Raw genomic sequence first — 144,179 nt, forward strand, 5'->3', positions numbered from 1 at the left:
AATCAAACCAACTCATTTCATTGTTTCACTGTATTGTTTTCTATTTCATTTTAATTTCCATCCTGATCTTCATTATTTATTTTTAAATTGATTTTTCATTTAGTTATTTGCAAGAAGAGCAAGAGAGAGAATGGGCTTGCCCGGGTCTCTAGTCATTGCAAACAGACTCCAGAAGCATGTGCCTCTTTGTTCATCTGGCTTTATGTGAATACTACAGAATCAAACTTGGGTCATTAGGTTTAGCAGGCAAGTGCCTTAACTGCTCTAGTCCCTTTAATATTTCTTTCTGTCTGATTTTTGGTTTGCCTTGTTGTTCCCTTTCCAACAATTTAAGGTGTAGCTGAAAGTTTTTTACTTGTGATCTCTCCAATATCTTTTTTTGGCTCTGAATTTTATTATTATTATTAGTTATGTACACAGTGTGTATACAGCCATGTTGGTACCATCATTAGCCTTCTCTCTGTCCTACCCGCTCCACAAGGACCCTCCTTGTTGGAGAATGTGGGTTATGCATTGTAGGGTTAGCCATCAGTTATGCATAAGAGGAAATTTCTCTATGCATAATGCCCCAACATGTGGCTCTAACAATCTTTCCATCCCCCTCTTCCACAAATTTCCCTGAGCCATGTTGGGTTCACTTTAGGTCTACTTCAGTGATGAGGTCTTGGGAACCTCTTTGTCTCTGGATATCTGGTTTGGTAAAAGTTGAGTGTTCTCTGTGTCCTTCTTCTTCACCCTTGTGCTGGTACCAGGTTCAACAAGAAAGCAGCACTCTTGCTCATTTCCCCATTACTCTGTGGTTTCAGCTGGGGCCCTGGTGAGGTGTGATGGGCTGATTCTCTCCCCAGGATCTGTGTCCATCTGAAAAAGAGAAGCAAATTCTCCAATGGAGAGTGAAGTCAGCAGCAGATAAATGGGATAACCATTATTATTTTAGAGAGAATTTAATAGGTGTAGGCCCTCTTGTTGCCCATGATTGGTGGGGGCTTGATAATGGACAGTGGGCTCATTTTTTGGATATGACTTGTTTCCCAGAACCAGCTATGTGTTCCATTGCACTGAGCAGAAACAAAACAAAAACCAGATCACTGTTTATTGGCGAATAGGATTCACTATCTCCACCAAATTACACTTAGTGTGGATGGCAAAAAGGTGTGAACTTTACAGTTTCATATTTAAGACAATGTTCAGAACACCTAAATATTTGGCTAACCAGTCCATAACCACATGAGTAACTACAATGGAAAGGTACTGACAGTGCTGAAATTGAGACATAGTTCTAGACATTTTTCTAGAGAATATGGTGATTATATTATCAAATGAACTAAATTCTATGAATAAAAGTGTCAATTATCTAATGAGTGTATGATTTATTTTGCCAACAGAAAAGAAAGAAAAATGTTTACAACTAGATATATAAAATGTATTTGGTTTGCTGGAGAAAGTAAGTATAAAAGTTTTTCTATTAAAAAAAAAACACCAACAGGGCTAGAGAGAGATGACTTAACAGTTAAGGCACTTACCTGCAAAGCAAAAGGACTTAGGTTTGAATCCCCAGGACTCTTGTAAGCACAAGGTGGCACATGCATCTGGAGCTCATTTGCAGAGGCTGAAGACCCTGCATGCTCACTCTCCCTCACTCTCTTTCTCTCTTTCAAATGAATAAATAAAATTATTTGGAAAACTTCTGGGATAAATCTTATTACATTTGAATGTGATGTTTTAGGCAATTAAAATTAGATTAGAAAAAATTCTAGGACATGCTTTCAAAAGTAAAGCAAAAATAAAACCTTATTAGAAAAGACAAATTACAAACTTAAAAAAAGATTTTTGCACCTTTCATATGAAAATAAAACATTCAAATGTCTAAGTGCTTACATTTTTTGTTTAATCACCAAGGTCAGGTCAGTACCTTCAGCGAATACTAATAAGTTGTTAAGTTATTCTAGCACTTCCTCCAACACCATAAATTCAACATTGGTACAGTGTTAAAATAAAGGAATAAATTTACTTATCTGCTGGAAGCTCCACTTCTGAATCCACATTAGAGGGATAGATAGAAAATATTTCCTGCTAACCAACCTAGCATATTTGGAGTTGGGATCTGGATCCCAAAATCCTCAAAAAGAATTTAAGTAATGCTGATTATTTTTCCTGATTTCTAGATTATAAAAATATAATAATCAACACTATGTGTGGTAGTTTGAATAATGGATGTCCTCCATTGACACAGGTGTTTTATTAAGCATGTAACTTTGGTCTCCAGTTGCCTGGCTGGAATCACTGGGGTGGATCCTGGGACCTAGCCCAAAGGTGTGTTTGGGGAAGATCTGATTCCAGCCCAAAAGTTGTAAGACAGCAAGCAGTCTGTGTTCTGGTGTGTGTGTGTGTGTGTGTATGCGTGTGTGTGTGTGTGTGTGTGTGTGTGTGTGTGTGTGTGTGTGTGGTGTATGCACATGTAGTAAAAATGGTTTCTCTTTGCTTGGGTTTAATGGGAGCCAGCTTCTTCTTCTTCCATTTGATGGAACTTCCTCTGGATATGTAACCTTGGGAGAATAAATCCCTTCCTCCCCTAAACTGCCTAGTTTGGACATGTGTCCTAGCAATGTGGAAGCTGTCTCTACACCATGTAAAAGACAAGAAATCTTCACCAGCTATACAGCTGATAGAGGTTGAATATCTAGAATTTACAAAGAACTCAAAAAACTAAGCAAGAAAAAAAAAATCAAGCAACTCAGTGAAAATATGGAGAAGGGACATAAACAGTTCTTTTTGAAAATTTTATTTTATTTTACATATTTTAATAGGTCATATTCTTTTATTCTCTTACTCCTGCTCTCATTTCCCTGGGTCCCTCTTCCGTGGTGCTATGGCATTCACTGTGGGGTCATGAAGACCTCAGTCAGTCCTCATGAGATAGCAGAGAACTGTGCCTCAGGGTATTCCTACTGCCTCTGTGGCTCTCAAAATCTTTCTGATTCTTCTTCTGCAATGTTCCCTGAGCCACAACAGGCCTGTTGGCAGTCTGATTTAGTGTTGAGCTCTCTTCAGCCTCTGGATTTCTGCTTTGATGGGCTTTGATTGATCACTGATCACTGTGTATGTCATCTTTGCCCTGGAGCTGGTTGTCAGGCTAGCAGTAAGAGCAGTGTTCATGTGGCCACTTCCTCTACAATTTCTCCTGGGCCCTGGCAGATGTGGTAGAGGTGGCACATCTCCTGGTAAGCAGTCATCTATCTTTATCTCGTCAATGAATCTTGATTCTCTTCCATTGTTTCTGCCTTCTGTAAAATAAAATAGATTCTCCAACTAAGAGTGAAAGCGGCTCGGGTTAGAGGATATGCAAAGTTATCTGAGGGGGGTTTTGGTGTGTATGCCCACTATTCTTCTCCAGAGAAGAGTGGTGGCTTTTCTCTGAAGTATATGAGTTTCCTGATCATGTGATTCTGACTTGGTTCCTTGAACCAGGTGTGAGTGCTCTTCCACTGAGGAGACCTCATGTCCAGTCAGAGAACAGATGATTACCCACAGAGGCTGTGCGCCGCTATTGCACAAGTGTATACTCCTTGTCTGGCTGGTTGATTTTTGTGGCCTGCAATGTTCCATGCTTATTCATGCTGTTGCTGACTTTTGTCTTCCAGCAGCAACCATAGGGCTTTCCAGCATTATGAGGGCTAGATGGGAGGGAGCTAGTATGTGGGATTTAAAAAAAATATATTTTTCTTATTTATTTGAGATAGAAAGAAGCAGATATACAGAGAGAATATAGATATGCCAGAGCCTCCTGCCACTGCAAATGAACTCCAGAAGTATGGGCCTCTTTTGTGCATCTGGCTTTACATGGGTCCTGGGAAGCTGAACCTGAGCCATCAGACATTGCAAACAAGTGCCTTTAGCCACTGAGCCATCTCTCCAGCTAATAGTGGTGACTCTTGATTTTTAAATGTATCATCTTGGGCTGGAGAGGTGGTTTAGAGGTTAAGGTATTTGTTTACAAAGCCAAAGGACCTTGGCTTGATTCTCCAGTACCCACGTAAGCCAGATGCACAAGGTAGCACATGCATCTGGAGTTCATCTGTAGTGTCTGGAAGCCCTGGTGCACCCATTCTCTCCCTCCCTCTCTCTCTCTCTCTTCCTCTTTCCCTCTCTCAAACAAATATATAAAAATAATTTTTTAAGTGTATCATCTTTCCTAACTGAGTTGCTCTGATAAAAGTATTTATTTAAAGAATGAAACATGGGGCTGGAGAGATGGCTTAGCCTTTAAGGTGCTTGTCTGCAAAGCCTAAGGAACCAGGTTCAATTTCCCAGTACCCACATAAGCAAGGTGGCACATGTGTCTGAAGTTCATTTGCAGTGGCTGGAGGCGCTGGTGTGTCCATTCTCTCTTTAAAATAAATAAACAAACTAACAAACAAATAAAATTGCAAAAAAGATAAGGAAAAATGGACATAAATGTAGACATCACAAAACTCAGTCCTTCAGTGCTTCCCAAAGACTCAAGTGTTAAAGCTGGCCCCAACCTTTAGTGCTCTTGAGAGGCCTGAGAACCTTTAGGAGGGAAGACCTAGCAGAAGGAAATTAGCTCACAGATGGAATGCCCTTGAAGGAAATCTTGGGACCCTTCCTTCCCCCAACTTTTGCTCCGCTTCACCATGAAGTGAATGTGCCTTCATAATCATGGGCTCCTGCCACAGGCCCAAAGCAACAAGGCTGAATGACAATGAGCTGAAATAGCCTTTCCTTCACTTTGATCTGAGGCACTTTGCAACACTGACAGAACACTGACTAAACCACAGCAACCACATAAATACACTATTGGAGCTTATCCCATAGCACTGGAAAGGGACCATCCAGACCACATGCCTTGATGTTTAACAACCATGATGAAATTCCCTTGTGCTAGGTATTAATTTACTCATACACATCTTGATTTTCTTCAAAAAGATATTTGTTTTCTCTTCAAGCTTGATGCAATTAAACTGAGACTAAAATTCCATCACTGAATGTGATGGGCTTCCCCTAAGATGGTCTAGGCTAAAATTAAAGTCACTCATATTCAGTATGGTGTGGGAAACTTAGGAGCAGAAAGCATAGTTATTTGAAGTAGAGTGTTTCAATTTTGAGGCAGATAAAGTTTTGAAATCACTAAATTGGAGAAAGCATATTTTTGGTCAAAGTGGGAAACTATATGTTGTTTATGACCTCTTAAAGCTCTCTAAGGTGTTACATGACAGGGAAATAAATTTTTTTCTTTAAAATTTTTTAAAATTTATTTGAGAGAGACAGAGAGAATGGGTGCACCACGGTCTCCAGTGGCTGCAAACAAACTCCAGGTGCATGTGTCCCTTGTGCATCTGGCTTAAATATGTCCTGGGGAATTGAAACTTTGGCTTTGCAGGCCAGTACCTAAACTGCTAAGCCCAAAGAAATAAATTTTCATCAGTGCAACTGGACTTGTTTACTAGTGCCTTCCACACTGGCCTGACCTGAGAGAGGGTGGTATGAGGATTTTCTGGGGAGCGCTGAGGTATCCTCTTTCATGTCAGTATCCTCCAGTGAAAGGAAACCCCTAGTTGTGGGTCTGCTGCTGGGAAGGAGGAGTAAGAAAGGAGAACACTGATGTGTTTGTTATATGCTATTGTGAAGCATGCTACCCTAAAACTCAGTGGCTTAAAACAATTCACTATTTCTCATGATTCTGTAGGATGGGTTTGGATGGTATCCAGAACCCAAGAGAATGATGACTCACAAGAGCCTTTATTGTGGGACAGTTGTCACTGCGCCACACTGAATTGGCCCATGCTAGTCCAGCCTGGATTCAAAGAGAGGGTATAGACTCCCTCATGAAGATGCTGCAATCACCTTCATTGATATTGCAATGAGATGAGATGAGAGAGAGAGAGAGAGAGAGAGTGCTTTCCTAAAAGGGAAAAAAGTGTGATGGGGTAGATCCCAAGGTTTTTTCCTTTTGGAACCAAGAGCTCTATGTCACTACCTATCAGTCAGACTCTAGCCTCTCTTCCTGCCTATTCAATCATTTGCCCCTGTAGGAGCCTCAAAGTGCTGTAAAATGGATGCTGTCTGCTTTCCTAGACTGGACCAGGGTGGAGCAAACTGTGCTAGCCATGTGCTAGGACCCAGCCTTCAGCAGCACCTCCAAACTGAAACTCTCTCCCCTACTCATTTTTTCTCTCTCATCAGGTTGTCAACTCACTGACATGAAATTAGAAACAGATACTAATGCAGAATGCATCTTTTCTAGCTGGCACATACTTGGAAAAGCAGATTATGTCTAGGGGTTGCTTCGACCTAGTATCAGAACTGAAGTCAGATTATCTTAATGAGATGTCCTCTCCTATAGGACTGGAAGGAAATGCTTGCCAAGTAGACAATCAGGTATGTAAATCTGCCCACTACATCAACTCTGTTGTGTACACACTTGCAAGCTGAAAAGGACTACACATTTTTAAGGGTTAAGAAAATAAATAAGAATGAAAGAGGTGATACATGACTTGCAAACCTTAAAATATTAAAATTACAGAAAAGGCATGCCTGGTTCTACATTACTAGTGATACCCTCAAATTTTCCTAGAACAGTGCTTACAAATTGCATGTCATATCCAAGAATGGGTTGTGACATTAACTTACCAGGTGGAAATCTGAAGGATATTAGTGGCATTGTATGTGTCAAAATTTGTACATTGAAATCCTAAGTCCCCTATCTTAGAGTGTGACTGTCTGTATTCGGACAATCTTTTGTGCCTTCTTGTCCCTAATGCTGCCAGAAATAAAGTTCTGCTCTTCACTGCTTTGCGGGGCTTTGTGTTAAGTTAAGTGAGGTCATTTAAACTAGTGTGACTGGGGATGGAGAGATCGTTTAGCAGTTAAGCACTTGCCTGTGAAACCTAAGGACCCTGGTTTGAGACACGATTCCCCAGGAACCACGTTAGCCAGATGCACAAGGAGGCGCATGCGTCTGGAGTTCGTTTGCAGTGGCTGGAGGCCCTGGCGCAGCCATTCTCTCTCTCTCTCTCTCTGCCTCTTTCTCTGTCTGTCACTCTCAAATTAATAAATAAAAATAAACAAAAAATTTAAATAAACTAGTACGACTGGAGTTCTTATAAATAGCGGAACTTTGGACACAGATACACATGGGGAAACTGTGAAAACCGAGGGACTAAGAGCCATCTACAAGCCAATGAAGAAAATGACCCTGCAACACCTTCATCTTCAGTGTACAGTTTTCAGAACTGCTAGGGTTTTCATTTATTTATTTATTTATTGGAAAAGCAATAGAGGAGGACACCTGCTACCTTACCCTAGCTTCCCTGTGTGTAAGCACAGGGCACACAGACCTGCGTACACACTTGCTTACACTATATATATACACACTCCACACATGCCCAGATACTGCAGTGAGCCACAGAAAGAGTGTTGGTAAAGAACCCAGAGATCCAACCAGGTTGGATGTGTTGACTTAGATCTCAGCAATATTCTGTTATCATTGCTTGAATTGAACACAAGGGTCCTTGCCTCACATCACAGTGATCCTTGGGATGGTGCTGGCCCATGACCTGGTAATGGACTTCAGGTGGCCCCTGAGGAACACTAGTAGGGAAAGTGGGTGTGCTTAGGGGAGAGGCTAGAAGTGGAAGTATGAGGACAATTCCACTATGTGGGAAGGAAGAGTGTAAACTGGTACTGAGTAAACACATAGTGTTAACGGAATGCAAACATGTGTAGAGGTTTCCCTGTAGAGGCAGTTAACTGAGATAAATTAATTAGCAGGCAATTATTTATTATGGTTTACAGAAGGAAATTATTTTATATAATGACTGAGTATAAATACTCTTACAAGTATTTCAATTAGTTCCTCATTCTATTCATTACTTAAGAACAAGAGACAAAAATTACGGGACTACAAGGGCGTCTTCAGCTCTAGTTTCCTTGAGTTATTCTAGCACAGTGGAGGGTGACACATGGCTCAGCTAGGTGAGGGCTTGCTACTCACCTGAACAGAGGTCTCCCAGGGCTTGCTTCCTGGGCAAGACACGTGTGTTATTGTTTTGTTTTTCAAGATACTAAAAAAACAAAACAAAAAAAACAACCCTGTGATTTAAAAAAGAATCAAAGTGCTGTGGCCCAGAAAACATAATAAATTAAAAGTACTTAATCAAGAATTTGATGAATCCCAGCCAGTTCCTAATGCACTAAGGGATTGTCCCTAGGAGGAGAGTGCAAAGGACCAGGCCTGTTAAAGAGTGCTTCCAGTCCCCTGGGCAGTGTGGCCAGCTAACTGTGAAGCTCTTTGGTACCCAAGCCAATAGGAAGGTTACCCTACACACCACTAGCCATGAGACAGCACAGAACTGAAAACGTTGTCAGTCACTGCCGTTTAAAGTGGAGAGCGCCCTGCTCTCCACAGCTGTTCCAACTTGCTTGTTTTCTTTCTGTAAAAACCTTGCATAGGTCTGCTAGGACCTCTGCCCTCTGTACTGTCTTTGCTCAGTGTGTTTCCCTAAGGTTTCTCTGTTTCTCTGGGGCATCCTTCTTGCCAAGTGGCTTGCTTGCCTTCAGGAGAGTCCTTCCCAGCACACCAGCTACTAGAATTCCATCTGCCCCAAATTCCTTTTTTTTTTTTTTTCTTTAGGAATCTTTTGTAGGCACTGGTGGCCCTATTTCTTTGCTTTTCATTATTTCACCCAAACGTTCTAGAAAGTCAAACCAAAGGAGGTGTTCTGAGGTTTGCTTGTCCAGCTTTCACTGTGGCGTTCTCACCCTCGGCTTTTCATGAGACTTCCTGCTGATTTCTCACTTCATGGGTGGCCCGTCCTTTTCTGCTCTCCAGGACTTCCTAGTCCATCCCAGTGCAGCATCTGCATTGCACAGTGGTGAACTTCCCATCTACCTTGGTTCTCTCATGTGCAACTAAGCAACTCAAACTCGGGAGGTCCAAAAACAGCCTCGCATGTCCCGTATTTTGGTCAATTGCATCCATCAACCAAGTTGGGATGCCATAATTTGCTCTTCCTTCCAAACAGTCACTGTGGCATCCCTGTGGCCATGACCATAGTTCAAGCCCTTGCCCCTGAGTTAACTATCTAATTGGTCTATCAGCCTCTGTTCTTCCTCAAATCACTGCAAAGAAAGCATGTTCTTATTGCTACCAAGTTTCCTGAAAATGTAATGGCTTAATATTAATACTTAAAATCCTTCAGTGTTGCCCAAAATCTGTAGGAGTAATTCTTAACCACTAATGCAATCCTAAGTCACCTAAGGAACTTGTTAGAATGGAATTTAGACTGGAGAGGGTCGACTTGACAGTGCTGGCTCTTGGACCACATTTTCAGTAGCAAGTATTTAAGGAGTAACATTCAAATCCTACAGTATGAAATACCAGAACCCTGGCAATCCAGTTCACTGTCCAGAATATACCTGTTGCATTGTCACTGACCTTTATTCCATCCCAGACTTTCACACACACTGTTGCTTCTGACTGATGCTCTTCTCTCAGGAAACTTTCTATTATTTATTTATCTATTCATTTATGATTTTCGTTTCAAAATTACCTACATGGGCTGGGACGATAGCTCAGTACCTTGCCCTGTAACTCTAATACGTGAGTTTGGATCCCCAGGTCCCATGTAAAAGCTGTGGTAGTTTCTATAATTCTAGGGAGCCTAAGGAGAGAAGGGAGTGAGGAGACAGGAGAATTTCCCAGAAGCTCATATATACAGCAATGAGCAACAAGAAGAGACCCTGCCTCAAACATGGTGGAAAGTGAGGGCCAACTCCAAAGTTTTCATCTGCCCTCCACATGCATGCATGACACATGTCTACACATACAGCCACACAGACCTAAATAAATTTAAAGAAAAAAAGTTTTTAAATGACCTACATTTTGTCATCCCAAGAGTCAAAGCCAGGGCCTTGCCCACACTGGTGGATACTTTCCAGATAGGTCATCTCACTTCTGCATAACTGAAGTGTTTGTAGTTTTTCAGGTTATCGTCCCTCATGTAGCTGGTCTGAGGTTCCCTCAGGGGCATCTTGCCTTCTTGCTGGCCTCATGCAATCCCTGGCACAAAAAGCTTGCAGATGCCTGCTAACCTTCCTCCTTCCCTTATCAAATTCTCCCCCACCAGCTTTGCAGGCAAAGGATCTTAGTAGATTCAATTCTAGGAACCTCCCTCTGGGTTTGGGCCACACTTCTCATACCTTTTGTCAGCCAGTAAAATAGGCATCAGTTACGAATTAGTCCATATTCAAAATATAAAAATCAAATAAAATCTCCATAATAGTAGGGAAATAGATGTTTAGAAGCCCTTTAGTGTGATATGGTTCAATATCACATTTGTTTCACATTCCTTAACAATTCACCTTTGGGTCTTTACCATAGAGATTTTTTTTCCTTAATGAAAATCTCACTAAAATCTTCATAAAACTAGTGGTGAGAGAACAGAGCTATACAAACAGCCTTATGAAAATACATTAGGCATCTTCCTCTAGGAATTTTCTTAGCGCTTTCATTAGTTCTATCAATTGTTTTATCTTTACTCCAGGTATACAGCTCCTTTTTATTATATCACTACAAGTGGCTAATAAAAAAAGTAGATTAAAGCACATATTTGGTTGTTGGACCAGGAATGCATATAATTTCCTACACCATTGGGAAACACAATGTTCTTGTGAGATTAACTCCACCCCCACCAGTTTTTAAAGACCAGAATATATATATATAAAATTTATAGTTGTAGGGAAAACAATCTCTCTTAACACAGTAAACCATGAGGTACATCTTCATCCCCCGCCACTTCCAGCAATGCAAACATCCTATTGTAGAAACTCACCGTGAGTTTTGGATGTTACTATCTGCTCTGCTTAAAACTCCCTTTATGTTACCTGTGTGGCTAACTTTTCCAAACTGGTCAGATGCTGAACTGATTGGCTCAGCTGAATCAGCCTGTGAGCTACCATACCTGCAATTTTTCACTGCCAGATGATCTTATTTGCATGGTTCCCACCTTCACTCCATGAGTCAGGATTTTACATATTCTTTTCCTGGTGACCATGTTGGCAGAATAATGTCTCACCCACCAACACCCCCGGGCTAGAGACGGCCTGTGAGTGAATACCTTGCCTTGCATTGGCAAAAACAACCTTGCGGATGAAAGATTTTGGAGATAAAGAATACTGTGTGTGTGATCACAAGGGTCCTTTAAAGATGGGGGTGGAGTGTTTGGGCCCTAAGAAGAGATGGGACATGGGCAGAGCAGCACAAATGAGGCCTTGAGCTAGGGATGCAGAAGTTTCTGGGAGCTGGAAAAGGCAAGGCTTCTCACCTGGAGCCATCAGAAAGGAAAGCATCCCTTTCAACACCTTGAATTTAGCTTGTGAGTTCCATTACATTTAAGTCATTTTTGTGGTGTTCTTTTGCCGAGTGCACAATTAGAAGGGCAGTGGGCTCATCCTCTCTCATTTCAGTCTCTTCCTGAGCAAGGAAAGCCACAGCTGAGAGCTCCGGAGCCCGAGGCACCTTTCCTACCCACAGGGTTTCTGTTCTCAGCAGTTCCCTGGATTGGCAAGCACAGCACTGTAATCCTGTATAGTCACATTACCCAATGGGATGAAATACTTTCTACTTCCAACTGGTACAAGATTCTGTGGTGGCACCTGCCCCCTTCCCAGCTGTCCACCAAGGGCAGAAAATGCCCACCTCCTTCTAGAACCAGGTTCCCTGACCCATTTAGGTAAACTGGAATACTGCAGTTTCTTCTTCCTCTGGTATTGTTTCAATTTAACACAAACATCACATACTGTAAAAGACTTTTTAAAAAGTAGATTTCATTTTCGCAGCCATCTTCACAGGTCTTTTTATTTGCCATGGTGTTGGTTAAAATTTAACCCCAAACTCACCCTGTAATTTGTGCTGACATCAGGCCTCTAGGTGTCGCTGCTACCCAGGTATTGTTATTAAAAGGAGTCCAACTCAGTGCATCACAAGCCAAGCATTATCATTTACTCTTTTAAAATTATACATTTAATATGGGCATATATTTATTACAGAAAATTATCACTTTCCACTCTTCTATCTCTGTTCTGTATAAAATTCAAATCAAGAGAGTAAATATTGTACCTGATTACTTATAAATTTTATTCATTAGATCTATTTTTCAAATCGCTAGAACATCCAGGAGTTTTGTTGTTGGGTCAGGGTCTTAGGTTATTCAGGCTGGTCTTGAACTTGTGATCTTCCTGCCCCAACCTCCAAAACAGCTAGGATTACAGTTCATTGTTGCAGATGTGTGCCACCATATTGGTCTGGAGATGGATTTTTAATTTTTTTAGTTTAAAAAAAAATTTATTTATTTATTTGACAGAGAGAAACAGGGAAAGAGGGAGACAGAGAGAGAAAATGGGAGTGCCAGGTCCTCCAGCCACTACGAACGAACACGATGCATGTGCCACCTTGTGCATCTGGCTAACATGGGTCCTGGGGAATCAATCAAACTGGGTCCTTTGGCTTTGCAGGCAAATGCCTTAATGACTAAGCCATCCCTCCAGCCCAAGATAGATAAAATTATACATATATATGTGTGTATATATACATATGTATAATTGTATGTATATCTGTGTATATATAAGAATTATATACATATATGTGTGTGTGTATATATATAACTTTTGTACTATCTCTTCATTAAAAATGTTGCCAGTTCCACAAATTGTTTACCTTGTAGAACTCATCTCAGCATTTTCCCTTCCTCTACATTTGTTTGCAGTTTAGGAAGCAATTGTCAGTCACTTTGGTATTCAAGGAAAGGAGTATCAAAGCACACTTGAGAGCTCTGGAAATACCTTGACTCATTAGTCACTAACACCTGGTGTTTTTCCCATCCTAAAATATTGAACCTTCTTGACAACTTGAAACATAAATTTTGAAGTGGCAATGCTACATGGAAAAACTTAAGAAAGATGGCTATCTGCCTTCCAGTATCAGCCTTTCCTTTATGAACCCTAGGCTAAATCCAGACTTGTTTTACTTTTACTGGTGCACGCGCGTGCGCATGTGTGTGTGTGTGTGTGTGTGTGTGTGTGCGCGTGCATGTGCACATGCACACCAGATCTTCTAGCTAGTGAAAATGATTGCCAGACCCTTGTGCCAAATTGAACCCACACAGGCAGGCTTTGCCAGCAAGTGCAATTTTCCTGGCCCCCCTTTTTTTTATCTTACTTTTAAAACATGTGACAACCTATTGTAAAAACTGTCAGTTAAGCTTTTCCTTTGTATGTAAATTGCTTCTTTTGTTCTTGTGGTTTTATCTACTTATTTTTGCATGTGTATAGAGTATGGGTGGTGTGTGGTATTCACATGTGCAGATGTGTGCACAGTGACCAGAGGAGAACCTAGGGTGCCCTTCTCTATTCCTCACCTGTGTATTTTCTAGAGGCAGGGTCTCTCTCTCAACCCAGAGATGCCAATTACAATGAGCAAGAAGCCCCTGTGATTCTCTCTCTCCATCCCTGCAGGCTGGGTTTACACATGTGTGTGACTACACCCAGGTTTTTATGTGTGTTCTGGGGGAATCAAATTCCAGTGGTCTCATGCCATCCCAGTCCTTCATGCCTAACTGACAAGTGCTCTTAACTTCCCACTCATCTACCCAGTCCTGTCCCTGTTGTTTTTGTTTTTTCAGGGGTCTCACTGTGGACCAGGCTGGCTTCAAACTCATAGCAATTCTCCTACCTCAGCATCCCAAGTGCTGGGATCAAAGGCATGAGCCATCACCTGTTTTTATATGCCACAGCAGCACTGTTAACCACATGTACAACTCTACTTGTTCTTTGTATCCAATTATTTTTATTACTTTGTAATTCCTGCATTTTACATCTCATGGTTGCTAAAGGTCACATTTCATGACCTAGGACAAGACTTAAATATTGAACAACTTCTGTTTAAAGATACTCCTTGTCCACCTCCCTGCAATTCAGTAGAAATAAAAACGTGAACAAATGTCCACTAAGATACATTACATACATATCAAAATATGAGAACTTTCTCACTCATGCTCTTAATATATATGCCGTCATAGTCAAACAGCTTTCAATATAACCAAAGTTACTTCTAGGCAAAGAACTTCACCTTGACTATAATCAAGGTCATTTTAAGATGAGAGAACATGCTGATTTTACCATCCACCTACTTTCTCTATCCAAGAAAAATACTGAACAGCAGTTGGCTCATATTAAGGGTTATATCTAGTAACTGCTTAACTGTCAGGCTTCCATAGGCAATTCATATTGATTTCTGACTTTAGAGTTAAAAGTAGTAAGGGACCAAGGAAGGCTGGGTTTTTGTGCATAGCAACAACTGCAAGGTTAGAGGCTGAACTGGCTAAAGTTAAAAACATATGCATGATAATAAAAAGAATTTCAATCATATAAAAGTGACTATCAGGCTTTGGTGTATTTTCATTGTAAACCAGCAGTAACCCTTCCATTGAGCTACTGGAGAAACCAGTTGGTTAAATAATATTTTCATCAAGTAAGCCTCAAATCTCCTTATCTGTCCCTGGCACAGGTGTTAATGTTGGACAATTTCTGGGTTTATGGAATGAAAGAAGTTGGCTCCAAGATCTAACAGCCATGCTTAGAGACTTCTAACATCTACGAAATCCACGGCACAGATGCAAGGGCACAGAGGACTCCAACACGGCCTCTTCCCCAATGAGCCTTTCCCTCTGGCAGGCTAGACATCCCACGATGTGAATTGTGCAATAAGCTCCTAATATGACAGCCATACTGGAAGTGATGCTATGTGCCAGTGAAGTCCAGAACGTACCCACACTCTGAATATGGCCCTGATGCCTGACTTGGTAAACATGCCTTAACTGCATACAAATGCAAAGGTATTCAGAGGAAATCAAAACAGTAAGCATGTTACAGGTCTCTGGGTGTTTCCAAGTTCTTGGCATCTTACTCAAAGAAACACACACACACACACACACACACACACACACACACACACACACAGTGAAGCAACAAGAAACTTTATTAAGAACAAAGTGATAGAAAAGGTTTGAGCAAACTGCCAGAGGGGTAGCATGTCACTCAAGTACTCCATGGCACCAGGAAGTGGTCTGGGGCTTCTCTATATAGGATCTTCAGGGTAGAATGTGACGGTCGCTAGGGGCCTAGATTGGGTAGTCATCTGGTGTGATGGGTAGGTTTGGGTTTTAAGTAACGTTTTGCATTGCACATTATTTATGGTTTTAATCGGATGTACACATGTGCATAATATGGCAAGTATGGGATTCTCCCTAAAAGTTCACTGAGAGGACAGTTTGCCCTACTGAGCATGCACCCCAAACCAGTCCATGCTGGATGGTCCCCTGCTGCTCTCTGTAGGGATCTACCTAAGAACATTTGAATAGTACTGGCCACAAAGAATGGTTGCTAAGAGGAGGAGAAAACTAGTTCATTGTTAAAAACAGGGTGTAGTAGGGCTGGAGAGATGGCTTAGCGGTTAAGCGCTTGCCTGTGAAGCCTAAGGACCCCGGTTCGAGGCTCGGTTCCCCAGGTCCCACGTTAGCCAGATGCACAAGGGGGCGCACGCGTCTGGAGTTCGTTTGCAGTGGCTGGAAGCCCTGGCGCGCCCATTCTCTCTCTTTCCCTCAATGTGTCTTTCTCTCTGTGTCTGTCGCTCTCAAATAAATAAATAAAAAATGAACCAAAAAACTTAAAAAAAAAAAAAGAAACAGGGTGTAGTGCTGCTCCACACAGATGGGGTCTCAGGTTCCCAAATGGCTGCTAGAGGCACTGTTTATAAGGGTGTGTTTACTGTACAAGCCCAGCAGTCCCAGTCCCCTCACCCCCCCCCCCCCCGGCCCACCCTGCCACCTCCACCTCCCCAGTGGCAAAACTACTTCCCCTTGCTAGCTGGCCTCGAACCTGACCAGAGCAGTCGCCTGTCCTGGACCAGCATCACTCGAGCCAGTTACTTTCTCAATAAAACAAGTTTTTCTTTGACATTAAACTTCCTTCAAGTTAATAAAGGAAGACTACATGGCAGGATCACCTACAGTCTGGGGGTGCACACCATCATTAGGTCTGGCACTCGCTATTTCCTATAACCCCCAGCTTGGTCTTCCACAACAGATAGGATCTTTTAGGCTGAATAAATAGGTCAGAAGTGACAAAGTCGCTTTCAATTTTTTTATTTGCTAAAGGAGTAAATCAAAAAACAAAACAAAGGTGAAGGGAGGAAGGGAGAGAAGAAGGTGGGGAGAGAAAGAGGGGGGGGGAGAGAGAACGCACCCCAATGCAATGTTTTTTATAGAACTATTGGCTTCTTTATGAATTGGCTGAAATTCACAGGAAATCATAGGAATAAGCTGAGACCAATGTCCTTAGCACAGATTACTGTATCATTCAACACTATATGCCCTTGAACTAATTATTTTTCTCCCTCCCACTCTCCCTTTCTTTTGTTGACAGAGTTTCAAGGAGCCCAGCCTGGCCTCCAACTGTAGCTGAGGATGACCTTGAGCTTCTCATTGTTCTGCCTCAACCTGCCCAGTGCTGGGATTACAAGCTTGTGCCACCATACACAGCTTGAAATTAAATGTCAACAGCTTTATGAAACTGGGTAAGGAATCACGAAGTAAGGGTCACCAGATTGGAAGTCCACACTTTGCATCCTCTTGAAGTCATTCATCAGCTTAGTTACCGAATCACTTGCTTCCTATAATAAGGTCTGCCAGCAGTGTTTCCAATAATGACAGTTTAACCTACATTGTCCAGGCTTTATATAACACTCCTAATTACCCTTTTGCTCTTAATGAGCATGACTGATTGTAAAAAAGAAGTCACTAAAAGATTCCTTTTATGTACTACTCATCAATTCATTGTATCTTAGCTATCTGAATTCACTCTCCAGTAGCTGTTCTGGGTGACAGAGTTCTTTTGGGCATTGTTGTTTTACAGGGGCAAAGTTTTCTCAGTAGAGAGGGTGTTGGAGGGATACTGGATGAGGAAGGATGCCCCCTTGCCAGGTTTAAGTGATGCGTGGTGGGTTAACAGTGTGGTGAGCTCTGCCTTAGCTCAGGGTCACAGAACATCAACGACCCTTAGCGGCTTGCAGCTTTGGCCTGACCTGTGATAACTTCCAGCAGCCCTTCTCCACATTGACATCATGGGTTCCTGCGAACACACACACTGCCTCTGGGCTGAGGCCCATCTGGGCTGTCTGACCTCAGAGATTTGTTTCCTGTGCACTAAGAACCTCCTGCCTTCTTGGAACTGCAACTATACCTCTTTCAAGGACGTCTCAGGGTCATGTTCCTGCTTCCTGGGTATTCGTCTCACCACTAGGGTAAAACGTGGTTTTACATCTGACAGTCACTCTTTAATGAAAGTTTAGAAACTCCTTTTAGCCTCGTGAATCACTGTGTGATACTTATCTCCTGACGGGTTGTAGACTTACTCAACTTATTTCAAACTTAACTAGTGCTGTCAGCAGGAAAAAAAAAGACTCAAGGAATCAAAGTCCTCGTGATGCAATAAGAAAAAAATGGACTTTTCTGCATGTGGCCATATACTGAATTATTTAATAGACTATTGAACACATACTAATAATTCGCACATTTCTTCTGACTCTAGAGTCAGCATTTGTGACAAATATATTGTCCATGAGTAAAAAGAGGTCATACAAGAAATGGCTCTCTTAGTAGAAAGCTGGTTCAAGCCATACACAATTAAGTATACCAGAGAAATGGCACTTCAGATACAAACCAGTCAGCATTTATACTCACAGGTAAGTTACCAAGAGAACTACACTTTCTTCAATATCATGTAAACACTCACAAAATTCTGTATCTATCAACTCCATGCAGTGGTCTTACTGGGACTGGGTCTGGTTTTCAACCATGTATTTGGTCATGAAATGGTATTATACTCTTGCTAACGCAGGAAAAGGCTTCCCTCCCCTCTGCTATGCTCCCCAGCTATGACATAAGCTGAGGTACATGACTTACAGGCCGAGGATATGGCACAGGGATGGAGTGCTTGCCTAGCATGCTTGAGGCCCTGGGCTCAACTCCAGTCCTAACGCAGGAATATGTACATGAGTTTTTCTAGACTGGCAGGCTTCGGCTTTGGTGACTCTTTCCTCTGCCATAGCCATGAAAAATACTGTATGACACTAACTAAAAAAGTTAGAACATAACTTTTAACAATATATCAAAAATAGTACTCAATAAAGGGCCATTGGCATAATTAACAAGAGTAATTAACAAGCAGTTGTTGGAAGTGGAGACCTCAGAACTCCACCAACAGCGGTGGAATGATTCCTGAGGCAGTGGTCTGTAGCGACTTGGCATCTTGCGTCTGTCAGGAATCTGGCAGGACCTCTGTCTGTATTCATTGCACCTGTAACATGTGCACATGGGAGGGGAGGCTGGTTAAGTTGTCCTTCTACAGCTAGGTCACTCTCACCTCTCTCTCTCCCCCCTGTGGAGGCAGCTTGACATCCTTAGTGAGTTGTTTCCTGTTGTTCAGAGGTCACCTAGGTCTGTGTGCTATGGTTGTTTTGGCTGCTAAATATATAACTACAAAAATCGTTTGCCCACCTCATGACCAGGCTAGAAAGCTTGTCCATATCCAGTTCCTCACTCATGGGCAGGATACAGCGTACTGCACACTAACTTGTTAGGAACGGCTAGAAGACGGGGAAGCTGCAGTGGGAGTCATTCTCTGGTTCTGTCTAGAGTGAAAACATCTCAGCTCACATCACATTTGTCAACCTTGCAGGTCGGTTCCAACATTTCTTGCAGCATATTGTTTAAGGGTAGGTTTTCTACAAACGTGGGAGGAGAAAGGTGAGAGGATGAGCCTGGGCTGGGATAGCAGAGCCAGTGCCAAACTGCTGGTCTTCAGCCTTGACTGGGATGTTGTATCAGAGATGAAGACAAGCCTGTATTCTCCCACGCCCCCATTCTTTATGTCTACCTAGTGATTTTGTTAGTATGTAACAGGAAACAGAATGGCAGGGAGAAAGACCAGAGAACTTAAGACTAAATGGTATAATTAACATGAAGATTGTTTGTCATTTATCTTGGACAAGTTGCTCTGCCCATTCAAGAGAGTGGAATCCTACACAGGTGTGCAATTCATTAGGATGACACTAACAGGACCCACAATAAAAGGATTAGCAATGAAAACCCCACTGCAGTGAACATGACAAGGCAGAAGACTGCATGGAACACAGATGATTGGCATCTCGTGGGCTTGCAAGCATCATATAGTTCAGTCCCTTTCATTCTAGGAAGACTCACACACCCCCAATTCCTCCCTGTAATGAATATTGTTATTGTCAATTATCTTCATGAGAAGTGTTACAGATTTCTCCCCCTCACACAAACACACACAATTATAATTCTAAGAGAATAACAAAAAAAAAAAATGATTAAAAGCCCTGGGCAAGGAAAGGAAGATTTCTTTAATACTTAGTGTGAAATAATCTTTGACCATAAATAAATGTTAAGACAGATTATCCATATATTCCTATGACTCAGATGAATTTTACAGATACAGAGAAATCTAGAGCTAAGTCCCATTAATATTCATTGCAGTTTTGCAGACTTACAGATGGCGCCTGTGTGGCTCATTAAATCGCGTTTTGAACCAAGAAAAATGAAAAAAAAAAAAAAAACAAACCACCACTTAGTTCACAGATACATGCCAACTTAACGGAAGACATCAGCTTTGTAAGATGATGGGGAAACAGGAGGCTGGACAGAGATGCCACACTTTCGACAGCCCATGACACAACCCTGTTATTCCAGGGTAAAAAAGAATCTTTCGTTCACTACAAAAATGCTACAAGCTACATGAGCAAAAAAACAACATGAAAAAAAGCACTCATTTTGGCAGCAGTATCAGAAAATTATGTCCCCAAAGATGTTCACATTTTCTTTCAGTATTACAAATGGAAGGAGGCATTTTTCCAAAACCTAAGAACACATTTTAAAGGTGTTTATTTCTCTATTGTAAATCTGAGTGAAGAGTTTGTCTAGAGTTCTGTCCTGCAGAAAAATAACACACAAGCTGAATATGTAATTTAAAATTTATGTAATTTAAAATTTTCTACTGTCCACCTTTAAGGAAAAAGGTAAAATAAATTTTAAAATTCAAAATATTATCATATTAATATGTAATGAATATAAAATCAGTGAGATTTTATTAAGTTTTTTCACGCCAAATGTAAAAATAATCTTCTGAAATATATTTACACCCACAATAGGCCACAAACTCAAGGGCACACCCCAAGGACTGGGTGCTGCATGCGACTTGGTCCTGCAGTGGACTGCAGCAGCAGCACTTTGAACAACGAGTCTACAGTTAAGACTGATGCTAAGGGCTGGAGAGATGGCTTAGCGGTTAAGCGCTTGCCTATGAAGCCTAAGGACCCCGGTTCGAGGCTCAGTTCCCCAGGTCCCACGTTAGCCAGATGCACAAGGGGGCGCACGCGTCTGGAGTTCGTTTGCAGAGGCTGGAAGCCCTGCGCGCCCATTCTCTCTCTCCCCCTCTATCTGTCTTTCTCTCTGTGTCTGTCTCTCTCAAATAAAAAAAAAAAATTATTAAAAAAAAAGACTGATGCTAAGTACTAGAGACGGTATGGTGGAATGCCTGGTGATAGTGGTTATCATATGAAACATTTTCCCTGGGAGAAACAAAATACACTTCTCATTCACCCCAGAGAGGGACAGATGACAGGCCAAATCGTAATCATGCCTCAAGCAGGTGTGGTGAGCCAACCAGTGAGCTTCCTGAGGTTATGCTCACACCAGGGCGGGGGCAGCGCCCAGGAGCGTGACTAGGAGAGGGCACCTGCGTCACAACTCACGCCCCGTGCTCCACAACAGGGACGGCGCACGCACAGAAGCGCATAGTGGAGCTTACTGCACGAGCTGCTAGCTGGTCTCCCACCAGCCTCGTTTGCCCTCTATGAAACCGTAGGGAGGGGTCTTGTAACCTTTTAATTTGCTGCTTTCCTAGACTTCTTAACCTCCTGAGTCCGCTAAGTCCCACTCCTCCCCACCATGAGGGAATGTTTCAACTCAGAGAGAACTCTCCCCAACACTTGTTATGGCTCCCAGAGCTTTAGTCAGCTATCCCAGAGTTGGTGACCTCCTTGTTATTTTATTAGGCTAAACATGATATTTAACAGTGTAGAGTGCTAAATCTTTGATCTATGCATTACAGACAAGCTTTTGTTAATACATTCTTAAACATCAATGTCTTGAGTATATTAGAAATGTCCCCAGGTTAGAAAAAGCCCCAGAAGAGAAGCCTGTACTCTAGTTTCTTAGTGTTCTACAATTAGCTCACACACATGCAAACTGCCACCGCAGCACAGGTCCACTTCACTCAGTTTGGGGATTATTGGAGGTTCAATAAAATTGCCTGCGACTTACAGAAGTCATTTTGTGGGGAGGGGTGGGTGCGTGTGTGTGGTGGGGGGTTGCATGTGTGTAGATGCTAGAGGTCAACAGTGGTGTCTTCTTCAATCGCTCCACTTTCTTTATATGTGACAAGGTCTCTCACTGTACCTAGAGCTCATCAATTTGGTTAGATTAGCTAGCCAGCAAACCAGAGACTCTCTCTTTTCCACCTCCCCAGCACACACCACAATGATGGGCTCTAGGGACCAGAATACTTGTGTGGCTAGCACTCTGACCTTTGTGCCATTTCTCCAGCTCAGGAAATATTGTTTTTGTTCTTTTAAAGAAATAATTTTTAATGTTCTTTTAGTTTCGAATGTTCACTTTTGCATACTGCTATGTAACTCTCATGATGTTGATATAGTAAGAAAAATACATATATACGAACATGAAATCCATATAGATTTCCTTCTGATGAAATTTATAGCAGAAAACTAAATTATACCATTAATGACATCAATTTCCTGTCAAGCTGGAACTGATGAGCTTTAAAACAGTGGTAATAGCATCACAGAAGAAACCCACCTGGAGGAGACAGAAGTTCCCAAGGCTTCTCTTAGGGCTGATAAGCTGACAGGCTGAAAATCAACACACATGAAAACATGTAACAGATGACTTAACTTTATCTTCTCAAAAGAGAATAAATATCCACATGCTTTTCTTATTTCTGGAACTAGTTTCAGATTTTTCTATTCTCAATCTGGCTTCTCTTCACTTTAACAGTGAAGTCCTGGGCTAGGGATGGAATTCGGTGGTAAAGTGCTTGCTTAACGTGTGCAAACCTTGCTTTCATCTCCAGAGCCAAATAACAGTAAAATCAGAATTGGCCAATAAAGAACATTTTTTAAAATTATAACTAAAACACAGGACTGGAGAGCCAACTCAGTGACAGTGCAGTTGCCCAACATGTGCAACACACACATGTACACACAAAAAATGAAACCACGACAAAAAGTCACACACACAAAGAAGGGCCTGGTAATTCACACAGCGGCCATGCTCACTCACTGACAGACCCCAGCTCGCTGGGGAGAGACATGGTGGTACCACCACTCGGAATGTCACCTGACTTTAGAGCTGGTGGTGTTCACTTACTGCACAGCCCAGCAATTCTGTTCTAGGTCCGTGTCCCTCACGTGTGTACTGAAGTCACATGACACAGCTTCAAACAATGATGATATTGAACAATCAGCTAATGTTGAAGGAAGAGTTGTAATAAATGCCTGCAAAGGTATACTATTTAGTAGAGAAGAGTTTTATTGCAATGAACATCAAAAGGAACGGAGAGACGACCATATCTGGTTTAATTCCTTGTTTTTTATTCTCTAAGGAAACATACAAGAAGGCAAGGTGGGTAGAAAGGCTCTAGGCAACACAGATGTAGGGAGTGGCTCCCTTTAGTCAGGGGCAGGGAAACGGGGTCAGGGAAAAGCACAGGGTGCCTGGGAGGAAAGGCGAGTGCCAGGCAGGCAGGGTTATTACTTCTCATACTGGAGTATGTGGGTGTGTGTGTGTGCACACACACGTGTGCATATAATCCACTGCACTATGAAATCTAAAATACCACGACGGTTTAACAAAACCAACAACTGCAGTAACATTTCAGATGATGAGCTGTCCCCTCGGGTGACAAGAAACTTACCTCAAGTCAGTCACTGATCACTGATAAGGGCTGCTTTTCTTCACTCCCCCCCTCTTGTCATATTGCAAGGGCTCAGCACATGCTGACAAGATGGCCAGGCTAAATGAACCCGCTATGCTTGTCAAGGCCTGGGAATCTGGGTCACCACCAGGCAGACAGGGCTATCTGCTTATCTGGAGTCACAATTTAACACATTTCCCCCCTTAAAGGTGGTTCCTTTTGCTCTCTTCCTCCACCCCACCCTGGTATGTCTGCAGTCAGAGCTCAGCCTCAGACAGACACTGCCTCTAGAAATGTTTACTTCTGCTTTTTGAGGTGAGTCAAAGGAAACCTAGCCAGAGAAGTGATGGCCATCCTACCTTTTTTTTTTTTTTGCAACAGTAGGGGGCAGTCCACCAGCATGTCTTCGATGCACTCAGACCACCAGGTCCACCTGAACCAGGCTACTGGCTGAGTGATGACCCTGTCCCCCTCAGCTTTGGCCCCTACTGGAGAGGACCTGTGCTCTCCTGGGCAGGACCACACACAGAGACTGCATGAAATCTCCATGTGCTTATAACTGAGTCTAAAGCTTTCACAGATGGGGTTTGTGGATGGGAGCAGTAACATATCTTCCTGGCCAAACACAGAACTGTTAGAAAAGGTGTAAGAAATGGGTGGAAACAACAACCTCATTTTCAAAATGCATGTTTTCTGGAATGTATTCTTTTAATGCTGAGTATAAAATCAGAGATCTCATCAAGTCCTTTAGAGACAAACACATACAGGCTGAAATCAAAAACACTCATACAGATATAAGTAGATCCTGACACTTAAGAAAAGCTGATATAGAAAAAACATTTCTGGAAAAGCAAAACCTTGCAAAAAAATAAAATCAAATAAACAAAGCAGATAGAGCCTTTGGTACCTTTCAGTAATAAAACACAAAAATATTTGGTCATTATTAAATCCATATAGTACAAAACGTCTACATGTGAATGATAGTTAAATTTATAAAACAGGAAACATACTAGCATCTAAGGGCAAAATATTTTCCTTTTCTCCTCCTTAATTTTAAGAAAACCCTAGGATTTGGCAAAATGTTTCCTGAACAAAACTTTCTTCTGCTCTGCATACACGTAGCAGGATGGGGCACTATGTCTTATCTAATTTTAAAGTGGCATAATTTCATTTGTATTTGTACATTTCCTTTGTATCAACATGCCTACTACAGGAAATTAAAATTTCCTTGATATTACAAATATGCTTACAAATTTACTTCTTTCCTAGGTTTTAAAGATTGTGATTATCATCAAAAGACAACTAGTGCAAGGAAATGAGAAAGAAAAAAAAAAAACACCTCTATTTAGTTGGACAAGCTGTAACCCACCACTTGGGAGACAAAGGCAGAAGGATAACTGTGAGTTTGGGGACAGTCTACATAGTGAATTTTAAGCCAGTCAGGACTGCAGAGCAAGACCTTGCTTCCAAAAAGAAAGAAAAAAAGAGAAGGAAAAGGAAATCACAATTTTGTGCTTAGAGTTTGGCTGACCAGAGAACAAGTATGGACCCACCAGCTCTGAGCACAGCACAGCCTGGGAACTGGCAGATGCCACCCATGGGCTTCCAGGCACAAGTACACCACCACCTCAGGCTGGTCTTCCTTGCTAAACCACCTCCCACCCCACTGCACATCACAGTAAGAAAATGTTTGATATAATTAGAAGGGTTAGTATGGCTTGTGAGGTGGTAAGACAAACCTTGATAGCTTTCTGTCTAGCAAGTATGAGTATACAACCCGGAACTTGCAAGGCCTCAATCTTACTGAGTAGATTCTTGGTACTCACTGGCAAAGGCAGACTAAATGTAAACTGAGTAACTATAGCATGACAATTGTTAAAATAGACTCAAATACTCAAACACAATATCTAGTTATAAAAATACAAACATTCCCACATAGCTCTCGAGATTTATCAGCTAGAATTTGACCTGGATCTTGTATACTAGCAAGCACCCAGTCATATCCATGACTATGTAACAAGCTTTCCTTGAGACAAAATCGTGGGCCAAGTATCTGTTCAGTCATGGAGAAGCCCACCATGCTGCTATGGCTGTAGTAGGACTGCACATCTCACATAAGGTCTCAGCTTCAGCATTCAGAAAGCTCTGTAGACTAGTCCACATTAGCAAAGCGCCAGGGACAGGGATGGTGGGAAACTTAATTCATTTTGCTTTCAATTTCTTAAACATATACATGTCCTTTGCATAACATTATGAAAGGTCAGCATCATGCTCCTAGGAATAGGTGAGTATTTCAGTCAGCTCTCTGAGCTTTGCTATTCAAGGCTAACCCCATGTTTGGCAATGAAAAACTTTAAGCTTTTAAGGATACAGAAAAGTAGTTTCTGCCCTAAGTGGCCAAGTTCAGCTTTCATTGTGTCCATTCCAATGAAAGCAGAGATTTTGCTTGACAAGTACAGCTCGGGGTTACTGGCTAGACGGTCCCCCTTCTCTTACATGCTGCTCTGAAATATCACTTGTGCTCATACATGAAACAAGCATGTGTGCCAACACTGCTCTGAAACGTCTGAGACCATGCATTTGTCAGAAATAGGAAGAAAGAAAAGGACAATAAAAAGTAACATAGATAAAAAGTGATACAGCAGTTCTGGTAACCCCCCCCCCCCTTTAACCATACTGGGGTTTAAACTCAGAGCCTTGTGCACGCTATGTGAGTGCTTTGCCGCTGAGCTCCGGCTCAGCAGTATTGTTGCCTTTTAAAATATGCTTTATCAAGGGTTCACAAAATATACATAGCTGAGATTTTCTTCCTCAAAAAAAATAGAATCCCTTCATAAAATAGAATAAGCAGCTTTTACTTAGGGGAGCTGCATGTAAAAATATATGTGCACTTACGTGTAAATTAATTGCAGGAGCTGAAAATGCCTTCAGATACTAATTAGACAATTTTTCTACGAATTTACTATCTAATTACTATACCTCTTAAAATATATCTTTCAAGCAGTCTTATGCATCCCGGTGAAACTTTCCTTGTGAAAGAGGAAAAGTGGCACACATTTTTCCAAACAGCAATTATTGTCAGACCTGTAACTTTGTTGTGATCATGCAATATTGCAACTGTGGTTTTTGGAAAATTCTCCAGGAGCTTAGAGGATGTATAGGGGTGAGGGCTTCCATTGCAAAAAAGAGTCTAGAACATCTAATTTTTTCAGCAGGTGCTTTTACAAAGCATAGGAGCAAAGACGTCTGTGACTGCAGCAAAATTCCTCAGTGCCCTTTGTTAACCAGCACTGCTCTTTTCTTTCTGATTATAAGATGGCACCAACCTGGTCGGCACATTTAAAGAGTGCAATTCAGGCAGCTTCAAGTGGAGTGGGATTATGCAGTACCAATAACTGAAACCTAGGGCAAAGCCAGCACTTTCCCTCTGATGAAGCCACCCACTCATCTATCAGTCATTAAAAAAGCACACTTGTAATAAGTGACACAACTGCAGGCAATTCAGAAAATAAGAGTCCACCACAGTCCCGATTTGGTTTAAAGCAATCATGCAATCCCCATTATACCCACATCCTCCAAAAAGACTTTTTCCATGGCAAGCAAAATTACTATGCATGTGGCTTGTGTTACAGTGATGCATTAGATAAGCAGGTGTGTGCTGAGTACCAGAGGGTGCTCCAAAATGCATCTCTGTGATCTTCACTTCTCTTCTCTAAGGCTCAGTCTGTATGCAAGAAAAAAGAAAAGACACCAGTTACTGTTTTGCATTGACTAGAAATCTTGCCCTTGGCAGCAGTTGTTTTAAATGTGGGAAACAGAGATGCTGGGATCATAAGTGACCATATGTGGTTGACGAAGGCCAACCCTGGCTCATAGGGTCAGAGCTCACATGGAGATCACACCTGTCCAAGCAGCTAAACATGGAAGTGGGAGGCCACAGGCTATCACCATGCTGCTGTGCTGTGAGCACACGGAGGGTGGTGACCACTGGTGGGCTGCAGAGGTGCTGGTGAATGGTAACCTTAGTGAAAGACAGAACTGGAAGGGCCACACCTTGTCCCAAGCCACCACTGCCCAAATTGCCCAAGTGTCACACTGTCCCTTTCCTGTGACCCAAGTTAAACAGCTGTCACCATGTGCAGAAGGTGGCCACAACCGACTCCATGCCTGTTCCACCAGTGTAAGTACTGCCTGCTGCTGTGGATTTTAGATTTCCCCTGAATGGAAGGATCTGGAAGCATAGACCTCTGCACCAGGGACTGCTTGAGTCTGACAGAACAGGCTGTGTGGGTCTATACACAAGGCTATTGCTGAGAAGGCCTCTTGTGGTTTGTAAAATGACCCCCCAACTGGCTCACATGTGAATACTTGGTCCCCAGCTAGTGGTGTCATTTGTGCAGGTTGTGGAGCCTTTAGGAAGAGGAAGTGGGCTGCTCGGGACAGGCCTTGAGGTCTTTTAGCCCAGCTCCACTTGCTGTCCTTCTCTTGCCAATGTGAGATGTGACCAGCTCCCTCTCTCCTGCTACAACGCTTTCCCTGCTATCAAACACCCCCCTGGAGCTATAAGTCAATGACCCTGTCCTTCAATAAGCTGCTTCTAGTCAGGGCTATGTTCACAGCGACAAGAAAGTGACCGAGAGTCTGTTTTTCTCAGTTAGGCAAGTATGGCAGTGGCTAGCCATTGCTGGATCCAGACACAAAGGGATCCCCAGCCTAGAATGTCCACCCTTCTAACTTGGAGGGAAGAGGCAAATCTGGATTTCAAATAACCTCACTTTTGAAACTTCTATACGGAACAAACAACATATCCAGAGCCAGTGAAGTGTGTAGGCCAGCATTTGGTGACCTCTGACCTTTCCCCACTCTGTCCATTTAGAGGAGCATCCCAGTTAAGAGTTTAAAATCCATGCCCACTAGGTAAAGCAGTGCTTTAAAACAGAAGCTAATGGTGACCTTGTGTGCTACCAGGGGAGACGGGAGGAGGGGGAGAAGAGGGAAGGCTCACCTTCTGGTAAACTATATCTGTGACATTCTGTCCAAGTGCAAGTTATAGAATGTTTACTGAACCAGAACCAAGGCAAACAATGAGTGACTAGAAAGGGGAAAATGATTCTACCCAGTCCTACAGTTTTAATTGTTATGTAAAGAAGTAGGGAAGGTCCTGGATGGTTCATGTGAGCAAGCAGCACAAACCCTGTGCCAGGGACGTGAGTATGGTCCCAAAGGCTCCTGGCCAGAACAGCTGCTGCCAGGCCCCTGGGGCTCTTTGAGACCATTTTCTCGGGGACTACTTTCTCAGGACCAACTTTAACATGGTGACTACCACCATGCAAGAAAACAGGCTGCATAGATCAAACTTTTTTTGAAGTAACCCCCACAAGACTAGCCTTTTTTTTTTTTTTAATGCAAGAGAGTGAGAGCAAGCACGCACGAAAGAACTGGCACGCCGGGCCTCCAGCCGTTGCAAGCGAGCTCCAGACACATGTGCTCCCTTGTGTGCATGTGCACTCTTGCATCACTTTGTGCGTCTGGCTTATGTGGAACCTGGAAAGTCACACATGAGTCCTTGGCTTTCCAGGCAAGCCCCTTGACCACTGCTCCACCCCCATATATTTTTTGAGAAACACTAGAAAGACAACACTGGGGTTTTGTTAGTTGTTTTGACACAGGTCTCATGTATCCCAGGCTGGCCTCAAACCGGCTACATTCATGACTTTAAGTTTCTGACCCTCCTTCCTCCACCTCTCAAGTGCTACACACAGGCATGTGCACCCTCATGCCTGTTTTCTACAGTGCTGAGGATCGAACCCAGAGCCTTGTGCAGGCTAGATGAGCACTGCACCTACTGAGCTCCAGCTCCAGCCCCACTCTTTAAAGAATAAAAATGATAGCCCAGAGTCTCTGTGGAGTATATAGCTGTGCGGAAAAAGAACAAGAGATGGCAAGCACAGAGTACTTTCTACAAAGTTTTTACACACAATGATGCCCACTGGGTTTATGCAACCAATAGGTTTAACCTTATCCCAGTTTTCTTTAGTTCTCTGAAGACAAATATGGATTATTTAATAACTTTGGATGAAACATGTTATACAAACACCCTGGTTTTCCTAACAAGTATTAAAATGTCTCACTCCTATAAAAAGTTTTGAGAACCTGTAAAGACTGCATGTGTGGGTTTGCCTCTGCTTCAAACATGTGCACAGAACCACCCACTGCCATCTGTGATGGGAAACAAAGCAAGTTCTCATGCTGGCTACACACTATGGGTGCTGCTGTATAATTTCTGTTATTGATGGCCTCTCCCTTCCTCCCACAGGTGCTCCAGGGCTGGTGCAGATCTGGGAGCCTCACACGACCTATGACTAAGACAAAACAGTTCCCAGTAACACACAGCCATTTATTTGTCAAAGTTCTTAGAACTAGGTGGTGATTTTTATGTTTTCTTTACATGGCTTTTTCCTAATTTTTCTAAGGAACCCTAAGTAAATTCCAAAATCACAAATACACATTTTTAAATGAAGTATAGTATTGCCCTAATAAAGAAATGTATTTGTTTAATTCTGAAAGTAAATCATATGTGCTTGATAAAGTTATGAAAATATATATAATTTTTGGCTTTGAGACAAACTTAGGTACATTCTTTAATGCTTTACAAAATACATATGAGTTAACACAAGAGATTTTAATTTTTTTTGATTGGTCCAGCAATTGCACCATAATTTTCAAGTTTGATACTGTAATGTGGAGCCCAAGGCATTTCTTCTTTGTCCAGTGTAGCCCAGAGAAGTCAAAAGTTTGGAGACCCCTGCTTAGAACCCTTTCAAGTTAACCACGTGAATGAAAGGCCTTACAAACATGACTTTGGTTCAATTCAGTGACAGTGGGGACTGGTTCAGGCCTCTAGTCTTCTGCATCTGTACAACCTCCAGGCCTCAGATAAATCAGCAAAGCGCTGCATGTCACCTGTGGGCATCATGCAGGTGCTTCTAAGCACCTCTAGATGGCTTACAGCAATCCCTGGTGTAAATCTATATAAATGGGTACTGCACTTCATTATTAAGAAATGACCAGGGCTGGAGAGATGGCTTAGCGGTTAAGCGCTTGCCTGTGAAGCCTAAGGACCCCAGTTCGAGGCTCGATTCCCTAGGACCCACGTTAGCCAGAAGCACAAGGGGGCGCACGCGTCTGGAGTTCATTTGCAGTGGCTAGAGGCCCTGGCGCGTCCATTCTCTCTCTTCTCTCCCTATCTGCCTCTTTCTCTCTCTGTCACTATCAAAATAAATAAATAAAAAGAAACAAAAAAATTAAAAAAAAAAAAAAAGAAATGACCAGAACATCTGTCCATGCTCAGAACAGATACAGTACTCTTTGTGGACTTTCAATCCGCAACTAGATTAATCCACAAATGGTGAAGAAACAAACACACGAGAATGAGTTGTAATGTAAATTTGCAATTTAAAACAGAAACCAGCTACTGCATTTGCTATGTTAAGTTCTTTTTGGAAGAAGAGGGATAAAATTATAAATAAACTACTATTTTACTTGCAGCAATAATTAAAAATTGGACAGAAAAAAGAACCAGTTGTTTCTGTGTGTTTTTAAATGAGAAACTAAACACTGACAGTTTATCAGGATCCCTTTACCAAACCCTCCAATCTCAGTCCCAAGAACTATTCAAGTAAGATGAATGCTACAGCAAGAATGAGAAAATATTAACCTACCTTAGATGCCAACCGTGGTTTCAGACCCAAGAATGAAAAGACTGTGTTGCTTTCCTTTGATTCAAAAAAACTGTCATAATCCTAGAAAAGAAGAGGGAAGAATATAGCCCACACATTGCAGCAAACATTTTTATAGTTGGTGCTTTCAAAAACTTCTCTATGGAAGAAAAACCACCACCACAGCATTGCTCTACCCCAGCCAAGAAGGAGTTACACACAGTATGAAGTTTACCTGGGGTGATGGTTTGATTCAGGTGTCCCCCATAAACTTAGGTGTTCTGAATGCTAGGTTCCCAGCTGATGGCGATTTGGGAAGTTAGACCTCCTGGAGGCAGTCTATTGATGGGGAAGACTTATAGGTATCATAGCCAGTGTTTGGTACACTCTCCTGTTGCTATTGTCCACTTTATGTTGGCCAGGATGTGGTGCCCACCCTCTGATAATGCCCATGATTTTCCCTGCCATCATGGAGCTTCTCCTTGAGTCTGTAAGCCAAAATACACCTTTATGTTCCCTACAGGCTGCTCTTAGTTTGGTGTTTTCTGCTATCAATGTGAACCTCACTGTAATACCCAGCTTAAACATTTTCCAAGTATGGTAGTGAATGTAACATATTTTGAATTCAAATCCTACAAAAGGATTAAAATTTGACAATGAACTAAATAACAACACACTTCTTTTTCTTCATGTGCCAAACTAACATTATGTGCATGGAGCTGCTTTGGCCTAAGCTTTTACTAGAGACAACCTGTGGTCCTGAAAGTGCCTCCCAGGGCCACTCCTGATATTTCACTATATAAGACTTAAGAAAAAAAAAATCACTATGTAAACAGAAGGTTACAAAAGGTGTCCGTGTGTCAACCCAAGAGCTTCTATGCTGCTTTTGAAGTGTCCTACATTCTGTGAGAGAGACGATGTCCTCTGGGAGAATAAAAAGATCAAATCTAAATGAAACTATATTCTCTGTAACATTTACCATTGCCTCAGACACAGAATCATTTTTTCTTCCTACTCTCACAAGTGAGCCAGAAAGCAATTCTCATCAATGTGCTCAATTCTTTCCTTTCAAATGTTTACCTGGTTTCTAAGTTGATATAAAGCACTTGAAATGTGGTGATTTGATGACCTTATCTGAGGATAGAGGCACATCAGTCTGTTTTGTGTTTGTGCCTTAAAACACTGTATCATTTAATCATCGTCGCCACAGTCCCAGGCTGAAAAGAAACATGGCTCTGCAATGTGACCCCTACTAAATGGGGTAACAGAGATTCAGTCACATCACCCTGGCTTTGAACTTCATGCTTTTTGTATACTCTGTGCTACATCTGATCCCAGATAAAGCTAGGCGTTGACATCTGAGTGCTAGAATCACCGAGCTCTTGGGAGCCCAGGGCTTGGTTGAGGAAAAGTGGATGGCGACCTGAGTGCTAGAGCCGAGCCCGCGGGGACCTGCTGGGCTCCCACTGCTTGGCTGAGCCAGTTGTATCGCAGGACCTTCACTCGACTAAAATCTAAATGAACCCACAACTTAGAGCAGAGGTTTGGTTCTTACAAAGCCACATTTGACTAAAACTCCTTGAATTATTTGGCTCTACATATACACCCTCTTCTCCAGAATCTTCAGCAAATTGAGATTTTTAATCCCAGTTATTCTGGCTTCAGGTTTTGCAGCAGCTGCTCTTTCTGTCACTTATGATAACCTCTAACAAGAGTCTTCCTTGACCAAACCAAGTACTCTTTCCCAGGGAATCTCATCTAACAAAATTCAGATCTAGTTCTCACCTTTCCTGCATTTTAGTTCCATGTAAGCAAGAAGCTATTCAGATTCTTAAACCACGCACATCCTAGGCACATTTCAAGCTCCTCACTCCCCATGAACACTCCCAACAAGCAGCACCACCCTAATGAGCTCTGCACATCACAAACGAGGCTTCCAGGACACCAGCTTCACACACCCCTAAGCCTCCCTGATTTTCTACATGTCTCCACTACCCCAACCCAAGCCACTCTGCCACAGCTTCCCTAACCTATCAGCCCTTGCCTAATTTCACCTATTTGTATCTAATATCACTCTGCCACGTGTCTACAGTGACCTCTGAGACTGCAAACCTGACCCTGCCATCCTGTGCTCCAAGTCTGCCTGTAGTTCATGTTGCTCACACCAGGCAGCCTAAGATGTCCAGTATGACTCTACATGTTCTGACCTGGCCTGACTTGTCCTGCGGGAGAGGCGAAGGATCCTGTACTCCTACCCCCACCACTCAGCATCTAGATTCATCTGAGGAAAGTGAGGGGTATAAGCTTGGCCATCATCAACTGGGTACAATGCAGCCTGCTGTGTTCACAACCTTGGTCAACCCTCTAGCCTCCTCAGACACTCTTCCTGTGCCACACATTGCTGAAGCCCCCCAGAACTAGGCTTTGAAGAAATATGGAGCAATGAGTGGCACTGCTGCCACTGGAGGTGCTTATTTGGAAACACATCTGTCTGACCTGAACAGACAAGGGAAAAGATAAGGATGGAGCACAGTAACCAGTCGTTAGAGTGTGCTTGGTCCCTGATCCTGAGGTTTACAGCTGACTTCCTTTTAATTGATTAAAAATCTATGTGAAATGCAGGAGTGAAAAGATAATAATGTAAGAAACTTAAAACGTGAGAAATCATCATCATCATCACCTTTATGAATACAGTATGTTTTCTACAAAAGATTGCATAGTAGGCTGGAGAGATGGCTTAATGGTTAAGGTTTGCCTTCAAAGTCAAAGGACTGAGGTTCAATTCCCCAGTACCCACGTAAAGCCAGATGCACCAAGTGCACACATAGCTGAAGTTCATTTGCAGTGTCTAGAAGCCCTGGTGCACCCATTCTCTACCTGCCTTTCTCTCTCTGCATCTCAAATAAATAAATAATATATTTTTAAAAAAGATTGCACAGAAACATGAAAGTATTGTGCACATAGAACATTAAGAAGGTAATTTACAATTTAATGTTTATATTTCAGGTTTTAGTTTTTATATTTAAATATTAAAATAATTATAATCCTCCAAGTCACAAAATTAAAAATGACACAAACTCCCATAGGCAATATATGTATATAAATAAATAATAACCTGTAAAATATATGCAGGTAGAGTAAACATGTGATATTTTCAATAAACCATTTGTCCACATTAATGAAAACATTTTATAAGTTTTAGACACTAACAGAGGCATTTATAAATGTCAGATATTTAGAAACTTCAGAATGACATTTCTAATTTATAAAAAGAACATCTTACTAAAATATATTTCTGGGACTTCCGGTCAAGATGGCGACTGCCTAGCTGCACTACAGACAACAAGGAAAAAAAGATGCAGATCCTAAGGAGAGAGCTGCCCCAACATACCTCAAAAGGGGCCCAACTGAAACTAAAGACAACTGACGAAATAAGCAAGGGTGATGTTTTCCTGTGAACCAGACACCAGCACAAAGGGGAAGGAGACCAACACAGAGAAAAATCAACTCCTCCCAAATCAGAGAGCCAGAGCCTCAGAGGCCCCCAACACCTCAGCACTGAAGCAGACCAAAAATGAACCCAACATGGCTCAGGGAAATTTTGTGGAAGAGGGGGCGGAAAGAATGTCAGAGTCACATGTTGGGTCATGATTTGCAGAGACATTTATCATACCAATAACTGGGGGCTAACTCCACAATGCACAACCCATTTTCATTAATAAGGAGGGTCTAATGGGAGGGGGTAGATCACAGATGAGCCTAAATAATGGTACCAAACTGCCTGTATTTACTGAAAAGAAAACTAATAAATTAAATTAAAAAATATATATATTTCTGTCCCCAAATTTATAGGTATTATTTTTACATTATAAATTTTTATTTAGCAAAATACCATATCACTATGGCCTGAGGGATTATAATTAACTCATAAATTAAAGTGATAAATATAAAACTTAGCAATTAACTGCAAAAGCAGAATCACTTCCAGAAAGTAATTTTTAAAAGCCAATATTAGACTATCTGGTATATATCAGGTCAGCAATAAAACCCATGTCAAGTGGGTTATTGAGGGTATTTGAGAGTGTATGCTGGTCAGTGACTGGCATGACATGGTTCAGGTAACATGTTATTAAGGTGTTTTCTTGGTCAGTGACTGGCGTGATGTGGTTTAGGTAATGTATTATTAGTGTATTTGCTGGTTAAGATTGCCATGACATGTTATAGGTAACATGTTATTAGTGTGTTTGCTAGTCAAAGGTAGCATGTTATTAGTGAATGACTGGCATGATGTGTCTTGGGTAATGTGCTGTTATCATCTTACCAGTTTCAGAAACAGTGTAGGGCTAGAGAGATGGCTTAGTGGTTAAGTCACTTTCCTGCAAAACCAAAGGACTCAGGTTCAATTCCCCAGGACCCACGTAAGCGAGATGCACAAGGTGGCACATGCATCTGGAGTTTGTTTGCAGAGGCTAAAGGCCCTGGTGTGCCTATTCTCTCAATATCTGCTTCTCTCTCTCTCTCTCAAATAAATAAACACACAAAATATTTTTTTAAAAAACAGCATAAAATTTTTTCTGGCATTCAAAAGCTTTCAAGAGTACTCATGAATCCTAAAGTATGTAAGAAGTAGCACATTTTCATGATCATATTTGGACAGAGAAAGTAATCAAGAGCTTAATATATAGTACCTCTTAATTGCTACCTCATTTCAGAGTTAAACTGCATTATATGGAATCATTTATAAGCAACATAATCCTAAGAATTTAAAAATCATATTCTCTTAAAACATAGCTTCCTATATTATGGCCTTAAACCATAATATCCCTCAATAAGAGAAGAAAATTGCTTTCTTATCAAAATTGTTTCATTTACCAAATGTACATATATCTTAAAGTTCTTACTATAGAGGTTAAAAGCATAATACTTTAAAATCTGACATGGGCTTCTAAATAGACTTGCTGAACTCCCTGTAGCTAGACACTCCCCTGAAGTGTCTAAACTGAACTCCCTCTAGTTGGACGCCCTCTGTTAGGTCTGTAAATAAGACCCTCCGATTGCACCTGCAAGAGAACCAACCTCCTATTAAGTACAGGACAGGAAATCAGTGAATACTGACTTTGCAAAGGACACAGCACACAAATCATACTCCAGACCAAATGCCCAGCTTCCAAAGCCAGTCCATTTTCAGTACCCTTAAGACAAAGGGTTTATGTTTATAATGACAACTGCTTAGAAGAATTTCTGGACTGTTTAGGTTAAATGTACCTTAGCACTGATATACTAGCAAACGTTTTTCTAAGTGCTGTAATTTTAAGAAGAAAGCTGAAGAGCAGTGTGGGGACTATTTATGAAAGGAAATGGAAAAGAAAACAAATGGCTCCCATTGCCTTTGCTTCTCTTTGGGTTCAAGGGAAACCCAATGTAAGAAACATTTATAAGCCTGTGATAAGATCTAAAGCAGGTAGACTTAACAATGGTCTCATAAAGCCCAGCTAAGGGCATTATCCATATGCTCTGATTAGACTATTAGGGACTCAGCAAGCATTGGAGACAATGATCTGAAAGTTCTTAGCCTTTCAGCATTCTTCAAGAGCACGGTGACAAAAGCCCAAAACAGCCACTGAAAAGCTGTGCTGCCTCCCATGGCTTTGTCACTGACAATCAAGTGACACACCCACATTATTTCTATGTGCCACGGGTACAACCAAACAGAGGCTGTAAGGAACAAAAATAGCACATGGTCCACAAGGAAATGGTGACAGCAGTCAGTCTAAATGAGTCAAAGTAGACTTAGTTTAGCAAAAGAGAGAATAAAAACCAACCTTTTAAGACTTCTAGAGCTGTTGCTTAAAAATGGATAGACACTTCTGCTTAAATTTCCTTTCAAGCCTGAGGGGAGCCTCTGAGCAGATTTTCTGACTTGGTGCATGAGGACTGGTAATGCCATGTTCTTGACACAGAAAGAGAAGAGAGGTGACAGTTCCAAACCTGCTAGGACAGGCAAGATGCAGTCATCTGAAACAGCTCCACTAGGCAACTTCACACCCAGCACTGAGAGCTTCAAATTCCTACTTCATGATTAGTGGTTCTGACAGAACTGGCTCAAGGTGCAGTGCCAGCACACATCACCTCTATTCTTATCAAGGTACAAACTGAAATGAGGGAAAGGCAACCCTCGATACAACTTAAATAAATACAGCAAATGTATAATATAACTAGCCTGGGAGAGGAAACAAAGTCCTAAACAACAGAAGAACAAAACTTCCCAAAGAGTTGACACAGATGTTGTGAGCCTGGGTCGGGGAAGGCAGTGACCAGCAAACACTAAGGCAGGCAGGATACATATTTGCAAAGGCTGGAGTCCTCTACATAGCCCAGGTTGTTAGAAGGATGGAACCTCCCTTCCTGCTGCAAACTTCAAGATGTAGAGTGTCCAAGAGACTGGCAGAGCAGTGTGGGCACACACATGCCCTAGCACATGTGTGGAGGTCAGAGAAAAGTTAAGTATTGGTTCTTGCCTCCCACCAACAGGTTCTTCAAACATGAAGAATGGTTTCTTCTTGTTTACTGTTGCACAGGCCAGGCTGGCTAGCCTAGTGAGTTTTAAGGTCTTCTCCCGTCTCTGTCTCCCAAGCCGCCAATAGAGGCCTGGGACAACAGACGCTTGAGCTTGTGTCTGGCTTGTTTGTGCATTCTAGGGATTCACACTCAGGTACTCACACTTGTGTGACAAGCACTTTCCTACCAAGCCATTTCCCCTGCAAGGACACCCCATTCTGTGCTCCTTTGCCACACTCCTTTTGTTAGCAGTTGAGGAGTTCCAGCCTGCTTCCTTATAGCATCACTTAGTCCTCTAACCCAGAAGAACCAGGTCTGTGCAAGTCTGGGGAGAAGTCAAACCAGAAAGGACAAAAAGCAACACTTAGAACTACTATGGAGAACTCTGAGATAATTTATAGAATATAAGAAACTGTTACAAGTGTTTTTAATTAATATCTTTGGAGATGGAAGATAATACATCAATAAAACAAGAGCAAGCCATTATTTTTAAGGTAAACCAGAGATTAAATTTGATAGTTTTTTTTTTTAATGTTATATAGCTGGGTGTGATGGCTCAAACTTGTAATTCCAGCCCTCAGGAGACTGAGGTTAGGAGGATAACATGAGTTCAAGGCCAGCCTAAGCTACAGAGTGAGTTGCAGGTCACAGCCTGGGATAGAGTGAGAACCCCCCACCTCAAAAACATGTAATAAGTAATAACAGAGTGCTGCAGAGACAAACAAAGCCAACCTGGGGATACGAAGGACAAAATTCAAGAATGCCTCTCGGTTCTCTAAAATAGACCATATATTAGGAAACAAAGCAAATCTTAACAAATTCAGGAAAATTGAAATAATTCCTTGCATTCTATCTTACCACAATGGAATGAAACTACAAATCAGTAGCAAGAAAGGCTATAGAGCATACACAAAATCTTGAAAACTAAACAATACACTACTAAATGATGAATGGGTCAATGAAGAAATCAAGAAGGAAATAAAAAAAATTTATAGAGTCAAACGATAATGAGAACACAACATACCAAAATCTCTGGGACACAATGAAGGCAGTTCTAAGAGGTAAATTTATAGCCTTAAGTGCCTATATTAAGAAATTAGAAAGGTCACAAGTAAATGACCTAATGATTCACCTTAAAGCCTTGGAAAAAGAAGAACAAGGCAAACCAAAAATCAGTAGACGGGAAGAAATAATAAAGATTAGGGCAGAAATTAATGAAATAGAAACAAACAAACAAAATAAATCCAAAGAATTAATGAAACAAAGAGTTGGTTCTTTGAAAAGATAAACAACATTGATAAACCCTTAGCAAATCTGACCAAAAGAAAGAGAGAAGAGACACAAATTAATAAAATTAGAGATGAAAAAGGTAACATCACAACAGATTCTAGAGAAATTCAAAAAATCAAAGGGACATACTATAAAAGCATATACTCCACAAAGTATAAAAATCTAAAAGGAATGGATGATTTCCTTGATTTATATGACCTACCTAAATTAAATCAAAATGAGATTAATCACTTAAATAGACCTATTACAAACATGGAGATCTGAACAGTTATCAATAATCTCCCAAATAAAAAAAGCCTAGGCCCAGATGAAGCCTTCTTGATTTCACTGCTGAATTTTACCAGACCTTTAAGGAAGAGCTAATACCATTGCTTCTTAAGGTTTTCCAGGAAATAGGAAAAGAAGGAATTCTACCAAACTCCTTCTATGAGGCCAACAGCACCCTGATACCAAAACCAGGCAAAGATAGAACAAAAAAAGAAAATTACAGAGCAATCTCCCTCATGAACATAGATGCAAAAATTCTCAACAAAATATTGGCAAACAGAATAGAAGAGTATATCAAAAAGATCATTCACCCTGACCAAGTAGGCTTTATCCCAGAGATGCAGGGATGGTTCAATATACACAAATCTATAAATGTAATACATTATATAAATGGGTTGAAGGAGAAAAATCACATGATCATCTCATTGGACACAGAGAAAGCATTTGACAAAATCCAACATCCCTTCATGATAAAAGTCCTACAGAGACTGGGAATAGAAGGAACATATCTCAGTATAATAAAAGCTATTTATGACAAGCCTACAGCCAACATATTACTAAATGGGGAAAAACTGGAAGCTTTTCCACTAAAATCAGGAACAAGTCAAGGGTGTCCACTGTCCCCACTTTTATTTAATATAGTTTTGGAAGTCATAGCCATAGCAATAAGGCAAGAGACACACATAAAAGGAATACAAATTGGAAAGGAAGAGATCAAGTTATCATTATTTGCAGATGATATGATTCTATATATAAAGGACCCTAAAGACTCTACTAGCAAACTGTTAGAGCTGATAAAAACCTACAGCCATGTAGCAGGATACAAAATAAATAAACAGAAATCAGTAGCCTTCATATGTGCTAACAACAAACACACAGAGGATGAAATCAGAGAATCACTCCCATTCACAATTGCATCAAAAAAAATAAATAAATAAAGTACCTTGGAATAAACCTAACCAAGGAATTAAATAATCTCTACAATGACAACTTTAAAACACTCAAGCGAGAAATTGCAGAAGCCACTAGAAAGTGGAGAAACAACCCTTGTTCCTGGATTGGAAGAATCAATATTGTGAAAATGGAAAATCTTACCAAAAGCAATCTACACATTAAAGCAATCCCTGTCAAAATTCCAAAGGCATTCTTCATGGAACTAGAAAAAACAATCCAAAAATTCATTTGGAATCACAAAAAACCTCGAATATCTAAAATAATACTGAGCAACAAAAATAAGGCTGATTTTAACCTATACTACAGAGCCACAGTAACAAAAACAGCATGGTAATGGCACAAAAATAGACATGTAGATCAGTGGAACAGAATAGAGGACCCAGATGTCAGTCCAGGTAGCTATAGCCACCTGATATTCGATAAAAATGCCCAAAATACTCATTGGAGAAAAGACAGTCTCTTCAGCAAATGGTGTTGGGAAAACTGAATATATATCTGCAGAAGGATGAAAATAGATTCTTCTCTCTCGCCATGCACATGAATTAAGTCCAAATGGATTAAAGACCTTAACATCAGACCTGAAGCTCTGAAACTGCTAGAGGAAAAAGTAAGGGAAACCCTTCAACATATTGGTCTTGGCAAAGACTTTCTGAATACAACCCTAATTGCTCAGGCAATAAAACCACAGATTAATCACTGGGACCTCATGAAATTACAAAGATTTTGCACTGCAAAGGACGCAATGAAAACAAGCAAAGAGGGGCTGGAGAGATGGCTTAGCGGTTAAGCGCTTGCCTGTGAAGCCTAAGGACCCCGGTTCGAGGCTCGGTTCCCCAGGTCCCACGTTAGCCAGATGCACAAGGGGGCGCACACGTCTGGAGTTCGTTTGCAGAGGCTGGAAGCCCTGGCGCGCCCATTCTGTCTCTCTCCCTCTATCTGTCTTTCTCTCTGTGTCTGTCGCTCTCAAATAAATAAATAACAAATTTAAAAAAAAAAAAAAAAAAAAAAAACAAGCAAAGAGGCAACCTACAGAATGGGAAAAAATCTTCACCAGCTATATATCTGATAGAGGATTAATATCTAGGATATACAAAGAACTCAAAAAGTTAAATAATAAGGAATCAAACAAGCCAATCAAAAAATGGGCTATGGAGCTAAATAGAGAGTTCTCAAAGGAAGAAATACGAATGGCATATAAGCATCTAAAAAAATGTTCTACGTCACTAGTCATCAGGGAAATGCAGATTAAAACTACATTGAGATTCCATCTCACTCCTGTCAGATTGGCCACCATCATGAAAACAAATGATCATAAATGTTGGCGGGGATGTGGAAAAAAGGAACCCTTCTACACTGCTGGTGGGAATGCAATCTGGTCCAGCCATTGTGGAAATCAGTGTGGAGGTTCCTAAAACAGCTAAAGATTGATCTACCATATGACCCAGCTATAGCACTCCTAGACATATATCCGGAGGAATCATCTTATTTCCTTAGAAGTACGTGCTCAACCATGTTTATTGCTGCTCAATTTATAATATCTGGGAAATGGAACCAGCCTAGATGTCCCTCAACTGATGAATGGATAATGAAGATGTGGCACATTTATACAATGGAGTTCTACTCAGCAGTAAAGAAAAATGAAGTTATGAAATTTGCAGAAAACTGGATGGACCTGGAAAGGATTATACTAAGTGAGGTAACCCAGGCCCGGAAAGCCAAGTGCCACATGTTCTCCCTCATATGTGGATCCTAGCTACAGAAGATTGGGCTTCAGTGTGAGACATAAAGTACTTAGTAGCAGAGGCCAGTAAGTTAAAAGGAAATATAAAGGGAAAAGAAAGGAAGGGAGGAGGGTACTTAATAGGTTGATATTGTACATAATTAAGTACAATGATTGAGTTGGGGAGGTAATATGATGGAAAATGGAATTTCAAAGGGGAAAGTGGGGGGGGGGAGGGAATAATCATGGGATTTTTTTATAATCATGGAAAATGTTAATAAAAATTCAAAACAAAAATGAATGCCTCTCGGAATATCCAGCACAGCACAGCATCAAGACTCAGAGATGGAGATCATTGGATAAGCAATGAATATTAACAGCTAAAGCCAGGGAAATAGCATGGGAACCTGAGTTCAATGCCCAGAACTGATGTAAAATAGCTGGTCATGATAGAATATAACTGTAATATCAGTGGTAGAGAGGCTGAAACAGGCAGATCCCTGGGACTCACTTGATTGCCAGTCTAGCAACTACTTAGTGAATTCTAAGCCAATAAAACACCATCTCAAGGAAAAAAAGGCAGATGGCAAAGGGGAACAATACTGGAGGTTGTCCACATGTGCACACACAGTGGGAAAAGAAAGAGTATTAATACTTAGAATGAAAGGGTAAAACTGTGCTAAGCCAAACAAAACACAGTCTTCCAGGTAACAAAGAGACAGAAGGAAGAAAAATGTCAAAGAAACACTACAGCTTCTCCAATACAGAAAAAAATAATTTTCAGAGTATAAAGTTCTACCACTTGCTGAGCAGAACGAATTTTAATAAGCATATTCCAAAGCTCAGAAAGAAGGAAACCTGAAACCTTTCAGAGTGAGAATTAACCCAGCCTGAAGAATCTACTATGGCACACATGAATACAGAAGTGAAGTCATGATTACCAACAAAATTTTACACCCAATGAAATCACCATCATGAAGAGATTTAACAACAAATGTTGGTGAGGATATGGGGAAAGAGGAACCCTCATCCACTGTTGGTGGTAATGTAAACGTGTACAACCACTTTAGAAATCAGTATGGAGAATCCTGAAAAGGATGAACACAGACCTACCAACAGACCCAGTTATTCCCTTACTGGGCATTTACCCTAAATGTTACATGCTTCCCTATAGAGATTTTGCTCAACCATGTTTACCACTGCTCAATTCATTATAGCTAAGAACTGGAATGAATCCAGATACCCATCATTGGATGAATGGATAATGAAGTTGTGGTACATTTACACAATGGAATTCTACTCAGCAATAAGAAAAAATGATCTAATTAAATCTGTAGAAAAATGGACAGAGTTGGAACAGATCATATTCAGCGAATGCACACAATCACAGAAAGACAAATGCTGCATGGTCTCTCTTATCTGCAGTTCCTGACCTGGAGCAGCTCCAGTTGCTAACATACCTCATAGGCAACTCAAGACCCTGACAATAGGCAAAGAAGGGCTTGGGGGGAGGGGAAGAGGCGGGTGGGAAAAAATAAACACAACAATAAATCCAAAATGAACTAGGACCATAGAAACCTTTATCCTTGGAAATAGACTAACAGATATAACCCTCAACAGGAATAAGAGAGGAGTGCCAGAAAAGAAGGGCCCTGGAAAGGGTGGGATGAAGCCTAAGCTTAATTTTTATTTATTTATTTATTTGGTCTCTGGTCTGTAACTTCCAGTACCAGAAATTGGTTGCTACCCACAATGAGCTGTTGATTGGAGAGACCTACAAGGTCCCCAAAACAAGACAGGTTTCTATCAAAGCACTTGCCCACCTGAGGCAAAAGGCAAGACCCTATTGCTGAAGACACCATATGCTGCCAACACAGAGCATGAGAGACCTCACTGGAATCGGAAGACAGCCAGTCCCCAGTTAGCTTGTCTAGTGATGGAAAGTACTACATAAGCTACTGGGGGAAAGTGGCCAATGAGCAGCCAAAGGTCCAAGCTACTCAGAAGAAACCAGCCTGATGAGGAGTACACACCAGTGCAATGGTGGCACACTGCCTTGGTGGTAACCAATGGCTTTCTGATTGGCTAAGAGATCCACCCAGTGGAAAGGAACCCACCACTGGAACTGGGAAACAGGTCTGAATTCTATGGAGGCAAAAATTATATTCTCCAGTGTCAAGCTCTCACTAGTCTTTGGCTAAAAGAGGGGTTACATACCTCAAATTCTCCCTAAGTTGATAATGCTTATCCCATTTAAACTATGCTGACTTCACTCTCTGTTGGCAAATCTGTTCTTCCTCTTCAGAAGGTAGCAAGATCAGAGGAGATAAACTACCTTTCCCACTTCAGCCAAGCCACAGCTGAATCCACAGAGGAGTGAGGAGACAGCAAGAGTGCTGCTTCCATGCTGTTCCTGATAATCAGAGCCAGGGTAAAGGAGACAGGTACTGAGGATATTCAACACCTACCAAAGCAGAGATCCGGAGGTGCCTAAGAGTTCAACTCTAAGTAGACTTAAAACTCACCCACTAGGGCTCAGGGCATTTTGTGGAAGAGGGGCAGAAACATTGTAAGAGCCACAGGTTGAGACATTATGCCCAGAGGCATTCCCTACCCCCCAAAATAACTGCTGTTCCCACAACCCATAACCCACAACCCATAGGTAATCCCTAAAACCCTAATGAGGAGGGTCCCAGCAGAATGGGACAGGGACTAGGGAAAAAAGGGTACCAGGACATGATGTATCCACACAAGATATGTTAATACTACTACTACTAATTTATTTATTGCATTACATTATTATTTATTTATTTAATTACTTTTTTAATCATGAAAAAAAAAACAACACCTGACAGTCTAATAATTATACTGCAGAGTTTCTGGGCAGGTGGCTGATTGGCAATGGGGACACATGAGGCACGTGCTCCTTCTGCTCCCCATTCCTCTCCTAAAATGTGGGGTGACCACACAAGAACATTTACACATAAACATGTGATGGAGGTCCCTCATGATTAGATAATGATCTTTTACATATTTGGCATTAGAATACAATGGACCTTCAAATTCAGATCAAATGTTTCCCAAGAAGATATTATGTATGGCATAGGTGGTTTCTTCAACTGATTTCATGGTAAACATTCAGAAACAGGTTTTTGCTATTGATAAATTAGGTTCTGACCTGGAATTATGAAGCAGGGGTGCAGCCCAGTCTTATACCTGCTGTACTTGAGAACAATGTAGCTCAGATCTGGTTGTACTCCACAGGTGACCAGGAAAGGCAAACACATCTCCTTGCCCCCTTTGACAGAAAAAGTAGTGAGGGACAATACCCACAACCACAGCCAGACAAACACCTGTCTGTTCCTTTTTAAAATGGGCCTCCTCATCTCAGTCAGCCTCTGGAAGTAATACCCTGACCTCAGTTAGACAAGGTAGGCATAGTCAGCCCCACACATCACCTCAGCAATTCCAGTTAATGGCTTTTACTGTCCCTATTTGGTTAGGAATGCACCAAGTGCTCAGGCACACATTTAACATTTCATAAGTAACATGCAAAAGTGTATAAAGTCAGTCAGCAGTTTTTAGAAATTAATAAACTTATAAGTTGCCTAATGGAAAAAGATCAGGTTATGTTTCTTTAAAAATAGTCTGCCAGGGGCTGGAGAGATACCTCAGAAGTTAAGACACTTGACTGCAAAGTCTAATGACCAGAGTTTGATTCTCCAGTACCCAACACAAAGCCAGATGCACAAGGTGGCACATATGTCTGGAATTCATTTGCAGCAGCCAGAGGCCCTGGCATGCTCGTTCGTTCTCAGTTATGTTCTCTCTCTTTATCTCTGACCCAGGCATGGTGGTCCATGCCTTTAATTCTAGTACTCAGGAGTCAGAGGTTAGAAGATGTCTATGAGTTTGAGGCCAGACTGAGACTACATAATGAATTCCAGGTCAGCCTGGGCTAGAGCAAGACCCTACCTCAACAAAAGATAATAAAAGGTCTGCCATTTGTATCTCAGGTAAGCTATCTTTTCTTCACAGTAAGGCAGGGCTCCTTACATCCCACACCTTCCTTCCCTCCCTCCCTCCACTAGCATCCTCAGCTAAACCTGCAGGAACCTGTCTTGACTATCTGAGCAGCAGGTGTACTCTGTTCCCTTGAAAGCCAATCCACAACTGCGTTTCTATTTCTAAGGACCAGTTGAGAGAGAACTAAGGAATGAATTGAAAAAAGCTATATAGCACAAAATCAACACAAAGTCAATTGAACTTCTACTAGCAATGAACAAATGGAAAAAGAAATGAAGGAAATAGCCTTATTCCTAAGTTTTTAAATGAACAAAATGCTTAGAAATAAACTTAGAAGACGAAGGCTTATAAAGTAAAAACTATGAAACATGAATGAAATTGAAGAAGGCATAGTTAAGTGTAAATCCTATGTCCATAGGTTGAAAAACTAATTTGTTAAGGTGTGTGGCTAGCCCCTATGGCAACTTACACTGACTGAGTGCAAACCCTATTAAAATTCCACAAGCACTTACACTTCCAGACATGAAAAAAAGGAACATCCTAAAATTCATATGGAATATCAAGGGACCCCAAATAACCAATACATTTTGAGGAAGAATAAAACTAGAAGACTTATACCTCTTGATAATAAACTATATTACAAAGATACAGTAATCAAAAGTGTCATGGAAAGGCAAATCTTAAAATAAGGGCACAGAACAGAGAAGCCAAAATAAACCTTTATATATCCCCAAATGATAGGCAAACATGCCAAAGCACTCACCTGGGAAAGGACAGTCTCTTAAATAAACATTCCTTGGAAGACTAGATGTCTACATACAGAGGAACACACAGTCTCTCACCTCGCAGTTTATACAAAAAACAATTCTAAGCATATGCCTAACCCTATGACCAACACTTTATAGCTATTAAGACATGGGGCATAGTGGAGGAAGCTAATGACAATGGACTGGCCATGACTACCTGCATGTCACCAAAAGTCCAGGGGACATAAGCAGAAGTAGACAAAGGGAATATGTCAAAGTTAAAGACTTTTCCTCATCAAAGGTTGATTTATGAATCAACCTATGAAATAGAAGAACATATTCACAAGTGATACCAATAAAGATTACTATCCAAAACCTACAAAGAATCCTACAACTGAACAGCAAAGCAAATGACCACAAAAGGGAAAATGATTTAAACTGATATTTTTCAAAGAAAATATGCAAATGGATAACCTACTAGAAAGATGCTGAACATCTCTCTTCATCAAATATGTAAATCAAAACCACTCTCATCCATTAGGGTGTCTACTATTTTAAAAAATCAGAAATGGCCTGGTGTGGTGGCACACGCCTTTAATCCCAGCACTTGGGAGGCAGAGGTAGGGGGAGTGCCGTGTGTTTGAGGCCACCCTGAGACTACATAGTTAATTCCAGGTCAGCCTGGACCAGAGTGAGACCCTACCTCAACCCCCACCCCCTAAAACAGCAGAAATTGGCTGGAGAGATGGCTTAGTGGTTAAGGCATTTGCCTGCAAAGCCAAAGGACCTTGGTTCAATTCCCCAAGACCCAAGTAAGCCAGATACACAAGGTGGCACATGTGTTTCAAGTTCATTTGCAATGGCTGGAGGCGCAGACACCCCCATTCTCTCTCGCTCTCTTTCTCTCTTTCTCTCCCTCCCTCCCTCCCCCCTCTCTCTGCCTCTTTCTCCCTCTCTCAAATAAATAAAGATTATTTTTAGAAAAAGCTGAAACAATCAATGTGGAGAAGTCAGAACTTCTGGGCACTGTTGGTGTAACAGCTATGGAAGCTATGGAAGGGGTTCTTTGACTTTTCTTCAAAAAGTTAAAACTAGAACTACCATAGAATGTAGCAACACCACTGTGCAAGATGACACAAAGCAAAGAAAGCAAGATCTCAGGGATACACAAATGCCTGTGCTCACCGCGGCACTATTTTCAATAGTGCAGGGGTGAAAGCAACCCGGAATTCGACTGAGATGGATGGCTAAACAAAATATGGGATGTACACATACTGAAATGCTCCGCAGACTTTAAGGAACACTACCACGTGGGTAAACCTCGAGGATAGCCAACTAAATGAAAGAAGGACAAATACTGTGAATGCCACTCATAGGACTGTTCTAAAGTAGTAAAATTCACAGACATAGAAATAGCTACTGTATGGTTACCAGGTGCTGAGGGGAGAGGGCAAAGGGGAATGGTTTAATGGCTCCAGTGTTTACACTCTCCAAGATTAAAGGCTCCAGGAGCCTATTTCACTACAATAAGAACTGAACATTAAAAATGGCTAAGATAGTAAATTCTATGTTTTTACCACACTAAAAAGTTTCCAATAGTAAAAAAAAAACAAGAAACACAGGGCTCCAAATCATGTTTGCTGAATATGGAGAAAGAAAATGAAAATTTTCTTTTCCTATAGATGGATACATTCTCATCTCTAGTATACTGGAGACATGTCAGCTCACAGAGAGAACAAAGGCTTAAAACCTTGAAGATGAAGACAGTTTTCTAAATCAGACACTAAAACTCATCAAAAGCCAGAGGATGAGAGTGTTGATGTTTGATCCCATCAGCCAGACTCCTAGCTCACAAGAGGACACTCTGGGGAACCCATGAGGATAAGAGGCATATCAATTCCTTTCTTGTGGCTGGCACAAAATACCTGACAAAAATCAGTTTAAGGGAGGGTTTAGTTCAGCTTATAGTTCCAAGTTGTAGCCTGTCATGGCAAGGGAGGCATGGTGGCCGGAGCTTGAGGCACTGTTCTCATTCCATGCACAGTGAGAAAATAGTGATGAATGCATCCTGCTGCTCACCCAGCTCCTCCATCCATCCATCAGTCCATCCATCCACCAGTCCATCCATCATCTTATCTGTACCTTAGGAACCCAGCTAATGGAATGTTGTGCCCCACAGTTAAAGTAAACCTTCCTACTCCAATTACCTTGATCTACATAATCCCTCACAGGTCAAATGGCAATCAATATAAACCATCACAACAGGGACAGATAGATCAATTTGGGTTCTTGGTTGTGTATAACTGACAAGGGCTCTGGCACTCAGCAGTAAATTTCTAGAGGTTTAAGAGGCAGCTAATAAAATTCATAGACCTGGGGAACCAGTTTAGAACACAGGAGAAATTTCATTGCCTCAGTAGCCAAGCACATACTCAGGTTACATCCCAGGATCAGTTGGAAAGGACTTCAGACTCAGGCTAGCTCCCTTCCCTCCTGACAGGCACTAGAGCCAACAGCCTCCATCCAGTGGAACCTATGCTTCTCCTTCATCCCCTCGATGTTCAAAATCTGGTATGGAAGGGTATCAGTCAGTTTTACATTGCTGAGATGAATTTCCAAACCAGGGACATTTTATGGAAGAAATGGCACTTATTCGAAGCTTACAGACCCAGGGGAAGTTCCATAATGGTGGAAGAATCTGGCCCCCATTCACAAGCCCACACAGAAAGAAATCAAATACCTCCACTAACACCATAATCAAATATCTCCACTAGCACCATAATTGAGTGCTCCAGGAACCCCAGGCAGAGCTCCAGCACTCTGCATTCCTCTGGCTGGAAACAGATCTGCCCCCAAACACAACTTAGGGCTGGACCCATGGTGACACCTCCTCCAGCAAGGTTGCTGGAAATCTAACTAAAAGCTTGAATCTATTGGGGACAATATACCACCGAGGAGCTGATGGACATGCCTGAGAGCTCCCATCCAGAAAGGAACTCGTCTCAGAAGACAGGATATCTACAGGCTCAACAGAAAGAAAGGGTGTCTGTCCACAGTGGCCACCAAGGAACTTAGTAGCTCACATGCCTCACCAATACAGCTTAAATAAAGTAAGACGCTTCTTGGTAATTCTGGGTGCAGAAGCATGTACAAGCTGTAAGGATCCTGTCACCTGATGTGACCCATGTGTACAGGTTAACCACCCAGATGAGACCCTCATAAGCAATTGATGCCTGGTGCTCAGAATCAGGCATAGGAACAGGGTAGACAGACAGCTGCTTTGTGAGGTCATATTTACTCAATCCTGATAAGAGCAGACATTGTTTTCAAAGCTCCTGCCTGAAGACACCATGATGACATCCGCCAGCAGCTACTGTCCCTACCACTCTGGACTATCACTGTCCCAATTAAATCTACCTGAAAAAATGTTCAATGTCTCCGTAAAGAGATTGATTTAGCAGACATAAAGAGATAAATATAAGAATAAAGTCCACATTGTTTCATTAGTCTTTCATTCACACAATACATTCCCTGTTCAGAAGACTCCAGAGACTGCTTTTATGATGACAGAGCAACTATGTTTCTACCTCCTTTCTCCAAAGGTCAGCAAAACAAGGGGTTTGAAAAACAGAAACTGAAACTCCTTTTCTTGACACAGCTGGAGAGATCAATAGCCTTGAACAACACAGGAGGCAGCAAGTAAAGAAACAGGACAGCTGTTGGACAGCAGAGCACGGACAGCCTGGTGTTTGCAGAGGCAGTGGCAGCAGAAGCAGCCAAGAGGACTAAGGTCAGGAAGTGGACACACTGGTTATTGTGAAGGGGTGGAGAGCTGAGCTTGAAAAGCTAGGTAAGCAGCAGATTCATAGGGCACTGCACTCTCCTCAAAGGAGTTAGAGGACACCTTATGAACAGTCAAGCCTTCAAGGAAGCAATGGCACATAAGCAGGGACACTGAAGAGAGTGGATGGCAAAAGGGTTATGAAGCATACTGTGCATGAAAGAGAGGGAGACTTTCCAGCTCCCTTTCCCTACAGGTCCTCAATTCCAGTCACCAGGATGCTATTCCTAAAGCAAGAGACTAAGGGGCCATTCCTTGGAAGCACTGAAGCATGGAGAAAAGACACACAGACACCCCACCAGCAGCTGCCCAGAGCAGGCTAAAAAGCTGCTCAGTCATTCCACAGCACTGACCAGCCCAAAGCAAGCATGCATCCACACACTGGTACACCTAAAGCTTCCCAGTGCCTCAATTCTTAGAAAAGAAGAACTCTCATAGGAACCAGGTACACTGAAGAAAAAAACAAAAAGACTCAAATACGCTGAGGAAGTTCTGTACAACTTGGCATGTGCAAAGTAGCAGACTCAAACTCCAGCACCAAGAAAGAGGGTAGGGGACAGAAGGGAGGGGAGGGAAAGGATGAAAACAGAAAAGAGGAAAAATAAGTGCAAAAGAAAACCTCAAAGAAATTATACTTATGACCTTGCATTCGTATCATAAAAACGTATTATTAAAAAGGTAAAAAACAGCAAAAAGGGGAAGAAAAGAAGGTTTAAAATTACAATGAAAGAATGAAGAGGCAAATTAAAGAAATCTCCCAAAAGAAGTAAAAGAGGCAGACAAGAGAGAGAAAAGATAAAATTATCAGCGCATCAATGTTAGAAATACAATACCCCTATTAATAGCTCTCAAAAAAAGGAAGTAAGGGAAAAAGCAGGGACAAAATATAATCGCTCTCCCATACAGTTTCTTAGGTTATACTAATACATGGAGGACTCTACAATGAATTAGAAAACATCCTACATAGTGGTAATTCACCCAACAATTTTAGAGAATATACATATGTTGCAGTCTGGGTCATATTGCTGGTAGAAATCACCCAACAAGAGTAGCTTCTGGGAAAAAGAGATTTATTTTGGCTTACAGGCTCAAGGGGAAGCTTCACGATGGCAGGGGAAAACGATGGCATGAGCAGAGGGTGGACATCACCCCCTGGCCAACAGAAGGTGGACTACAGCAACAGGAGGGTGTGCCAAACAATGGCATGGGGAAACTGGCTATAAAGCCCATAAGCCCGCCCCCAACAATACACTCCCTCCAGCAGGCATTAATTCCCAAATATCCATCAGCTGGGAACCTAGCATTCAGAACACCTAAGTTTATGGGGGGACACCTGAATCAAACCACCACAACATATGAATATGAGATCTTAAAATTTGGCATAGCAGAAACACAGAAAATATCATAGAATTGGCACTAAAAATCCAACTGCACCTCTGGAACAAATGATGATGACACTGTCACCAAAGTCCTTCCCAACATAGAAATCTATGCCCAGACACACACACACAAAACACACAGCCTTTTCCTACCAGCAATGTCCAAAGGAAAGAGAATGGCTGAATATCTGATTATGGTTTCAGCACTATTTGCTAAGTAGCTTTATTTGGAACTGTGCAATGTAAAACATCACAAGATTCTCTCATTTTGGCCAGCAGGCAACACAGTACATTTTCAGTCTTGGACTGCACAACAGTTCCTTCAATAAAGTATGAGATCATGATATTAAAAAGCCACAGAATCACAACCTTTATTTTCATATAACTCACTTAAGAAGTGTGTTGAGGAACTGGAGAGATGGCTTAGTGGTTAAGGCACCTGCCTGCAAAACCTAAGGACTGAGGTTCAATTCCCCAGTACCCACACAGAACACATACACAAGGTGGCACATGTGTCTGGAGTCCATTTGCAGTGGCTAAAGGTCCTTGCATGTCTATTCTTTCTCTATCTGTCTCTCTCTCATAAATAAATAAATAAGTTATAAATAGAAAATGGAAGTCAGGAACATGGCTCAGTGGATAAAGTGCTTGCAATGCAAGCATGAATATCTGGCAAAAAAGCATGGATATCTGAGTGGAATATCTGAGTTTAGATCACCTAGCACTTACATCAAGCCAAACACAGTAACGCTACAAGCATCTGTAGTGCCAGTGCATATCTACCTTCAGATGGAAGGCAAGAGACAGGAGAATTCCCTGGAAACTAATGGGCCAAGTAGCTGGATAAAAGCAGTGCTGAACAAGAGACCCTACCCCAAATAAGGTGGAAGGCAATGATCAATAACAGAAATTGTACTCTGACCTCTACACATGTGCATGCTCACATCACATATGTGAACACACACATATGCAAACATATACATACCTCCACATAAAAGTGCACTGGAAAAAGCTACAAATATTCCCTGTTAAAGAGAAAACTAGGGATGGGTCATCATGCACGAAGCCATGAGTTCAATTCTCAGCTCTGTAAAACAAAGCATGTTTATAATCCTAGGACTTCTGAGCTGGACAAAAGGGTTAAGAATTCAAGGCCAACCTCAACTACGAAGCCATCCTGGGATAAATGAGACCTTGTGGGGAAAAAAAAAATTTTAAAGCAAGAGAAAATTGAGGCTTAAAATGATAAGTAACTTTGCAACAGTGCCATGGAGAACAGACGACAGAACAGAAATTGGGGTTATGGCTAGTGTCACTAGGATGCGCTCACCATGCTACAGAGGCTGTGCACAACTGGTTCATGGCATTATGCTCCAACTTCCCACTTTTCTTTGCTTCAGAGTACTGTTAACCCCTTTCTCTACCCCACCAACAGTCAATTATGTCATGTCAAGTACCTTGGAACTATGTAGCTTCTCGTGTGTGTGTCTTTGTGTAGTATGTGCATGGTATATGTCATGTATGCATCAAAGCACACTCTAGAGGAGAATGTTGGGTATCTGCCTCTATTGTATCCATGTTTCTTTGAGATGGAGTCTTTTTAAAAAAAAATTATTTATTTATTTATTTGAGAGTGACAGAGAGAAAGAGAGATTGAGAATGGGCGCACCAGGGCTTCCAGCCACCGCAAACGAACTCCAGATGCATGCGCCCCCTTGTGCATCTGGCTAACGTGGGTCCTGGGTAACCGAGCCTCAAACCAGGGTCCTTAGGCTTCACAGGCAAGTGCTTAACCGCTAAGCCATCTCTCCAGCCCTGAGATGGAGTCTTTCACTGCCCCTATAGCTGCTATATTTTAAGTCACGCTGGCTGATCAGCAAGCCCCAGTGATTGTCCTCTGGTCTCTACGACAGACAGAACTGGGATTGCAGGCATGCATGGCCAAGCACAGCTGTTTATGTAAATCTCCCCAGCCCCTGTAGCGCCTTCTTAAAAAACTATAGAAATAGAGCCAGACATGGTGGCACACACTTTAATCCCAGCCCTTGGGAGGCAGAGGTAGGAGAATTGTCATGAGTTCGAAGCCAGCCTGAGACTACATAGTGAATTCCAGGTCAGTCTGGGCTAGAGCACGACCCTGCTTTAAAAAAAAAGCAAAAAAGCAAAAAAGCAAAACAGCAAAAAATAAATAAATAAATAAAAATAAAAAATAAAGAAAGAAAGAAAGACAGACAGACCAACCAACCAATAATGTCCAAATAAACTGACACATGAAGTTTGGAGGTATGGCAAGAGCCAAATCCTAGGAAGGAGTACCACATTTTTTCTTAGGGAGTAAGACAACCTTGGTTTCACCTTCCTGTATATTACATAGCAGGAAGGCAACAAAATAGATTTACAAATTTATAGTGCTCTTTCTGTTCATAATCAGAAAAAAGCAATTATGGATTACAGTAGCTATCACTACTAATTTCTATCATAGAGCAACAGAGTGATAAAGACTCAAGAATAAAGACCTCTTCCACCCTGTCTTCCAAATACATATTCAGAAGATATACAATGTAAAACAAAATAAAAACATGCTCTCCACTTCCGTCCTACACAGTCCTCCAAAGCCAAGAAGTAGCAGGAGTCTGACCAACACGCTCACACTACCCTCAGAGTACAGCCGGGCGTGGTGGTGCATGCCTTTAATCCCAGCACTCGGAAGGCAAAGGTAGGAGGATTTCCATGAGTTCGAGGCCACCCAGGAACTCCATAGTGAATTCCACGTCAGCCTGGGCTAGAGTGAGACCCTACCTTGAAAAAGCAAAAAAAAAAAAAAAAAAAAAAAAGAGTACACCACACAAACTCTCACTAGCTTCACAGGAAGTCTAACAGACCCTCACACTACCCTCAGAACATACCACACAGCCTCTCACAAGCACCACAGGAAGCTTGACCAACATGCTCACACTACCCTCAGAACACACCACACAGCCTCACACTAGCTTCACAGGAAGCTTGACCAACACGCTCACACTACCCTCAGAGCACAACAAACACCCTCTCACAAGCACCACAGGAATTCTGACCGACACCCTCACACTACCCTCACAACATACCACACAGCCTCTGAAAAGCACCACAGAAAGCCTGACTGACACCCAAACACTATCCTGAGAGCACACCATAGAGCCTCTGAAACATTCACTGGAAGGCTGACAGACACCTTCACAATACCCAAACAGCACACCACACAGCCTCTCACTAGCATAACAATATGTCTGACTGACACGCTCACACTCACCACCAGAATACAACACAGCTTCTCACAAGCATCACAAAAAGTCTGACTGACACCCTCACACTACCCTCAGAGCACAACACACAGCCTCTCAGAAGCATCACAGGAAGTCTGGTGACATCCTCACACTACCCACAGAGCACAACACACACCCTCTCACTAGCTGCTCAGGAACTCTGACCAACACCCTTACACTACCCTCAGAACACACCACACAGCCTCTCACTAGTTTCACAGGAAATCTTACTGACACCCGCACACTACCCTCACAGCAAGCCACACAGCCTCTCACTAGCATAAAAGAATGTTTGACTGACACGTCAAACTACCCTCACAGCATGTGACACAGTCTCTCACTAACTTCACAGGCAGTCTGACCAACACCCTCACACTACTCTCAGAACACACTGTACAGCTTCTCTGGAAGCTTGACCAACACCCTCAAACAACACTCAGAACACACCACACAGCCTCACACTAGCTTCACAGGAAGCCTGACTGACATGCTCACACTATGCTCAGGCACATCAAACACCCTCTCACAAGCACCACAGGAATTCTAACCAAACCCTCACACTACCCTCACAACACACCACACAGCCTCTGAAAAGTACCATAGAAAGCCTGACACCCAAACACTATCCTGAGAGCACACCATACAGCCTCTCAAACCTTCACAGGAAGGCTGACCAACACCCTCACACTACTCAAACAGCACACCACACAGCCTCTCACTAGCATCACAGGATGTCTGACCGACATGCTCACACACCCTCAGAACACAACACAGCCACTCACAAGCATCACGAAAAGTCTGATCGACACCCTCACACTACCATCAGAGCACAATACACAGCCTCACACAAGCATCACAGGAAGTGTGGTGACACCCTCACACTACCCTCAGAGCACAACACACACCCTCTCACTAGCTTCTCAGGAACTCTGACCAACATCCTTACACTACCCTCAGAACACACACAGCTTCTCACTAGCTTCACAAGAAATCTGACAGACACCCTCACACTACCCTTGTAGCACGCAACACAGCCTCTCACTAGCATCAAAGGATGTTTGACCAACACGTCACACGGTCCTCAGAGCACGCCACACAGCCTCTCACTAGCTTCACAGGAAGTCTGACCGACACACTCACACTACCCTCAGAACACACTGCACAGCTTCTCACTAGCTGCTCAGGAAGCCTGACCAAAACCCTCAAACTACACTCAGAACACATCAAACAGCCTCTCACAAGCATCACAGGATATTTGACAGACACATCACACTCTCCTCAGAGCATGCCACACAGCCTCTCACAAGCATCATAGGATGTTTGACAGACATATCACACTACCCTCAGAGCACACCACACAGCCTCTTACTACCTTCCCAAGAAGCCTGACCGACACCTTCAAACTACCCTCAGAACACACCAAACAGCCTCTCATAAGCATCACAGGATGTTTGACAGACACGTCACACTATCGTCAGAGCACGCCACACAGCCTCTCACTAGCTTCACGGGCAGTCTGACGGACACCTTCAAACTACCCTTAGAACACACTGCACAGCTTCTCACTAGCTTCTCAGGAAGCCTGACCAACACCTCAAACTACACTCAGAACACACCACACAGCCTCATACTAGCTTCCCAGGAAGTCTGACCGACACACTCACACTTCCCCCAGAACACACCACACAGGCTCTCACCAGCGTCACAGGAAGTATGACCAACACGTCACAGTGTCCTCAGAGCACTCTACACAGCCTCTCACAAACATCACAGGATGTTTGACCGACATGTCACACTATCCTCAGAGCACGCCACACAGCCTCTCACTAGCTTCACAGGCAGTCTGACCGACACCCTCAAACTACACTCAGAACACACCACACAGCCTCACACTAGCTTCACAGGAAGTCTGACTGACATGCTCACACTTCCCTCAGAACACAACAAACACCCTCTCATAAGCACCACAGAAATTCTGACTGACACCCTCACACTACCCTCACAACACACCACACAGCCTCTGAAAAGCACCACAGAAAGCCTGACTGACACCCAAACACTATCCTGACAGCATACCACACAGCCTCTCACTAGCATGACAGCATGTCTGACCAACCCCCTCACTCTCTCCCTCAGAACACACCACACAGCCTCTCACTAGCTTCACAGGAAATCTGACCAACACCACACTACCCCCAAAGCAACCACAGAGCCTCTCACTAGCTTCACAGGAAGCCTGACCAACACCCTCACACTACCCTCAGAGCACAACAAAAAGCCTTTCACTAGCTTCACAGGAAGTCTGACTGACACGCTAACAATCACCCTAAGAACACACCACAGAGCCTCTCACTAGCTTAACAGGAAGTCTGACTGACACGCTCACACTTCTCTCAGAACACACCACACAGGCTCTCACCAGCTTCACTGAAAGTCTGACTGATATGCTCACACTACCCTCAGAGCACAACACACAGTCTCTCATAAGCACTACAGAAAGCCTGACTGACACCAAAACACTATCCTCAGACAACACCACACAGCCTCACAGAAGCACCACAGGAAGCCTGACCGACACGCTCACACTACCCTCAGAACACACAACACAACCACTCACTAGCTTTACTGGAAGTCTGACCGACACCCTAATACTACCCTCAGTACACACCACTCAGCCTCTCATGACCTTCACAGGAAGTATGACCAACCCACTCACACTACACTCAGAACACACCACACAGCCTCTCACTAGCTTCACAGGAAGTCTGACCGACACGCTCACACTATACTCAGAACACACTGTACAGCTCTCACTAGCTTCTCAGGAACTCTCACCGACACCCTCACACTACCCTCAGAACATACATCCTATCACTAGCTTCACAGGAAGTCTGACTGACACCCTCACACTACCCTCAGAACATAACATACATCCTATCACTAGCTTCACAGGAAGTCTGACCGACAACCTCACACTACCCTCAGCACACACTGCACAGCTTCTCACTAGCTTCTCAGGAAGCCTGTGGGACAACCTCACACAATCCTCAGAGCACACCACACAGCCTCTCACTAGTTCCACAGGAAGCCTGACCGACACCCTCACACTACCCTCAGAGCACACCACACAGCCTCTCACTAGCTTATCAGGAAGTCTGAGCGACACCCTCACACTACAGCCAGAGCACATGACACAGACTCTCACTAGCTTCACAGGAAGCCTAACCAACACGCACACACTCACCTTAAGAACACACCACATAGACTCTCACTACCTTAACAGGAAGTGTGACTGACACGCTCACACTTCCCTCAGAACACAAAACACAGCCTCTCACTTGCTTCACAGAAAATCTGACCAGCACCCTCACACTACCCTAAAACCACACCATATAGCCTTTCACTAGCTTCACAGGAAGTTTGACCAACACCCTCACACTACCCTCAAAGCACATCACACAGCCTCTCAGAAGCATCACAGGAAGTCTGACCGACACCCTCACTCTACCCTCAGAATACACCACACAGCTTCTCACTAGCTTCTTAGGAACTCTGACTGACACTCTCACACTACGTTCAGAACACCACACAGCCTCTGACTAGCTTCACATGAAGTCTGACCAACACCCTCACACTACCCTCAGAGCCAACAACACAGCATCTCACAAGCACCACAGGAAGCCTGACCAACACCCTCATACTACCATCTGAACACACCACACAGATTCTCAGTAACTTCTCAGGAAGCCTGACCGACACCCTCACACTACCCTCAGAAGATACCACACAGCCCCTCACTAGCTGCACAGGAAGCCTGACAGACACGATCACACTCCACTCAATGCACACCAAACAGACTCTCACTAGGATCACAGGATGTCTCACCAACACCACACACAACCCTCAGAACACACCACAAAACCTCTCACAAGCACCACAGAAAGTCTGACCAACACCCTCACACTACCCTGAGAGCACACCACACAGCCTCTCACAAGCATCACAACATACCACACAACCACTCACTAGCTTTACCGGAAGTCTGACCGACACCCTCACACTCACCCTCAGAACACACTGCACAGCCACTCACTAGCTTCACAGGAAGTCTGACCAACAGCCTCACACTACCCTCAGAACAAACCAAACAGCCTCTCATTAGCATCAAACGAAGTCTGACTGACACCCTCACATTACCCTCATAGCACACAAAACAGCCTCTAGCTTCACAGGAAGACAGATTGACACCCTCACACACACCCTCAGAACACACAAACCAGCCTCTCAGTAGCTTCACAGGAACTCTGACCAACAGCCTCACACTACCCTTAGGACACACCACACAGCCTCTCACCAGCATTACAGGAAGCCTGACTGACACCCTCACACTACCCTCAGAACACAACACACAGCCTCTCACAAGCACCACAGGAAGCCTGACTGACTCCCTCACACTACCCTCAGAACACAACACACAGCCTCACACTAGCATGACAAGAATTATTATCAACACCCTCATACTACCTCAGAACCTACCACACAGCCTCTCACTAGCATCACAGGAAGTCTGACTGACATCCTCACCATCATCACACCACCCTCAGAACACACCACACAGCCTTCACTAGCACCACAGGAAGCCTGACCAACACTCTCACACTACCCTCAGAACACACAACACAGACTCTCACGACCTTCACAGGAAGTCTGACCGACACCCTCACACTACCCACAGAACACACCACACAGCACTCACTAGCAGCAAAGGAAGTCTGACCAATACCCTCACACTACCCTCAGAACACACCACACAGCCTATCACTACCTTCACAGAAAGCCCAACCAACACGCTCAAACCATCAGAACACACTACACACTCACTACTCACTAGCATGACAGGAAGTCTGACTGACACCCTCCCACTATCCTCAGAACACACCACACAGCCTCTCACCAGCATTACAGGAAGCCTGACCGACACCCTCACACTACCCTCAGAGCACACCACACAGCCTCTCACTAGCGTCACAGGATGTTTGACCGACACGCTCATACTACTCTCAGAGCACACCAAAAAAACCTCTCACTATCATCATAGTAAGCCTGACGGGCACGCTCACACCACCCTCAAAACACAACACACAGCCTCTCAGTAGCTTCAAAGGAAGTCTGACGGACACCCTCACACTACCCCCAGAACACACCACACAGCCTATCACTAGCTTCACAGGAAGCCCGACCAACACACTCACACCACCATCAGAACACACCACACAGCCTCTCACCAGCATTACAGTAAGCCTGACCGACACCTTCACACCACCCTCAGAGTTCACCATACAGCCTCTCACAAGCACCACAGGCTGCCTGACCAACACCCTCACACTACCCTCAGAGCACACCACACAGCCTCTCACAAGCTCCACAGGAAACCTGACTGGCACGCTCACACTAACCTCAGAACATACCACACAGTCTCTTACGAGCACCATAGGAAGCCTGACCAACACATTCACACTGCCCTCAGAGGACACCACACAGCCTCTCACAAGTACCACAGGAAGCCTGACCAACACGCTCACAACACCCTCAAAACACAACACACAGCCTCTCACTAGCATCACAGGAAGTCTTACCGACACATTCATACTACCTCAGAACATACCACACAGCCTCTCACTAGCATCACAAGCATTCAGACCGACACCCTCACACCCACCCTCAGAATATACCAAACAGCCACTTACTAGCTTGACAGGACGTCTCAGAGACATGCTCACACTACCCTCAGAGCACACCACACAGCCTCTCACCAGCATTACAGGAAGCCTGAGCGACATGCTCACACTACCCTCAGAACACACCACACAGTTTCTCAGGAAATCTGGCCAACATCCTCACACTTCGCTCAGAAACACCACACAGCCTCTCATTCGATTCATAGTAACTCTGTACAAAACCCTTACACACACCCTCAGAACAAACCACACAGCCTCACACTAGCATCACAGGAAGTCTGACCAACACTGTCACACTACCCTTAGAACAAACCACACAGCCCCTCACTATCATCACAGGAAGTCTCAGAGACACACTCACACTACCCTCAAAGCACACCACACAGCCTCTCACAAGCACCACAGGAAGCCTAACCGACACCCTCACACTACCCTCAGAACACACCACACAGCCTCTCACTACCTTCACAACAAGTCTGACCGACACCCTAACTCTACCCTCAGACCACAGCACACAGCCTCTCAGTAGCATCAAAGGAAGTCAGACCAACACCCTCACTCTACCCTTAGAACATACCACATAGCATCTCACTAGCATCACAGCATGTTGGACCGACACGCTCACACTACTCTCAGAGCACACCAAAAAACCTCTATTATCACAGGAAGCCTGACCAACACCCTCACACTACCCTCACAGACTCACACAACCCTCAAAACACAACACACAGCCTCTCAGGAGCACCACAGGAAGCCTGACAGACACACTCACACAACCCTCAAAACACAACACACAGCCTCTCAGTAGCATCACAGGAAGTCTTACCAACACATTCATACTACCTCAGAACATACCACACAGCCTCTCACTAGCATCTCAGGAAGTCTGACCAACACTCTCACACCCACCCTCACAACACACCAAACAGCCACTCACTAGCTTCACAGGAAGTCTGTACGACACCTTCACACACACCCTCATAACACACCACACAGCCTCTGACTAGCATCACAGCAAGACTGACCGACATCCTCACACTACACTCAGAACACACCACACAGCCGCTCACAAGCACCACAGGAAACCTGACCGACACCCTCACACTACCCTCAGAACACACCACACAGCCAATCACTAGCTTCACAGGAAGCCCGACCAACACGTTCACATAACCATCAGAACACACTACACAGCCTCTCACTAGCACGACAGGAAGTCTGACCGACAGCCTCACTCTACCTTCAGAACACACCACACAGCTTCTCACCAGCATCACAGGATGTTTGACCGACACGCTCACACTACCCTAAGAGCACACCACACAGCCTTTCACTAGCATCACAGGATGTCTCACTGACACCACACACAGCCCTCAGAACACACCACACAACCTCTCACAAGCACCACAGGAATTCTGACTGACACTTTCACACGACCCTGAGAGCACACCACACAGCCTCTCACAAGCATCACAGGAAGTCTGACCGACGCCCTCACTCTACCCTCACAACATACCACACAACCACTCACTAGCTTCACTGGAAATCTTCACTGGAAGTCAGAACACACAACCCAGCCTCTCAGTAGCTTCACAGGAAGTCTGACCAACAACCTCACACTACCCATAGAGCACACCACACAGCCTCTTACCAGCATAACAGGAGGCCTGACCGACACCCTCACACTACCCTCAGAGCACACCATACAGCCTCTCACAAGCACCACAGGAAGACTGACTGACACGCTCACACTACCCTCAGAACACAAAACACAGCCTCTCAGGAGCATCACAAGAATTATTACTGACACCCTCATACTACCTCAGAACACACCACACAGCCTATCACTAGCTTCACATGAAGCCTGACCAACATGCTTACACCACCATCAGAACACAGCACACAGCCTCTCCCTAGCATGACAGGAAGCCTGACCGACATCCTCACACCCATCCTCAGAACACACCAAACAGCTACTCACTAGCTTCACAGGAAGTCTAACCAACACGCTCACACTACCCTCAGAGCACACCACACAGCTTCTCACTGGCTTCTCAGGAACTCTGTATGACACCCTCACACACACCCTCAGAACACACCACACAGCCTCTCACTAGATTCACAGGAAGTCTCAGAGACACGCTCACACTATCCTCAGAGAATACCACACAGCCTCTCACCAGCATTACAAGAAGCCTGACTGGCACACTCACACTACCCTCAGAGCACAGCAAAAAGCCTCTCACAAGAACCACAGGAAGTCTGATCGACACCCTCACTATACCCTCCGAGCACACCACACAGCCTCTCACAAGCACCACAGGAAGCCTGACCGACATGCTCACACTACCTTAAGAGCACACCACATAGCCTCCCACCAGCATGACAGGAAGCCTCACCAAAACCCTCACACTACCCTCAGAACATACCACACAGCCTCTCACTACCTTCACAGGAAGTCTGACACCCTCACAAGACCCTCAGAGCACACCACACAGCCTCTCACAAGCACCACAGGAAGCCTGACTGACTCCCTCACACTACCCTCAGAACACAACACACAGCCTCTCACAAGCACAACAAGAAGCCTGACTGATACCCTCACACCACCCTCAGAGGACACTGCACAGCTTCTCACTATCTTCACAGGAAGTCTGACCGACATGCTCACACTATCCTCAGAACACACAGCACAGCCTCTCACTAGTCTCACAGGAAGCCTGACTGACACCCTCACACTCATCCTCAGAACACACAGCAGAGCTTCTCACTAGCATCACGGAAGCTTGACCGATACCCTCACACTACCCTCAGAACACACAGCACAGCCTCTCACTAGCATCACAGGAACCTGACCGACACCCTCACACTCACCCTCAGAACACACCACACAGCCTCTCACAAGCATCACACAGTCCATGTCACTGACAGACCTATGGCCCCAAACAAGCACTGCATGACAAAGTCCTAGTCTTCCCTATCAAAACTCCTTCTGCACTCCGGGTCATGTTGCGGGTAACAAAAGGAAGCATGATGTGGTAACAGGCAAGCCACTTACTCCACAGTATCGATCATCATTAAATATCTGAGGAGGAAGAGGGTTGCCTTGTGCAGGTTTCTTCTCTGGGGGGATGTTTCTGTACATCCATTGCCTCTGTTCTTCTGACATTGTGATGTCCACCTCCTGGAACTCTATCTTGTTGGCTTCCAGAAATCTAACCACGTCCTGCTGTTTCTTCTTGATCTGGAGAGAAGATAAAGAAATAAGGGGAAATGTTCACCTGAAATCAAGTATGTATTTCCATGCTATACTAGGATAGACTCTCATTATCACCTGTCAGGCACACAGGCATACTCAGGAGCACATGATCTCTGTCCTTAATGTCCAAAATGCTGAGGCTCAACCCTAACTGCCCATGAGGACAATGAGGTGAAAGATCCATTAGCCTTCCATAAGCCACCGCCAGCCCCAGCCCTGCACGAAGTTGACATTCTCGGTCAGGAGCACTCTCCCTGCCCAGATCTACAAAAGCCATGACGCTGACATTTCAGTGACTGGTAAGGGCGGCAGCATTTTCATTTCCCTCAGTAGCCTCTATCAGATATTCCACAGCTATAACCATCATGAAAGACTCCTTTTATCAGCCCACAAGAGGAAAAATGTTCACTTCTGAGGTGAGTAAACCAGGAGCTCCCTCTTACTGAACTGTCTTAGTCCTTCTCATTGGGCCCATCCTCCACGTTTCCCTCTTCAGTCACTAGGCGTCAGGTGTACTCCTCGAGAGCCACAGAAGCATCCACAGTTCTTTCAGATGTTACCTTCCTTCTTAACTTAATGGGATCCATTAACTATTTACCATTTACTATTATCCATTTACATGGGGTAGCAATGTGCAGTGTCTTAAACACAGCATGTGACATATAAGAAATCAAGTTTGCCTTTTCTATGTGATTATGGAGAATCTACATCAAAAAAACCCTTAATGTAATTCAGTTTTATAATGCTCACAGAGAAATCATTTTAAGAGATGAAGCATCTACAAAGACCTTTAAGCATAGAAGATAAAATGCTTGAAGAAAAAAAACCTTTTACTTACTAATGATTTCCCCTACCCTAACCCCAACCTCTCCCTAAGAGATCACCAATGATGCATGTGAAAGTCCAGTGACATGCTATGAGCAAGAGCTTCGGACCACAGGGTTGAAATCCATGACTGACAAGATAGCGTGATGTATCACAAAGAGGGAGGTAGCGACATAGAACATCTTTACAGCCAATGATATTGTTAAGATGTGAGAATTACTGTGTTTAAAGCCCAAGAGATAATGTCATCTTAATTTCATGAATGAAGTAATTTCTCATTTCTGTAAAAGGCAAGGCTTTTCCTTCATTGATCAATGTAGCTGTGTTATTTTGAAACTTCAATCTGAAAAACATCATCTCCCCTTGAAACCTTGGAAGGTACTTTAGTCTTTTCTGTCTTAAAGATAGGAAAAGGAGGCAAAAGTGGCTACCTGTTTCGATCAAGGTCCAACTGCCAGCCAATGTGCACTGTTGTGCAAGTTTTCCATCCATGCCTTTGAGCCTTCCTTATGGCCTCTCACAGCCTTGGAGAAAACAATACGTCTAAATATGCCACAGGCTCCTTCATGATCCAATTTCTTCATTATAACAGCAGGTTATTTGCATTTGTAAGTATAAAAATCACAAAATAGTGACCCATTGCCCCAGCAACAGATGCCCAAATTTAGAGGAATGGATCTAGACCCCAACTTCTTGGATTGTGGATCTGAAACTTGTAGGAGGCTGCATAATTGAATGTGGGGGTCACAAAAGGTCTGGTAACTATAAAAGGTTTCTGAACTTGCAATGACAAAATGAACTTAAAATCCAGCATCATGAATCTGAGGTGTTGACAGCAGTTGCCCTGGGCGTGGCACAGCTTCACTGCAGCCTGCACTGAACGCCCGGCACAGGCACTTTGCTCTGTGTGTGCCATCACCGCTCAATGCCAACAAACTGCCTGGAACACCTCGGATCCAAGAATAGGGTATAATGTATGAACTGCTGTGTTTTCACCAAACACTCAAATGTTTTGGCTTTTTTTTAGAAACATAGTAATTTAATTAAAGAAAAAGAAAGACTTTTAGAACTTTCCTACTATCATTCTCTGTATGTAAGTGTTAAGCTAGTACATCTTTGGATTGCACTGTGTTAGAAATGTTTACTTTGGGAAACTGAATTGTTCATTTAAGCGTTATTAAAAATATGATTATATGGACTTTGGGTTGTGGTTAGGATAGAATATCCAATTTCTGAAATGGCCTGAAACAGACTTCTGCCAGTTTGTATTATGTATTTATGGGAAATGTCATTATCAGCATTGATGATTATAAAATTAAAATCCCGATTAGCTTTGAGAAACATCAAAGATGCTTAGTCATACATAATCAAATATGTAGCCACGAGTAAACTTTTTATGTAAACAATAAACAAGTTAACCCATCTACTATACAAATTTGCTTTTGTCTTTAATAAATGGTACAATTATACATCTACCAAAATTGTTTTAAAATAAATTCCCCATATGATGGAGAATGGAATTTCAAAGGGGAAAGTGTGGGGAGGGGAAGGAATTTCCATAGGATTTTTTTTTTTATGATCATGGAAAATGCTAATAAAAATTTTAAAAAAACCTCAATTATAGAGATTGCTTAGTGGTTAAGGTGCTTGACTGAGAAGCCAAAGGACACAGGTTCAATTCCCCAGGACCCACATAAGCCAGATGCACAAGGTGATGTATGCATCTGGAGTTTGTTTGTAGTGGCTAGAGACCCTGACACACCCATTCTCTCTCTCTCTCTCCCTATCTCTCTCTTTCTCTCTTTCAGATAAATAAATAATATTTTTTTCAAAACTCCATTTCTCTTAAATGAGCCTTATAAACTATGCAGTGTTTCCATATGTGAGCATGTTTCCTACTTCCCACATGTTTGACTCTGCTCTAGCTTTCTTCCTAGATCCCAGTTTCCTTTAAACCCTACAATTTTTGATTTCTCCATAAATAAACTTAAAAATTTATAAATAAATAAATAAATTTCCCTATGATTTATTATCAATAAACATTTGATTTGTACGCTTTTTAAATATACCTACATAACTGGGTCACATACAATTATCCTGAGTGAAAGAGGTTGTGAGTGAAAAAACTTACAAACCCTGCTCTCGATGTATTGTCTGTATGTAAGGCTCTACATAGCCAATATATTTCTAATGTTCCTGAGTGATATAAAAGAAGACTGGTATATAATCAAATATTGGTTTCCAAATAACATATATACAAATGACCCTAAAACAAAACTACTAAAAACTCACACATTCTCCACACAGTTAACTCAAAGATACACAGCTTCCTTATTGTCCTACTTTCTTGCCTTGTTCAGACACAAGGATGGACGAGGGAGACACACACACACACACACACACACACACACACACACACAAATTCCTCACTACAGTCCCTGACAGCCCAACAGTTCTTTCTTTTCACAGGATCATATGTAGTAGAAACTACAACTTTTACCCATTTCATTTAATATTGATCATGACTGCTGTCTCTAGTCAGTAGGCATTTTTCAAAATCAAGAACTTTAATAGCTGCCTAATAACTCTATCATGTAGATAATACACTTTCCTATACTTGCTTATTGGCTATTTAGTATATTTGTAGCTTTAACCACTGGAAACAGCACCATGTAGTGAACATATCTGTCTTAGTTTGTCCTGGCTGCCGTGATGAAATACCACAGACTGATTGATATATGAAAACAGAAGCTTATTTCTCATAGTTCTGGAAGCTGGGAAGCCCAAGATCAAGGCATTAATAGAACCCATGCCTGGTCAGCACCCATTTCCTGGTTCAAAGATGGAACCTGTAGTCAGGTGTGTGGCACACGCCTTTAGTCCCAGCACTTGGGAGACAGATGTAGGAGGATTTCCATGAGTTCGAGGCCACCCTGAGACTACATGGTGAATTCCAGGTCAGCCTGAGCTACAGCGAGACCCTACCTCAGAAAAAAAAAAAGGAAGAAGATGACGGAACCTGTTTCCACACATGGTAGAAAAGATTAGACAGCTCTTTAGGGCCTCTTTTGTAAGGACACCAAGTCCATTCTTTACCTCCCAAGAGCCCATCTCTTAATTTCATCACATTAGGGAGATTTCAATATGTACATCTGAGGAGACACAGGTGTTTAGACCATGATAACATCTTTATAAATCTGCCCTGTATCTCCCCACACTATTTTAGGTCAAAACCCTATGAATAAACTCGTATGTCAAACAGCAACAAGGCCACACTAACTTAAACTGCCATGAGCAGTTCTGAGAGTGGCCATGACTCACCACCCCTTCCTCCTCATGGATAAGATCTTAAAACTGCTTGCGATAATTAATCACAATACTAAAATCCACTACATCAACACTAAAGATGCTTAGAACTCAGTGGATGGCTCCTTAACCGTGGTGATGACTGACATAGTGCTGTAAAGAATAAAATGTGGGCTAGAGAGATGGCTTGGCAGTTAAGGCACTTGCTTGCAACCTCAAAGGACCCAAGTTTGATTCCCCAGGACCCACATAAGCCAGATGCACAAGGCAGCACATGTATCTAGAGTTTGTTTACAGAAGCTGGAGGCTGTGGTCTGTCCATATTTATTCATTCATTCATTCTCTCTCTCTCTCTCTCTCAAATAAATAAATAAAACTAAGAATTTTTTAAAAATTAAAAGAGTAAAATATAAGCAATAATCTATTTTTTAAAAGAGGCACAGGCAAGTTTGTACTTGAAAGAGATCACTCTAATACTGTGCAGCTCCAAAACTACGTAGTCACACTACTAAAGAGATCTCTAAGATCTATCAAAAGGTTAAAAATAAGAAGAAAAAAAAAGGTGTTGACTAGGCTCATTTTTAAAGAAAAAAGTGATTAGAAAAAACTGGCAACACAATTATATTTGTTTATATTTTGAAAAATTCTTGAAGATCACATAAGTAAATAACAAAAGGGGCTGGGAGAATAAGAATCATGTTAGGGGACAAAGTAGAAGCAAGTGTTTTTCTTAAATTTTTGAACCTTTATATGAATGTTAATATGCAGAAGACTAAATAGAAGAAATAGGTTAAAAGAGAGAGAGAGTCAGAGACAGTACATGAGTGTCCCACAGAGAACACAGGAGAGGGGCAGGCCACAATAGACACATACGCCACTTCCCAGTGAGTCAGGAAGCACAGCTCAAAGCACTCTGTCTGGCATTGGCCTCCCTGACTGCTTATACTTAGAGGAAAGGTCATGTGATATAAAAAAGAGGGGGGGAGGAGTGGCTGAAGATGGCTTAGTGGCTAAGCGCTTGCCTGTGAAGACTAAAGACTCTGGTTCGAGGCTCGATTCCCCAGGGCCCGCGTTAACCAGATGCACAAGGGAGCGCACACATCTGCAATTTGTTTGCAGAGGCTGGAGGCCCTGGCATGCCCATTCTCTCTCTCTCTGCCTCTTTCTCTCTGTGTCTGTTGCTCTCAAATAAATAAATAAAAATATGTTTTTAAAATGGGAGGAAATCAGACCTCAGAAAATTAGCAAATCATCCAAATACACAAGGTAAGAGAAATTTAACCTAAAGAATGGAAGTTCAGTGGATGTTTGTGACATCATCATCAGGAGCTGAGTCATACCCCCACAGGCTGTTTTGTCAGCTCTGCAGAGATGATGTGCCTGGACCAGCAAAGCCCAGGCTTGTGTGTCAGGGGACAAGCCACCCTACAAGGCAAGGAGTGGAGAATCCCCACCTGATGGGTGGGCCCAGGTGACAGAACCACCTAGGATACTTCATTGCTGAGCAAGACACCAGAATGCAAATACAAACAGCTCCATGGCTATTTTCTTCACTCAAAGCATTTTCTTCTCAATGCCTCAACTTTTCTGAAATGATACACATCTTACAACCAATACTTAAACAACTTCTGCACAAAAATAAATTGTGGGACCACAGTCAGCAACTTCATCTCTTCAAAGATCTGTGCCAACGTACCCACAGGTGAAGCACCTATAGCTCACATAGATGTCAGGGCAGACAACTGCTACCAACCAGTAGCCAATGTAACAGACATTTGCTTTAGGGAGCAAAGTGCTCAGCTACAAGAGCTTGTTTACACCTCTGCAGAAGATGTGATCCTCGGCCCGGTCTGCCCTCTATATGTAAGGCAGCGGCCCTGGGGAGGCTCCAGCTCATGAACTGAAGACAAAGCTGGCTGGATGTGGTGGCACAAGACTGTCAGGACAGCACTCCAGTCTGAGGCCAGAGGAGCACGAGGTTCATGCCAGCTTGGGCTACACAGGAGCCATCCTTCCTATAAGAAAGACAGAGGAGGACTGGAGAGATGGCTTAGTGGTTAAGCACTTGCCTGTGAAGCCTAAGGACCCCGGTTCAAGTTTCGATTCTCCAGGACCCATGTTAGCCAGATGCACAAGGGGGCGCACGCATCTCTCTCTCTATCTGCCTCTTTCTCTCTCTATCTCTCTGTCGTTCTCAAATAAGTAAAAATAAACAACAACAACAAAAAAAAAAAAACAATTCTGGTTCAGAGTCCACTTTCTCAGCCACCTAGAACTGTCTGCTCGAGAATTTTTTTTTAATCTATGGATTTAAGAAAGACAAAGAGGCAAAAGACCAAGAGAAGAACAAGTGCGGAGGGCGGCAGGGTGGGGGAGAGAGAATGGACATGCTAGGGCCTCTACCCGCTGCAAAGGAACTCCACACACATGCACCACCACTTTGTGCATTTGGCTTACATGGGTACCGGGAAATCAAACCTGGGTCCTTGGGCTTTGCAGACAAGCACCTTAACTGCTAAGCCATCTCTCCAGCCCATCTGCTCTAGTTTTTGTCAAAGCATTTAGCATCCCACATGCTCTATGACAGACACATTTGTCTACCTCCCCTACTAGTAACATCAACTCTCCGAGGGCAGGGGTGTATTTTGTCCATGGCTATGTCGCACAGTGTCTGGCACACAGCAGACACCAGGTACACATTTGTTACTGGGTACACTGTTTCCACCGGCACTCAACAGCGGCCACCTCATAGCAGCGCTTACTCTCATCCATGGACCTTGGCAGCCCTAGCTAATCACTTCACTGACTGTGCTGCCTACACTGATAAACTCTTCCTGATCTGCTCTCTGGCTGCTGCTCTCGACCCTCTTCACAAGGGTAACTCTGCAAGCATAGGGACAGTACACACCAGACATTTCTAGGTGGATTTCAGAAGCTATTCAAACTGGCTTAGTAATCTGATTTTAGAAGAAATATTAACCCAATAGGGAAGTGGATCAACCACCAGCATTTCTAAGCTGCATAAATTTAAGAGGCTGTTTGTCTGGAATCTCATATCTAACTGTGAATAGCTGACAGTTCAGCAAACTCTTTAGATCATGAATGTGAACAGACACTTTGCCTCTCACTTTGACAATGACTGAAGCAAGTGTATGCGGTTACATGTTTAAATATTACTGCCAATTAATTTTAAAATTGCAAGAATACAACTTAGTATTGTTTTGCACAGATGAGTTTATGGAACAGTTGCTGCATTTGAAAACTGATGGCTACTGAAAACTAAGCAAACCTGCTCTTTCCCTGTATCTGCTTCTGGCTTCTGCCATGGGACTTGACTACCCTTAACCACTTTCCCCAAATGCTCCCAGACCCTGAAGCCAACTCCTTGGACATGGACATGACCTTCAACAGCCTACCTGACCACTACATAGGGAAGCCTTTACCTTCCTGACCCTGATCTGCTGAGGACCCCAAAGCCCGCACCCAAGCCCTAAATGGCCTGGGCAGTGAGTTATCAGGACTGTGCTATGGTTTGCTGATGTGGCACAAACACTCAATGACCCGTGGAAATCTTAGTGAAGACACATGTAGCTTTCACTGGCAGCCTTGTGGCCCCAGCAGTCCTTAGGGAGTGGACTCGAAGACAAGCTAAATAATTACACTGCACTTGACTCAGATTTAGCCATTCTCTGTGGCAATGACCTCCAAGTAAACATGCTTGCCTGCCTCTATTCTCTTACAGGATTAGTTCTTTCCTGGGAGGTTGCCAGTAAATTTATATAATTAGGCAGGGCCTGCCAGATTCCTTCCACAGGCTTCCACACAGGCCTCCCCAAGTTCAAATTCCAAGAGTGCAGAGCTGATGAAGCACCCTGGGGCTCTGAGCTCACTAGTAAATGAAGAGGCATAATCAATTTAAGATGTGTGGGGGTTTTTTTCAATTGAGATTGAATATGCACAACTGCAGGAAAGGGAGTTTAATTACAGACAAATGCAGCACATATAGCAGGTAAGGAAAAGTAAAAGAGTGTGGTGGGAGTGGCAGGGTGTAGTTAGACTGTCCTGGTTTTAATCCAGAGGCCTGTCAGCTGGGTAGACTTAGGAAAATTACTTAGCTTCTCTCCCAGCGTCATTTTCCAAATGAACCAGGACCTTTTTCTATGGGTTTACTGGAGAATTAAATTAAAAAGAGCTAAGCAGTAAGAGCTGTTTGCTCAAATGTCTCCTTCATTCAAACATGTTTTTTTTTTTCCCCAGTTGTGGTCTTTGTGGAAAGGCATAGAGTGGCTTCCAGGTACCAAAGGCTTTAGGTATTCATGCAACAGGTTTGATTTCACCTACTTTCACACTTTCAACACATAGCTTCCTTTGTAAGGATGATCATGGCCTTTTATGTATCTCAAATACAAAAAAAAAAAAAAAAAATTCAGTAAGACAGGCAAGAGAAAAAAGGATACCTATTCTTGTAACCTGACAAAATTCACAAATGGGTGGGTGCACTGGATTGGGAAGGCAGAGGGACAGAATACAACTCCTTCTTTCGGGTACAAGGAGAGGACATGACAAAAAACCTTTCCCTCATCAAAGACCCCAGGAACTCTGGATGACTAAGTAGGTTCCTCAAAGAGAGGCAGTTTCATAACAGACTCAACAAATGACTCTCCAAGCCTTGTGCTATCTAGAGGACCTGGACTAACTACCTACAGCCACCCACTGCCCCTCCTGCAAGAACTGGAAAAGTAAGCCTTCCCAAACACCCCTGCAGCTGCTACAACGTGTGACCCAGATAAGGCCAGTGCAGTGGGGCCCAAGCTGGCTACATGGTCTCTTCACATGGCTTTGCCTTCCAATGGCAAATGACAGATCTATCTCTGCCTTCCTGCTGGACTTGCCTGGACCCCACATGTGAAACATAGATGAGAGATAGCTTTTCCATTTGAGGACTAAGCATCAGGGACAAAAGGTTCCAGAAACCTCTCCAGACGTGTGGGGAAGACCTCCACAACTCTGATTGTTTAATCTCCAGTAAATCAGGTTGTGTTACCTACAGGTGAACACATTCCTAACTGGGCTGCTCAGCAATGCTTTACTGTTGGGGAGGAGTCGGGGGTGTAGAATAAACCCCAAGGAGCCACTTCTTACCCTCAGCACTCCAGTATGGCTTCACTAAACACATCACACTAGAGCAGAGTCTCCCTACTAGTTCAGGGTTTTTTGAGATGGCATTTTGTGTAGTCCAGGCTGGCTGCAAATTCCTCTCAATGTAAGAGAGGATGCCCTTGAACTTCTGATCCTCCTGCCTTACCTACCCAGTGTTGGGATTTCAGGTGGACACAGCATCCACCAGCTAAGCTATTTCTTCAGCCCCTATTTCAGTTTATCTTACTAGGAAAAAAATAGCAGGTTACTAAATCAAAGACAGCAAAGAAAGAGGCTGCATAAGATTGAAGATCAGGCTTTAGGAAATGCAAATGCCAGGAAGATGGACTGTAAAACACAGTGCAATTTTTGAAAGTTAAAAGAACCATCATTATGTGCTATATATTGATATTCACAATTTTAAAAATGAAAGACTGACTTTCCAACTATGTATCATTAGCACAGTCATTGGTACTTATCAGATACTCTTGTATTTGTATTAAACAAATACTGAGCTTAAGCAACACTTTTAACTTTTTTTTTTTCTGGTTTTTCGAGGTAGGGTCTCACTCTAGTACAGGCTGACCTGAAATTCACTATGTAATCACACGGTGGCCTTGAACTCACAGCGATTCTGCTACCTCTCTCTCATGAGTGTTGGGATTAAAGGCATGTGTGCCAGAATGCCCGGCTCACTTTAATCTTTTTTGAAACCAGTCATTTTGATCCTATTTTCTTAACCAATATGCACTGGTTTATTTTATCTATGTCTATAAAAATAAAGACAATTTCACCATCATGAAGTAGTTTTCTTCTTACCTTCTAGGTACTGAACATTTGCACTTTTAGAATTTCATAAAGCTTAGTTGCATAACAAATACCCATTATTACATTATTCTCTATACCTTATTGAAAGTAATACATAAAACACGATCCTAACACTATAAATTCAGAAGTTTCTTTATACAAATTATTAGAAAGTTTCAAATTTGCTCATTTTTTTCATGATAGTGATATAGGAGATTATATATATATATATGTAGCTGGTGGCTAACACGCAGAGACTGCTGGATGTAAGTGATGACTGGCTGTAGGATAGCTGGGGGCTGACACGCAGAGACTGCTGGGATTTTACTAAGTAGCAGAGTACTTTCTGCTGCACTGCAAGGCTCTAGAGTCATCCCCAAGACAGGGAAAAAAAATAAATCTCAGGGCTGGTGAAAATTAAACTCTGCCCCACTCTGTATTTCCTGTAACAGCCTGCTTCCATGCTCCTAGTCTTCCTCACCAACCTTTCCACACCTCAACTCCACGTGAAAGTGCAGATTCATGCTCATATACTTGGTCCTTCAAAGTAAGGATGTTGCCTTCCCAAACAGATTTTCCTTCCTCACGGCTTATGTTTTACAAAACAATTTAAGGAATGTTAATATTATTACTAAAAATGGGCTGTCATCTACAAATATTTATCAATAGTTAGCCACAGATTTTTCTAACCTATTAAGGCTGTTCAATGAAAGTTGCAGTGACTTTTAAAAATTAAAAATGGTAGCACCTTTCACTTAGTTTCCTGGAATAACCAGTGGGTATGAAGGAAGACAATTATTTCATTTACACTATGAAAATCTTAGTAGCCTTTGCATGACAGGGTAAATGGGAAGGTGACTTTAGTTCTAGGTTTGTCTTCTTTGTATCTTTCAACTGTACCTATGTATTTTTGTGAGTTATTTTTTAAGCAATCACAATTATTAGAAACTTTCAAATTTAATATCCATTATTACCTCACACTATGCTCAAAACAATGGATGAGAGTAAAAGAAATGCTTTACCATTAAAAATAAAATTGAAGGGCTGGAGAGATGGCTTAGCAGTTAAGCGCTTGCCTGTGAAGCCTAAGGACCCCGGTTCGTGGCTCGGTTCCCCAGGTCCCATGTTAGCCAGATGCACAAGGGGGCACACGCATCTGGAGTCTGTTTGCAGAGGCTGGAAGCCCTGGCGCGCCCATTCTCTCTCTCTCCCTCTATCTGTCTTTCTCTCTGTGTCTGTCACTCTCAAAATAAATAAATAAATAAATAAATAAATAAATAAATAAATAAAATACAATAAATATAATACAATAAATAAAATAAAATAAAATTGAAGATAGATACTGTTTCAAGTGTCCCATAATTTTCACTGCCATTTTGTATGCATTTTTAAAGGTATGCATTTTACTAATGTAATGGTATATGCACATCTCAGAGAGCCCCAAGAGAAGGACCTGGGAGTCAGTTCTACTGACAGTGCTCCAATTATATTCTCAGTTTAAACATGAGCCACCCTCAGGAGTAGGAAAAAGGTTCTGTTTAATTTGAGCACAACACTATTTAGCAGAGCATGTTCTGTGAGGCATATATGCTAACCAGCTATCCTTCCACTCCAGCCTGAATGGAGCAGCCAAGAAGTGATGGGTGGCTCCTTGAACGTGGATCCACCCACCTTACACAAGACTGGCCATTAGCAGACTGGAATCCAACAACCTGTCCATACCAGCCAAGCCAGTAACAAGTGGGTACTATTATGTTAGGGTGCTCACAAGAGTGGTGTTATTACTTCACCCATGGCTGCTGCACATAGAAGCTTAGAACAGGAATGCCCATCAGGACAAGTGTAACAGGGTGAGCAAGATCACAGGTGAGTCAACAAGAATCAATGAATGTCTCTCTGTCATCCACTAAGGCCTTGAAAATGCCCTTGCATAGTTTCAAACTTACATCAGTTTCAATACCATTTTATTTATTTATTTATTTATTTATTTATTTATTTATTTATTTATTTGAGAGTGACAGACACAGAGAGAAAGACAGATAGAGGGAGAGAGAGAATGGGCGCGCCAGGACCTCCAGCCTCGGCAAACGAACTCCAGACACGTGTGCCCCCTTGTGCATCTGGCTAATGTGGGACCTGGGGAAACGAGCCTCGAACCGGGGTCCTTAGGCTTCACAGGCAAGCACTTAACCGCTAAGCCATCTTTCCAGCCCTCAACACTGTTTTATTTTTTAAGTAACACTCCACCATCTCTCTTCCAGAAACACCATTAAAATCAAGAAAATATTATGTAATTGAACCCAATAATTTCATTCATCTCCCTAATTAGAACTTAGGCAAGTGTCAGTTTATTGTCTCCTGTTTTAGAGTTCAAAGCAATATTTTGGAAAAGATTAAGCCTGCAAGTGTCTCAATGTTCTTCCTATGAACTTGAATCTAATGCACCACTAACAACAACAACAAAAAATCAGCTGTCCCTGAGGAACTTTTGGTAGCTAAGGTTGCTAGGGGAGGGGGGGCATTTTCTTCAGTGGAAGAGCCACCAGTAAATTGCCCACACTCTGGTAAATAACCTCATACCTATGTTCATAAAAGCAGCCCAAGTTAAACTCACTGGGGGATACACACACATGTGTGAGCGTGAAAGTAGAAGAGGGGCTAGTTGGGAAAAAGGAAGAATTTGGCAGGAGTAGGAACGAGAGAGTTATGGGGATGAAAATAATCAGAATAAGGCTGGAGAGGTGGTTTAGTGGTTAAGCGCTTGCCTGTGAAGCCTAAGGACCCCGGTTCAAGGCTCGATTCCCCAGGACCCACGTTAGCCAGATGCACAAGGGGGTGCATGCTTCTGGAGTTCGTTTGCAGTGGCTGGAGGCCCTGGTGTGCCCATTCTCTCTCCCTCTCCCTCTCTCTCCCTCTCTCTCCCTCTCTCTCTCTCCCTCTCTCTCTCTCTCTCCCCCCCCCTTTCTGTCTTTGTCACTCTCAAATAAATAAATAAAAATAAACCAAAAAAAATTAAAAACAGAAAAGAATCAGAATACATTATATACATATATAAATTATCAAAAAAATTAGTGGCACCTGTATATATTTTCTGATTTGAAACCAGTATTTCCAGAATAGCTTCCAAGATCCTTAAGGTGAATGCCATCCTCCCTGCTCCACGCTCCCTCCTCTCTCAGATGAAGGACAGCAGTGAGGAGATTGCCACCACCCTTCCTCTCATTCTGTAGAAAGGGCTCCATCTTGGTGAGTCTGGATCACTTGGAGGCTCATTAAAACTGACTAAAGACAAGGAGCACCACCCAGAGTTTCTAATTCAGTGAGGTCAGTGTGGCCTCAGGAATACACATCTTGCACTTTGAAACAATGGTACATCAGAATGGTACAGCAGTCTAAAGGACCACAGATCTTGCACCCCTGCTGAGGCAGGATGTGGAAGGCAGGTGAGGTGTTGATCAACAAAGAAGCTTAGTGGCTTGACTGCCTGGGCTGCAGTGCGGAGAGTAGAAGGACAAGGTGCTAATAGAGATGGCTGTAAGATTTCTTTGTGGAATAATAAAACTGTTTAAAAATTGAGAGATGGATACTCAAATACCAGTTAACAGAAGAGAGCACAGGTAGAACCAGTAACACACACACACACACACACACACACACAAAAATGGCAAACATAAATACACACCTTTCAATAATATCACTTAATATCAACGGTCTCAATGCCCCAACGAAAAGACATAGATTTGCAGACTGGGTTAAAAAGCAGGATCCTACAATTTGTTGTCTCCAAGAAACTCACCTTTCTACAAAGGATAGACATTATCATAGGGTGAAAGGTTGGAAGACGGTGTTTCAAGCAAATGGGCCTAGAAAACAAGCAGGGGTTGCTATCCTAATATCAGACAGGGTAGACTTTAGTCCGACGTTAGTCAAGAAAGATAAGGAAGGTCACTTTATATTGATTAAGGGCACACTCCAACAGGAGGACATTACAATCCTAAACATATATGCACCTAACATGGGGGCTCCCAAATTCGTCAAACAAACACTATTAGAACTAAGGTCACAGATAACACCAAACACAGTGGTGGTGGGTGACTTTAACACCCCACTCTCATCAATTGACAGGTCATCCAGGGAAAGAATAAACAGAGAGGCATCTGGACTAAATGAGGTCATAGAAGGAATGGACCTAACAGATATATACAGGACATTTCATCCAAAGGCTGCAGAATATACATTCTTTTCAGCAGCACATGGAACATTCTCTAAAATAGACCATATATTAGGACACAAAGCAAATCTTAACAAATTCAGGAAAATTGAAATAATTCCTTGCATTCTATCTGACCACAATGGAATTAAACTACAAATCAGTAGCAAGAAAGGCTATAGAGCATACACAAAATCATGGAAACTAAACAATACACTACTAATTGATGAGTGGGTCAATGAAGAAATCAAAAAGGAAATCAAAAAATTTATAGAGTCAAATGATAATGAGAACACAACATACCAAAATCTCTGGGACACAATGAAGGCAGTTCTAAGAGGTAAATTTATAGCCTTAAGTGCCTATATTAAGAAATTAGAAAGGTCGCAAGTAAACGACCTAATGCTTAGCCTTAAAGCCTTGGAAAAAGAAGAACAAGGCAAACCAAAAAATAGTAGACGGGAAGAAATAATAAAGATTAGGGCAGAAATTAATGAGATAGAAACAAAAAGAACAATCCAAAGAATTAATGAAACAAAGAGTTGGTTCTTTGAAAGGATAAACAACATTGATAAACCCTTAGCAAATCTGACCAAAAGAAAGAGAGAAGAGACACAAATTAATAAAATCAGAGATGAACAAGATAACATCACAACAGATTCCAGAGAAATTCAAAAAATCATAGGGACATACTATAAAAGCATATACTCCACAAAGTATGAAAATCTGAAAGAAATGGATGATTTCCTTGATCTATATGACCTACCTAAATTAAATCAAAATGAGATTAATCACTAAAATAGACCTATAACAAACATGGAGATCCGAACAGTTATCAATAATCTCCCAACTAAAAAAAGCCCAGGCCCGGATGGATTCACTGCTGAATTTTACCAGACTTTTAAAGAAGAGCTAACACCATTGCTTCTTAAGCTTTTCCAGGAAATAGAAAAAGAAGGAATCCTACCAAACTCCTTCTATGAGGCCAGCATCACCCTGATACCAAAACCAGGCAAAGATAGAACAAAAAAAGAAAATTACAGACCAATCTCCCTCATGAACATAGATGCAAAAATTCTCAACAAAATATTGGCAAACAGAATACAAGAGTAGATCAAAAAGATCATTCACCCTGACCAAGTAGGCTTTATCCCTGAGATGCAGGGATGGTTCAACATACGCAAATCTATAAATGTAATACATTACATAAACGGGTTGAAGGACAAAAATCACATGATCATCTCATTAGATGCAGAGAAAGCATTTGACAAAATCCAACATCCCTTCATGATAAAAGTCCTACAGAGACTGGGAATAGAAGGAACATATCTCAATATAATAAAGGCTATTTATGACAAGCCTACAGCCAACATATTACTAAATGGGGAAAAGCTGGAAGCTTTTCCACTAAAATCAGGAACAAGACAAGGGTGTCCACTGTCCCCACTTTTATTTAATATAGTTTTGGAAGTCTTGGCCATATCAATAAGGCAAGAGACACACATAAAAGGGATACAAATTGGAAAGGAAGAAATCAAGTTATCATTATTTGCAGATGACATGATTCTATACATAAAGGACCCTAAAGAGTCTACTAGCAAGCTGTTAGAGCTGATCAAAACCTACAGCAATGTAGCAGGATACAAAATAAATACACAGAAATCAGTAGCCTTCATATATGCTAACAACAAACACACCGAGGATGAAATCAGAGAATCACTCCCATTCACAATTGCATCAAAAAAAATAAAATACCTTGGAATAAACCTAACCAAGGAAGTAAAGAATCTATACAATGAGAACTTTAAAACACTCAGGCAAGAAATTGCAGAAGACACTAGAAAGTGGAGAAACATCCCTTGTTCCTGGATTGGAAGAATCAATAATGTGAAAATGGCAATCTTACCTAAAGCAATCTACACATTTAATGCAATCCCTATCAAAATTCCAAAGGCTTTCTTCATGGAAATAGAAAAAACAATCCAAAACTTCATTTGGAATCACAAAAAACCTCGAATATCTAAAATAATACTGAGCAACAAAAGAGGCTGGTGGTATCACCATACCTGATTTTACCCTATACTACAGAGCCATAGTAACAAAAACAGCATGGTACTGGCACAAAAACAGACATGTAGATCAGTGGAACAGAATAGAGGACCCAGATGTAAGCCCAAGTAGCTCTAGCCACCTGATATTCGATAAAAATGCCAAAAATACTCATTGGAGAAGAGACAGCCTCTTCAGCAAATGGTGTTTTGAAAACTGGATAAATATCTGCAGAAGGATGAAAATAGATTCTTCTCTCTCGCCATGCACAAGAATTAAGTCCAAATGGATTAAAGACCTTAACATCAGACCGGAAACTTTGAAACTGCTAGAGGAAAAAGTAGGGGAAACCCTTCAACATACTGGTCTTGGCAAAGACTTTCTGAATACAACCCCAATTGCTCAGGCAATAAAACCACAGATTAACCACTGGGACCTAATGAAATTACAAAGATTTTGCACCGCAAAGGACACAGTGAAAAAAGCAGAGAGGCAACCTACAGAATGGGAAAAAATCTTCGCCAGCTATATATCTGATAGAGGATTAATATCTAGGATATACAAAGAACTCAAAAAGTTAAATAATAAGGAATCAAACAAGCCAATCAAAAAATGGGCTATGGAGCTAAATAGAGAGTTCTCAAAGGAAGAAATACGAATGGCATATAAGCATCTTAAAAAATGTTCTACGTCACTAGTCATCAGGGAAATGCAGATTAAAACTACATTGAGATTCCATCTCACTCCTGTCAGATTGGCCACCATCATGAAAACAAATGATCATAAATGTTGGCAGGGATATGGAAAAAAAGGAACCCTTCTGCACTGCTGGTGGGAATGCAATCTGGTCCAGCCATTGTGGAAAACAGTGTGGAGGTTCCTAAAGCAGCTAGAGATTGATCTACCATATGACCCAGCTATAGCGCTCCTAGTCATATATCCAAAGGACTCATCTCATTTCCTTAGAAGTACATGCTCAACCATGTTTATTGCTGCTCAATTTATAATAGCTGGGAAATGGAACCAGCCTAGATGTCCCTCAACAGATGAGTGGATAATGAAGATGTGGTACATTTATACAATGGAGTTCTACTCAGCGGTAAAGAAAAATGAAGTTATGAAATTTGCAGAAAAATGGATGGACCTGGAAAGTATTATACTAAGTCAGGTAACCCAGGCCCAGAAAGCCAAGCGCCACATGTTCTCTCTCATATGTGGATCCTAGCTACAGATGACTGGGCTTCTGCGTGAGAATGAAAATACTTAGTAGCAGAGGCCAGTAAGTTGAAAAGGAGACATAAAGGGTGGAGAAAGGAAGGGAGGAGGATACTTAATAGGTTGATATTGTATATATGTAATTACAATGATTGTAATGGGGAGGTAATATGATGGAGAATGGAATTTCAAACGGGAAAGTGTGGGGGTGGGGAGGGAGGGAATTACCATGGGATATATTTTATAATCATGGAAAATGTTAATAAAAATTTAAAAAAAATTTACAAAAAAAAAAATTGAGAGATGGTTGACAACTCTCTAAATACCTTGAAAAAGTCACTGATTATACCATTACCAGGGAAATGGGCATGGTAATCATGTTTCAAGAAAGCTGTTTTTAAAACGACAAAATTTACATTGCTAACCAGATCCCAAGTGATTCACAAATCAAAAGGCTTGCAGGTCTCCCTGCCTCTGCTCAACACCATTAGCTGTTTCAGAACTTTACATAAAGGGATCAATAGCTAGTGAAACCTGCTGAGTCAACCTGTTCTTTCCCATGGCCTCAGCCTCACCTTCAGCCTCTGAAAGCAACCTTCCAGGACAAAATCACCAAGGACAGGAGAGGTAGTCACGTTATACATTTTCACTCTAAGTTCTCTCTTTGCACATTGATTACACTTTTAATTAACTATTCAACAGGCTCCATGAAGTGCATCTTCCTAGGATGCCAGGCAAGATAAGAGGAATGTAGACCTAGTTTGCAGCGAGTCCTAGGGAAAGCCATACTAGAACCTCAGAGCAGAAGAGGCTTGAGGACAGTGAAATCAGAGAGAAATAAACTTTTAAGGCATTTGTGGGTGCAGAAAAATCTGTAATGCTGAACTGCATGGGGGTCCTGTCAGGAAAGACAGCGCTTAGTGCTGGCACGTGCCCAAGCACTTGAGAGGAACATAAGGAGTGAAAAGAGGCAACAAAGATTTGGGCAGCAGCAACATGCAGCAGTGGCTGGTGTGTACAGGCCTGGGCTCTTGAATGAAGTCAAGGGTGGTGAGCGAGCGAACTGTGTGCCTCAGTTCTCACAGTAGCAGCAAGAGCAGATGTCTCAGTGTTTCATAATATTGCACTGGTCAAAGAAAGTCAAATGATCAAACCCACACTTAAAGGGTGAACAGACTCCACCTATGGTGGGAAAAGCTGCAGCCTTAACTGACAGGGTGTGAATAAGCTGAGGGGCAGATTTGTGGACATTTTAACTTACCATTTTCTTATAGTAGATATGAGATTTTGTGCCTTAAAATTCCCTTTTACTCATCGATTTGTCAAATATGATTGTATGCAGTGAAACTTTGAAAGGAGAGGACAGTTGGTGCTGTGTGATTACAGTGATATGGTTGATTACAAACCAAGTGAATTCCACGGACCAAACGGTAGAATTGGTATGGCATTTTGTCTGACAACCTATACACTGTAGCACAGGGTGGAGATCCTTCCAAATTGTTTCGGTTCCCGTACCTCACAAACTTTCCTCAGGGCTCTATGTGCTATTCCACTGCACACTGAAGATGGACCCCCTAGCTCTGCCTGCTCTCTCCATCCCAGCCACATGACTCTTCTTTTGGGTCTACTAAGCTCCAGGTGAGTGACACTGCACAGTGAATTTATGTGCTGCAATGACTTTTCTTCATGGTATTATTAGTCTCTTTCCCCTATAAGCTTCAAGAGGGCCAGCAGAGTTGGGTGTGGTGGTACACACCTGTAATGCCAGCATTTCTGAGGCCAAGGCTGGTGGAGAGTCCGTTTGGGGCCAGCCGGGGCTATATAGAGAGATGCTGTCTCAAAAACAAACAAAACAGCAAAAATCTTTTCATTGCACTTCCTTGTTTTCCTCTTGAAAATGCAATGCATAGGTGGACAACCAGGGGGAAGGGGCAGGTGTGACTGAAAGGACCATCAACCGGCTCAAGGGTGAGGTGGGACAAATCTGACTACATTAGAAAGAGCTCAGTCTGGGGCTGGCATCTGATGCTCATCACAAATTGGTTCCAACTGACTTCTACACGCTCATCTTCCCTGCACCCATTCTGCCTCTGCAGTGACTGCCTCATGAACTGCTTTGGTTTTCTCCATGCCCTTGCTTCCAGCGTCCTCCTGCCATCTCAGTATTTAACCACTCTTCTCCCTACAAGGCCTGCCTCTCACACCGTATCACCCAGTCCAAAAGTTCCTTCTCTTAGGTCCCTGAATTGCCCAGGAACATGCTCCCAAATTCAATCCACTACTGCCTAAATGCCGTCACATCTTGTCTACTCACACCCAGCCTGGACAGCAGGTGATGGATGTGACGCCTCTTTGATTTAGGAGTTGTTCTTGCACACTATTTCAGCAAATGAGGTTGCAGAAACAGTGGATGTTGAAATTGCCAAGGCCTATACCACAGCCCTGAAATTGGCCATTTACCCTACAACTATCCAATCACCTATCAGCCTTCTCATTTGACAAGACAATAAAACAGGCAATGAGTAGCAATCTAACATCTACTCCCCATTCTGACAAATGATGCTAATTCCATAAGGTTCATGTCAAATGAAAATACAGAACTTAAACCCCAACATATTACTTCAGCAATTATTTATGAGGCAGCAGTAAGGAAGAAGAGAATACTCAAAAATTAAATCAATCTGCCAAGGAAATACACAAAGTATCATGAGCCAGAGCTGCAAACATAGCAGGGAAGAACAGAAAATAAACTAATTTAAAATAACCTTATAAGCACTTCAGACTGAAGCCATCAGACTTAGAGTACAATAAATATGCTTAGTATGAGCAAAGAAATAAAAAAGAACAGAACAGTGACAGAAAACATCAATTACCTATCAGAACTAATAACCTCAGTGAAGTGAGAATACAAAATCAACATGCAGAGATTGACAGCACTGTTTTATGACAATAATGAATTACCTGAGGAAGAAATCAAGATGCAAGCTCACTTAAAGCTGCTATGAGCAAAACAAAATACTCAAAAATAACCTACAGTGTAAAGTATAAAACAATGACAAAAGAACTGAAGAGGACACACAAAAAGGAAGGCCATGCATGGACTGGAAGAATAAGGTTACTTTTCCATCCCACCTACTATGGTTTGAGTGTGAAATGTTCCCCACAGGTGTATTGTATTTGAACATATGGTGAGGGGGTAAGATGGGACCTTTGGGAGGTGGAGCCAAGCTCAAGGATATAGGTTGCTAGAAGAGATCTTAGGGGTTACAACTTAGCTTGCTTCTGGTCCAATATCCTCTTGGCTTCCTGCTTGGTGCCCTAGCAAACAGCTGCCCCTTGACTCCCTCAACTATAGAGCCCCTGACTACCATGCCTTCCCACCATGACGGACTTATCTGGGAGATGAAAGAAATTCCTCTTCCATCAGTCATTTGGTCATGCACTACTCAAAGTAGCCTACAAACTGAAAGCAATTCCTGTTGAAATACTACTGACACTTCCAAGAACTAGAAAAACAATCCTAAAATTTGGACATAACCACCCAAAAAGCCCCAATAACCAAAAAACGACACACAAGTCTATGGCCATACCACCCTGAACGCGCCCGATCTCGTCTGATCTCGGAAGCTAAGCAGGGTCGGTCCTGGTTAGTACTTGGATGGGAGGCCGCCTAGGAATACCGGGTGCTGTAGGCTTGCCAGGCGTGGTGGCACACGCCTTTAATTCCAGCACTCAGGAGGCAGAGGTAGGAGGATTGTAAGTTCAAGGCCACCCTGAAATGACAGAGTTAATTCCAGGTCAGCCTGGACCAGAGTGAGAGCCTACCTCGAAAAACAAAACAAAACAAAACAAAACAAAACAAAACAAAACAAAACAAAACAAAGCAAAAAAAGATGACACACAAACGGCCAAATATGTATGAAAAAATGTTCAACATCACTAAACATTGAGGAAACAAATCAAAACTACAATGAAGTAGTATTGTTTCACTCTAGCTAGGATAGTATTATTCAAAAGACAAAAGCTAGCAAGTACCAGTTAAGAAGTGGAGAAAAGGGAATACTACTGGGAGGAATGTAAATCTGTACAGCCATTATTAAATACACCACAGAGGTTCATAATTAAAAAAATGAAAAATAAAATCACCATATATTATCTCCCTTTGAGTATAAATCCAGAAGCAATGAAATGAGAATTTCAAAGAAACCTATGAACGCCCAGAGCCATGTCCACTGCAGCACTGTTCACAATAGCTACAAAATGGAAACAGACTTGCATGTGTATCAACTGGTGACTGGACAGTGAACTGTGTAGGATACACAAGGGAGCATTATTCAACACAAAACGGGAGTGGATCCTGTCAATACAACACCATGGATCAACTGGAGGTTACATGAAATGGTAACCAGCCACAGGAAAAAAAGTAGCACATGATCTCTCGCAAATGTGGAATCTTTAGAAGAGCAGTTACCAGAGAACAGGAGAGCAGACGTGCAGAACGATGGGCAGAGCTATCAATGGTACTAAGTTGTAGTGAGAACAGGCAATTAAGTTCTGGTGTTCTGTTGTGCCATGGTGACTGTAGACAGTGAGAATGTACTACATATTTCAAGTAAGCTGGAAACAAAGATTTCCAATGTTTTCATCATAAGAAAATAATAAATGTTTCAGGACACAGGCTTACTCTAAACATTACAGTGTGTGCATGTAGTGGAATGTCACATGGCTCCTGTGGTTGAATGGATGTCCCCAGTACATTCAGGAATTTATTAAAGCTTGTAACTTAGCTCTCCAGCCGCCTGGTTGATGTCACCATGGGTGGATCCTAGGCCCTAGGTGTGTTTGGGGAATTCCAATCTAGAAATGGGCGGAGTACTGGAGCCCTGCCTGGGGTTCCTGGACTATGCTTGCATGTGGCGCAGGTGGGGGGAGCAACTTCTGCCATTATGGAACTTTCCTGTACTTGTAAACTTCAATAAATCTCTTCTTCCGCTGGTTGTGGTGGCACATGCCTTTAACCCCTCACACTCAGGAGGCAGAGGTAGGAAGATCACCTTGAGTTCAAGGCCACCCTGACACTATATAGTGAATTCCAGGTCAGCCTGGGCTAGAGTAAAACCCTACCTTGAAAAACCAATAATAATAATAATAATAATAATAACAACAATAATAATAAGTCTCTGTCAAGCTCACCATCTGGGTGACTAGTTATTTAAAACAACTATATTTCTCTTGACTGTGAGTCAAACTTTCCTATTTCTTATGCATAAAATTTGTATTGTATATTAAAATTATAGTATTACCTTATTTATTTATTTATTTATTTTTGCAAATCTTGCTATGTAGTCCAGGTTGGCCCACCTCACAGACCTCCTGCATGCTGGAATTGTAGGCACAGGCCACCATGCCCACCTTGTTGTTTCTGCGGGTCCATACTACTCATCTAACTGCCCATTTGACTTCCAGTGCAAAACTCTGGTATCTTTTTCTGACGATTACTGAGTTTTGTTCTAGAAGACAATTAAGGTAGTAGAGGACTGCACCTTGAAGGATGGAGGGAGGGATGGAGAGAGGCAGTGAGCAGGGAGGAAGAGAAGACAGAAAAGCCAAGGTGAGGTCTCAGGAACTCCAGCTCTCCAAAGATTCTGAGACATGGTCCAGGCCCACAGACACAGGCCAAACAATATTGTTCACACCCGCATGCCACTGCTGAGAAATGAGTGGAAGAGAGATCCGAAGTACAGGCAGAGATTCAGTGACCCGCCCGCAGCACTGCAGGAGCAGGCCAAGGGCACGGGTGCTCTGTTCACAGAGTGAAGACGAGCTCAAGCACGCTCTCTTTAAGGCACTGCTGTATGCATCTCCAAGTGGCCACCAAGAAATAAAGTGTTCACCATCCCAAGGGGAACACACACATAATTTTAAGTTCTAAAATGCACAGAGTATAGTTTCCACTGGGCAAATATCAACTTAGAATTGGGGTCTGAGGGAAAAACCTGTGGGTCGGGGGATGGTGGCTTCCATGCTGCTGCCCATCAAGCATTTGGCAGCTGGTATCCTGTCCCCACCTACCAGACACAGTATAGTCAGTGGCTCTAATGGGTTTCTCAATCTATGGTTAGCCTCCATTTTTCTACAAGCCAGGCTCACTTAGTGAGATGGAGTTATGACAAGGCAGTAGCAGAAGCAGGGAGGAAAGATGTGGGTGGTTGGCTTATTTTTTTCACATTTTCTGTCAGAATTATAAGTTTACTTCCTAAAGAAAAAAGTCAGCCAAGCCTAAAATGAATTTATGATGCTGGTATTGGCAGAATTCTCTTTGCAAATTATACCCAACCCAGGCAAGTACTTCCTATTAGAGGATACTCTGTAGAAGAGCTAAAATGGTCAGGATCCTGCAGTAGCAGGAACTCCTGCTGAAGGGAGGTTCTCCCCAGGCAGCAATGCAGGACTTTGGCACCTGGAGGTGTGTTTGGCATTCACTGTTGCCACCACTGGATCTGTCAACCAGCAGCTAGCTATGTGACACAACTTCAGAGTTGATTTAACAACTATTTCTATTTTCATCTGAAAAATGATTTAGGGGACACCAGATCATTTTCATGATTACATTTTATAATAACATATAATTGCAGGACATTTTCATAGCTGATATAAACTGGACACCTAAGTCAAGCCTGATGCTCATACCTATGTGGTATAGACCAGGCTCCTGAGCCCTTCTTTGTGGGAACCCGCGCTGGCTTAGTCAGGCTTTGCTACCTCAGCTTGTTTACTGCTTTTGTATCCTAATTGTCTGCACATGAGCATATGACGTTATCCTAACATGGCTGCTCACCTATCCCTATTGGGTGATGCAAAGTCGTCTGATGAGACTTAAGCCAATCAGACGACACTTGACATCCACATGACCACAAGTATATAAGCTTGGCGCTCCATAGGGTCGGGGTCCTTCTCTCTTTCAGCTTGGAGCTCCCAATAAAGTGTGCTTGAGAAGAATCCTGTTGTTGTCGTTCTTCCTGCTGGCGGAAGGGGTGCAACACTTCTTGGGCTACTGGGCATGACAATATTTGTGGGGTTTTCTTTTCCCCAGGCCAGCCTGGAATTCATAATTCCCCTGTCTCAACCTGTTGAATGGTGGGATTATATGTACAATAAACCACAAACAGTGAAGCTGGGACTGGGGAGATGGCTCAGCAGTTAAAGGCACTTACTTGCAAGTCTGTTGATCCCCGTTCAATCCTCCCCAGCACCCATGTAAAACTGGGTACAAACTGGTACATGCATCTGTGATCTCAACATGTCGACAGCAAAACATGAGAGTCCCTGACACCATGAAGGCAGAGAACAGGATAAATGCCCTGATGCTGTCCCCTGACTTCCACACACATTTACACAACACACCTTATTTTTTTTTTATAAGCAGTTAAACAAATCATGTTCCACAAACCCTTTATGTTTCCAAAGCAGACTTCTAACTAGCACCTCATTCTTGTTCTCTGGCATGGTCACAAATCATAGGTTCACTTAGAAAAAAAAAATTGTATTTATTTTATTTACTTGAGTGGGAAGGGAGAGAATGGGCACACCATGGCCTTCAGCCACTGCAAACAAACTCCAGATACATGCACCACCTTGAGTACCTAGCTTAAATGGGATGGGTCCTGGAGAATCAAACCTGGATCTTTTGGCTTTGCAGGCAAGCAGCTTAACTGCTAAGCCATCTCACCAGCCCTAGGTTCACTTTTCATTTGTGTTCTGAAGCTATATAAACAATAATTCTCTTATATTTATTTATTTAAATACATGCAAAGTTCTCTACTGAGAAATCCAGAAGAATGGAAGATATCTGGAACAGTACCCTGATTTGAAGAACCTGGAACTTCCCAGCTACAGGTGGAAGGCTCTGGGGGCATCACACAACCACTAGGTGGATTCAGTTTGAAGGTAAGCAGTAGTAGGATGCATCCTTTAGGGAGACACCTTGTCCCACACTGGATGTGACGAGAGGAGGGAGAGGACTAGATGCCATGCAAGGTGTGCACAGAGAAGACAACCACAGAGGCAGGAGCACAGGAAGCCAGGGGGGAGAGGAGGTGGCCTGGAAGATATAGCAGCAAAAGCACAGACAGAGCGACGGTTACAAAAGTAGGCTGGGAGTGGATCACACACCCAACATGCCACACCAGGAGTTAGGCCTACAAGCTACACTCTCTTCAGTGAGATTTTACGAGGCTTCTGAACCTAACACAGAGGTTTTATCGTAACAAGATTTTTTAATAGAAAAGGAATCTAAAAGGTAAATTATTAATCATCTCATCCCTGTTAATTATTTCTTTGAACCAAGCACTCCTTGTTAAAATGCTAGTGTGCAACTAACACACATCTGCCTTGCTCAGAAATACAAGTGAGGGGCTGGAGAGATGGCTTAGCGGTTAAGCGCTTGCCTGTGAAGCCTAAGGACCCCAGTTCGAGGCTTGATTCCCCAGGACCCACGTTAGCCAGATGCACAAGGGGGCGCACGTGTCTGGAGTTCGTTTGCAGTGGCTGGAAGCCCTGGTGCACCCCATTCTCTCTCTATCTGTTTCTCTCTCTCCCTCTCTCTCTGTCACTCTCAAATAAATAAAAATGAACAAAACAAATTTAAAAAAAAAAAAGAAATACAAGTGAAAAATGGAGTCTCAAACAAAGGGCAGCAGGAGAGGCAAATCAAACTCATCTCTTTGATAAAGAGAACACATATAAGCACCTCATATAAAATATTTTGGACAAAAATTTCTTTAGGTGTTCCACTGGAGCCTTTTATTTGTGAACATTTCTAGATGTGTAAGCAGAGCCAGAATCCTAAATCAGGAGATGCTATTGCAGTCTAATTCTAAATATGATTTTCTTTTTTTAATATTTTATTACTTATTTATTTATTTGACAGAGAAAGAGGAGGAGTGAGAGAGAGAGAATGGGTGCACCAGGGTCTCCAGCCACTGCAAAAGAACTTCAGATGCATGTGGACCCTTGTGTATCTGGCTAATGTGGGTCCTGGGGAATCAAACCTGGGTCCTTTGGCTCTGCAGGCAAATGCCTTAACTGCTAAGCCATCCCTCCAATCCTAAATATGATTTTCTTTGTCCCGTCACAGGATAGGCAATTCAGCATCACACCCCTGTGCTTCCATGGTTCTGCTCATCCTTCTCCCCAGTCAGACCAGGTGTTGTTTGGGGCAGAAGGACCCTGAAAAATAATCACACAGCATCCAGAACACAGGGAGGTAGATATACTCATATGGGAAGTGGTAAAGTTCATTTCTAAAATATGAACCTTTTAAGAAATTAATTCAGATTGGTTTCTGTATGAAATAGAAGCAATTTAAAATTCAGAGCTTCACGAGATCTTTAAAAAATAATAATAAACAGGGCTGGAATGATGGCTTAGCAGTTAAGGCACTTGGCTACAAAGTCTAAGGACCCAGGTTCAATTCCCTAGTATGCACATAAGCCAGATGCACAAAGTGGCACATGCGTCTAGAGTTCATTTGCAGTGGCTAGACACTGGTATGCCCAGTGTCTCTATCTGCCTCCCTCTCTCAAATAAATAAATACACAAATAAATAATAAAAATATTTTAAATAGTAATCAAAAGTAGTTCCTTTTTGAAAAAAAAATCAACATTATTGGCCTTCAGGGAGGTATACATCAAAACCCCACTGGAATTCCACTACTGACCACTAACACAGCTAAAATAAAAAAGACAAAGTCATAGGAGTAGAAAAACACATCTGTAATCCCAGCACTTGAAGAAGGAGTTAGGAGGACTGGGAGTGGGAGGTCATCCTCAGGCACACAGCTCAGGATGATAGCCTCGACTACATGAAATTCTGTGTCAAAGAGAAAAGAAAAACGGGAGCCAAGCACAAGCAGGGGCACAGGTAGGGATCTGGAGGAACGGGAATTTCCCTACAAAGACCATACAAAAGTAAAATGGAGTGGCTACTTGGAAAAATGTGGCAGTTCCTAAAAACCATAAGCATAAGCTTACTTTGTGAACCAGGTATATATCTAAGAAAGTAAAACATATGACTATTTAAAAAAAAAACTTACACACACATGTTCATAGCAACATTATTCATAATGGCCAAGAAGAAGAGATTTGAAATACTCATCAACCGATAGAGGGACAAAGTGCTGTATAGTACATAATGGAGAGTAGTCACTAAAAGAACGCTGATACTCTCTACAACATGAAGAAAGCCTGAACACATGCCTATGAAAGCCAGGCACAATGTGTCCCACACTGGATGATTCCACTCCCATGACTGCTTGGACAAACAGCCTCAGGGAGTCTACTGGGAGATCCAGTTGTTGCCAGGGGTAGGGGGAAGGAGGGAAGAGGATGCTGTCAGAAACAGATTATCTTTCTGAGGTGATAAAATGTCCTGAAATATAGTAAAGCCATTAAATGTGCGCTTTTAAATGGTGAACTTTTTAGTATGTATGTGTATTAAACATCCAAGCTCAGAGAAGGTTAGTCCTGTCCAGAGGAGGCTGACAGCCCCTGCCAATAGCCATATATCCCAAGCATAGGTCACAAGTACATGGGGTAGTTGAACATTTTTAAAAAGCATGAGTCAAAGAGGTCTTTAGTTCAAATCTGGGTGGCCCCTCAAAAAAAAAGCATGGGGGTTAATTTTAGGAAATCCCACTTCTCTAAAATTAAGTCAGCACATACTCAACCCAAACACTTATCCTGGCTAGGAAGTAGTTTAGTTATCATAAAATCAAAGGGTAATCCAGGAGACTGTCAACTGGGGTTCCAGGTTTACAGCAGGGGCCAATTCTCGTTGGAAGGAGAATAGCTATGAAGCAGAGAATCCATGTGCTGCAGTCCACAGCACATGTCATGAAGACAGCCAGCTGTACCCCATCCTGTACAATCCTGGGGCAACAAACAAGGTGAAGGCTATGCTGGATGCTGCAGCTTTGGGCTTCTTGTTTACACTGCTTGTTTTTAATCTCAGGCTGGTATGCAGGGACAGCTATTGTCTTCTAAAGGACAGTCACCAAATGCCACTGAGCTGACAAGACAAGCAAATCACCTAATTGGAGCTTTTCTTCTCAGCCTTCCGCTCCCAAAGCCACTAGATGACAAGAAGTCATTTCCAGATTTGGGCTATCATTCAGTGGGAAGTGGAAAATACGAGTGGCTAGAACCTCTGCTTCAGCCACAGCCAATACTGCTGCTCGGAAGCTGTGAATCAGGGCTGGCTGAGTGCCCACAAAGGTCCTGATGTACCTCTCATCCTGCCCTCCACTGTGGGGGTCAGTTCCAGGAAACCCCACCTTAGGCTCTGCTGCACACTGAGCCAGCCTCAGCAAGTCAAATTCACCAGGAACAAACTATCAGTGGTAACAGAGGAAAACAGAAGAGACCAGCCAACTAACTGGTCAGTCTCCCAGGGGTGCAGGAGCCTGAAGTTCTAGGTAGGTGGGGCCCCATCAGCTTGCTCACTGGTTCAAATTCAGCTATTGGTCCCACTGAAAAGCTGTCCTGAGTCCAAAAAGGAAGCTTAAATTAAATACTTTTGCTAGTTCACCATGAGTTCAAGGCCACCCTGAGCCTACATAGTGAATTCCAAGTCACTCTGGGCCAGAGCATGACCCCTACCTTAAAAAAAAAAAACAAAAAACTAGCCCTTCAAATTGCCACAGTCCAGTTCCTAAGTCACTAGCCAGTGGTGGATAAGCTCAGATAAGCCTGTAAAAGGAGAGAGACAGAAGGGAAGCTTCAGGAACTTAAATTAGATTATTCAGTGGCTAACTAGTTTAGGATTCCAAGCTCCAGCTCCATCCTTCATGTACATACCTGCTGCAGTTACCTTTGCATTGCTGGACAAACACCCTACCAGAAGCAGCTTATGGGAGGAAGGGGTTTATTTCAGGCTTACAGAACTCAGGGGAAGTTCCATCAGTGGTGGAAGAAGCTGGCTCACTTCCATAGATCAATAGCAGGGAGAAATAATAGCAGCAAGCAGCAACAGCCAGAGCTCCAACTTCTCAGAACACACCTTAGGGCCAGACAATAAGATCCACCTCCAATAACACCTCCTCCACCAGGCTGTTAGACTCAAGGTACAAGCTTAATCAAAAATACCTCAGGTTATGGGGGGACATACACTCACATTCAAACCACCACAGCACCTCTCCAGCTACCCCAAGAAACTAAGCAATGACACAATGGTGGTCACTGTCTCAATATTACTAAACATAAACTCTCAATGACAGGTTCCTAAGCAAAAACTGGAAAGGGCATCTCCAAAAAAATAATTACACATAATCAGAAGTATGAAACTTCCCTCAAATGTTCCTTTTATACATGTATTAGTCCATTTTCTAATGTACTAAAATACTGAAAAAAATTTGTATATATTGAGGTTTATTAAGTTCAGCGATTTGTAGGCAGGAAGTCCAACTTTGGGCTGCCTCCATAGTTCTACCTCTGATGAGGCCCCTTTGGCTGTACCACACACATCATGACAGAAGCAATCATGAGGGAACATCACAGTGTAAGAATGGAAGCCAGAATACAGCAGAGTCAAACTGGCACACTGTCATCCCACAGCTACCCACCCCTTCCATGGGTACTCCCCCCCACAATGACCAAACCCCTGACCTACCTCTTGAAGGCTCCAGCCTTCTGGCTGCCTTTGGAATATAAACATCCACACTAGAACAACAGGGGAAAAACCAGATTTTCACTGAACTTCTAATCTGGAAAGCTAAAGTCCTATTTTGCATATGGGAAAAACAGTGTTAGATTAATCCCAGAGAAGTACTGAATACAAAATGCGATTTGAACCAGGACAACCTGAGCTTCTAACACTGGTTGCAAAAACAGCTATTGAGTCAGTACCCACTAAAAACTGCTGAGGCTAGGACTGCCTCCTCCAGCTTAGTGCTATAAACTGACTTTTCAAAAGCTGACATTCAGCAGGTGAATAATTTCTTCATTTTATTTGTATATCTACATTTCAGAATAGAATACTTTACATATATATATGTAAAGTATATATATGTGTGTGTATATATATATATATGTAAAGTATATATATATATATATATATCATCAGTAAATCATGCTATTTTTATTTTTCAAAATGAAACAATTCTGTAACCCACTTCTAATCTGAGAAAAATAAAATTCACTTCAGAACATTTTATAAACTAAGCATAAAAAAACATGAATACAAAATATCTAGTTGGGCCTGGGCCAGAGTGAGATCCTACCTCAAAAAAATAAAATAAAATAAAATAAAATAATAAAATAAAATAAAAAAATATCTAGTTGGTAGCTCATACTGCTTCCTGCTGAACTATGAGGTCTCTTTCACAAGAGTTAATTCTCCTTTTCTGTGTTTTATTTTTTAAAATTGAAAAATAAAAAAGAACAAGATTCATGTAGTCTCATACTTCTGTCTATTGTGTGGAAACCACCTTAACTTCAACTCATAAGCACTTTCAAAGTAAAATCTCTCCAGATAGTTTAAAAATGATGATTCAATATGTCCAAACAGAAATGGACAAAAGCCCCTAATTTCATAAAGATATTCATGTTCTTGATTATATTTAAAACTTAAATGCTATTGTAGAATGGGAAATGTTATGTTGGGGAAATACTAAATGTACTAGAAAAACTAGGTCAGGACTTCCTTTAGAATATTAATACATCTCTTTTTTAGCATACGATCTTACACATGATTAATTAATTCCATACAACTTGCTATCCAGCTGCTAACTTTAAGATTTAAGAAATTTATTCAATTTTTCTAGTTAAAGGAAAACTCCATCAACCCTCATTTCTCATGCTGTTATAGGTTTAATTATGTCTGTCCCACTGATACTGAGATCCTAACCCACAGCACCTGTGGATGAGACTTAAAGAGGTCTTTGCAGACCTGCCTTAAGATGAGCTCCTTAGGGAAGACCCTAAATCAGTATGACTATGTCCTCATAAAAATGGGCACTGTGAAGCCAGGCGTGGTGGTGCATGCCTTTAATCCCAGCACTCAGAAGGCAGAGGTAGGAGGATCACCAAAAGTTTGAGGCCATCCTGAGATTACATAGTGAATTCTAGGTCAGCCTGGACCAGAGTGAAACCCTACCTCGAAAAACCACAAAAAAAGGGGGTGAGGGGCACTGTGGACACAAAGACTGACACAGGCATACCCACATGCACATAACAAAGGCAAGTATCAGGGTGGCACATCTACAAGCCAAGACATGCCAAAAGCTGCTAGCAGATTGTCCCTCACAGCTCTCAAGCCAACACTTTGATCTTGGACTTCAAGAACAGTGAAAGCCCATTTCTGATGTTGAAGTACCACAGTTTGGGGGACTTTTCCAATGACAGCCTAGCAAACATACACATGCCATGTCCATGTGATCTTCTGTTAAATTGCACCTTGTCCTTGGGCCCCAACTTATTCCTGCCTCTTATCAATGCCTGCAATGCCAACTTCATCCCTAAGCTTATCCACACTCCTCCACCAGTGCCCACAACATGCTCTGGTGAAAAGGTCACTGGCACATGGGATGGGACAGTTCTTTGAGCAACATTCTGAACACTATAGAATGTCAACATTTCTAACATGCTTATCCCCCAGGGCAGAAAGACCCTGGAGAGAGACCTGCTCTAGAAGCTTCGAGCCAGCTGCCTGCCCAGGTTTGACTTAGGGTCACAGCCTTAACTGAACAGATCTCTATCAGGTTCAGCTCACTTCAGCCTCCTCATGCATAAAATGAGAATAACTCGTGCCATGTGACAGGGAAGATCCCATGAGTTTAAGACCCTAAAGCACCCATGCATACCCTCACTAGCTCCTTGTGGCATTCCAGAACTTCAGCAAAGACTATGGTCTGCTTTGTGGGACCATATCCTCCTGCCTTACCTGCCCTGGCTCTCTTTACTGGGGCTTCGGGCTTCCTGATTGTGGTAGTTTGAATATATGACCCCTAATATATTCAGTGTTTTATTAGCTTGTAGTTTGGGTCTACAGCCACCTGACTGGAGGCATTGTCACTGGGTGTGGTGGTGGGTTTGAGATTACAATCTAAAGATATGGAAAGTGTACCTAACTGGAGTTCCAGAAGTGTGCTGTGTTGTGTGGCTTTTGGCTTTTAGCTTTTTCTCTCTTTGCCTGGTCCTTTAAGAGGGAGCCAACTGCTTCTGCCATTTTGGAACTTCCCCTGGATCTGTAAGCGTCCATAAATCCCTTCCTCCATAACAGTGCCAGGTCTGGAAGTTCATCTCAGCAAACCTGAAGCTGTCTGCCACACTGATAGAGAAGCTTCGCTGAGTACTCCTGGCTGAGGAAGCAACACTTGGCTGGTAAACTGTATGTTTAAAATACACGTCACCCAAAGCATGAGGCACGTGTGGCACTGTCACTAAGAGTGAGACCTCTGAACAGTCCATGTGTTCCCCCTATGGAAACGTGCAGTCAAGGGCCCCCATTTCTCAGCTCTGCTTCCAATTTCCTGCTCTTTGCTCCAAGTGATGGTGGCTCTCAAGCATTCAGGGACATACTAGTCTAGCATCTTTCACCCTGCCTGTCCCATGGAAGCACCCCACAGTGCTCCATGACGCAGGCATGTGCATGCCAAGTCTCTGAGTTTGAAGACAGCACTCATCTGTGCTGTGAGGGGGAGTCCACATCTGCTTTCTGGCCATCCTCACACCCAGCACAAACATCACCCATGAAGAGCCGGTAGTTGGTTTTCAGTGTCTGATAAACATACACACCAGTTGCCGCACGCAGGAATCTGGCTTCCAATTACATCTCAGCTCTGCACTGACTGCATAAAAGATACCAGGGCAAGTCATTCAAACTCTGTGTCCAAGTACCCTTTTCTATAACACTTCACTAAAACAAAAACCTTTTGGCTTCCCTCCAACTCTAACTGAGCCCAGAAACCTTAATAAATGGCTAAAAGACTTTATGTTGCTCTTTCAGAAATTTTAGTCACAGGCAATCAATCAGGTAGGTACAATCTTCTGAAACCACACGCCAGCACCTTGTTTCCTGAAGGATGAAAGGCTTCAAGCTGGAGATACTGAAGACAACTGATGTGCAGAGCACAGCCTTCCTTCGGGGACTGAAGAATGTGCCTTGTCCTCAACAGAGATCCACAGGGACCTCTGCTGTCCACCTCTATTCCCCAAGCCTAAGCAATGTGGGCTGGAGCTCCCTCCCAGGCTCTTCTCCCTGCTGCCTGCCTAAGGCTCCACATGCATATTTAATGGTATCTAGAATATTTCCTCCTTATCTGACATCCTGAATGCAAACCTCTGCTGTGTACATTATTTCTGTCTGGTAAGAATGTTCCCATAAGAGACATGTCCTTGACCTGAAGTTTATTATTGCATGTTTTACCTTCCCTATCCTATTTCCCCACCTGGCCTGTGAATTTCATATAGACAGAGGCCACATCCTCTATTCTCTTCTCTTCCCCACAAGATCAAGGACAGAGATGGGCATAGTACAGACCTTAGAAAATACCAATAAATGAACAATGAAATAAATGACTTCTTCCAACGTTTCAAAATTACAAAGTTATATTAACGTATTTGCTGAATCAAGCCACCAAGACCTCTCCTTTCAGGTACACATTTAGAATAAATTAAAATTTAATAAATTAAAAATTAATGAATTTTCTATGATTATTTTTCTTGGAGCTGAAATAGAATGGCCTTCAGTACAACACGAATGACAACACTATCACTTGCCCACAAAATCTAATTTACAGGCATCTATGCATAGTGTGACATCAGTTTTATTTCCTAGGAAAAGCAAACTTTGCCTGGAGCTGGGGAGCATGAAGAACTCGCCCTTCATGATAGTTACTGCAATGGGACACTCCAGAGTGCAGGGGAATAGGAAAAAATTGGAGGCTTTCTCTACATAGTCTGCTTGAATGGACTGCTGACTGAAGAGCATCTTGTGAAATCCCTGGGACTTACTTAGCCAAGTACAATTCTAGTCATTCCTTCCTTATGGTTTAGTAAACTTTGGCTAAAACCACCTGACTTGGGAATCAAATTGTTTGTTTGCTCACACACTCACTGGTTGTGGCGGTTTGATACTAAACTTAGGTGTTCTGAATGCTAGGTTCCCAGCTGATGGAGATTTGGGAACCAATGCTTCCTGGAGGCAGTGTAGTGTTGGGAGTGGGCTTATGGGTATTACAGCCAGCTTCCCCTGGCCAGTGTATTGCACCTGATGTTGGACAGGAGGTGATGTCCACTCTTTGCTCATGCCATTATTTTCCCTGCCATCATGGAGCTTCCCCTCAATTCTGTAAGCCAAAATAAACCTTTTTCCCACAAGCTGCTCTTGGTCAGGTGTTTCCTGCCAGCAATGCAAACCTGACTACAATAGTGGTCATGGCTGGGTATGGAATAAAATAGTGCTCACAGTCAGCATGACGCTACTTGTGGGAAAACTCAGCTTAGGTCTCATTAATGTCCCCCCACAAAGAGGTCACCTACACACCTTCATTATTTCTAAAAAATCATCATTGCATCTAAGGATAAACTATGTCACTGAAAGTATTAATAGTGAAGAAAAACTGTACATGATATTAAAGTTACAATTAGGAGACTCAGTCAGTAACAAGTCCTGAAAAGTCTGGATCTTTTAACAGCACACCATTGAAAGAGATAATTAGTATTTATGGGCTGTATGTAAGTGGGCAACTGTGTCCTCCAGCTCACATGAAACCACATCAGACAACACGTTACTAGGTGAGGTCATGAGGGGACCTGAGGCACACAGTAAAATGCTCAAGGCAGGAGGGGGCATCCACTTTGTAGCTAATAGTTAATAAGCTCAAGTAAAAGAAGCTGTTATGAGGATTCACCCACATTGACTCAAGTGACAGAGTCAAAACATGTGGAAGTGCGGGCCAATTGTAAGGTCCTCCTCGAAATCCTTCAGCTACAGAAGAGAAGCCCACAGGGTCATTACAGCATTCACATTATACAAGTTTCTTCATTTTACTTTCATGTGCAAAACACCTACCTTTGGCAATTTTAAAACTTTTTTAAAAAGGTATGCAGTGGTAGGCAATAAATATTTGTTAATAGAGCTATGAAACAGAAATGTTTGTTTCCTCCTATGGACAGGGTAAACTGTGTAATTACCTTGATTTGGACCCTTACCTGCCCAACACAGCCCAGGATTAATACATTAACACATCCCTCCTGCCATCAACAAAATGCCATTGAGCAGTTGGGAAGAGGAATGGGATCAACAGAAGTGGGCAGAGGATGGGGAGGGGAAAAGAGGGAGGGTGAAAATGATCAAATTATGTTATAGATGTATGAAAATGATATAAAGAAACGATTATGCATAATACATGCTAATAAAAACTTTTAAAATGCTATTGAAACAATAACTGAAGCAGGCACGTTTGTGATAAGAGTAAAGCTTTGGAGTTAGAAATGCATTTAAATAAATCTACTGGTGAAAACAGTACTGGTTGCAGGCGGTGCAGCCTCAATGGGGAACTATAAAAGGCTCATATGACTAAGCAATCCTGAAAATTAGAAGCACAAGCAAGTGTCAGGAGTTTGAGAATCACCATGTCTGCACATAAAGATAAGCTGGAGTTTCCCATCTATTGTTTCTACTGCAAATGGAAGTCTTTGTGCTATAAAACTAGTTTATTTTTAAATTAAAAGCTTTGGTGATTTATGAGGACTTACAAACAATATTTTATTCCATATTCCACACCACCCACTTAAGAAAAAAGTTTGGGACAATCTCAGTCAGCTACTGGGCAGGCAACTGGCCAGATCTAAGTTTAAACAATCGTTATTTGCACTTTAGGGACATCTGGTTATGCATTTCACAAAGGAGCCCCTTAGATCTGTAGTTTAACTCTTAGTTAAGGAACTCAAGTCTTAATAATAATAAAAAACATATGTGCACATGCCTTCATCAGGTCTGTAGGTACACTATACAATGTTTCCTTAAAGTGTCATATCTCTGGCTATTTAACAACTTCTTTAAAAAGAAAATTGCTGCCCAAAAGAATTTAACATCCTCCAAACAAAAGAGCTAAAAATAATAAGACCACAATTTATACATTCCCTAGACGAAATTTGCCACAGCAGTACAGGGGAGAAGAAAACACACAGGTTTACTCGAAGATGTGAAAATATGTATAACACCCTAGGGAAAAAAAAAAAGTGACAACTAAATAAGCCCCGTAGCACCACGCAGAGCCAGTGCGATGAGCGCTCCTGACCCGGGTGTAAGCTCAGGGCGGGGGATGAGCAAGTCCTTTAAACTCCTCAATTCCGGACAGGTCTGCCGGGCGCGCAGCTCCCCGCCGCTCTGCACCGCGGCTGCCCGGGCCGCGCGCCCTCGCCCCTCCGCCGGGCTCCGCGGGCCGCGCGTGGCGGTCACCTGCCGCCGCCCCGCCCCGCCCGCCCGCCGCGCTCACCGCCACGGAGCCGGAGGACGAGGCGACGAACACGCGGACCACCATCCTCCCGCTGCGCCCGGGACCGGCCCTGCTCGCCGCGGTCGCCAAGCCGCCTTAGCCTGCCGTCGGCTTTGCGGTCGCCGCAGTCCGTCGGTCAGTCGGTTACGGGCGCAGCCGTCGGGGAAGACCGCAGCGACGCGGATGAAAGCCCAGCGCCACCGGCCGCAGGCTGAGCGGGAGGAGGGGCGGGGCAGGGAGCCGGCCGCGGGGGCTGATGGGACTTGTAGTTTCCCTGCTGCCCCGGGGTGGCCCGAGGACCGCGCTTCCCTCCCGCCCGCCCATCCTGCTGCCCTTGGGGCGCTCGGAAGAGGACCCAAGACTACCTCAGAACCTCCTGCGCAGGCACGCCCTAGAGACCTGGGGCGGGCACGCCACGGTTCTCAGCAGGTGGTGGCAGGGGGTGAGCTTTTTCTCCGTTCCTAGCGCTTCTAGATTGTAGAAAAGGGGATTTAATTTATTATTTTTTTAAAGGCTCAGTCCGTCACCCGTGCTGACCGCGAACTGAAGCTTGTACCGCCTCGGCCTCCACCACGCCCAGTTTGAAAGGTGAAATTTTGAGGTAAATGAGAGGCTTTCTTTTTAGTGTATAGAAGCTGAAAATTGGAGACCCAGATGAGAACAAGACGGAAATTTTATTCTTCTTAGCAAAACTGTTATTGTAGTAGAAAAAAAAATAAATACCAAGCGAAATTAGAATCTTTTTTATCAACATTTGGAATCAGAACCCACACACTCCACCTGCTACCCTGAACAATAGCTTTGCCTCTGTGCATCTAATATTCACAGTTGAGCCAAATTTGTGCCTTTTAAAAAACCTCTGCACATTCCAGCACAGTCTCCCAGGAGGATGCCATTAAATAGAAAGCTTTTAAGCAGTTGCTAGTAGTTTAGGAAAAGTAAAGCAAGTGTTTTCTGTTTGACAGAAGCTTAAGTCTTTCACAGTTTTGTGGCTGTGAACCAGTTTTCCCCGCAGAACTGTATTCACGTTCTTCCTTGCAGCAGGGGAGCTAGCCGACTTCTGGGAACAATGTTAATTAACAGTTCTAGAAAGAAGGAAATTACATGATGAAGTCTCTTTGGTGAATTTCTTGCGCAAATACTAGTCATTTTTTGAGAAAAATTTTTGAGGGTAGTTTTGAATATTTCATGTGTCCTTTGCTATTGCTAATTGAAAGACATTTCTTTAATAGTTCTTTTTAAATTTAATACAAAATAAAAGAATATAAACAGTCCTGTGTCCAAAAATTAAATGGAAATTTTGCTGTATTGAATGTCACCCTGAAAATGTACTTTAATTTAATATAAAATAATTTTTATAAAATAAATACCAGGCTGGGGAGATAGCCTAGTGAATAAAGCATTTGCCACACAATTGTGAGTACCCAAGTTCTGATCCTTAGCCCCCATGGAAAGCTGATCTTTGTAGCAAGTGTCTGTAATCCCATCCATCTATGGTGAGGTGGGAGGTAAGTGAAGACTGGAGAATCCCTTGAAAGCTCATGGGCCAATTAGCCTAGAGAACAAGAGACCCTGGTTCAAACAAGGTGGGAGGCAAGGTCCAATACCCAAAGTTGTCCTCTGACCTCCATGTGTGTGCTGTGGCATGCACGAGTACACACATACACAGACACAGTAGATACCTTATTTTCTGTATAAATATGAGTCTATTCAAAAGTCACCATTTTTTTCAGTGTAAAATTATTTAGCTATGAAGACATAAACTCAACCAATTTGAGCTCCACCCACTCTGAGAAAGATGGGCAGCTGTTGAGAAAATCATTTCCTCAGTCAGCAGCATACCTACTGTCTGTGAAACAAAAAGGTACAAAAATGGTGATTGAACAAGACACACTGTGCCAACAGAACAGTGTGTGACTACAGAGAAAAGAGAGGGAGTGTTGACCTTTGACAGACAAGACTTTGAAATGACTTTTTACTGGCAGATGGGAAGGGTGAGGGTAACATTCAGAGACTATGAGGTAACTAGCAAAGGGGATGAAGGGAACCAGTGGAGACCATGCTGGACAAGCTCCTCCTGCTTTTCTTAGCTGTGACCCTAGCATGGTAGGGGGGGCCAAACCCTGTTCAATCACATGGGGAGAGCCAGTGTTCTAGCCAGAGCTGATTGATACAGAGGTGAGCCCAAATCAAGCTAGGACAGGCCATACCCTATCCGATGGATTGGGATTTGGGAATGGGAATGTGAGAGAGCCTGTATTGGAATAGAAAGTCAGTGCTTTCAGAAGCTATGGTAGCTTCCTGTTGCTGACAATTACCTGAGACAACTTAAAGGGGAAGGGGGGGGGGAGGGAGGAAGGAAGAAAGGAAGGGAAGGAGGGAGGGAGGGAGGGAAGGAGGAAGGGAAGGAAGAAAGGAAGGGAAGGAGGGAGGGAGGGAAGGAGGAAGGGAAGGAAGAAAGGAAGGAAGGAAGGAAGGAAGGAAGAAAGAAAGAAAAGAGGAAAGGAAGAGAGAAAAATAGTTAAGAAAGTGTGGTGATGCAGGCCTGTAACCCCAGCACTTGGGAGGCCATAACAGGAGGAGAAAGCTATTCACCTTACGGTATTTAAAAAAAAAAAAAAAAGCAAAAGGCTGGGCGTGGTGGCGCATGCCTTTAATCCCAGCACTCGGGAGGCAGAAGTAAGAGAATAACCATGAGTTCAAGCCCACCCTGACACAATGTAGTAAATTCCAGGTCAACCTGGGCTACAGTGAGACCCTACCTCAAAAAACAAAAACAAACAAACAAACAACAACAACAAAAAAAAAAAAAAAAAAAAAGGAAAGAGGGCCGCAGAGATGGTTCAATAGTTTAAGGTGCTTGTTTGCAGTTGCAAGAGGCACTGGAGTGTCCATCTTCTTTTTCAGTCTCCTCTATCAAATAAATAAAAATATTAAAAGAGAGAGAGAGAGAGAGAACTTGAGAGATGGCTTAGCAGTTAAGGTGCTTGCCTAGGAAGCCCAAGGACCCATGTTCTACTCTCCAGATCCCACATTAGTATGAGGCACAAAGGTGAGGCAAGCACAAGGTCGCACAGGCCCACTAGGGGTTGCAAGTGTTCAGCGTTTGATTGCAGTGGCTGAGATTCTGGCACATCGTTCTCTGCCTCTCCTCTCTCTCTGTCTTTCTCTCTCTCTTGCTGTCCCCCCCCCCAAAAAAAAGTTAAATAAAAATAAAAAAGAAATTTAAAAAAAAAAAAAGGAGGAGTCAGGTGTGGTAGTGCACACCTTCAATCCCAACACTTGTTAGGCAGAGGTAAGAGGGTTGCTGTGTTTGAAGCCAGCCTGGAACTACAGGAGTGAGTTCTAGGTCAGCCTGAGCTAGAGTGAGACCCTACCTCAAAAAGTTGGGGGGAGGGTGGAGAGGAACTGGGTCTCAAGATTCCCTGGAAGGGAAGGTCATGCACCTAGTAACCTAACTTCCCCACCTACTGAAGTCTTTCTAGGTGCTAATGGAGCCTTCCTAGCAAGTCCTTCAGGTCCTAGGATGCTGGAAATCTGTGTTCTAACTGAAGCCCTGTCTGGTTCATGAGAGCCAGAGAAGCTGAAGAAGCTGGTCAGCAGGAAGAGGGTACTAAAGCCACACAGAGTGTCACAGAGAAGCACCTCAGATACAATACCTAAAATGCCCTAGTATTGGGGTCCTCAAACCACAATCAAATTTGGCCAGCTGTCAGTATGGTAAAGGTTTGCTGGAGCACATTTCTTTTTATGCTATTTCTGACAGAGTAACAGAAGCCACAGAGAATGTTTTCCAGTCCTGTTTCTCGTCTAACCTGTTCCTATATCATTGACTTAAGGGCTGTGTGACATCCCTATATCCGTATATATCATAGGTTCCTTGACTTGCTTAAGCCGCCACTTAGGTATCCTAACTGACAATTTTTCTTGTTACATTCAAAGGACTGTATTTGAAGATAACTGTAATAATAGCTCTGGCATCCCCCCAATCCCATCCTAAAGGAAAAGCTTGCTTTCCACAGCTTATTTGCAAGACGAACTGTGTTCTTAGTTCAGGTACTAGCAAGGCAAGTAGGGACCTAGAGGTAGTAAGCAAATTGGAAGAGCATATGAGAGCTGAAAGCAACGTGGGCTATGTGCTAGAGGTCCAAGCCCAAGCCCAAGGCTCATACTCCATGGCAGCTGAGATTCCAGTCTGACAAACCGAGTCCACAGGAAGAGCAAGCAGCTGAAACGTAGGACATAGAGAACTGAGCAGGTCATTAGGCTTTAGAAGAGCTGTGTCCCTGTCACCTAGGACTTCATCTTCCTCAGAGGTGGTAGGCCATCTGGCAAAACTGTTTCAGAGTGAAGCCCTTAACATTTATGGAGAGGCTACCAGGGGCCCAGTGTAGTCTGTGGGCCCTTTCTCTTAAAACTTTTTTTTTCTTCCAATGCTATATCCAAGAGAAAAAGCTAAGGGCTAGAGAGATGGTTTAGCAGTTAAGGTGCTTGTTTGTAAAGCCTAAGGACCCAGGTTCACTAACCCAGTACCCACATAAGGTAGATGCACAAGTTGGTACATACATCTGGAGTTCATTTAGAATGACTGGAGGCCCTAGTGGGTCCATTCTCTCTCTATGTGCCTCCTTCTCTCTAATAAATAAGTAAATAATTTTTTTAAATTTAAGAAATAAAGACTAAGGATTATAAGAAAAGCTATAATATTGTGTGAAAGTTATCAAAATAGTACATACTTATAAGAGTGCATGCTTTTTGCAGGTGTATGAAAGGTCTAAGGACAGGTCAAATAGCCACCATGACCTTGAAGTAGGAGCAGGAAGAAAACTTAAGACACAAATTTGCAACAATTGCAAACCATGAAAATATCTATGATTTGTATTGCTATCAGAAGTCACAAATGTTACAATTAAAATAGAATAGCTTGTTGTCTGTATTCTTTTTTTTTTTTTTTTTTTTTTTTGGTTTTTCAACATAGATTCTCTCTCTAGCCCAGGCTGATCTGGAATTTACTATGTAGTCTGAAGGTAGCCTCAAACTCATAGCAATCCTCCTACCTCTGCCTCCTGAGTGTTGCCAACTTCTTGTTGGCATTCTTAAGTGGTATTCATTAGTGAAGGAATTGGTAATTTAGGATTAGCATTTAATAAATATATGAAGATGTGATTTTTTTTTCTCATTCAAGTTCATGAATCTTCTAACTTCGGCCCATAAATCACATACCTTTAGTCCCAGCACTTGGAAGGCAAAGGTAGGAGGATCGCCATGAGTTCCAGGCCACCCTGAGACTACATAGTGAATTCCAAGTTAGCCTGAGCTAGAGTGAGACCCTACCTCAAAAAAAAAAAAAAAATTAGGATGCTTTATTGTAGCCAAACCTGTAGATGCTATGATTTTGCAAAAGAAGAAAGTAAAAAGAGACAAGAGAAATGGAAACGCTTGTGACTTTGAAAAGTATGGAAACACAATCAGTACAACAGACAGCAGACAGACCCCAAGAACAGAAGTTAAGAAAGTAAGCAATAGCAAAGGTATAGCAAATAGCTAAAGGAAGCAGCAGAGAATAGCTGATAGCCAGACAGTCTATCTGGTCTCAGATGCAGGGACCACATCTGGTGCTTTCCCCAGCATGATCTAGTTCAGCCTGAGAGTCAGTTATGGCATCGATGACCACGCCTGAAAACTCCATGGTGGGCCACAGGTTTCTCTTTAGTGAGTTTACAGTGGGAAAACTGAAAGACTAAGGCAGCTGGTCATGGGAATGTGAAGGAAGATGCTGGGATGGGGTAAGGAGCGGCTGAGAAGCCTTGAGCAAGTTGGGGCACAGAGGGCACTGAAATGATGGGTAAGGAGGGGAAGCTGGTCTGCAGCCAGAGAAGAGCAGGACCACTGACAGAAGCCAAGGTGCAAGGAGGAGGCTGTTGTCCTCACTTTGGGCATCCGTTTTCATGAATCTTTACAGGCTGGCTCTCATCCGGGGTTTCTGTTTTGTAACTCCCCTCTTTTTCCTTGTACTCATTTGGTGGGTACCTCTCCCTAGCATCCATAAATAATTCTGAACAGAATACCCTGGAAAGTGTGGATAATAAATCATGCTTCTTTATGGCCCAGGTAGTGAGTGACATGAACAAAGGAAGCAAGGCAGCCCAAGTACATAGTCATTCACATCACACGGGCAGAGTGAGGATTGCAGCATACTGGGCAGAACATCTCATTCAGATTATTGTCTGAGATATTCTAATTTTCTGAGGTTGTTTTGATCTTTAAATACTGAGCCAATGAAGCCCAAACCAACCTCAGTCCCATGCAGCTATGGGCTCCAGGTTTCTCCCTCAAATATATGCAGCATGAGCTCAACGTGTGGTGTCCAAGAAATGTACAAAAAGCAGGATCTGAGGTTGGGATGTTTCTTGTCATCCTTGAGCTTTGTGAGTGAGCAGGAAAGTGCAGGCAAGGAGACAGAGGCCAAGGGTGGTGGCCAGAGGTCTGAGTAGGCAGAGAGTGATTCTGTCTTAGTCTTTTATCTGGAAGGTGAGCAATCATTGGATAGGAAGAGAGCAAAGGCAGATAAGTGAAGCTATGAACAGTGACTTGGGGGAACAGAAATACCCTTCATTAAGATTGATCTACACATTAAATAAAGGGCTCTGTTAAACAGTCTGGAGTTTCAGCTGCCCTGGTTTTGTTTTCAGAATGAAACTGAGTTGATTGCTACTTTTGTCTCATCAGTGCTTAAAGCAACTATCTCCTCTTGGAGGAGCTAACCCTTTAGGGAACTTCATGGACGGTACTTCATTCCTGCCTGATATCAAGCAGTCGCTGTTCTGAAAGCAGAGTTGGCACTTTTGGCTGTTAGAAAATGTTCACATTGTGGGAGAGGAGGTCAAAAAGGTTAAGGAATGGCTCACAGAGACAGGCTGGGATTGCTGTTAAATTGTATGACCTCAGATGGGTTATGCAACCTTCCTCCTTATTGAGAAACTGAAGAGAGAATGTGTATTAAAGGATTGTTTTGAATTTTGCATACAGTTTCTGACACATAGAGCTCAATAATAACCATCATTATTTTTATTTCTACATTGGCAATTTTATCTTATTTTAGATGAGGATGCATCCTATGCTTACCAGGCTAATCTTGAACTCATGGCTCAAATGATCCTCCCACCTCAGAGTAGCTGAGTCTACAGGTATGTCCCAACACTACTGGCTCACTAGCTATTACCCAAAATAAGTCAAGAAACAATCTGTATTTGCATAAACTATAGAACCCCCTGACACATTTGTTTTGGAATTTCAGCTATCTATGGAGCTAGTTTGTCTACACCTCTGTGTAGTTCATGTTGAAGGAAAGTGCTCCATAAAACCCTTTCTGGGTCAATGAACTTTAGAGGCCACACTTAAAAGGAATGTTTGTGGGCTGCATAGATGGCTTAGCAGTTAAGATGTTTGTCTACAAAGTCAAAGGACCCAGGTTTGATTCCCTAGGACACACATAAGCCAGATGCACAAGGGGGTGCATGCATCTGGAGTTCATTTGCAGTAGCTGGTGGCCCTGGTGTGCTCACTCTCTCCCTCTCTCTCTCTCTCTCTCTCTCTCTCTCTCTCTCTCTCTCTCTCTCCCTTTTGTTCTCTCAAATAAGTAAATAATAAAATCTTAAAAAAAAAATGTTTGTGAAATGAACAGCAATGTTTCATCAGACAGAAGTCATTCATGTTTCTTCACTGGGCTGATCCAGTCCATCCTTCATAACATTAAATGGAGGCAAATCACCAAGGAAGAAATTAGAATCAAAACCAATATTTCAAGGCATAGGTTTGAGGTAGTTCACCCTAACCCAACCAAGAGTGTTTCCTATTCTATCTGGGGAAAACAAGACAAACAGAGAAATCCTCTCCTTCCCCACTGCTTAATCCCTCCTGGAGACCCAGTGAATGCAAGGCAGAGGGATGGCTCAATGACTTTAACTATTTCTCGACTGTAGTGAGGGCAGAGAGGCTGGATGGGTGGCCACTGGAAGTTCAAACCCCAGTGCAGTTTCGCTTGTGGCTGGCATCCATGTTCTCTCAGTAGGTACTGGGTGCTGTTATAGTTACCAGTAGGAAATCACATGTGGTCCTTGCCTTCATGGAGGTCATGGCCTCTCTGGGAATGATAATGACTGAGTATGTTTATTACAAGTATTCAGAATGAAATGCTTAAAAGAAAATCTCAGATATTGGAATGTTTAGTTTCATACATATTTGAAATATAATGAAGTATAGAATATATAGATTTGTGTTTATTTTACATATAGATATATAGGGAGAGATAAAGAATATATATGGAAAGGATATCTACAGAGAGAATGACTATCTAAAGATTATTTACACAAATATACATACCATTGATATACATATATGAGAGTCTTAACCTAGCTATCTATAAATAACACATTTCAGGACATAATCTTGAATCACTATAATGAACAAAATTATTTATTGCTTAAATAGACAACACAGGTTATAGGGGTTTCTAATGCTCTGGATTTTGGAGTAGTTCCCTACTTTCCATGTTATAGTAAACATAAAATTTGCATTTAGGCCATAGTTGAATTCTGAAACAATTTTGATTCCTCAGAAATATACTGCTAATGAGATTTCAAAAATTCATTTTAATTTCTCATTATGCTAAGCATAAGGGCCATTTACAAAGTTGTAAGAGAAAAGTACAAAATGTTTATATATAGATATAATAAGAGAAAATGGAAAAGTCATGTTAAACAAAGTACTGTTCTAGCAATTATATTTTTTTATTGGTTTTCCTGTGGTTTTGAAAGACCTATTAGATGGAAATTATAAAGATTTGGATTTAGTGTTTGCCTTCCTTCCTCTTTTTTTCTTTTTTATTATTTTTCTTCTCTTTGGAGAGTCACATGAAGGCCAGGATGGACTTTAACTCCTGATTCTCATGCCTCTACCTTTCCCATTGCAGTGCTGGAATTAAAAGCATGTACCACCATCATGCTTGGTTTTGTAGCCCTTTTAATATCTTAAGTCACAAGATTTTGAAAAGAATAATGAGGTCTTTCTTTAAAAAAAAAAAATAAGAGGTGGAGAGACACACACATACACAGAGAGAGAGAGAGAGAGAGGGAGAGAGAATGGGTGTACCAGGGCCTCCAGCCACTGCAAAGAAACTCCAGATGCCTATGCCACCTTTGTGCATCTGGCTTACATGGGTCCTGGAGAATCAAATTTGGGCCCTTTGGCTTTCAAGGCAAACACCTTAACTGATAAGCAATCTCTCCAGCCCCAAGTCTTGCTTTAAATCCTCAATTCTTCCCTAAAACTCAACTCAAAGTAGGAGAAGAACAGAGGGCACCTCGCATACGTGAATCACATCTGCTCAGTTCTTGGCATGGTTCTCCATCCAGTCATTCAGAGGCAATGCAAACTACAGATCCCACTGCATGCTGCCCAGCACTCTCCTCACTACAGCTAGAACCTTTGGGTTTAAATTGCATCTTCCAAAGAGAATGTGTTTCTGCCTTACATGGAATTATGTTGAACCTTCAAGCCAGGGGCAACACCTCCCCATGAGTGTAGTTTACCTGTGAAGGAGCCATAATTTTACCTACATGTCACTAAGTTTATGACAAAATGAAATAGTAATGAAATTTAGGCCACCCTGTGTTGATCACTTCCCTAAATGTAAACCAGACATATTTGTAAAGCTCATCAAATTCTTCCCCGAAGAACAACATAGTTAAATAAATACCTTATCACTTAAAGAAAGACAGGTTTCTTTGTTCCCCAAATTCACTTCTATTCCATTTCAAATGACTTTGACCAAACTTGACAAATTTTGAGCAGTAGTGACATTTTGAGTATTTCTTTTAAGCAGATGTATGCAGGAAAGTCTTATAAACAGCAGAAATGTACTTCTCTCAGTTCTGAGGCTGGAAGGAAAACACAGGGCACCTGCAGGTTCCATGAGGCCCTCTTAGTGTGTGCTCCTATGATGGAAGAGCTAGCTGGCTGCCCAAGGTCTCCTTTACAAGGGCTCTGATTGTACCCATGAGCAGTAGACCTCACGGAACTTCTCATCACCTCTGAAAAGCCCAGCCTCCTAATTCCATCACAGTGATTAGGCTTTAAAACGAGTTTGAAAAGCACGTGGACCATAGTAATATTTGTGCCTCAATTTCTATGTGAGTAAAATACACCTAATGATAGAAATTCCTTCCTAGGTTTGGAGTGGGAGTGAAATGACAGCATCCATGCCAGATAGTCCCGTGACAGCTGCTGTGTGGCAGCACTCATGAATGTCACCTTCTATTGAAGTGGGGTGCTTTAGCTGCAGTGTGGGGTGCTCAAGCTGCAGTGTGGGGTGTTTCTAGCTACATTGTGGGGTGTCCTGCTGTAGTGTGGGGAGATCTAGCTGCAGTGTAGGGTGCTCTAGCTACAGCATGTGGGGTGCTTTAGCTTCAGTGTGGGGTGCTCTAGCTCCCAGAGTGCTTGATTCACATCCTATTGCCTCTGATGACTGAAGAACTCAGAGCTGGAAACTTGTCTTCCAGCTCTTGGTAAAGTGGTCTTCCTGACAGAACTTTGTCTGTGACAAGGATTAGCCCTTCCTAGTCTTCCCTGCAGTGTCTCCTCACAACTCTCCCTCCTCTCCTTTTGTTCTCCTTTTTCACTCATCTACTCTTCTGTCTTTCTCTTTTCCTTTGTGCCAGGCAGTGATCATTACCCTACCCTGCTCCTGACTTTGGCAACTATTCTGACATTGACTCTTCAGATATACTGAGACCTGGTTAATTTAATTTGCATGTGTTGATACCTGTGTAATTTACAAGCCAGGCAACAGTCATCTAATATGCATCAATTACCAAATAAATACATACCATACCATTGTTTTCTTTTTGGCACACAATCTCAAAAGGTCAGAGGAAATCAATTTTAAAAGGGCAGGGGAGGAGAAAGCAGAAATCAAGTGAAAACAAAATCTGTAACCAAATTAGTTTATTTGTCTTTGTTTTAAAAAGATCAGGGCAGGGTTGGAGAAATGGCTTAGTGGTTAAAGTGTTTGCCTGCAAAGCCAAAGAATCTAGGTTTGATTCCCCAGGACCCATGTTAGCCAGATATACAAAGGGGCGCACATGTCTGGAGTTCATTTGCAGTGGCTGGAGGCCCTGGCACAGCCATTCTCTCTCTCTCTCTCCCTCTTTCTCTGTCAAATAAATAAGTAAATTAATATAAAAAGATCAGGCAGAAATAGGACAGCTATGAAATTATGAGGTAAGATTTACAAAAGATTTATCCAGCAGAAAAGAACATCTATTTATCCTTTCAGGGAGGATCTACTTATTGGTTTTAGTAGAATTGTGGCAAACCTCTTGCCTCAGACTCCCAAATGTGGACCACAAGCATGAGCCACCATGCCTGGCTTATGTGGAGTTTTATTTACTTATTGACTTTATTTTTTGGTTTTTTGAGGCTGGGCCTCACTGTAGTCCCATTTGACTTGGAATTCACTATGTAGTCTCAGGCTGGCCTTGAACTCATGACAATCCACCTACCTCTGCCTCCGGAGGATTAGGCTTACAGCTGTGCACCACCATACCCAGTTTGTGGAGTTTTATTTTATGTTGGAGTTTCTTTCCCCTACTACAACAATCAGGATAAACCATGTTTTGCCACTTTTGACAAATATCCAACTCTGTTTCTCTTTGACACCATACTACAGGGTCATATGTTTCATAAGTTTGCATAAAGAGAAAGCAGCTTGTGGAAGACTGAATTCTCAGTTGCACTGTGTATACACATTAGCATGCAGCATTCATGTAATTATATGTTGAGACATACAGTGTATAAACTATTTGCTATGATTGACACAGGATGTCTTCCACGTGAAAAAGTGAGCTCTCAAGGTTCTGGAAATCAGAATTCCAGGTTCAAGGTATTGGCAGTGTTAGTGTTTCTCTCTCTTTGGTTTACAATGAAGCTTTCTTCTGTATTCTCACCAGGTCTTTTGTCTGTGTGTGTTCCCTGCATCCAAATTCTTCTTGTAAAAACACCAGTCAGCTAGGCATGGTGACACACACCCCTAATCCCTGCACTGGTAAACTGAAATAGGAAGAGGATTGTCCTAGTCTAATGCCAATCTGGGCTTCAGAGTGAATTCTAAGCCAGTCTGTGCCAGATTGAAACCCTCCATCAAAACACCCATACACTCACTCATGCATACACACCCAGAAATAAACCATTTGGATTAGGCCCATTTTGACAATCTTATTTTAATTTAATCTTCACTTTAACACCCTTTCTCCGAATACAGTCAAATTCTGAGGGGGGTTGCTAGTGGTTAGGAGTTCAATATATACATTTAGGAGGGCCACATCAGCTCATAAACCCTAGTGTCTGAGAACAGTCAATACTTACAAGTTACAGTAGCCTGTTTTTGTTACTGTGGTGAAATGCCTGAAGCTATGTAACTTTACAAAGAAAGAAATATATTAAGCTCATAGGTGTACAGGTTTCAAGACATGGCACGCAGTGTCAGCTCAGCTTTGGGTGAGGGTCTCATGGATGGCACCACGGTAGCAATGGAGGAGTTACACAGCAAGACAGGGATACAGAGGTTGGAATCCCACAATCCCTTCAAAACACATGCCTCAAGTGCTCTACTACTGAGCTATATCTCCAGCCCAGTCTCCTTAAGGTCCACCCCTCAACACAATCACCTTGAAACCTAGTGTCCAGCACATGAGCCCCTGGGGGACATGCTGCATGCCAGCTATAGCGCAGGTGGGGGTAATGTGGCGACTACAGGCTTGGATTTAAGAGTTTAAGAGCTAGGCTCTGGAATTAGCTGCCTTTGTTTGTTTAGTCATTTGCAAATGTCACTGTTTATAGTCTGCATGACTTTGAGAGAGTTATAGACCCTCAGCAAACATCACTTTGTTTACCTGTAATGAAACAATGAACAGATATTTCCAGATTAAACAAAAGAAGAAGGAAGAGAAAAAAGCAGACCAACTTCTGTGACAATGCTGAAAGGAATGCAACAGAAAAAGGAATTGAGGAAGTGTGTGCTTTGGACAAACCTCAACCCAGAGAGCTCGCTCCTACAGGACACTTAAAGCTGCGCTGGGAAATAGGAACCATTTGTTTGTGAAAATGGAAGTTTCAGCCTCATTGGCCATAAAATCTTTCTTTACTTTCCATTAAAACCAAACAGCATGACTTCTGAATGCTAGTAAATTCATGTGGTCTTTTGTCATTTTTTTAAACTTGTCTTTAAATTAAGCCAAGAAAAAACTTTCCCACCAGAGTCTACGAGGGAAGGGAACAGTTGCATCAAGACCTTACCCCCTCCTTCATGTTTCCATCTAGACAGGAAAAGGCTATGGCTGGAAATGGGGGCGAGCAGAAGAACAGCCACACTGCACTTCTGTTTGCCTTCATCTGCCCCAAAGACAAGTGGGGTGGACATGAAGAATCCTCCAGACATCCATCAGTTCTTCCTGGCGTTTCCTGCTCACCCATCGGGAAAGCCTGAGCTGGGGTAAAAGCCCCAGTTGCCTAGAGAAACTGAGCAGAATAAATAAAGTAAAAGGAGCACATATAAAATGCTGTGAGGGCTGGAGAGATGGCTTAGCGATTAAGCGCTTGCCTGTGAAGCCTAAGGACCCCAGTTCGAGGCTCAGTTCCCCAGGTCCCACGTTAGCCAGATGCACAAAGGGGCGCACGTGTCTGGAGTTCGTTTGCAGAGGCTGGAAGCCCTGGCGCGCCCATTCTCTCTGTTTCCCTCTATCTGTCTTTCTCTCTGTGTCTGTCGCTCTCAAATAAATAAATAAATAAATAATTTAAAATGCTGTGAACCAAGCTGCTTGATCCAAGACTAGTGACGACAGCATAGAACTGCTGAGCAAGACCTGTAGAAGCAAAAAAGAATGAGGAAGATTTGTATGTAGTATATGTTAGGTCAGGACAGGCTCCCAAGATGGAGTCATCATGGTCAGCAGAATGGTAACAGAGGCATAGGGAAATGGACTGCTCACATTCTTCAAGAGACCACCTGGTCATTATCCCCTCCTTGCCTAACAATGTCCCAGGTCATGGTTTCCTTCCCCCTTATCTCATAAATCACCTGGTCACTCTTCTGCTGTCACATCCAGGCTAATTTAAACGGTTAATGTAATGAGCTCCCCTAAAGAAACTTTTCAATTCAACTTAACAAACGAGATTTTTTTTCCTTACCTTCCCCCAGCTCAACAAGCCCTATAAAGCCCATTGCCCAAAAACTCAGGTTGGCTGTGCTCCTCTCTTGTGAGGCAGTCTTGGCAGCTCATGTTTTTCCCCAATAAAAGCTTCCAGCTTTGCCTCAGAGTGGTTTGCATTGTCTTGGTCACTCCCAAAACTTATAGTATATACATTTCCCAGAACATTGTTAGAGGAAAAACAAGAAACAGAGCACTAAATATTACTTATGCATTTTTGTGTGGGAATGCAGGGAATTATACATAAACATATAACAAAATGCCAAACTAACAGATAAAATAGTTACTTATCTAGAGCCTAATGTTTTAAACTGTGGGTTGCAATCACATAGGGGTGCATGTAGAATATGAGGGCTTGTGAAATTTTTGGCAACAGTAAAAAGTTTCTGAATGCACAATGACCAAAAATTAGCTCAACATCAAACACATAATGAATCTGAGGTGTTTTTGGCAGCACTCAACCATGTTGCATCTCATGACTTCACAGCAGCTTTGGCTCTGAACACACATGTCTATGTTGCCCTGCTCATTCCAGCATTGCCTCAAAACAGATTCGCAACTACTGTGTTGGGGCTGTGGATAAGGCTCAGCTATTAAAGGTGCTTTCTTGATAAGCCCCAGGTTTGATTCCCTGGTACCCTTGTAAAGCCAGATGCCCAGAGTGGTGCATGCATCTGGAGTTCATTTGAAACAGCAAGAGGACCTGGCACACCCATTTCTCTCTCTCTCTTCTTTAATAAAAAGACTATTGTGTGTCTAAGACTAAGTGCTGTGCTCTTACTGTACTTATAAAGTTGTTTTCCTCTTGTAGAAACAATAGTTTAATGATGAGATATGAAGACTTAATATTTTCATGCCATAATTCCTCAGCATGTATCCAATCAGTACATCTTTGGATTAGATTGTGTTAGAAAGTTTGATTTTTAAAATTGCTGTTTGAGTTGCTAAGCTAAGTTTCATAAGTCACTAAACAAATTTAAGTTTAGAATTAGGATGGAATTTTCAAAAAGTTCTAAAAATGGCCCTAAACATACTTGTACCATTTTTGTACTATGTATTTATGTGAAGGAGAGTTCTCAGCACTGATGATTATCACATCAAATATATGACAACTCTGAAAGATATTGAAGATGCTCTGTGTCCTGCAGTACCCAAATATTAAACTAACATTTATTTCTTTATATAAAATGAGACAAGCATATCCCATTTCATTACTAGACAACTTTGTTTTTGCCTTCAATAAATGATAAAATTGTGTACCTACCAAAGAATTGTTTTAAAATAAATGTAGTATATATGTGTTTGTGTGGTGAGCTTAAGTTTTGTGGATCCTTCCCTATGGTGGTTTGAATCAGATGTCCCCCATGAACTCCTGTCTTCTGAATGCTTGGTCCCCATACTGATAGCAGTTTGGGAGGTGAAGCCTTGCTGGAGGAGGTGTATTGTTGGAGACAGATTTAAGGTGTTACAGCCAGATTCCTTTGCTATGGGTCAGCTTCCTTTCTTGCTGCTGTTTTCCACTGCTGTGGCAGAGATGTCATCTAGTCTGTACTCATGCCATCTTTCCCCTACCATAGTGGCACCTCCCCTCAAGACTATAAGCCATGGTAAAAAGTTTCCTCCCATCAGCTCCTTTTGGTTGGGTGTTTTGTCCCAACAGTGAGAAGGTAACTACAAAAGTAAAATTGAGGAGGGGGGTCATTACTGCTACAAATGTAAATGTGTGGATTTGGTCTTTTGGAACTGATTTGCAAGAGGAATGTTCTAAGAGATGCCTGGCAGTGTTATTAGCAGAGTTTGATGGACCATTCTGAACAGAGTTTGGAAGATCTTAATGCAGAAAGAACTGTGCATGTTTGGCTTATGAGGGGAAGAAAGATTTTTTTTTCCAGATTGGGCTAGAGGCAGTTTGTGTGAAAGGCTGGCTGTGCTCCTTCCATATCCTAAGAACTTGAACAGGGTTGAATTGAGAAGCAATGGACTGGTGTGAGCAGAAGGATATGGCTCATGAAAAAAAAAAAAAAAACTGTTTAAGTTCAGGCTGAAGACTGTAGCCTGGTTCACCTGTAATTGTTTGAGAAATTACCATTTAGATTGTGCCAGCTGTTCTGTATTGGGACAATTAAAGGAATGCTGACTCTTGAACTGAGATGGTCTGAAGGAAGAATGCTGAAAGAATTTTCCTGCTCTTCAAAATTGGCTTTATGTCCCCATAGATTAACAAATTTGGTAGCCTACCTGGCACGATAAGAGTACAGGAAAAAAAAGGGTCCTTAGATATTCAGTGTAGTTTGCTTTTATGAAGTGGCTGGACTGGAGAGATGGCTTAGCAGTTAAGGAGTTTGCCTGCAAAGCCGAACGATCCCAGTTCAATTCTCCAGGACCCATGTAAGCCAGATGCACAAGAGGGTGCATGTATCTGACGTTCATTTGCAGGGGCTAGAGGCCTTAGCATGCCCATTCTCTCTCACTCAAATAAATAAATAAAATATTTAAAAAGAGAAAAAGAAAAGGCCACTGGGCAATATAAGGCAGGTTTGTTAGAGTCCCTGCATATAGACATGATAAGCCATAAGGATGAACCAAGTGTTATAGGATTTTGGATTTTGGAGATACCAAGACTATAGAATGGCATCAAGGTTGGAGTTTTCCCTAAGCTGTGAGAAGCTCAGCTTGAGGGGTAGAATTGGAACCCCAGAGACTTCATCACTGGTTACAGATGTCACACTTGGAGCTATAGGATTTGATGCTTCCCTGTTTGTTTTAGGTCTTGCGTTGGTTCAATATTTTCTAGCAATGCCATCTTTTACAGTGTGAATGTTTACTCTACAATTGTGTGGTTTTGGTTTATCAGGCTAACAGCTAAGAGACCATGGACTATGGGGATAATATAATAATTATAATAACAGTGTTAAGCTTGATATAAACTACTGGAACTTTTAAAGTTTGATGGAATGCATTACATTTTACATCATGGATGGTCATGAGTTTATAGGTGCCACGGGTGGAATGTGGTGTTTTGAATCAAATGACCTCCATTAACTCATGTGTTCTGAATTCTTGGTCTTCAGTTACTGGCAACTTGGGAGGTGTAGCCATGCTAGAGGAGGTATGTTGTTTGGGGCAGACTTAGGGGTATTATAGCTAGCTCCCCTTTACTAGAACTCAGCTCACTTGCTGCTATTTTCCACCTGCTGTGGCAGAGGTGATGTCCAGCCTCTGCCCATGCTGTGCTTTCCTTATCATCATGATGCTTCTCCTAGAGACTATAAGGTAAAATCAGACCTTTTCTCTAATCAGCTGCTTTTGGTTGTGTTCTTTGTCCCAGCACTGAGAAGGTGACTAAAAAGCTTTCCTGATCCTCTTCCTTCCTTTTCTCCTGCCTCCCCCTAGGTCATTTGTTGATTTAGTTGTTTCCTTAACTACACAATAGCTTTTTATTTTATGAGATCCCATGTGTTGGTTGATTGTCTTATTCTCTGGGCTAATAAAGTCCTATTCAGAAAGCCCTCCCTTGGGCTGGAGAGATGGCTTAGTGGTTAAGCGCTTGCCTGTGAAGCCTAAGGACCCTGGTTCAAGGCTCGTTTCCCCAGGATCCACATTAGCCAAATGCACAAGGGGGTGCATGCGTCTGGAGTTCGTTTGCAGTAGCTGGAAGCCCTGGCACGCCCATTCCCTCTCTATCTGTCTTTCTCTCCCTCTCTCTCTCTGTCACTTTCAAATAAATAAATAAAAATGAACAAAAAAAATTAAAAAAAAAGAAAGCCTTTCCTTTTCCTATACCTTCAGGTATTTTTCCTGTAGTCATTTTAGAATTTCAGGTTTTTCATTAAGGTCTTTGATTCATGTGGAGTTGATTTTTGTCCAGGATGAGAGACAAAGGTCTAGATTCTTTCTTCTACATGTAGACACCTAGTTTTCCCAAAACTATTTATTGGAAATGCTATTTTTTTCCTCTAGTTGGTTTTTGGCTTCTTTATTAAAAATCAGATGGCTGTAGTTATATGAACTCATACCTGGATCTTTTATTATATTCCATTAATCTACATGTCTGTTTTTGTACCAGTATCATGCTATTTTTTATTACTATGGCTGTGTAATATAGGCTGAAATCAAGTATGATAATGCATCCAGCAATAATATTTTTAGTTTTTTTTATTTATTCATTAGAGAGAGAGAGAGAAAGAAGGAGAGAGAAAGAGGCAAATATAGAATGGGCATGTCAGGGCCTCCAGCATGGCAAACGAACTCCAGATGCATGTGCCCCCTTGTGCATCTGGCTTACATGGGTCCTGGGGAATTAGACATGGGTCCTTTGGCTTTCCAGGCAAATACCTTAACCACCAAGCCATCTCTCCAGCCCTCAGCAGTAATATTTTTACTGAGGACATTCCTGTCCTAAAGAAGATTGGAGGTCCTATGTACCATATGGGAAGGGGAGGGGATTTCTCTAAAATAAGTTTATGTATGATTTATCATTATTAATTTTTGATTTGCATATCTATATTATATGCCTACATGGCTAGGATTATACAAAGGTTTCTTGGGCATAAAGGCATCATGAGCGGAAAAAGTATAGGGAGATCTGATCTAGTAGGATTGGATAGTTGAGAGGAAAGGAAAGATGGGAGAAGGGATATGGCTACATGTTGTTTATTTTTATGACCATATTTTATATAATTAACATATTCTGCCTATTCAAAAAGTAAGATAAATTTGAAATAAAACTCAAATTACTCTGCATATCACATAAGCAACATAATATACATAGAATATGATTCTTTCAGCTGACTTTGGAACACAGTACTCTAACTGTTCATCTTTAATAAAACATATATACATATAAGTATATGTAAGTAGAAAGAGAAATGTCAAAAAACAAAGTAAGTTTAAAATTCACTTAGAAAATTTCTGGCACTTTAATTTTAAATCTAGTTTATTCATACATGCATATATAAGACTAGCAAAAATTAGATATGTTAATGTTATTAACATTTGAAATTCCTATGCAAGAGAAAAAGGACAAATATGAATTTATTTAAAAGTTAAGAAAAATCCTGCATTATTAAATCTGAATTAGAAGCAACAATATGAAGTCATGACTTAAACAAAAATACCTACTGGCTTTGGTCACTAAAGAAGTTTAGAGGCACTGACTTCTCATAAAGAGTGCTGACCAGGATCACAGGTCTCACTTGTAAATCCTGTCTCCAATAAAAATCCCAGAGTTCCCTGGAAAAATGGACAGGTCTGGAGCACAGAGAACACCACGTGAGCCCATCCACCTTCTGTGTCACACAGAATGATACTCTGAAAATCAGCAAAAGAAAGAATTAAACAACTTTCCTACCTTTTAAGGTAGGTAAAAAAAAATAACTTCCCTGCAAACACATGAAGGAGAAATGTAATTTTGAAAGTCACACAAAAGAATTTTCAGTTATCTAGAAATTTAAATAAAACATTAATGAATGTTTGTAATATTGAAGTTGTTGTGGGATAGATCATTTGTAGACTTCTGGTTGCTTTCAAGAAAGTCCCACAATTTTGGATAAAAAGGTTGAGGTCCTCATTTCAGGTATGTGATCATACATAATGGCCACTGATTTGATGATCTGGCCCCATGTGCCTCATGCTGAAGTACAAATAACATATGAAGTACTCCCACAAAAATGTTCAGCCTAATTCCAATCTAGCCTTTGGACTCAACTTTTGGTTCATGAGGAATATCCTGGGAGAATTAACTAATACTACAAATTATCAACTGTATCTAGAATATTAGGTTAATCTAATTAACCTGGACTCTTCAGTCAATGTTATAGCTCAGTACAGTTTGAGGAACAATTCTTGTTTAGGTTAGTTGGCTATATGAAATGGGTGTAACTTGATTGGGTCTTTTAAAATAATATTGATTTATTTATTTGAGAGAACGAGAGAGAAAGAGAATGGGTGGGCCAGGGCCTCCAGCCACTACAAACAAACTCCAGATGCATGTGCCACTTTTTGTATCTGCCTTACATGGGTCCTGGAGAATTGAACCTGGGTCCTTAGGCTTCTCAGGCAAGTGCCTTCACCGCTAAACCATCTCTCCAGCCTGACTGGAACCTTTAAGCAAAAGTTGTAAGCTAACAAAACTTTAATCTGCATGGGATATGAAATTTGGTCATAATAAGAATGGAACTACATTACTTTCCTTAGGTTCTATACTTATATTGTGGCTATGTAATATTCTTTTTTTTTAGGCGATGTTGTTATTAGAATTTAAGTGCTGAGTATAGGAATAGACTTGGTTGGACATCATCCTAAAATACACCATTTATAGAGATAAATAATACTGAAAAACAGAGAAGGCATATTCAATCACTGTAAGCATTGAAGAGGTCCAGATAACGAGCTCCAATGACTGAAAGTTTGTACTTTAGCAAAATAAGTGGGGACTGGGGGGATGGCTCAGTTGTTCAAAGCACTTGCCTGCAATGCCTGTTGGCCTAGGTCTAATTCCCCAGCACCCATAAAGTTATGTGCACAAAGTGGCATCTACATGCTTCTTGAGTTCCCCTGAGTGTGATGTGGCCATTCTCTTTCCCTCTCTTTTTTTGTTCACAAATACATATACATGAATTGGGATGGGGGTCAAAAGATATGCATGTTTAAGCATTTGCCATCTGCTTACCACATTCTGGTTCTGCAAGGTGATCCAAAGAAGTCGTTATTACTGTTATCATTTGAGGGGGGTTCCCATGAGATGATTTCTCCTGCTCCAAGGTGCAGCCTCACCATGATAGAAAATCTCCCTCACAGGCTGGAGAGATCGCTTAGCAGTTAAGGCGCATGCCTATGAAGCCTAAGGACCCAGGCTTGATTCTCTAAGTCCTACATAAGCCAGATGTACATGGTGGCACATATATATGGAATTCATTTGCAGTAGCTAGAGGCCCTGGTGCACCCATTCTCTCTCTCTCTCTTTTTCTGTCATTCTCTCTCTTTCTCTTTCTGTCTTTCTCTCCCTCTCTCTCTGTCTCTAATAAGTAAATAAAAATAAAATCTTAAAAAAGAAAAGAAAGAAAATCTCCCTCATTTGCCGGGGTGATCTATCCTGTGGGGTTTTACTGTTCTGGAAACCCAAGGTGACTACAGGCTTAGGACAATGATTCTTATCTTGCCTTCATCACTGAAAAAGAAATGAAATGCAATAGGTATTACCAGTTTAGGATGGACACACCTTGAGTGATTCACATGCCTGTGTAGCATGGAGCATGAGTATGACCCAAAGCAAAAGAGAGATACAAATAAAGGCAGAGGTGCCTGGCTTTCCTTCTGTTTTCTTGTAGACACAAGTGAGGCATCAGTGCTTTTAGTAAAAGCAGCTTCTCAGTGTCCATTGTAATTGAGGATGGGCTGGGTGTGGTGATGCATGCCTTTATTCCTAGAACTTGGGAGGTTGAGGTAGGAGGATCACAATGAGTTCAAGGCCAGCTTGGGCTACGGAGTGAATTCCAGGTCAGCTTGAGCCAAGAATGAGACCCTGGCTTAAAAACAAACAACTCAGGATAAAGCATTTAGGGGTGAAGTTTCAGGGTGTCTACTACTTGATTTACAAAATGAAGTTAGGGCAGGAGAGATGAGATGGTTCAGCAGTAACAGGCCTGTAAAGCCTAATGACCTGGGTTCAAGTTCCTGGTACTCAATAAAGCCAGATGCACAAAGTGGCATATGCATCAGGCTAGAGGCCCTGGCACACCTATTCTTCCTGTCTCTCTTCTCACTATATACCTCTGTGCTTGCAAATAAGTAAATAAATAAATAAATACTAAAAAAATGAATTCAATAGATATATTCATTCATATATATATATATATATATATATATATATACTGAGAAATCAAAATGTTAATTATTGAATTAAGGTGATATTTTCATAATAAAAAGTTGAGTGAAAATTTGTATATCAGTGTATATCAGTTAGATGCCCTTAGTAAACAGGGCATCTGTGAGTTTTCTTTTTGCTTTCCTGAGTCCCTCAAAGTGCTAAGGGCAGCATGTGAAAGATGAAAGGCTCAGTGGAGGTCATCTTGTATATCCTCTGACTGTCGCCAGGGGAAGAGGTTTGGTCCCTGAACACAGCAGTTGGTGCAGAGTCAGGCCCAGCTTCCTCCAGGCTTTGTTCCTCCCAATGAGAACCTAAGCTTCAGAGTAGGAAAGACAGCAATCAAAGCCAGTGTGTGGCCATGGGCAAGCCTCTTAACGTCACTGACACGCAGCTTCCTCATCAGTTAACACTGGTTGTAAACGAGGCTCACACAGTCATTATGAGGATGAAGTAAGGAAAATGTCCACAAAGGACTAAGATGAGAACTGCCACCCAGACTGCCAGTGCCTGTTGTGACGGCTAACTCCATGTCCTCCCTTTAATGTCCTGCTTCCTGGGCTTTGCCTGCAGTCACACCTCCTGTGGGTGTTCAGGAGGAATGCTATATGCAGGATGCAATGCAAATGAGCTCCTGTTTCTCCTTGGGGCACTCCTGCCTGCCATCTGATGGAAGCCATGCTATGCCCACAACAGCTGTTCAGAGCCTTGGTGCCTCCCTAACATGACAGAAGGAGGTGGCTTCAGCCCACATTGTCACCAAATAAAACCCTGAAAAATGAGAGGTGGGTTTCTAATCAAATACAAAATACTAAATCCAGAAATGGGCAGTTCATGTACTGTGTGCTGCAACTCACACACAGGGAAAGCTATGGTTTCTAAAGCTGAGCATCACAATGATCTGTGGCATCATTAATGTGGGTCAACAGGCACTTTCCTGGGGCACTCACAATTAGCCCTAATGGCAACTCTTTGAGGGAGAATTTTTCCTTTTTCCAATGAGATCACTGAGGTTCTGGAAGATGCATCTGCAAAGTGAGTCATGTGGTAAGGGACAGAGCCATATTTACATCTGAGTCATGCTCCAAAACCTGCATGCTTATTAACCATCAAAGGACCTGGGCAGAAGGGTAACCTTACCCAGAAGTGACCTCACAGAAGTCACTGTTGTGATTAGTCCACCTGGCCTCAACTGATGTCTTGCCAGATTTCATCCTCCTGAAGGACCCTGGAGGACAAGAGTGGAGACGTGGCCCTGCTTGACAAGCTGACTGACTTACCGAGCTCTCCTGGAAACCCTCATGCTTGATATGCATATGAGCCCTGCTGAGGGTCTCCCAGACCTAGATCAACAATGATGCTCACAGTCTCTGGAGAAGTACAGGGCTTCCAACCTACCCAGGAGTGCCTGAATGCCAGCATGCATGCCATTGTCCACTACAGGGGTTGGCAAGGACTTCTCTCTGCATGTTGCCTGGGTCAGTCGCTAGGAGGTAATCCAGAATACTCACATGGAGCAGAGCACCCACCCAGGGAATCAACTCTCAGGCCCCCTTGGGTCACTGCCACAGTTTCTGCTCTCATTTGGAGACTGTTTTCAGCTCTGCTGTCCTGCATGTGCCTGGTTGTTTGTCCTTGACGGCAATTTTAACCATTTTCTTTCTGTCCATGACTGCTGGCCTCAACGACCCATAGTCTGTTTCCCTTGGTAGATATGGCTCACAACTTGTCTCAGTTTCAATCAGAGGCTTTGTCCACAATCTGCCAGGAAAATACTGGCAGTCTCAGAACCCTTCCTGGATCTGCCGAGTAAGTAAATAAAGGAGACTCTCCTCCGCAAAGCTTGACTCTAGGATCAGAAACAGATGCTTGAAATCTGACAGAGGAGGAAACAAACACAGAGGCAATTTCAGTGTGAAACTCAATGCAAATGCTATAAAAAGTTTAGTCTACAGGCTGTTGATCCAGTGCCAATGCTGTGAAAATGGTACCAAAGAAAGTGCTATATGGGTTCAAACAGAAACAAAACAAAACAAAACAAAACTTGTGCTTGTCGGGGATAAAGAAATCCAAAAAGGCAAAATAATTTTATTTTATTTATTTATTTTTTAAGAAAATATTTGTTTATTTATTTGAAAGGGGAGAGAGAATGAATGAATGAATGAATGAATTTGGGTGTCCCAGGGCCTCCTAACACTGCAAACGACCTCCAGATGCACGTACCACATTGTGCATCTGGCTTTACATGAGTACGGGGTTATTAAACCCAGGCTGTGAAGCTTTGCAAGCAACACCTTTAACCTTTAACCACTCAGCCATCTCCTCAGCTCAGCAACAACGTTATAAATGGCTCTCCAGTAACAAGACTTCTGAGTTCAGATACATGCCAAGAACTAAGACCCAATCCACGCATTACCTACCTAATCCCCTGCTGTTCCCACATATGTGTTCTTCATTCCAGCCAGGCTCCATCACTTGCTTGACAAACTGTTCTCTACCATTTTCTACCTCCAACTCTGCTCTTTTTTTGTCAGCCCACCATCTCCAACTGGCTACCTTTACGTTTGTTACCTTTCAAGACTAAGGCTCACTTCCTCCATATGTCTTTTGCTGGATGTCCTCTGATGGACTTCATGACAACATTGAGTTTCTCCTCATAACTGATGGTGTGGGGTGATGGGTATTTGCATGGCTTCAGGAGCCAGATATGAATCCTGGCTCCACCACCTACCTGAAAAATAGTGTTCCCCTACTGAGTTCATGCCCAATAAAACACCTAAAACCTAGAAGACAGTCTGCTCCAAACATGTCAATGATTAGTACTATTTCGACCATAAATGCCACTGCCAGCAGCAGAGCATATGTTACTCTAGATCATGAATCTTCACACGTGTCTATTCCATGACTTGGGTCTTGCTGAGCATAAGAACTGCACATTTTAAAGCCTAGTTTCCTCTTCTTTAAGTACATTTCCTAGCAAGCTTATAACAGCATTCAATAATTCATTCAGTAATTATTATCAGCGTGGCGGGGGTGGGAAAAAAATGATGTAAAATGAGCATGAGCAGTTTCATAGGGTGAGACCTGAGAACAATTTCCATACTGATGTGGCTAACGTCCCACTTCATTGTATCTTGATGAAGGCAGACTGGAAGGTCTCAGAGTCAAGGCTGTCAGAGGGTTAGGAAGCCTGGTGTTTTTAGGTCAACAAGGGTGTATCAGGAAATACAGGAAAGTCCTAGGACAGCAGGAAGTCCTGGAAGGAGATCTTTGTAACAGATGGGGTCATGTGCAAGGGTTGGAAGATGTCACAAAAGAGGAGAGAAAGTGTGGCATGGAGAAAAGGAAAGATGCCCTCTCTTCTGCTATCTGTCTCTAAAACATCCTCTGTGCTTTGGTCACCAGACAGCTTAAAGCATACATTTGGTTATTTAGGTTTTTCTTAGGCTTCCAAAGATTGTTGTAGACTGTGTGCATGTGGAAGTCTGAATGTGTATCATAGAGTGTTTCATGTTTTATCCTTACTAACCACATCTTCCTCAATTCCCTTTTTGCTGCCTCTTGCCAATATCTTATGTCTTCTCTGCCTTAAAATTTTCTGTTCTCTGGATTTTTCATGGCTTCAATTACATTATATCTAGCTAGCTGCCATCCTTGTTTTAGTACCTAACTCATGTCACTATGGGAAGTCTTCCCGGATTCTCAATTTGGTTTAAGTATTCTTTTCTGGGTTACCAAAAGCCCATGATGACTGTGCCATTATCTCTTGCAGCATACATTCTTGGACTTGCAGCTCCTTTGGTAAAGGAGGTGGACCCAATTTTTCTTACATGTTCAACTTCATTCCTCTCAAATGTTAGGCCTATAGAGTGAATGGATGGATGAGGCAGATGAAGGCTACCCTGGCTTTATCTTCTGATACCATGAGTTAGAAAAGGAATGATCACTAATAACAAATAAGAACTGTGACCATAATCCTACTAATTGGACAGTTTGCCTTGATACTATCTATCCTAAGAGGAACATTTAATGACTGGTCATTAATGAATCCAATAGTCAACTAGTGCCTTAAGTCAGTGAACTGGACAACCAAGTCTTGTTCTCTGTTACTTGTTTCTCTGTAACAATTTGCTCTGTGACCCCAAACAAGTCATTTCATTTTGAATTATAGTTTAGATGGTATTTTTGGACGATATTTTAAAACTTAAATCATGGCCTATTAATGGAGCGAACTTAGTGAGTCAAAATAAATGTTAAGGGCTGGAGAGATGGCTTAGTGGTTAAGGTGCTTGCCTACAAAGCCAAAGAACCCAGGTTCGATTCCTCAGGACTCACATAAGCCATATGCACAAGGAGGTGCATGTGTCTGGAGTTAGTTTACAGTGGCTAAAGGCCCTGACACACCCATTCTCTCTCTCTCTCTCTTTCTCTCAAATAAATTAAAAATAAATGATATATAAATGTCAGAATATGCATTAGAATGAACCACAAATAATAAGAGCAGACAGATATTCAATGTGAGACAGACCTTGGATATGTGTAAGGGTCATACATAAATAGTTTACTTACTATGGATCATAGTGGAAAAAGGTTGAAAGCCCTTTTCTTTAGGTCCCTTTCAGCTCTGAAACTCACAATCTGCAGAATGTTTCCAACTTCTTTTTTTTTTTGCCACTTTGAGCAGAAGATGCACAAGGTGGTACATACATCTGGAGTTCATTTGCAGTGGCTAGAGGTCCTGGTGCAACCATTCTCTCTCTCCCATTCTCTGTCTCTAATAAATAAATAAATACTTTTTTTAAAAAAAAAGAAGAAGAAAGAGGAGGAGAAGGTGGAGGAGAGAGGAGGAGAAGGTGGAAGAGGGGAAGAGAAGTAGTTAATATTGCCTTCTCTCAAATTATACTAAAACAATGAAAAGTTTTCCTCCCTGTTCTGCTTATTTCCACCATTAGAAATCTAGTCGTCAAGGCCCTGGTTACTATAAACTAGTAATAAAACACCAAAATGCTCTGAGATGAAGTGCTAGTGACTAGACTTTCTATGAAGGCCCTGAGCTTGGTTCTTACAGGAAGCACAAGTTCAAATCCTAGTCCTAGCTCTGATGGTCATAGTCTGGTGCCATTCAATGAGAGTCCAAGCACTCCTCCTAAGTCTGTTTTCTTCTGTAACACAAAGATCAAGGTGCCAGCAGAGTTACTTCCTGGGTGGCAGGCACCTCCCTCCTTGCTCCACATGTGGTGAGAGTGCCCTCAGGCCTTTTCATTTCTTTTTTTGTTTGTTCATTTCTTTTTTTAAAATTGATACCTTCCATAATTATAGACAATAAGCCATGGTAATTCCCTTCCCCGTCCACTTTCCCCTTTGCAACTCCACTCTCCATCATTCCCCTTCCCCCTTCAATCAGTCTCTCTTTTATTTTGATGTCATCATCTTTTCCTCCAGTTATGATGGTCTTGTGTAGGTCGTGTCAAGCACTGCGAGGTCATGGGTATCCAGGCTACTTTGTGTCTGGAGGAGCACGTTGTAAGGAGTCCTCCCCTCCCTTTGGTTCTTACATTCTTTCCACCAACACTTCTGCAATGGACCCTGAGCATTAGAAGGCGTGATAGAGATATGTCAGTGCTGAGTACTCCTCTGTCACTTCTTCTCAGCATTATGGTGCCTTCTGAGTCATCCCAAGGTCACTGCCATCTGAAAAGAGAACCTTTTCCAAGCAAAAGTGAGAGTAGCATTAATATATGGGTATGAACATTAAGAGAAGTGCCTACCAGGCAATTTGGTGAGCACAGTATATACATTTAGCCAGACACCAGCAGATGTTATACCCCTAGGGCTCATGACTACCCTGTTGTAGGTTTTCTGTATCAGGGTTGTATTCCCTCCTATGGAGCAGGCCTCCAGTCCAATTAGAGGGCAGTTGGTTTCCACAATGACAGATGTGCCACTATTGTACCCGTTGGTTCATTTGGCCTGGCAGGCCAAATATAAGGCTTACAGTGTCCACTGTTGAGTATTTTCACTGGTGATTTCTCTCTCTCCCATTGAACTACATGTAGAATGGCTTCTTCCAGCTGTCAGCTGGTCTACATGGAGGAGATTTTCAGCTCAGTTCCAGCAGGATTACTCAGTGGCCTTGCAGCCCAAGTATGTGGAGTCTTCAGCAATAGGGTCTTACCATCTATTCCTGGTAGGAAACGAAGGGCCTCAGCAATACCTGTAATGTTTTTGGGGTTATCACGGACCTCCCTGGCCAACAACTCACTGGAAGGTATCCTGACACTAAAAATTTTCTAGTAACAATCTATGGCTCCCGTGTGTTCCATTGGAGGACAGCTTTCTAACTGGGAGGCTTACTCACCCTCTCATGTTGCCTAGACTTCTGCCTCTCCTTAAACCCTTTTGTCTCCCAAGGCTTTGGCTATCTGCTTCTCCCTGAGGCAAGGAAACAAGAATGGGGAGAAGTGAGCTGTGCAGGGCACAGAGAATATTTGTGGAGAACAAAACCAAACCTCCTAGTACAGGCTGCGCTCCAGACCCAGGGTCACACAGGCACACAGTATCTTCCCCATCAGGCCAGCAATCTTCTACCTCTTGCTCTAATGCTCATTCTCCTCCCCAACCCCACTTCTGTGGAGACAACACTTAGGCTAGAGGGGACCCTGCTCCGTATCACTTAAAGGTTCCAAACTCATTTATCTTCTAGGAGGGTGCAGGTCAAAAGCTGTTTGCTTTTTAGGAGTAACTGCAAGTGGAGGTTCCAAAGTTCATGCAAACATTGCCTCTCAAGTTTACATAAGAGCCTTATCTTTGGAGACCCATACTGTCAGACACTGAGTGACTTTAACTCTCTCTGTACATAATTTCTCTAGAATATATCCAGGAACTAAGGGCTATAATAGATATATAAACTTTAACACAACATTTAGAAATAAGCTTATTTTACCTAGATAAAAATAAATGTAGCTCTTTTCTTTAGTTGCTCATAACTTTCAAGCATTTTAAGAACAAAGGCTTCTGATACTTGGACGGATGGATTTTGATATGGGTTTTGATGTTAGGATAAGAATGAAGATGTCTTTCAAAGCTTTCCTTCTTCTGAACTGCAGACTCCTTTCATTTCTGCGTCTAAAAAGCCCAGGCTTTTTGGGTCTTTTATTAGCTTGTGTTGCTTGCTTTGGGAAGCATCTAGTCTACCCTTCAGACAATAAAAGCCCCGACCAGACTGGCTTTCCACAGTGGTGCCTAGACGGAGCCACTTCTAGCAACTGCTAGGATTTGCATCTTAAAAGTCTCCTAAAGGCTCATGTGTTAGAGACTTGGTCCAAAGCTTAATGTCATGTGAAGGTGAAGGAACTTTAAGAGCAGGGCTCCAGTGTGAGGGTGTGTCCTTGAAGGGGCCCAGAGGATCTTAGCCTCTGGCTCTTTCTTTCACTTCCTGGGTATGAGGTAAATGCTTCCCCGCACACTCCCACCATGATGTGCTCCCTGCCCAAAACAACACTGAGACCAGTGATGGATTGGAACCTTAGAACCAAAAGCCAAAATAAAGGTTTTCTCCTTATGTTTATTATTTCAGGTATTTTTTCATAGCAATGGAGAGCTGATTAATAACAAACGACAACAAAAGTAAGCAGCCAGATGCCCCTGTGGCCTGCTCCCAGTCCCCCAGTAGCCAGAAAGGACACTGACCCATGTGGGTGGGGCTGCCCATAGACTGCTGATGTAGAATCAGTGTTCCCCAGGATATCTCAATGAAGAGACAGATTCTGGGTCTGTGCATTTTGTAGATTGTTGAAGGATTTTTGTAACAAATATCAAACACAGGAGAAAGTGGGGTTTTGAGCTGCCTCTTCCTGTTTTAAGGTGATTGATATTAACCTAGGCAGAACTTACTTAGAGAGGAAGTTTGTTGTCAAAACATCTCAAGCTTCCCTTCAAAGACAGGTGGGACTGGTTCTGGTGTGCACTGCATGCTAGTGTGTTAGCAGAAACGTCACTAGAAATAGGCCATAGTGATTATTTGTTGGCTTTTGAAACTCATATCAGATACCTGATAATGTGGGAGTTCCCAGATAAAAAAGGGGTGGGGAAATAAAACTATTGTAGTGTATGCTGGCAGAAACCATTGCATACTTTGGAAGTAGAGAAGATAGAATTTAACAGAGCAAATATCCCTATGCATTCCTATAGATGAAGTTAGAGAATCGTAGGTCTTGTTTTGTTTAGCACCATGAATCCATGATCATAGGATGCATTGAGACACTTCTGTGCTAGATGATTCCTTGCAAACATTATTCCGTACAGAGAACCAAAAAGACACAAGATGATACATAGTTGTATAGTTTAGAATACCAAGGTTCTGAGGGCACATCCGAAGTTACACAGCAAGTAAGTGGTTGCCCTGTCAGTGGAATCTGGATTTCTTCAACATTGAAGTATATAACTATTTTTAAACTGGAGAATTAATTTACATACTTGGTTAAGATAAAGCAAATTGTTATATACATAGTTACACACATAGTTAATATAAAGCAAAATGAGCAACTAACTAAAGGAATGAAGAAAATTGTCATATAATAATGAAAATAAACTTTATCATTTGTTAGATGCCATCTATGTGTTGGAAAAATTTTCTAGGTTTCACATCCTTATCCCACTTAAGCCACAAGGCAGACCTTGCTGTTGTGAACTTTTATAAGTAAGGATGGTGAACAGAAAGGTATCAAATGTCCATTTATGGAACATTTGGGTGGTGGTGTATTCCACATAGGAACATTATACTGTGGATACAACTTAAGGCTGAAACTAGGATATAAAAATAATAACATTGTGGGCTTGATGGATGGCTTAGTGGCTAAGGCATTTGCTTGCAAAGCCAAAGGACCCAGGTTTGATTCCCCAGGAACCATGTTAGCAAGATACACAAGGGGGCCACACACATCTGGAGTTTATTTGCAGTGGCTGGAAGCCCTGGCACACACATTCTCTCTCTCTCCCTAATTCTCTGTCAAATAAATAAATAAATACAATATTAAAAAAAAAAATATGGACCCAAAAGAAACAGTCAAATTGACCGGGTCTAGCACTCCTACCATCACATGTGGAGAAATATAAGTTTAGAACACTGGCCTCCAAAATCACACATCATCCAGCACGTTGTTAACTTAAAACTAGAATACAAGCTCATTTCAATTAATAATTTTGACTTGAGTATCTACTATGGAGCCATGCATGGTCAGGTCTCTTACCTTTCAGACCCAGTTCTTTTCTTTCAGACCTTATACAGAAGTTAGGACAAAGATAAGGATCATGCAGCCCACATGTAAGACTTAAATCACGAGACTGACCACAGTAAGACCAATGCTCAGCCTGCCCTAAAGCCAGAGGGGAGGGGTCAGAGCCAGAGCATCAAGTCTAACCTGCTTCTAATCAAGAATGTCAGAAATCCCATGCTGAGTGACTTTGGGAGTGACTCATCTTGCATTAAATGAAATCTAAACCTGTTGATTTGATCTTCACTGAGCCCTAAGGATGATTTATTTTGATGCAGTGAATAAGACTAATGAGAGGCACCTGTTCCTGTAACAAAGGGCCACATTCATTAAGTTTTTATGAAAGACTTATGACCCATGTTGGCTTTCATGAAGATAAGAACAGATCCCACCATGTACAAGGCAGGTACAGGGTACAGTGGCTCCATTGGCTTCAAGGGCATAGGACCTTCACTGTGTCCCCAAGCTGACACTGTGATCTTTTGAAGCATTTTATATGTGAGACTCTTTTGGTTCCATGAATTTGTATATTTTTCAAGAAATTCATGTGGAATGAAAGAAACATATGACAGAGAAAAGTGAGTTCAACATGTCAAGTGAATATCAAATGTTATTTAACTGATTATCAGCAATTCTGGACTTGAAGCCTTCATCTAACTTATATTTCATTCTCCCAATTTTCTCTTTTGGGTCTTTCACTATTAACAAAAAGGACAGTAGTGCCGAGGCTTCCTTTGCCATAGAATATGAGTGTCAGCAAAGTGCCTTGCAATCCCTGACGATGTCAATGTAGAGTCTGTGTGGAAAGGCAGGCATTATCTCTGGCAGCCCATCCCTAAAATAGATTGAATAATGATATTTCTAAAATTCTGTAATTTGATGTTAGAAATGTGCTTTCCTTGTGCAGAAATGCAATCACAATTTTATTTGCTGGGATACATGAGAAATGGTATTTGAATGGCCTGCCTTCTTTGGTCGATAAATGGATAAGCTTTTAGTCAGCCTCTCCTAGCTCTGTGTCTACAGCATATTTGCTGCATTAGTAGAAAATAGGACTGTCTTCATAATGCAGGCAGCCAGGGTGAGGCAGGCCTGGATCTGAGTTTGGAATCCTGACAGCTCATGGGAGTGAAGCTTGGATCAATATGGCTGTTAGATCAACTGTGTGCGAATGAACCATTAATAATTGTCACAGAAAAAAAAATGAGATTGTGCTGCCTCAGATTGTTCTGCTGTCTTCACTGCGCTGTAGAACTAGGGCCCCACCAGCCTCCACAGACCCACGAGAAGCAAGGAACAACAGGAAACACTTCTCCACCTGGGAAAGCCCCTGTAAGTGGGGACAGGACAGGTGCAGGTGAGCCCCAAGTTTGGAAAGACAGGGCTCATTCTTGAATCAAAACCAGCACCTTCTCATTGCTGGGACAAAGCACCTGACCAAAAGCTGCTGATGGGAGGAAAACTTTTTTTTGGCTTGTAGTCTCAAGGGGAAGCTTAGTGATGGCAGGGAAAGATGGCAGAGCAGACTGGACAACTCAAACCATCATAATTAGGTACATAGCCATTCCTCCTCTTATAACCACACTTGCCTAGATGTGTCTAACCAATGCACTTAGTAGGCAGATTCTCTTCAGATATTATAAGCTTCCTTTTCTTTTATCCCTACACAATTTTATTTTGCCCTCATTAAACTTTCCTTTTGCATCGAGTGCTACCTAATTACACTGACAACCAGCAAACAGCCCCAAATATACCCTGAAGTGTGACGTCCTGCAGGGAAACGGTGCTGAGGCACCTGTGGCACAGATTGTCAGTGTGTTCCCTGTGAATGATCAACCTGAATCTCCACTCTTGGCAGTTGCAGTCCCAGCCCTGAAAGGAAGCAGGCTTAAACCCATGGAATGTTGCACCCTCAGCCTCCCAGGAACTTTACAGAGTGTAGAAGTATTAGTTTCAGCGCTTTCTTAGCACAGGACTCAGCTTTGCAGTATATACTGGCCTTCAGACATAAGGTGATCACATTGGCATATAAGTGTATGCTTTCCACTGGCTTGTGCTTTCTAACAAATCAAAATCAGTGGTAAAGGGAATTGAGAAAGGATGGATATCTGAAATTTGAATAAACATTCTATGTCTGACCCACTACAATCATAGCACTTAGGAAGTTGAGGCAAGAGAATCATGACTTCAAGGCTTGCCTGGGATGCACAGATGCAAGGTCAGCCTGGGTAAGTTAGTGAAATACTATCTCAAAAGGAAATGAACAAAAGGGTTAAGGAGGTCTGGAGAGATGACTTAGCAGTTAAGGCACTTGCCTGCTAAACCTAAGGACCCATGTTCAACACTCCAGATCCCTTGCTAGCCAGATGCACAAAGGTGAGACAAGTGCAAGGTGGTACATGCCCACGAGGTGGCACAAGCTTTTGGAGTTCAAGTTCAGTAGCTGAGGTCCCTGGCCAGCCACTTCTTTCTTTTTCTCTCCCTGTCTCTCTTTCTCTCTGAAAAAAAAAAGGGGGTTAGGGATACAGCTCAGTGATACAGTACCCAACTAACATACTGGGTTCAATACCCAGTATTGAAAAAGGAAGGAAAGGAGGGACAGGAGGAGCAAGGAAGAGAGGGAGGAACCAAAAGATCCAAGCATTCAGTAAGGATGTGGAGTACAGCCAAGAAGGAAAGCCTGTGTCCTAGGTTTAATTCACACACTCAATTTTGAACATCAGATATTTTTCCCATAATATCAGATTAATGGCTGCTGAGCCATCTTGGAATCTTTATGAAGCTGTTGTTACAATACCTCATGTCACTGTTTTCAGTTTAAAACCTTGCTGGATGAAACTCTGAATCACATCAGCTTAGAGTTTCTTGGAACAGGTGCAATGTGCCCACCTCTTTGTGCAACATAACAGGTGAATAGTATCTGTCTATAGGAATCTAACACTGAATCTTAGGCTAGAGAAAAGACTCCCATGCATATGCTTAGGTAGAGATCTACAGATAGAATGAGCTGAAGGTGCTGATGAGGTGGCTTTCGTACATCTTGGTCCTGGTGCTGTTTATAACTACTATCTGAGAAAGCCAAAGTGGCTTCTCTTTCAACTTCTCTTCCCAGTGACAGAAGAAACATCCAAAAGTAGTTCGTGCAGCTGTCCTCATGGGCCAAAACAAGGCAGTGTGAAAGAAAGAATGGAAGAAAGACTGGAATGTGCAACAGGCCATAGATCTGTAGGTAAATACTCAGCAGTGATAATGAAGATAGAAAAAAGAAGAATAAGCATTTTTACTTCAAAAAAGACAATTCTGCCTTCTGCCTGGTAAATTTGGCAACCCAGCAAGCAGAGTTTGCCTAGATGTGCATTTTGAGCCTAATTCTGCAGGCACTGCTTCCCACCACAGCTCTGGCCTTCAAGTGGCTGATTTTCTTAGTTTTCACTGCTCAATCACAAGGTTAGTGTTCTGCTGCCAGGATATGAAGCCATGGGGATGAGAGAAGAAGACCTCTACCAGCAAAAGTTGTAAGACCAGCTGAACCAACCTGCATGAATTAAGACCACAACACACCTGGCAGGTACCATATCAATGTGCAAAAGACTATACTAGGAAACATGTACATACATATCTACACACCTGTGGAAAGGGTAAAGATGGATATAGATATGTATGGAAAGATGCTTACAATGTTGTGGTGAGGGGGCAGATGGATATAAGTATATATAGATGCAAGTTTACACACACTGTAGTGAGGGGGCAGATGGACATAGATGCATAAAGGTACACGCTTACACTGAGGTGAGGGGGCAGATGGACGTAGATTCATATAGCTATATGCCTACATACTGTGGTAAGGGGCAGATAGATATAGATACACGCTCACACAGTGAGGTGAGGGGCAATTGGATGTAGATACATATAGATACAGGCTTACACACCTGTGGTGAGAGGATAGATCAATGAAGATACATACAGATACATGCTTACACACTGTGGTGCAGGAGATACATATAGATACATGCTTACACACTGTGGTGAGGGGCAGATGGATGTAAATACATATAGATACATGCTTCCACACTGGTGAGGGGACAATGGATGTAGATACATATAGATACATGCTTATGTACCCACAGCAGGGAAATAGATGGGTGGAGTTCAGTTAGTCAGGTCATCCTTCTAAAGAACCAAAGAATTCCAAAAATTGCCTAGGAGGATTGTCTGTGTACTCTTAAGAAGCATGCTGTGTTTTCCTTTTATACAACCAGGAAAAAACTGTTTATGTCTGTCTTTAAACTGCAACCTAATGTTTAATTCTGAAATTAATGAATGTCCGAAAATACCCTAGTTTTCTTTAAGAAATAGTTTTCATTTTAGAGCCCAGGGTCTAGTCATCAACCAGGTGCAAATGTCAGGGATAAGGATGTTGAGTTCCTTTTGAATAGCAGCTCAAGAAGGCCTTCTCTCTCTGTGGAAGCCTATGAACTCAAAAGACAAGTTGTTACACACACACACACACACACACACACACACACACACCACACCAATGAATAACATTACGTTGGTGATGGCATTACCTATACAATGTACATTTTTAGCAGAACTTTTCATCCAGATTGTAGTGTGTACATAAAGGAGAAATGCAAATTTATACACACTCATCTGTAAAAAGAAATTGTTCTGAGCTTAAATGACAGAAATATGATATGGAGTTAAAAGGAAGCATGTAGGTTTTTGATTTCTAAAAAGCCAATGATGAAATTTCCTTGACATAGTAACTTGTCTTATTTTAGCCAGAGACTTCAGTTTCTAGAGGTCAGCCAGCCATGCGGGCGCCAAAGGGCAGGCTGCTCCTCTGTGCAGTACCTGCGTCAGCACCAGTGTTTCCAGCCAGCTGTGTTTATTGTACTGAAAAAATGTATTGTCAGCATAATTGTGACAACAGAGAGGCCCAACTTCCACTAGGAAGGCACCTAACTTTGAGCATGAGGAAAATAAATTTTTCAGAGACAATACCCAAAATAGTAGCTATAGGGGTATAGGAGTGTCAGGAGGGAAAACAACAACAAAATAAAAAACACTTCTCACCTCTCCAAACCTAAAAATATTGTGTAAGCCTTCTTCTCAAACCTTTTTTTTAGGGGGGCCCTCTAAGGTAGGGTCTCACTGTAGCCCAGGCTGACCTGGAATTCACTATATAGTCTCAGGGTGGCCTTGAACTCATGGCAATCCTCCTACCTCTGCCTCCTGAGTGCTGGGATTAAAGGAGTGTGCCACCATGCCCGGCTTCAAGACTTTATTTTTTTAACATTATTTTTACTTATTTGGAGAGAGAGAGAGAGGTTGAGAGAATAGAGTGAGAGAATGGGCCCACTAGGACCTCCTGCCCTTGCACACAAATTCCAGATGCACGTGCCACTTTGTGCAATCTGGCTTTACCTGGGTATTTAAGATCTGCACCCCTGCTGTCAGGCATTGCAAGCCAGTGTCTTTAAACACTGAGCAGTCTCTCCAGCCCTTCTCAAGACTTTAGACATATGGCGTTTTCCAAGAAGCTTGTCTGCTGTGCAGTCCCAGCCTGAGATCTACAGGATGCAGGCAAGGTGGTTTGTGACAGTCCCGCTGACCCACCCTAGCATCAAAGCCAGTCAATCTCTCATTGGTCTTCAAAAAACTATAGAACTTCATTATTTGTTGTCTATTTGAAATTAGCCTCTGGATTCTTTCCAGTCAGGATTAAAATACTAAGTTGTTAAATGAACATCCAGGGAAAAGTTGCTGAAATAAAACATTTTACCCAGAGTCTATTGCCAGGTAGAATTTGCTTCCTGGTGAGGAACTTTCTACATTGAGCCCTTCTGTCATTGGTTTTTGTTCTGTGATTCATTCAGCAGGAATTATTCACTTTGGGATGTGTTTAATCAAACCAACTAGGGCAATAATACATGTTCAAAGCCTTCTTTGCAATACCCTTGTATTGAATACAGTGCCAGCAGTTGCTGGGTAAGAACACTGCATGAGTTCATATGCTGCAGGTTAAATGGTGGTGCCTAAGACTTGAATTTTGGGAATATTCCTTGAATTGGGTTTTCCCATTTTAAAATTTATTGTGCACAATATGGGTTTTACCATAGCTGTGAAAATCCAAGATGCCTTGGATAATGCTTCATGGTAAGAGTTATGATGATCTCAATATTTGTCTGACTATTTCCTGATGTGACTTTAAGGACAGAAGGAAGTTAGAGTATAACAAAAGATAAGAACCAGACTGTGAAGGTTTTCATTGGTATGATTAATACTTCCACCATTTATTTTCTTTTCACAATCATGTGGCTTACCCAAGTGGCTGCGCTGTGGATCTCTCTTGGCATCACTGGTGGCTGTACCCTTGTGATGGACTGGCTGGGAACTGAGCTCAGCAGGGACTTCTGGTCATGGCACACTTGTCCTGTAGCACGTGCCTTCCCTAGATGGCCAGCATGAGCTTCTTTATGGTATGGTAAGAAGTGTTCAAGGCTGTGTTGTTTTTAGTGGTGGTGGTTTTGTTGTTGTTATTTGTACTGGGAACTTTGGACATGCTAGACATGTACTCTACCACTGAGTCATATCCCTGGCCTTTTTTCACATAAAATTTTGTTTATTTATTTATTTACAAACAGAAGCTGGGCATAGTTGCACACAACTTTAATCCCAGCACTCAGGAGGTAGAAGTAGGAGAATTGCTGTGAGTTCAAGGCCACCCTGAGAATACAGAGTGAATTCCAGGTCAGTCTGGGCTAGAGTGAGACTCTACCTTGAAAAACCAAAAAAAGAAAAAGAAAAAAAAAAAAAAAACAGAAAGAGAGAAAGGGAGGGAGGGGAGAAGGGAAGGAAAGAGAAAGAGAGAAAGAGAATGGGCCTCCTGACACTGCACTGACACTGGAAAGGAACTTCAGACCCATGTACCACTTTGTCCAGCTGGCTTTACACAGGTACTGGGGAATTAAGCCCCAGGCCAGCAGGTTTTGCAATCAAGTGCCTTTAATTGCTGAGCCATCACTACAGCCCCCTTAAAAAAAGTTTAAGTTGTCCATGCTGGCTTTAAATTCTCTCTGTAGCTCAGACAGGCTTTGAATTTGTGATAATCTTACCTCAGCTTCCTGAGTAGCTGGGACTACAGGCTTAGACCACTAGACTCAGGAAGGTAATAGTCTTAGAATAAGAGTTTAAAAGCAAGTCTTTAAAACTGTTTAAAAGAAGCTGTAAGACCTACATGACTTGTGCCACATTTTATTTGTCCAAGCAAATGGCAAAGCCTCACTGGGCTCAAGGGGGTAGAAAAAAGGAGAGAAAGGACAAATTTGCATAGCAAAAGGACTGTGGGAGATGAAGTAGCAGCACTTCCTTCTTTGGAAACCATCTGCTGTGCCCTTCCTCCTCACTAAGCTGATTCCTGTTCCTCCTTGTGCAACAACGTCACCATCTCTCTCAGGCATCAGCTTGAGGTCCAGGGTCTAGTCATCGCTCAGGTACAAATGAACTGGACGAGAATGTTGTGTTCCTTGTGTGTAGTGGCTCAGGAATGCCTTTTCTCTGTCTGGAAGGAAGCCTGTGGACTAAAAAGACAATTTATCTACTTCCCACACACAACACACAACACACAATAGTGAAGTAAGCACAGGAAAGCTGGTGGGGAGAAAAGATGATATATTCCATGCAACTGCAGTCCGGAGGGGAACAGAGAGCGTCCATGAAAAACTGAGAGGACCCAGCCTCAGGAAGATGGGTTAGGAGCCGGTCAAGTCTTCCTGCCAGGAATAGCCATGACCACCACTATTTCCTAAGCATGTTATTCTGAGAGGTCTCCACACACTTCCTCATTTTATTTATTTATTATTTATTTATTTATTTTTGAGGTAGGGTTTCACTCTAGTCCAGACTGACTTGGAATTCACTAAGAAGCCTCAGGTGGCCTCGAACTTGAGGTGATCCTCTGACCTCCGCCTCCCATGTGCTGGGATTAAATGTGTGCACCACCACACCCAGCTACTTCCTCATTTTCTGTTGTGAACTTGAATAGAAATATGCTTATTTGGTCGTTAAGGAAAACCTAGGCTGACAGATGATAGGTGAGGAAACCTTAGCTACCTGGCTAAAGGGTGTGAAGGTAGCTTTGAACTTTCCAGATTGGATATTAAAGAGATGAAGTAAGACACAAAACAGCTCATGGAAAAGTTGAACTGTAATTTCAGTGCATAGGTGCTGAGGTACTTCATGGCATTCATAAGCAGGAACTGAGGACTGGAAACACAGACTTAGGAATGGTTGGCTTAAAGAATCATTAGGAAGCTTGAGAAGAAATAGGGGTGAAACTTGTAAAATCCAACACCTGTCCAATTCTGGCTTATGGTTGGAAGCTACTTATTTGAGGCCTGGCGTCTTGAACATGTCATTTTGTGGGCATGGGTTTGTGCCATGGTGCAGGGCTGAATTTTCTGCCAGTTGTGAAATGACAATTCTTATCATAATTCTTGTGAACTTGTACCAAATAAAGCTCCATTTCTCTTGAGTGATATGGATTTAGAGTATTCTCTTTTCTGTGGCAGAGAGACAATCTTCTTTGTACATTCCTATAATTGAGGAAAATTGGATGTACCTTTATTTAATGGAGTACATTCCTATATTTGAGGAAAATTGGATTTACCTTTTATTGATGGAGTTCTCCTTTCTTGTCTAGGGCAGGTTTTGTTTCAGACTACCATTGGTTTGATGGTGAATGAACTGCAATTGAAAGCATATTAATGTATCAAGTATTGTGACATTCCCCAGTTAAGAATGGAATAAATGAAATAGCCTCTTAAGGATGAAAAGCCAGGGCTATTGTAGGACTTGAATATGTCTCAAAGCTCTCCAGGGAAATCATGCCTGTGTCCTAAAGTGCTTGCTTGGAGAAGACATGGAGAGTAGTTTTCCAACACTTTCTTTTGACTTAGAGTCACCCTTTTCAAAAATAACGCAAACAACCACTCTCACTGTTAGGGCCACTTTAATATTTAGCTGACTACTAGGTTATATAACTCTTTGATGTAGGTTAGGCAAAACACAGATGATACTGTGTTTCTATAGCAACTGGACCTAAGCTGGTTTCTGCTTGTCAGTTTGTTTCAACATCATGTTTCTTTTATGTTCCATCTCTCTCTCTCTCTCTCTCTCGCTCTCTCTCTCTCTCATATATATATAAAATATACACATTCACTTTCTTCCTGTCTTCAAATCTCCTCCCATTTCTCTTTCCCATTTCTCCCTATCTGACTACTCCTAGCAAAAAATGATTTCCAATAACTTTTTTTTTCTGAATTTCTAATCTGTAATGTATTCAAACATTAAATATAAAACTGAAGTGTGTTTGTAGCAGAAAACTGTATTTTTTACTTGTCTCTCTTTAAGAAGAGGTATGTAACAATTATAAGGCAAAATTTTACCTAAGTGAGTCTACTTTATTATTATTATTAGTTACATACACAGTGTGTATACAGCCATGTTGGTACCATTGTTAGCCTCCTCCCTGTCCTCCCCCTCTGCAGGGACCCTCCTCATTGGGGAATGTGGGTGGTGCATTGTGAGGTTAGAGTTATGGGTAAGAGGCAATGTCTCTGTGCACAATGTCCCAACATGTGGTTCTATAATCTTTCCTCTCCATCTTCCGTGAATTTCCCTGAGCCATTTTAGGGTTCATTTTAGGTCTACTTCAGCAATGAGGTCTTAGGAGCCTCTGTGTCTCTGGATATCTGATTTGGTAGTAGTTGAGTGTTCTCTGTGTCTCTCCTTCGCCCTTGTGCTAGTACCAGGTTCATCAAGAAAGCAGCACTCTTGCTCATTTCCCCAGTTACTCTATGGTTTCAGCTGGGGCCCTGGTGAGGTGCAATGGGCTGATTCTCTCCTCAGGTTCAGTTCTGTGTCCATATGAAAAAGACTTGTTTCCCAGAACCAGCTATTGGTTCCATTCCACTGGGTGGATCAGTTAGCCAAATCAAGAGCAGTTGGTTACCCACCATGGCTGTGTGCCATTAGTAGACTTGTGTGAGCATCACAACAGGCTGTTTGCTGCTGAGTAGCTGAGACCACCAGTTGCTTGGACACATGTTGGCCATTTTCCCCCCATTGCTCATGTAGCACCTTCTGGCACTAGACAAGTTAACTGTCTGGGGACTGACTCTTTCCAGATTCCAGCCAGATCACTCCATGTTCTATACCAACAGCATATGGTGTCTTTGGCAGTAGGGTCTTACCACTTGGTGGGTCATCAATTACTCTGACAGAAATCTATCTTCTTTTGGGAAACCTTTTCAGTCTCTCTGATCAGCAGTTCATTGTGGATGTTAACCACATGCTAGTACTGGGAGTTACAGGCCAGTGCCAAGGAAAAGAAGGAAGAAAAAGATAGTTAATATAAAAGAGAAAAAGAGAAGATAGAAGAGAAAGAGAGAGAAACAGAAAATTAATGTTAGTCTTCATCATTATTCTCCAGTGTACTGTGGTTCAGGTGTTCCCTCTAAGGACCTGATGAAGATCCAACCATTAACCTGCCTTTTAGGATATAGAATTTTATGGTACCATTGCCATTTGGGTCCAGTTTTGTGCCCCCCCCCTTACCCTTCCTTCCTGCCCACCCTCCCTATGTCTGGTCCTCAAGATGCTTATTAGGTGTGTTAGCATCTCTGGCGGATTCCAGTTAGGAGCCATAGATGAGTGAGATCATGTGATAATTATCTCTGTGATTGGGTGAATTTGCTGAGAATGATCTGTTTCAAGTTTGAGCATTTTTCCTCAAATTTCATTGTGTCATTTTTCCTTACTACTGTGAATTCCATCATAAAGATATACCACATCTTGGTTATCAATTTGTCTAATGATGGATATCTGGGTGGATTCCAGCTCTTAGCTATTATGAATTGAGCAGCTATAAACATGGTTGAGCAAATCTCTCCCAACTGAGACATGGAGCTTTTAGTAAATGCTCAGTAAGGGAATAACTGAGTCTGTTGGTAAGTCTATAGTCAACCTTTTTAGGAGTCTCCATATTGCTTTCCATAGTGGTTGTACCATCTTAAAATCCCACCAGTAGTGAATGAGGGTTCCTATTTCTACACATCCTCACCAGCATTTTGTTTTCATTTTCTTAAGTGTGTGTTTGCAATCTGTATTTCTTCCTCTGAGAACTCCCTATTCAGTTCTCTGCCTCATTTTGTGAGTGGGTTGTAAAACACTTTGTTGTTTAGGTTCTTGAGTTCTTTGTAGATTCTAGAAATTAGGCCTCTGTCAGTTGTATATCTGGCAAAATCTTTCTCACATTCTGTGGGTAATCTATTGGCTCTGCTTATTGTATGTTTGTCTGTGAAGAAACTTTTCAGCTTCATGAGATCCCAATGGTTGATTGTTTAAGTTCCTGAGCTACTGGGGTTTTATTCAGGAAGTCTTCTCCCATTCCTGTATCATGGAAAGTTCCTCTTATTTTTTCTTCCAGTGGTAGCAGTTTCCGGGCTTATATTGAGGTCTTTGATCCATTTGGACTTGATTTTTTGCATGGTGAGCTGTGTGGATCTAATTTCATTTTCTGGCATGTGCTTATCCACCTTGTTCAGCACCATTTGCTGAAGATGCTGTTTTTTCTCCAGTATACAATGTTAGGGCCTTTGTCAAATATCAAGTAGCTATATTTATTTGACCCAAAGTCTGGGTCCTCAATTCTGTTCCATTAGTGTATAATCCTGTTTTTATGCCAGTACCATATTGTTTTTATTACTATGGTTTTG

At 42.3% G+C, this 144,179-nt stretch overlaps 1 protein-coding gene and 1 non-coding gene across 2 annotated transcripts; one reads left to right on the forward strand and one right to left on the reverse strand.

Moving 5' to 3' along the window:
• Nucleotides 1-23,819: 23,819 nt before the first annotated feature.
• Nucleotides 23,820-101,134, reverse strand: Sh3bgrl2 (SH3 domain binding glutamate rich protein like 2). The gene is made up of 4 exons (XM_045161028.1): nucleotides 100,997-101,134; nucleotides 63,746-63,931; nucleotides 30,870-30,950; nucleotides 23,820-26,872 (listed from the first exon to the last, which is right to left on the reverse strand). The coding sequence occupies exons 1-4, from the start codon at nucleotides 101,039-101,041 to the stop codon at nucleotides 26,861-26,863; spliced, it is 324 nt and encodes a 107-aa protein (XP_045016963.1). The 5' UTR covers nucleotides 101,042-101,134; the 3' UTR covers nucleotides 23,820-26,860.
• LOC123464131 lies at nucleotides 85,074-85,192 on the forward strand. The gene has a single exon (XR_006639378.1). It is a non-coding gene; the product is annotated as a 5S ribosomal RNA (ribosomal RNA).
• Nucleotides 101,135-144,179: the final 43,045 nt, after the last annotated feature.

Source organism: Jaculus jaculus, chromosome 10, assembly GCF_020740685.1.
Source record: "Jaculus jaculus isolate mJacJac1 chromosome 10, mJacJac1.mat.Y.cur, whole genome shotgun sequence".
Taxonomy (NCBI): Eukaryota; Metazoa; Chordata; class Mammalia; order Rodentia; family Dipodidae; genus Jaculus; species Jaculus jaculus.

Bases quoted from the DNA above. Each gene is read 5' to 3' on its own strand.
- Sh3bgrl2 (XM_045161028.1), bottom strand. From the start codon at position 101,041: ATGGTGGTCCGCGTGTTCGTCGCCTCGTCCTCCGGCTCCGTGGCG. The intron at 63,932-100,996 runs GTGAGCGCGGCG...TCTTCTCTCCAG, and splicing joins CGTCCTCCGGCTCCGTGGCG to ATCAAGAAGAAACAGCAGGA. The intron at 30,951-63,745 runs GTAAGTGGCTTG...CTTCTTTTCTAG, and splicing joins ATGATGATCGATACTGTGGA to GATTATGACAGTTTTTTTGA.